This window comes from Heptranchias perlo, chromosome 13 (genome assembly GCF_035084215.1).
Source record: "Heptranchias perlo isolate sHepPer1 chromosome 13, sHepPer1.hap1, whole genome shotgun sequence".
Lineage (NCBI taxonomy): Eukaryota > Metazoa > Chordata > Chondrichthyes > Hexanchiformes > Hexanchidae > Heptranchias > Heptranchias perlo.
This window is the reverse complement of record NC_090337.1, coordinates 46,376,515-46,520,693: the sequence shown is the minus strand read 5'-3', so window position 1 is coordinate 46,520,693 and position 144,179 is coordinate 46,376,515. Positions and strand designations below refer to the sequence as shown.

Sequence of the window (144,179 nt, the reverse complement as noted above, 5' to 3'; positions counted from 1 at the left end):
AATTTTGCTCTTTGAACATGTCAGAAGCAAAACTGATTCAAGTTGTCAATCCTACTAATGATTAATGAGTAGAAACGGAGACAAAGGAAAAGCAGCGAGTGTTTGATTTATGAATGACCGTGATATACAATACTGTTTTTATAAATGCAAGAAGCAACGACTATCACATATTTAAGGGATCACGTGTACAAAACGTTTAAATGTTAGAACTCTGTATGCATATCTAATCGATTCTCTTCATATCATTTAAAAGCTACAAATGCTTATATAGCTGACAGTCATTAGCTGGATGGATGAATACATGTTAAGGAATGTTAAAGCTGACTGACTGGATCCAGCAAGTCTTTTCACGGTGTAACGTTATACTGGATACATAAGATTTTTAATTATCCAAAAGCCGTGTAATTTAGAATTTACAGTATTTCCCTGAGCCTTTAAATGGTACATGAATTAATGTCATTCAGAGAATATGCAGTATTTCAAGTCAAATTACGTTATTTTACGCGAAATTCTATATTGTTGGCCCCTGCAGTTATATCAGACGTGAGTATCTGACCTATTGAAAAACTTTTGTAAGTATTTGGACGTGCACACCCACAGTCCATATCACATTTGATTTAATCCCACTTGAAACCTTAAATATGTGATGGTGGTTGTTTCTTGCATTTGTAAAACCGTATTGTGTATCACGGTCATTAGTCAATCAGCCGCTAACCCCGAGCCTGTCTCCAGTTTAAACCATTAATCACAAGTGAAATTGACAGAGTGTTTTAATCGGCATTATTTCAGATTTCTTTCCAACTGCAGAAATCAATTCAGTCTCATCTGTTTCAAGAAGGCGACGCGTTTAATTTTTTTTGAAGAGAGGGCTTTCCCTGCGAAGTCATAACGATAGACGTTGAGTCAGAATGGGTCGCGCCAGATGGTTGAAAAGTCAAACCCAATAAATGTGTCCAAATTCCTCCCCTTTTTCGTATCTGAAGCTTTTTTGTTGTTGTAATTTCTGTGAAAAATATAATGGCCCTACAAAACCCTGACAGCATCAATGTAAGATATGTTTTGACAGACATGTGGATCATCAACTTAACATATCACAGTTACGCCACAACTTTATTCCTCCAGATGTGAGCTGTCTGGCCAAAGAAAATCTTTTTCGTATACAGTATCATCTGAATACAAGGTCAGTCCCATTGAATAGAGTGCCTCTGTAGAAATTTTGATTCGTGTATACTTGCATGTAGAAGGCTCGTGAACGATACAATAGGGTTTCTTTGTACGTTCAAGGCTTCGTGCGTTCATTCCTTTGCATTGCTTGAGTGTGATTGCTCCGGAAACGTCAGTCTGTCTTGTTACTTCATAAGCTGGAGCACAATTTAGATACAAATTTGGTACCAGCCCCTATTTACACAATTGCACTCCCGACCAATGTCATTTAATCTCTTTATTGATGCAGAACCATAGCATTCTCCTGACGCTGTGAGTTTATCTGTTGAGTCTATCGACTATTCAGTTGTTCGGGGAGACTGGCGAAGCTAGGGTTGTTCTCCTTGGAGCAATTGTAAACAATTTTACAACACCAAGTTATAGTCCAGCAATTTTATTTTAAATTCACAAGCTTTCGGAGGCTACCTCCTTCCTCCGAAAGCTTGTGAATTTAAAATAAAATTGCTGGACTATAACTTGGAGTTGTAAAATTGTTTACAATTGTCAACCCCAGTCCATCACCGGCATCTCCACATCATGACTACCATCGACACCACAAACTCCTTGGAGCAGAGAGGGTTGGGGGAAATTTGATGGAGGTGTTTGGGATCGTGAACGGTTTTGATAGAGTAAATAAGGAGAAATTGTTTCCAGTGGCAGAAGGGTCGGTAACCAGAGGACACAGATTTAAGGTGATCGGCAAAAGAGCCAGAGGCGACATGAGGAAACATTATTTTTATGCAACGAGTTGTAATGATCTGGAATACACTGCCTGAAAGGGTGGTGGAAGCAGATTCAATAGTAACTTTCAAAAGGGAATTGGATAAATACTTGGAAGGAAAAAAATTACAGGGCTATGGGGAAAGAGCAGGGGAGTGCGACTACTGGATAGCTCTCTCAAAGAGCTGGCACAGGCATGAAGAGCCAAAGCCTCCTCCTGTCCTACTATGATACTATGAGTAGCTCATCTAGCAAGGTCCCTGGCTCCAACACAAATTACTGATGATTTAGCTAATCTCAGCTGGGCTGGTGGCAGGGACATCATAATTGACCTCAGCACCCACAGGTTAGGGAGAGGGAAATTAGCCAGGGTTCCTGCTCATGATGGCTTTCCAGGAACAACTGCTAGAAATGTACACATGTGGACTGTGGATGAGAAAGGATCAGACCAGGATGTAATGATCCATGCAGCTGAATAGCCTGCCAACAGTCACTGATAAGACACACATATGACGAATACCACTTGGAGAGGTACCGGAAGGTGGGCAGAGCCTGTGGAACCATAACCACAAAAGAAACCTTGAGGAGAGGAAGGAAGGAAATTGTTGAGAAAAATAACTTAAGAAAAACATCCAGAGTGGATGGTGCATATTAACGAAACTGCTATTAAGGATACACAAAAAGTAAACTGAAAATAAATATCGTTTCAGAAAAATCAAACACGCTCACCAATCAAGAAAATAATTCAAAAATTACAGGAATGCAGTGGAGCTTGAATAGGGGTATCAGGTTTGTAGTACTATTTTCCTATAGGAACTACATCCAAGGTGAAGTCCACTCTGAAGTAATTACGCTTAACAGAATGGAAAGAAAAAGAATTAAGTCATATATATTTAGCTATTTACCAACTGATCTTCAAATAGGTAGAGTGATATTCTGATTTTAAAAGAAAAGCTGTCAATCTTGGATCAAGGTTGGAGTCCTTACATTGTCCTACTAAATTGGTAGCACAATGGAGACTTGTTCAAATGGTTTTGAAACTGATAATTACCTTAGAGAATGGTGAACCATTGATACACCAGTGACCACATATGAGGAGAGCATCAGAAGAACAACAGGATAGTATTAAATAGCAAGGGGCTGATTCCTTGAATCTACACCATGATAAATTCCTCCAGATTGGGAAGAAGAGCTACATACTTCCTTGCCAGAAATCTAGGCAATATTGAGGATTTCATCACATTTTCCAGAGGCAAGTCTCTACTGAAAACACTACGCGTGCACATATTGCAAGGATTGATGCATCATGCAAGCTATTATGGAGCTTGCAGAACAGATGGGCAAGAGCTATGTACAGTATGGGCACCGGAGACAGTGGCAAATGAATGCATTAGTCAGGGACTTTCCTACACATTGTATCCAGAGCTCAACATGTGGTCACTCTCTAATGGCATAGTGGTGTCCTATTACTAAAGAACGCTGCTGCTGCTAGTGTGTGTACTTTATCTTTATTGTACTCCAACAGTGAAGCAGCAAAATCTTTTTCTGAAATTTGTTTTCATTATAATATACTCAGTATATGATATCATATTACATGCTGTAGCAGAAGTACATTATATTGAATAATAAATCTCACATAGAATAAGTAACAATATGACAAGATACTTTTTTCTGTTAAATCAACCCCACATGTTGAACAGATTTTTATACAGTATATATTTGATACATTGCAGAAAAAAACTCAAATGTAACTATACTCGTGACCAAATACCTGATGTTTTTATTCATTCATCTCCCACAATCTTATGACAGTATCTAGGATTTATTTCAGGATGGCCTTAGAGTTATAGAATGCTCCAGGAAAAATGACCAAACTTGAAGAAGTCTGCCTTGAACCAGTTGATGTAATTAAATGTCTTCTTTGAATTATACATTATCAAAGTTTAGAGTGGCTTACATTTGTAAAGGAAGGCATAGACTTTTAAGATTCATAGGTGTGTTGATACTTGTGAGTGAATATTAAGTTTAACATAGTTTTGGTCATTTCAGAGACTTTGCAAATAATGGATTCTATAAAGAATGTAGTGAGAAGATTTAAATCATCACGTCAATTTTTAATGGTTTTTAGAATGTTATAAAGGAAAGAAAAGTGTTTGTTGACTACGTAACACCAAGAGTTAAAATCAAGATCTTGGGTGGTTAATGGAACAGTAAGTCATCAATTAGAGTCATGAATGTAAAACAACCTTCAATATTTTTATGTTTCTATGCACATTGCCCCAAATTGTCAATGCTTGGTCTATTTCCTTAAAGCCTTAAGGTAATTTTCCTCAGGAGTGGCTGAAGGATGGGGAACCAAAAATGTGAGTGTAAGCTAGCATATTTTTCCTTCTGTGGTGATCTGTGGGTAGTTTCCAGAGCCATTTACCAATGTATAGAATTCTGAGTATGTAATTCTGTTGTTAACCACTTATATTTGCAAATTAATATCTTTAAAAAATGTTAGAAGTGTAATTTACAAAATTTAAGGAAATGCCTGTGTTAAACATATTTATCTCATTAGTCTGCTTTTGTCATTTTGCTCCAATGGCAACATTACAAAGCCTGCCATTTGAAGCCTTTCCAAGACAAACAATTTCCTATGTAAAAATAATACTGCAATTGGATGGAACCTTTCACTCGCTATATTTTAGCCAAATTTTAAACATTACATTTCTTCCAATAGTTAGTTCAGTCAAAATTATAAACCAGTTCCCTTAGAATGGTTTTGATGACTTCCCTAGAAATAGCAAACACAGGAAACTTTCCCATTAGGCTTTTCATGTCATCAACATATAGTGACCAGATGAAATCTTCCCTCATGGTGGGAGTACAATCGTTGGATGCTAGCATTGAAGATTAATTCTGATTCTTTTCTTGAATACAGTGGAAGGGATTTATTTCTGTTTTCAAGCACTGATAGTAAACCTGTCAGTTATGGAGAAATATAAGAAAGAAAGAACTTGCATGCTTCAAAATTAAATAGGACATAAAGGGATAATCAATATCTGACAAGGTTTTATAAGGAACTGAGCAAAATATAAAATCTCTTCCTTTTGGGAAAGTACTTTTTATACGTCCATCAGACCATTAGCTACAATAATAAATCCAGTTCCAGATATCCATGTGTCTTCAAAGTTCCACATGAAAGCCTAGTAGTCAAGATTCAGAGAAAAGTTTGGGGAATGAATAGGAAATTGACTAAAGGGAAGAATACAACAGTTACTTGTTAGACGAGTTATGTTGGGGTGGGGGAGGTAATAAGTTAAATGCCTCAAGGACTGGAATTGGGGCTACTGCTGTTTCTAATTTATATTAAGGCCTTTGATTCAAAAACTCAATGTAAATTGGTTAAATTTGCAGATGATGCCAAATTAGGAGTGGCAGTGGAATCAAAGGAAGCAGCACAAAATCTACAAAATGAGTTGAATAAAATATGTAAGTGGGCAGAAAAATGGCAGATGAAATTTAATGTTTACTGCACATAGGAAGAAAAAAATTGTCGATACGCCTACTCCATGAATAGTGTTGAAATAGCTAAGGATGAAGTTGAAAAAGATATAGCAGTTTTAGTAGAGTCTACTGAGACTCAATACTCAACATGTCCAATCCATGCAGAACAACAATCAACAAAGCCTGTAGAATGTTGAACTATAAAACCAAAACAGTGGAATGCAAGTCCAGAGGAAGTCATGATAAAACAGTATAGTCAGACACAATCTTGAGTAATGTGTCCAGATCTAATCACCAAGACATACAGGGGTGTAAGGGACACAAGGCAGTGTAGAGAAGAGCCATGAGGTTAATTCCTAATGCCAGAGGTATGTTATGAGGAAAGATTGGCGAAACTTGGATTTTTCAGCCTTGAAAGGCAACATCTAAGAAGTGATCTTATAGAAGTATATAAGATGCTTAACAATTTGGATGAAGTAAATCCAAACAATTCATTTAAAGTAAATTGTGTCAATAGGACAAGGGAACACCAGTTCATACTAGTAAAAGTCACATTTAAGACTGATTTTCTTCTTCACACAGAATGATTAACGCGTGGATTAGATTTTCAGATAGAGTAGTGGAGACAAAAACTCTGGAATCATTTAAGATCTGATTGGATTTCCATAATGCGGAGACTAAAACGAGTCGAATAGTTTCCCTCATTTGTAAGTATCTTGTGATCTTGTTGTTTATGCCCTCTTGGGGTTTTCCTCTGAATTTCCTCTTCTTACCTCCCTTCTCTCCTGAGAGCTCCGACTAATGCTGGGATAAGGTTCATGAGGCACTAGCACCTTCAGTCCATTGGCCAAGTGCTATTCCTCCTTCATGTATGAGCCAGGACAGTGAGTGTCCATGGGCTATTCCACTTTGGGAACATCACAGCTGTGGCTAATCGTCACTTGATGACTGCACACATCCAATTTCCACCAGGGGTCAGTGAAAAGTGATCAGAAACAAAAACCCCAGCTAATTTTTTGCCTTCCCAGCCTAATGACCATGATGTCAGCTGAAGCACCAAGACTGCCACCTTTTAACTATGAACGGCTAACTCAGCCAGAGTGGAAATTTCCCAGTCTGTATAGCTCAGTACCACAGTGGACAGTGTATTTACCCATTTAGCCATTGGGAAACTGGGTTGATGCTTTATTTTGTTTTTTCAATTTTGTTCTTTAAAAGCATACTTTTTGTACCAATTTTCTTCCTTCCTTCTCTGCTGAAAATGTTGACTGCTGCTGGTATGTGGTTCTCCTGATACAAAGCATCCTCCAGTACCTTACTGAAGTAACCATTCTTCATGTGAGCTAGACAGTGAACATGGGATGTTGCTCGGCTATGAATTCCAATATGACTGTGCCCAATCCTGTCTTCCCTCAACATCCATGTGCATACACTTTCCAGCATGGGATAGTGAATAATAGCAAAAAACCCTTCCTAGCCTACGGGTGCTGAGGTCAATTTGTAGTATTTCTACTGAAGGCATAAATGTACGGAGTCGTACAACACCAGGTTATAGTCCAACAGCTTTATTTGAAATCACAAGCTTTCGGAGCTTTGCACCTTTGTCAGGTGACGAAGGAGCAAAGCTCCGAAAGCTTGTGATTTCGAATAAAGCTGTTGGAATATAACCTGGTGTTGTACGACTCCGTACATTTGTCCACCCCAGTCCATCACCGGCATCTCCACATCATACTGAAGGCATGTCAGAGATCAGCTAACTTTGCACAGATCACTTTGTGGTGTAGATGTTTCAATTCAATGTTGTTTTACCAACAGAGCTAGTGGGTGCAAAATTTTTTCCAATGTTACCACATTTTCCCCTTATTTCCTCTATTACTTTATAATCCCAATAAAGAAAGAAATAACTTGCATTCATATAGCACCTTTCACAGTCTCAGGATGTCCCAAAACGCTTTACAGCCAATGAAGTACTTTTGAAGTGTAGTCACTGTTGGAATGTTGGAACAATGTAACAATGGTAGCCCGAGGGTGGCTGTTTGGTATACATTTTTAGGAAGGGTCATATAGTCCTTCCTAAAAAAAAAAGTCATGTACCCACTGACAGGCCTCCATTGGGATTATCAGATCATTAATGTACCCTTAATGCTGATAAGAAAGACACTGTGATATGAATATTGCCCCATAGACAAAGTACCATGATCAACCTGAAGTGGTTTTGGCTATTGATCAGCTAATCTCCTATTGATAACCCCATAAATCATTCCCTATTCTACTCCCATATTTGTCATTAACACCAACACTATTCTGTAAAATGTAATACACAGTACAAGAGTATAGTTACTGTACCTATAAGCTGTCACATAGAATCTATATCTGTACTTGGCACTGAAAAGTAAGACAATTAGATTGTAAATTAAGATATAAAAGAAAAGTACTGAAGGACCTGGGGTAGCTTACTCAATCAACCTGGAAGCATGCCTAATTAAGGTAATTCAAGATTGGGTCACTTTTTCCCCTCTCCGAACTCAAACTCCAAATGGCCTCAACATCTGCTTGTAGGTTGAAAAGTCCTTCAAGTGTGCATTCAGTAAATTGCTGTGGGTGATTTCCCTCACTTCCTCAATCACTCAAAATATTCTTGAATTGTTCAGATAGTGAGGTTGTCATGTTTAGACTCCACGACCTCATGTCCACAAACTAAGAACACCCACCCGCACTGCCAGCTTCAAACATCCTCATTTTATTGACACCTGCTTTCAAAGTTTGTGTGCTGTGCTTGGTTTGGGTAAATACTTGCTTAAGTGCTCAATGCTCAGTTTGGGTTCCGCCATGACCACTCGGCTCCAGATCACATTACAGCCTTGGTCCAAACATGGACAAAAGAGCTGAATTCCAGAGGTGAGGTGAGAGTGACTGCCCTTGACATCAAGGCAGCATTTGACCGAGTGTGGCACCAAGGAGCCCTAGTAAAATTGAAGTCAATGGGAATCAGGGGGAAAACTCTCCAATGGCTGGAGTTACACCTAGCACAAAGGAAGATGGTAGTGGTTGTTGGAGGCCAATCATCTCAGCCCCAGGACATTGCTGCAGGAGTTCCTCAAGGCAGTGTCCTAGGCCCAACCATCTTCAGCTGCTTCATTAATGACCTTCCCTCCATCATAAGGTCAGAAACGGGGATGTTGGCTGATGATTGCACAGTGTTCAGTTCCATTCGCAACCCCTCAGATAATGAAACAGTCCAAGCCCGTATGCAGCAAGACCTGGACAACATGCAGGCTTGGGCTCATAAGTGGCAAGTAACATTTGCGCCAGAAAAGAGCCAGGCAATGACCATCTCCAACAAGAGAGAGTCTAACCACCTCCCCTTGACATTCAACGGCATTACCATCGCCGAATCCCCCACCATCAACATCCTGGGGAGGTCACCATTGACCAGAAACTTAGCTGGATCAGCCATATAAATACTGTGGCTACAAGAGCAGGTCAGAGGCTGGGTATTCTGTGGTAAGTGACTCATTTCCTGACTCCCCAAAGCCTTTCCACCATCTACAAGGCACAAGTCAGGAGTGCGATGGAATACTCTCCATTTGCCTGGATGAGTGCACCTCCAACAACACTCAAGAAGCTCGACACCATCCAGGACAAAGCAGCCCGCTTGATTGGCACCCCATCCACCACCCTAAACATTCACTCCCTTCACCACCGGCGCACAGTGGCTGCAGTGTGTACCATCCACAGGATGCACTGCAGCAACTTGCCAAGGCTTCTTCGACAGCACCTCCCAAACCCGCGACCTCTACCACCTAGAAGGACAAAAGCAGCAGGTACATGGGAACAACACCACCTGCATGTTCCCCTCCAAGTCACACACCATCCCGACTTGGAAATATATCGCCGTTACTTCATTGTTGCTGGGTCAAAATCCTGGAACTCCCTTCCTAACAGCACTGTGGGAGAACCTTCACCACATGGACTGCAGCGGTTCAAGGCGGCGGCTCACCACCACCTTCTCAAGGGCAATTAGGGATGGGCAATAAATGCCAGCCTCGCCAATGAAGCCCACATCCCATGAACAAATAATCCCATGAACAGATGATCTGGCATGCAAGACATGCCAGATCATCGACACAGATACCACCATCACACGAGAGGACACCACCCACCAGGTGCATGGTTCATACTCCTGTGACTCGGCCAACGTTGTCTACCTCATACGTTGCAGGAAAGGATGCCCCAGAGCATGGTACATTGGCGAGACCATGCAGACGCTGCGACAACGGATGAACGGACACCGCGCAACAATCGCCAAACAGGAGGGTTCCCTCCCAGTCGGGGAACACTTCAGCAGTCATGGACATTCATCCACCGACCTTCGGGTAAGCGTACTCCAAGGCGGCCTTCGAGACACACGACAACGCAAAATCGTCGAGCAGAAATTGATAGCCAAGTTCCGCACCCATGAGGACGGCCTCAACCGGGATCTTGGGTTCATGTCACGCTACACGTTACCCCACCAGCGAACAAATGTTATCTGTTTTTAATATAACGGGTCAGTTGCTGTCTTTTCTATGTTTCTACCTCTCTATCTCTGTTTTTTTTTGTTTGTTGTTTTTTTTGGTGATTTGTATATTCTGAGACCTTGCAGGTAACACCTGTCTGTCTACACACTGATTGCCTTGGCAACGGGCAGTTGAAAAAACTGTCTGTAATCACCAAGCATTGTTCTGTGAATTATAAATGCGATTTCATTTCGAGGATTTCATTTCCACATCGTTCACCTGAGGAAGGAGGTAGCCTCCGAAAGCTTGTGAATTTAAAATAAAATTGCTGGACTATAACTTGGTGTTGTAAAATTGTTTACAAATAAAAAAAAGTAGAGGTCAGCCATCTGCAAATTGCTAATGTGTTATCTGCAAAGTTGATTGGTGACGTTGACATAGGTAGAGAGGAGAAATGCTGCTGCCGCCTATTGTTATGTCGTCAACATGCTAAAGTCTTTATAAATTATCAGGTGACAACAATTCTCGTTTTCATCAGATTTAGATTTCATCATATCTTCAATTGTTAAGTCCTAATGAATATGTAGGGTACTTGTTATGTTTTTGTGACTAATCGACACTCGTTTCAGCTTAGATCTGCCTCTCTAGGGCAGTTGTTGGCATCATCACAAGCCCCCAAACTAAAATGAAGGTAAATAGCATACCCAAACCTAAGAATTACTGTTGTGGATATTATTTTAATGTTTATTTTGAATGAGTTAACACCGCTGCTAAAATGGTTGTGCAGACATGTTAAACGTTTGCTAATATTGCCAAAAGTAATTTATAGTTTTCAATCTCTGCTAACTTAACATGGCAGAAACAAAGCTGCTATATAAATGTTTCATTATCACTACAACTATATGCTTATTAGTAGCACAATGGAGAAAAACAAAAGCTAAGGTTTCTGAATCTCTAGTAATGCTATATTTGAGAGAATTTGGCAACATTCCCAGTGTATCTATTAGTGAAGAATTACTGTTTAAAGAATCGTTCTGAAGTGGAATTAGGTTTAAAATAACACTGCATGCAGCCTCACATAGAGATTCCTGAATATACAGTGAGCAATTCAATAACTTTCAGGCAAGACTGCTTGTGGTGTTACTGTAAACCTAATTCCACTTCAGAATGGATTTTAACAGCAATTTTTCAGAAATAGATAGCTCATGGATGTCAATAAGAAGATTGTTAAGGTAATATAATAATGAAATATTTATATGGCAATTCTCCGTCTTTCACATCAAGGTAAAACGGTATCTGCCTTCCATTTTTGTTGTGATAACTTCTACTTTTCAATGAGATGTACTAAAATTGCCCTCATATTTCAACTTTTGAGGCCAACTAATTCAGCAGTAATATGAAAGTTGGATGCGAGATGAAACTTATCCATACAGATATTATCATGAAACAAGCTAGATAGACCAAATGGTCTTTCCCATTCCTACTTTAATTACTTCAGATGAGGCACTAAACCAAGGCCCCGTCTGGCCTCTCAGGTGGACGTAAAAGATCATAAGAACATAAGACATAGGAGCAGGAGTAGGCCATACGGCCCCTCGAGCCTGCTCCGCCATTAAATAAAATCATGGCTGATCTTCACTTTCCCATCCGATCCCCATATCCCTTGATTCCCTGAGAGTCCAAAAATCTATCGCTCTCAGTTTTGAATATACACAGTGACTGAGCATCCACAGTCATCTTGGGTAGAGAATTCCAAATATTCACGACCCTCTAAATGAAGAAAATCCTCCTAATTTCGGTCCTAAATGTCCGACCCCTTATCCTGAGACAATGTCCCCTAGTTCTAGACTCCCCAGCCAGGGGAAACATCCTTTCAGCATCTACCCTGTCAAGCCCTCTCAGAATCTTATATGTTTCAATGAAATCACCTCTAATTCTTCTAAACCCCAGAGAGTATGGGCCCATTCTACTCATTCTTTCCATAAGACCATGAGACCATAAGAGATAGGAGCAGGAGTTGGCCATTCGGCCCCTCAAGCCTGCTCCGCCATTTAGTGAGATCATGGCTGATCTGATTTTTACCTCAACTCCACTTTCCCGCCCTTTCCTCATATCCTTTGACTCCCTTGCTGATCAAAAATTGGTCTAACTCAGTCTTTAATGTATTCAATGAATTAGCCTCCACAGCTGTTAGGGGTAAAGAATTCCAAAGATTCAAGAACTCTGGGAGAAGAAATTCCTCCTCATTTCCTTCCTTCCTTATTAAACAGGCGACCCCTTATTCTGAGACTATGCCCCCTAGTTTTAGATTCCCCCATGAGGGGTAACATCCTCTCAGCATCGACCCTATCGAGTCCCCTCTGAAACTTGTATGTTTCAATAAGATCTTCTCTCATTCTTCTAAACTCCAATGAGTATAGACCCAACCTGTTGAATCTTTCCTCATAAGACAACCCTTCCATACCCGGAATCAACCTAGTGAACCTTCTCTGAACTGCCTCCAATGCAAGTATACCCTTCCTTAAATAAGGGCACCAGAACTGTACGCAGTACTCCAGGTGTGGTCTCACCAGCACTCTGTACAGTTGCAGCATGACTTCCCTGCTTTTATACTCCATCCCCCTAGAAATAAAGGCCAATATTCCGTTTGCCTTCCGGATTACCTGCTGCATCTGTATGTTGACTTTTTGTGTTTCATGTATGAGGACACCCAGATCCCTCTGTACTGCAGCATTTTGTAGCATTTCTCCATTCAAATAATATTTTGCTTTTTTATTTTTCCTCCCAAAGTGGATGACTTCACATTTTCCCACATTATATTCCATCTGCCAAATTTTTGCCCATTCGCTTAACCTGTCAATATCCCTTTGCAGACACTTTGGGCCCGATATTACCATGGCGGCGGGCTCGCGGCGGGGGGTAGATTGGGCGCGTGGGTAACGCGCCCGGTGAAATCAGTCTGCTCCGCACGCAATTACAGGCTGATTGGATCCACTTACCTGTTCTTCCGGGTTCCCCGCTGCAGGCGGACTGCGCATGCGCAGTAAGGTCTGTCAGCTGGAGGAGCCCTATTTAAAGGCAGTCCTCCACTGACTGATGCTGCAAGAAATAGGAAAAATTACAGCATGGAGCAGCCCAGGGGGAAGGCTGCTCCCAGGTTAATGATGCCTCACTCCAGCTCTTATTGAATGGGGTGAGGAGGAGGGGGAGGACAGAGATCTTCCCCCCGGCGGGCGGGAGGAAGCGGCCTGCCTCTGCCACCAAGAAGGCCTGGCTCGAGGTGGCGGAGGAGGTCACCTGCACCACCAACATATCGCCCACCTGCATACAGTGCAAGAGACGCTGCAATGACCTAAGTCGGTCAGCCAAAGTGAGTACACTTACTCAATCCCCTACACTCCGTCTGCCACATCACCGCCCCCACCCCACATCTCCTTCTGCACAGCCAACACTACTCTGTCACATCACCCCTCACACCCACTCAAACCTCATCCTCATCTTACCTGCACTTACTCACCTCGCCAGTAATCATCCCACCACTACCACTCAACCCAATCCTCATACAATCTCATGGCTCTATCTCATACTCACCCTCTCATGCATCTCTTTCACGGTCAGCCTCATTCAACCTGCCACTACCTGTGCTGCAGCCACAGGGCATGCATCACATATGTGCAGTAGGAAGCGTAAGGCAAACATGTCGTGAGCATGAAGAGGATGCACAAGGGTGTTTGAGGGTTTGTCATGGTTTTTACTTATATTTAATTTCTGATCAACTCACTTTACATAATATATTGTCACCACTACTGCCACGTCTTTGCGAATCTTGTCTGGTTTGTGCAATAATGCCCTTTCCTGAGGATCACAATGAAGACCCACACCTAATGCCACCCATGGTGTCACTGCAGAGTGGGTGTAGGTGTATTTGCAGGACTTTTTTGTGCAGACGACTGAGAGACGTCGGCGATGTCCCCAGTTGCACCCTGGAAGGATGCGGAGGAGAAGTTGTTGAGGGCAGTAGTGACTTTGACAGCGACAGGTAAGAAGATGGTGCTCGGGCCAGCCGGGAGCAGTTCGGCATGAAGGAGGCTGCAGATGTCCACGACTACATGTCGAGTGACTCTGAGCCTCCATGTGAACTGCTGCTCAGAGAGGTCCAGGAAGCTGAGCCTCGGTCTGTGCACCCTGTGGCGAGGGTAGTGCCCTCTGCGACGCATCTCTCTCTGCGGTTGCCCTCCTTCCTGCTGTGCAGGTGGATGTGTCACAGCACTGTGTTGTGGAGCTCTACGTGTCAGAGGTAGCCGGCGTGGCCGGCGAGGCTGGTGATGTTGTTCGCCCTCCGAGGAGGTCATGACTGCAGCTACGGCGGCCCCCATCCGGAAAATGTACATCTGAGGGGGTCCACAAGGTAGGTAAATGTGTCTGGACACCAGGGTAAGTGTGCAAGTTGGTGAATTTTGTTGTTAGGAGGAGGGTGGTGGAGGCCAAACTTTGTCCAAAGTGACAGAGTGGCCTCCTGCAATGAGTGAGGGTCTCCCCCACCCCCACCACCTGTCAAATGGACCTTTGCAGCTGCCACAGGCTGGTGGTTGCAACACGTCCATTTGAACTGGGAGTGTTTCCCCCAGTAAGGGAAGCAGTTTCAGTCAGTTGCAAAATCCCATCCCTGCTAAAATAACAGGTCAATCAGGTCTGTAAACAACCTGAAGTATCTGTTCAAGTACTTTAAGTGGCATGCCGCTGGCTTTAATTGCCGGCGGGAGTCCCACATGCGGGGACTGCACGCGCATGTGAGCGCGTCAGTGGGGAACCCGGAAATGGGGAGGGTTGGAGCCGGGCTCCTAACCTGCCCCGGGAATCCCCAATTTTCGCAGCCCCCCCGCCATGAACTCACCCGATCGTCGGTGCGAAAATCGAGCCCTTTGTGTCCTCATCGCAACTTTCTTTTCCACCTATCTTTATATCATCAGCAAATTTGTCCACAAGACACTCTGTTCCTTCATCCAAGTCATTGGTATATATTGTAAATAGTTGAGGCCCCGGCACTGATCCCTGTGGCACCCCACTAGTTACAGATTGCCATTTTGAAAATGACCCTTTTATCCTGGCTCTTTGTTATCTGTTAGTTAGCCAATCCTCTATCCATGCCAGTATATTACCCCCAACACCATGAGCTCTTGTCTTGTGCAGTAGTCTTTTATGTGGCACCTTATCGAATGCCTTTTGGAAATCCAAACATACTGCATCGATTGGTTCCCTTTTATCCACCCTGCCTGTTACTTCCTCAAAGAACTCTAATAAATTTGTCAGACATGATTTGCCCTTCATAAAACCATGTTGACTCTCCTTGATTGTATTATGAGTCTCCAAATGTCCTGCTACTACTTCCTCAATAATGGATTCCAGCATTATTATTTCCCCAGTCTCATCCTCTAAGGGACCAATGTTTACTTTAGCTACCCTGTTCCTTTTTATATACTTGTAGAAGCTTTTACTGTCAGTTTTTATATTTCTTGCTAGTTTACTGTCATAATTTATTTTCTCCCTCTTTATCATTCTTTTAGTCATCCTTTGCTGGTTTTCCTCATAGGACAACTCTCTCATCCCAGGAATGAATCAAGTGAACCTTCATTGTACCGCCTCTAAGGCAAGTATATCCTTCCTTAGATAAGAAGACCAAAACTGCACATATTACTCCAGGTGTGGCCTCACCAATACTCTGTATAATTGCAAACAATTTTACAACACCAAGTTATAATTGCAGCAAGACTTCATTACTCTTGTACTCCAACCCCCTTGCAATAAAGGCCAACATACCATTTGCCTTCCTAGTTGCTTGCTGTACCTGCATGTTAACTTTCTGTGTTTCGTGTACAAGGACACCCAAATCCCTCAGAACTCCAATATTTAACAGTTTCTCACCATTTGAAAACTATCCTGTTTTCCTATTTTTCCTACCAAAGTGATTAACCTCACATTTCCCCACAATATACTCCATCTGCCACCTTCTTGCCCATTCATTTAACCTGTCGATATCCCTTTGCAATCTCTTTGCATCCTCTTCACAGCTTATTTTCCCATCTAGCTTTATATCATCAGCAAACTTGGATACATTACGCTCAGTCCCTTCATCTAAGTCATTAATATAGATTGTAAATAGCCGAGGCCCAAGCACCGATCCTTGCAGCACCCCACTAGTTGCAACCTGCCAACCCGAAATGACCCGTTTATTCTTATTCTCTGTTTTCTTCTGTCCATTAACCAATCCTCATTCCATGCTAATATATTACCCCCAATCTCATGGCACTGTTTCAAAGAAGAGTAGGGGCGTTCTCCCCGGTGTCCTGGTCAACATTTATCCCTCAACCAACATCACTGTAACAAATTATCACATTGATGTTTGTGGGACCTTGTGTGCAAATTGGCTGCCACATACCCCTACATTACAACAGTGACTACACTTCAAAAGCACTTCATTGGCTGTAAAGCGCTTTGGGACGTCCTGAGGTCGTGAAAGGCGCTATATAAATGCAAGTCTTTCTTTCTTTTCATTTGTCTTTTGGTTCATATGAAAAGCACTGTAATAAATTCAAGCTTCTCAATATAGAGCCCTTTAGTACTATTTGGTAATGTGATACTTTCTCCTTAGATATCAGAATTTGCAGCAACAAATTCAGAGCTGCATCTGGTTACATTGCATTTTAGAATTGGTCAGCTCCCTCTTGTATTGTCTGTTTGCAAGAATGGAAACACCTACATCATGAAAACCATATATTTTCAATTATGGCCTCAGGTGCCCTTTTTTACAAAGGTAATTCAAAGGCTGATGGGACATCAGTACTAATATGGTGTCGCCTCACTTCACTAACAAGAACAAGCCAGGAACAAGGAGACATTTTCATATCAGTTTCATATCAGGATCTTTGGGTTAGGATGGTTTACATTATTATTGACTCTACACTAAACTGGCCTCAATATCACCTTACATACCTGTTGTAAAGATGGTGGCAAAAATGGTAGTTATGTCATCACCAATATGGGACAAAACTTTTCTCTTAATAAAATATGGGAAAATGCCTGTTTTTTTCTGTAATTAATGACCTACTATCAAAATTGCACCAACGCACAGCTTTGAGTATGCAGCTTTTGAGAATCTGATTATTTTTAGTGAGTTATTAATTGTGCAGCAAACCAGGCATTCTCCTATTTTATTTTAAATGAGGAATTTAACTTTTTGTCTTTTTGCAGTAACTAATGAAATAACTAATGATGAATGATACATTCTGTGGCAAACACATCTTGTACAGCAATGGCCAACCAAGACATCAGAATTTTTGAACCTTGAGTTGTTATTATTGATAAGAAATTGGGAAAAAAATGATTTACAACAAAATGTCTTCTCTGTACCTTAAACTTCCTGCCTTCAGTGATAACATCATTTCCCAACAATAGTGTACAATGGCACAACCCAGTTTAAAAGTACATGGGTGAGTTGTATGTAGCTTCCTGCACAAATCATATTCACTTGACAAAAACAAAATAGTTTCTTTCCAACTCCTTCAGACTTTCAGGAATTGCCATTGTATTAAATGGAAATTAGTTTAAAATTTTTGCCGGTTTTGGATACCAGGAAAAAGTTAATAGTTAGTGATTTTCTAGTCTTCATAGTTACCATTTCAGGTTAGTTGCTTTTTAAAAGAAACCAGATGCAGATAAAGTAGAAATCACTTAACATAATACCCCAGGCATTGCAACGTTCTATTTTTATTTAATTAATCATATTAAGGGAATGCTCCGGGGAAGGATCCCAAAAAAATCTTACCCTAATATCTGACAGCTCCTTTGGCAAAAAAATAAAGTTTAAAAATTCCTGCAATCCATATTTTAGTTTTAAACAGTCATTAGATGGTGTCCTTTTCTGGAGCACTACACATTGATTGAAAATGACACAAGAAGATGTGCAACTGCTAATCCCTGTGTCCATGTTCCACGAATGTCAGCATTAAACCAAGTGCTGAAAGAAAAGAAAATGTTATTACATGACTGTATTGGCTTCATAGTGGATAGATCTCTTTTGGTTCCATGAAATAACAACAATTGTACATTAACCGTAAAATCTGTTCCATAAACTGGTTTTGATCACTCTAAGTTATTCGTGGGCATTCGTGTGCGATGATACTGGTGATGGGGGGGGGGGGGAGACCTCTTCTCTCCAATGTCTATCTGGGGCCCTGCGTGAAATAGGTTAGGATTGTGTAGCAAGATCTTTGTTTGCCTTACCCAGCATAGAGCTTGAGAGTCAGCTACAAAATTTCAAATTGCGCATCCATTTTTTTCTAATGTTATTCAAGAAATGTCTATGGAATGTCTCTTTCTACAGCATCTTATGCCAATTTAACATTTATTTTATGATCCTTGTGTCATTAGGTCATTGTTGTAATGTTTAATGATCTTCAGTATGAGTTCAACAGCAAAAATCATTTTACAGTGAAGAGGTCGTTACAGAGAAGGCACTCCATCTGGCCTCTCCTGCAGACAAGAAGTATTAAACAACACATAGAACATCTGAAATTGTGGTGCATCTGAAGGCCTGTCAGATTAGAGACCCATACTCATGCTGCTCAAATTCTTTTACACAAATATTGTCTCGTATACGCTATACACTCACAGTAGTCCCTCTCTAGGGCAGCTGGATACATACAGACTAGACTGCATGTCCTTAAGGCAGACCTTCACATTTATACCAGGAACATGAGCTGTGCAGCTCCTTTTAACATTTTGTATCAATCAAAAGGTCTATGTGGAATATGAGAAGTACACTCCACATTGCATCTCCTGCCTGTGGAAACCTTTCCCAGCTGGTGTCATTACCTGAAACTTTGTATACAGGACAAATGTAGAGTTAATCATCACGTGCTAAACCACAGTGGTTGGAACATGCATCTACAAGTATTGTGTGATTTGCTCCTTGGTACCTTTGTGCAATTTCTCAAAGTCTTCACATGTCTGCAGCAACTGCATTGTTAAATTGCGAGTCATTCATGGTCTAAAAATTTGTTGGCACTGCTCCCATTTTACAGGTGTAAAGTGGGCAACTAATAGTACAATATGGTGGGCAGCACCCATCCCGCACCACAGGTACACGATCCGCCATATTGGATCGGGCTCCTCCGTAGGCGTCCAGGGCGAGTGCCGGAACGATTCAGGAAGCTCATTATAATAATTAAATAATTTTCATTCTTATTTATGCATATTGTAATCTAAATGATATCCTCTCTGATGCAGAAGGGATGCTTTTCTGTGATTAGAGTTAAAGCACATATTTGGGGCGCAGTAGAGGGAACTTTATTCTGAATTTACCTGTTGCTATACCTGACCTGGGATTGCCTTATGCTGAAATTGGGTGCCAAAAGTGGAATAAGCTTCTATCTTAGCGACATCTCTTGTTTTGAAGAGAAAAATATGTTTAAAGGATCCATTCAATTAAATTGAGTCTCTGTCTCTCTCTTTAACACACACACACACAGAATTAGGTAAACTTGCTACATTGAATAGAAGAGCAATTAAAAATTGATGACTATAATTCGGAACTCAGTCAGGTCACCACACATACATGCAGAACTTCCAGCAAATTAGCCAGCCAAGCTACACCTGAGTGTGCAATGGAAGACAGCCAAACCATAGAAATCTCAATAGGAGTTATCAATGGGCACTTAAGTAGTGACCTAATTTAACAAATATTTAAGGGAGGGACCTAATTTAACAAATATTTCCTTCACCAGATGTCCCAGCCAATAATAGCAAAAATCATGCTGTAGGAAAAGCCAAAATATTAATGACGGTCAAGAAGGATTAAGGTCTGATATCTGTCGTATCATTACAGTTAATGGACTTCCTGGAGGAGTGAATTTATGACCTGTCAGAATATTATATTCTACTACAGTTAAGAACGTTTTAATTATAAGATTGATATTTATTGTATGTTATATTGTACATGGATTTTTTTTTAGATTTAGTTCGTCTTTATATAATACTTGCTCCCTAGATAATTCACCACAGCAAATTATACTAATTAATAAATGGTTCATTTCTAAATCCTTTATAAGAATGGGTATGAAATATATCCTGTTGACCTCCAAGGCATATTACCAAGAAGTAGTGAGACATGCAGCCATGCCTACATTAAATTGCTGAATCACCAACTCAGTTTTGTTGATGTAGGGAGATGCTGAGAGACGCTGACCACCATCTATAGTGGAGAATCAGAAAAAATCATCACAAATCTGTGCACCTCCAGGCAACTGACCCAAGCGGCCAGGATTAGAACATCCACCTTCTCAGTGGAGATATGCATGACCAGAACCATTGGAAAATTGCGGGCCTGTTTTTATCATGCAATTCATGACAATTACATATTCTCCCCACCACTTCCACCTTTATGGTCAATTTGACTGTTCAATTGTTGGAGGCTGATACTGTATTGGTTAATAGCCATATGACTTTATTTAGCACAAGCAAGAATCAATACATTACAATATTTAAGCAGTAGTTTACAAAGCACAACTGAGAATTATATTACCCCATTGTCCTTTGGGTAGAAGCTGCGACATCTTTCCTTCATTCACGTACTCTCGTTCTTGTTCACCTGCCTGGTGCTTTTTTTTCTGTCCTCTAAACTAACAAAGTCTTAGATCCCCCGAGTTATAACCCAGAAAAAGGAAATGTGGCAAAATACATCCAATCAGGTGTTTTCCCAAATACTCCCCTCAATTTACCCAATCATATGGACAACATGTACTTATCCAGAAGAGACAGTGCCTTGTGCCCCCCCCCCCCCCACCCCTTATTTCTCCTTATCCCTAGCACAATGTTTCTCAGTCCCTGCAGTTGAGGAATCACCCTATAAGCCTTGAAGGTAACGGGAGTATTAGCTAGTTTCAGCATTCCAGTATGTCTGAAGGAGTGGGAGTACCGTTATGATCCTCCCTTAGTTTGCAATAACAAGATGCTCATGGCTGTTAGTCATCCTGCAGCTGCAGAAGTTAATTTAAAAGCAGTCTACGTCGTGGTACAGCAGGTCCAGATAAAGCCTTGACTATTTAACCCTTTTGAGCCCAGTTCCCCTAAGTACCTTCTAAACCTATATTTCCTTATACCCCCGCCCCCACAAAAGTCGTCCTGCTGCACTCCCCAACCCTGGTCATTCCCAGTTTCTACTTGTTGCCGTAGCTGCTATGCAGAATGAAATTGCATTGCACACTGTGAACAGGAATTCCTAATTTTTTATTAGTCATTCTTGGGATTGCACATCCCTAGTTGCCCTGAGAAGGTGATAGCCTTCTTGAACCGCTGTGGTTGGTGTGATATTCTTTGCTACAGTTTGATACAACTGAGTGGTTTGCTAGGCCACTTCAAAGGGCACTTAAGAGTTAACCACGTTGGTGTGGAACTGGAGTCACATATAGGCCTGACCGAGTAAGGATGGCAAGTTTCCTTTCCTAAAGGACATTAGTAAACCAGTTGGGTTTTTATGACAATCCGACAGCTTTATTGTCACTTTTACTTATGCCAGCGTTTTATTTCCAGATTTTATAAACTGAATTCAAATTCTCAAACTGCCATGGTGGGATTATTAGTCCTGGACTCTGGATTCCTAGTCCAGTAACACAATCACTACACCACCGTATCCCTGTGTGAGATTTGTGAGACCAAAAATTCAAGCTCGCAGTGCAGAAACAGATTGAGGTAGAAGCGGGTGGAAGTGGTGAGGGACAAATCAGAGAAGACTGGTTCTGTGACCTCGGGCAGAGGGGGAGGAGAGGGCAGAACAGTGCCAACTTGATTTTGAGGAGGAAAGGGAAAAGTATCAGAATGAATTGGAGAGAGAAGAGTTCCAATATGATCTGGCTAATTAATGTAAAAAAACCCTCACATTTTCTTTGAGGCGGACATTTACCCTTTTATTTTCCAATTTATTTCCATTTCTTCCCCCACCACTTTCAGTCCCCAAATTATGCATAGAGCCACTAGAAAATTAAAGACAATTGGCAAAAACCACACTGATTTCCTCCTTTTGTTGTGAAGGAATTGCAGTCTAGTGTAGATTGGTGTTAGTATTTAGCGTGGCTAAATCTCATTGTTAAATTGTTTTAAAATTGTTTAAAAATCTCCTCCCTCTGCAATTCATAAAGCCATTGTTCTACTTCCTCCCAGTTCATGCTGGCAGGCTTATCCTCCTCCTTCCAGTTCACACTGGCTTTCTTCTCCTTCTCTCTTAAGTTCATACTGGCTCTCTTCTTTCCCCTTCCCTCAGTTCACATTGGCACTTTTCATCCCCCCTCACCCCAGTTCACATTGACATTCTTCCTCTTCTCAGCTCCCACTGGCACTACTTTCGTCCTTTAATTATTAGTAGCTACTGGAGAAGTCTTGCGGCATTGTCGCCCTCTTCACACCATGACTACAATATCAACGAAGGAAAAAATGGCACTATCATAGCACAAACACTGCTGTTGAACACACAAACAATTCTTATTTTTATATACTTATCTGGGGTTTACACTTCAGAAGAGTAAATATAAACTCATTTATTTGGGAGACTGTTTAGATTCGCAAATCCTGGATAGTTTGAGAATATTCACAAACCTTAGAAAATGACATTTACATTTCCTATACTCTGGTTATTAACAGCCAAAGAAGTATTAAACTGACACATTTAAATGAACCATTACAATTATCAATGGGCGTTAATAATCCCCATATAGCTCCAATCTCTATGGCTCTTTAAATTACAGCTCAGTGCAGTTTAAGCCTGGGAGAATAACACTAAAATGACCTGCCTATCTCGCTCTCCTTGTGGCACTCCTCCACTTTTACATTTAAGTCTGCCATCAATCTCCTGTAGGTTCATTGGAGGCCAGTTGGGTACATAGAACTTGGTTCTTCTGCATGTGCAAGGATTGTCCTGAGAACTGGCAAGATGAAAAAATCTTTTTGTTGTAACAGTTAATTATACAATTGCAGGTAAACTGCACATCCCTCATCAGTGATATGTAAAGATGTTTTACAGGCTTCGGATCACTGATTTGAAGCTGAATTGGTCCCATATGTTACCAAGTTCATATCACAACACTATTTTGAATCACAATGTAAGCACATCGATGTACTGAGCTGAGTCAGCATGTTTGGCAGGCCATAGCAGGTGGCAATTGATGGCAAAACACAAGACCCACAAAAATCTACTGTGAGGTGTAAGAGGTCAGGTGATTTTCCTCGAGGAAAGCCACATGTTGGCAGTCAACAGCACTTACATAAAGTAAAAGCACCTTAAATCAGGGCACCTGGTTTCCTGTCCTGTCAATCAGCCGTGTTTTGCAGATTCTGCAGCATTTTATCAGCTGGAAAAATGGACTGGAGGAAAAAGAACTTGTCAAATCCAATAGGTTGAACATTTTAATCCAGCATATAAAGTTTTCCCTCCCTCCGCATGGATTGATTGCCTTTTAAAAAAAATACACGGTAGGTTTCCTCTGTTTTACAATAACATTTGAGATGTTAAAAGGGTTAATTTTTTTTTTAAACCTCTACTACCTTCTACACAATATGGCTATAAATGTGAAGTCTTGCAGGTCTGTAGTGTGGGATGTTGTGAAAATGGAAGCAAGTTTCCAGCCAGAGCTAGAAATTTCACCCAACATTTAGTCTTGGCTAGGTGAGATAAAAAGAAAAATGTGAAATCCTGGAAGTCTGAAATAAAAACAGAAAGTGCTGGAAATACACAACAGATCCATCAGAATATGAAGAGAGAAAAGATAAGATAATGTTTTGGGTGTAGACTGTTCTGATGAAAGATCTTGCTATGCATTTCCAGCATTCACTGTTCTTGTTTTAGCCTTGACTAGTTTCCAGCTTTGGCCAAGTTTGGACCAAAGCAACTTGCAAGTGTTTATATCCCTCCAACTCCAATACTTTATTGTATTTTACCTCTATTTTCCTGCAACTGATTCTTTGCAATGTGTATAGTTGCTTCCTAAACAGTAGTTAGCTCCTAATAGGCACCAAAGGTATATTTTATTCCTACTAAGATTTAACTTCCTGTGTTTAAAATTCAAGTAGCAACCTAAATTGGACAAGTTTAGAAAAATCTACCTTACTAAACAACAAATAATCTTCTAACTGCACTACTTTCAACAGTCCTTATAAAGTTTTACTAATCCACAATGCCTGTAGATCATACATTTTCTATAAAAATGACTTTGCTATTACTTAAAAGACCAGGCTTCCAGGAATCAAATATATATCTTGATGGGGAGCCTGAAATTGTGCATGTAAAATAAGTAAGAGCTTAACAAGTGCTGTATGCCAATTAACTGAAGCCAAAGAGAACAATGGTCTGGTTGCTATGTTTAGCAATGTTGTAAATACATTCAAAAAAAATGTTTGCAATGTTACTACACCTAGTGGCCAGAGCATTTCTTCTCTGCACTGGTATCTAGTGTGACTTGTGTTATATGAATTGAGGTGTACCAAACTCCACTTGTAATGAAAACCAATTGTGTCCCAATTAACTTTTTGTGGAATTGAACAGAAAAACCATCCTAATATAATAACATTATTGCTTATGTGCAGTGAAAATCTAAGTGCTAATCTCTCATTGATGACTTCATAAGGTGCAGTGAAATGTGTCTCACGGATCAATGGAAACTAGTGTCTCCAGGCATGAAGCACTTAAGCTGCATTTAGTATTTAAATGGACATTGGATGCAGCAGAATTTACATACAAACTTGGCATCCATGATCCTGCTGACTTGTAAAACCACCTTGTTTGTAGAAGAGGAAAGAATGTCTGCTGATGCCTCTGATCTCTCATACCATCTCTCCCCTACATGCAGTAGTTTTTTTCCCCCTCTCTAGATTAGTCACTGTGTCCCAGCTGCTCCTGCTCTTGCACAGTTGATTTATACTCCTCTACAACAGGGGACTGGTTGAAGAAATTTAGCACTGAAAAAAAGTGTTTTTGAAAATGACAGTGTATGCATTATACACATCTGTAGTGTTTCTCATGAAGCTTTTTCTCAATGCTAAATTTCTTCAGCTGTTCCTTGTAGCAAAGTCAGCTGCCTACAGGAAGACAGCAGTGGATGGAAGGAAATTGCACATTGATATTACTAATAAATGCATTAATGCACTCATATGAAATGTCTTTCTCTGCCAATGTTATTTTAATGAAGACCCATTTATTTTCAATAAGTGAACCCCTTCATTAAAATAGCATATGGAGGAAGTTAGCACATACATTATTAATATCAAAGAGCCTGGTTTCAACCATATAGAGATTTAGAAATGGACCCTGTTGATTGACTAGGACTCCAGATTCACCTAGAGCCACTGTTGTAGTGACACTTGTTTAGTTTGTTTTCTATGAACTAGGTTTACATTACTAAATCTTGTTCTCTTATCACAGTGACAAAATCATGGATCTACTCATTCATAGATCCATGATTCTGTGAGGCATAGGAGCTGCATTTAGTAAAGACATATTTCTTAAAGAAGTCAGATCTCCTGGAATCTCAATTAAATGAGCATCAGTGTAAAAGCGGCTTTGCTCCCGGTTCAAAATCTCAGTTGGGTTTACACCACGTAGGAGTCTTAGCAGAGTTCAGAGTATTTAGTGCTCCAAATAAACATTAGATTCAGGAAAATTAGCATAGAGGTCCCCTTTATAGTACCATACAAAATAAACTTATGCTTGCACACCAATTGACTAGGAATTACACTTTCTCAAAGTCTTCATTCCAGTTTAGCTACAGGAAACAATCTTGGATTTGTAATATTTTAGGCTAAGTAGGCCATCAGTTTCAGAAATGGAAATTGAGGCTGACAATTTTCAGAAACAGAATGTAAATTATTCTTTGGAAAGAATTTTTAAATCATCCTTGATAAATACTGTGAAAACAGCAATAACAATTTCAAATTCAGCAGACTGCTGTAACTTAATTTGAACCGATTGCTTTCTAAGTTTCATCCAATCTATTCAGTGTTACTCAGCCAACACTGAGATAAAATTTCAATGTTGCCTTCTCTAAAACGATTTCACTATAAAAGCATACTACTGTACTACTTGAGACAGTAACAACTATTTACTATTTTTATGAGTAATAGAGGTGTCTTAGATTTGTGTACTAATTCTGCTGAACTTATTGTCTACATGAAACACTAAATATTATTAACTCCACCAGGACTCCTATTTGGCATAGACTCCCATACCTTTCTCTGAGACCGACACTAATCTATAAATTTCCTCATTAAAGTATCTGACTATTCTCCATCTTTTAGTTTAATTGTCCTATGTAGAAGAAATCTCCCGTTAGTTAAAAAGTATAGATCATGGGACTTTTATTATGGAAGATATCATGGGATACGATTATATAAAAGAACATTTGGTAGGAATGTTATATTTGTAAAAGGACGTTGTGTATTATTATTTGCAATATGTTTCAATTGTATTATGTTTGCGCATTGTTTTAAAGATCACGCAACCATGGATAAGAAAGTTAAAATAAAGAAAGAAAAATAAGTAGGTTTACTGTTATTGCTTACTTTCTTGCATTTTCTGAATCAAAATTGATTCCACGTTGGGCATTTGAGCAATAACGGACATCCCAGCTGTACCCACTTTAAAGATGCTAATAGGATGTAACGGGATAGCCTGAACGTATTAATCTCTTATCGGCTTTATTATTCACAAGAAACTGTAACCCCCTTCTCTGATATACAATCGACAATTGACATCACCACTTTTCATTCTTAATTCTAACTTTTAGATTTTAATTTTCCAGTAACAATGAGTGCAGTTGAAAATATTCAAGCAATACATATTTTCCATTAACCTTGCTACTTCCTGCAATTGCCAGTTATTTTTGGCTAACTAAAAGGATAGCAAAAGCAAAAGAAAACCTTATACAATTAGTAATCAGAAAAAGGAAAAACACTTTAAAAAGCCATCTAGGCCAGCCTAGATTCAATCGTTAGAGTTGAATGTTAGTTGTTTCTAGCTAGTACGTTACACAAGTTTGACATTTATATTTAGAAATTGAAAATATCTAATATGTGCAATTTATAGTCATTTAATACCAAGTGTTGTCTTTTAATAACATCCATTTCTCTACTTAGATTGAAAAACAACTGAAAGCAGTGTTTACTATACCAACACAATCCCATGCAAAAACTCTTGACCCATTTACAAATTAGAAAGAGCTCATTGTGCTAGTGTCAAAATACAAATGCACGAGTGGATCTCCGCAGTATTCTGAACGAAATCATTCACTTTTTCTTACAAAAAAAACAACAGGTTTGCTCCACCTCTCGCTGTCTATAACTTTAACGAAATCCAAACCCTTTACCGTATTGAATTTCCACCAACGTGCTACACAAACTGCGTCTGTAATTGTATACAGGTGCATTACAAACTTCAGAAACCCGTTTATTCACCATAAATCCTGAATATGGGTTTGGCTAATATCTAACAATCACATCTATCACTTTAACTTTATTGGTATAATCTACATTCAGAACGAAGATATGATGCTGTTATTTCGAAGGCTGGCAACACAGCCAGCGGCAGAAATACAAGAAACGGAGAATAACCTTTCGCATAAATATCGCTTACATCTAGTGCACTTACAGTACAGTTAAATAAAGGCGTTTCCGTTGATGTCACTAACATTTATTTGACGGTAATGGAAATACCATACAATAGCCAAATTATAACATCTTGGAAACAAACTTTAGTTTTCACCAGCTAACTTTTGAATTTGCTACCTCAGTTCTGCATAAGGCATGTTTTATATTACTGTTGGTTTCTTAGACTTCACAAGACCCTGGCCTTGAAATTAAGTAGTAGGATACTAGCCTACAAACGCTTAACGCACTCCTAGGAGATTCCCCTTTTCACTACTTTAATGGAGACATCAATCCATTTAGTTAAGTTAGGAGGAGAGATTACACAAATTGGGGTTGTATTCTCTAGAGTTTAGAAGGTTAAGTGTGATCTGATCGAAGTTTATAAGATATTAAGGGGAACAGTTAGGGTGGATAGAGAGAAACTATTTCCGCTGGTTGGAGATTCTAGGAGTAGAGGGCACAGTCTAAAAATTAGAGCCAGACCTTTCAGGACCGAGATTAGAAAACATTTCGACACACAAAGGGTTGTAGAAGTTTGGAACTCTCTTCCGCAAACGGCAATTGATACTAGCTCAATTGCTAAATTTAAATGTGAGATAGATAGCTTTTTGGCAACCAAAGGTATTAAGGGATATGGGCCAAAGGCAGGTATATGGAGCTAGATCACAGATCAGCCATGATCTTACCAAATGGTGGAGCAGGCACGAGGGCCTGAATGGCCTACTCCTGTTCCTATGTTCCTATTTTAAACTGGTCTCTTTGTCCGCTAAAATAGCAAAGAGGAATTTCAGACCAATACGTTAAGCATTGATATGTTAGTATCCTATAGCAGGGCATAATTTCAAGATTACTGTGATTTAGAATATCTCAGGAACTGGAGGAACTGGTAGGAAATATAGCTAGAAACTTCTCACTATTTGCTCTTTCCTCTTCCCCTGAAGACAGTGATTTGTTGTTATAGCACGGTTCCATTGGTACGAGGCTCCCTCAGTACCTGGTCTAAATAGCTATTCTTAATTTGTTGGTCGATCATTCAACCATGGCGACATCATAACCAAACACAATCCTGTTCTTTCCCTCTCCCCCTCTCTCTTACCCTTTCTCTCACACATACACAATTTCAGCAGGAGGGCCAGTGGATAACAATCAGAAGCAGGACCATTGGCTCACTTTTCCCTCCCTAACTCAGGGATGCTAAGACCAATTATAGGCCTTATTACTGCCCTAGTTAAAATCAGCTAACTCAGCGCTGACTGGGAATCCAACCGACAATACTGCTAATCTGTATACTTCAACTACCGAATGGAATGTGGATAAATTCCCTGAGCCATTAGGGAAACCAATCTTTATCCCAGAAATAGACACCCCACTGGTTTGGCCTTAATTCCCATAACGGGTCGTTTCTTATAGATTATCACAAACGTCCTGAATTATACAGTATTTATAAAATAATCACTTGGAAGGCCACAGTTCAGAGACTGATTTGAAAACATTTGGAAGGTGTAGCTCCCACCAGTCTGATTGGCTTCCTATCGTCTCAATCCCAGTCTTCGGCAGATCGGCCAATCTCAGGTATGCGTACATTTAGGCACGTGGTTGCCCCCAGAGTCAGTTTTTAATTTGTACAAATTTCGAAGAGGGATGCATCAGTTTAAGGAACATTTCTTCATTGGTATCATTCCACACTTGCATTCCAGCTTCCGCGTTTCTTTTCCATTTTGGTTCAGTCTAAAAATTCAGAAAGGAATAATGTTCGTCCACCCGAGCTAATGGTCAATTATAAAAATGATCTCAACTTTAAAATGAAAGTTACAATTCCTAAACGCGATGTAATTATTCCAGAAATTCAGACAGAAAGCCCTTTACTTGGTCACAGGCTACCCTTTCGGCCTCTAAAGACCCAAAGAAATGAATATACTACTGCAACTTAAAACTAAGAGATAGTATTGTTTCAGCAGATTTGACAGGGATTCAAAATTAAGTAATTTATGGCTCACAATTTGCCGTGCTCATTTTGCAATTTTATCCTTTAATTTAAATCCATGTGATGCGAATATATGCTTCAGCTTCCATTTTATCTTCAATATTTCCATCATTTTATCAATTTACATTTTACTGTCTTACACTTTTAAGGCTCCTGTGGGCTCATTTCTTACACATCTATTGGCCGTCGCGTGAGTGTGGTGTTATATTTATGTATTAACATTACCATAATTGTAAATAATACTTACTGGTGACTAATGCACCCAGAAATTAATGTATTCTGATATGTGAATGCTTTTGTCTGAATCAATGGCATATATGGCCTTTGGTGTTTTGTGTAACCACTTATCAGATTTTTCAATAGTCACTATTTGACTCGATTCGTTTGAACTACAGTACATCTATTTATAAAATATTGTTCAGATTTAAAAGGGCTCTCGTGACAACCATTAGTCTTGATTAGTCTGCAGTCCGTCTAGAAAAAGAGCCATTGTCCACAAGGGATATCAGTGGTCGGCTGTATAGTTAGCAGCCTAATCCCATAACGAAACCTTTTATCTCGCCAAGACTCCCTAATATCCTCGTGACTCACAATTCAGGAAGCCGAAGCCCACAACTTAAGTGTCTTTAAACAACCACGTCTATCAGTATTTTTTAACTGTACATATATTATATTCTTTCATCATCAAAATCGAATGATGCATATTTCACTTATGGTACAATTCGAACATGTACATTTCAACACAATACAATGCACGCAATATCCGCTTTTAGTAGAAGCATAGACAGCCATTGGGATACACATCTACAGATCGTAACTAGTTATTTCATCCACAAGCTAAACATCAGTCATTCTAAATACTTTAGGTTTGACGTGTGAGACGTAAAGGGCAAGGTGCTGAGTGAAGGAATTCGGGCACTGGGTCGTTTCCTTTCCTCTCGACATGCAGCAGTATTGGGTGAAAGCACATACACGAAAAGATCAGTCTTTTCCCCCCCATTTTGCGATAAATAATCTGCATTTCATTCCAATCTAGTTTTTATATATATATATTGCTAAGTATTTCTCCTGGCTGAAGAGGAAGCAGATGCCCTGTTATTTACTTGCCCATTGCTCTCGGGGCGGTATTTGAGCCAGCAGATCACCCACGTGACAACCACTGAGAACAAGGCTAAGATGCTCGCCACCGACAGACAGATGGGGCCGACGGGCGACGGCGAGCTGTTGTAGTGATTGACAAAAATCAGACCGGTGAAGAGCAGCACGACCATGGAGAGGAAGGAGAAGACCACGCAGACGCAGCCGGCGGTCAGGGCGGCTCGCTTGCAGTTCTGGCAGCTCTCGTAAGGCGCCGAGGGTCCCGGGGACTGTCGGCTGCCCGCGGCCGCCGAGGAGGTGGCGAGCTCGGGTGGCAGGACGGCGTTGGACCTCGGCTGTTGCTGCTGCAGCGGCGGCTGCTGCTGCTGCTGCTGGTGGTGATGGTGGTGGTGGTAGCGGTGAGGCTGCTGATTGTACCTCTGCAGTTGGGGCGTCGGAGGCAGGACATCCTGGGGCAAAGGATCGGCCTCCACGCAGAGGGGGAAAGCCTCGGTGACCTTGGTGTTATTGGGCAGGTTGTGTATCCTGTAGTCGGGCACGGCTGTCCTGTGCCGGCAGATGGGGCAGGCGATTCGCCATGGCCGGTCCTCCCTGACGTGCAGTGTGGTCAGACACTCCTCGCAAAACGTGTGCAAACATTCCAGGATCTTGGGCGCCCTGCGATCCAGATCGAAGTAATTGTAGCAGATTTTGCACTCGTATTCTTCGTAAGGGGTTGTTGCATCCGGTGCCGGTAGACTTGCCTCCGCCTCTGCCATGACATCTTAAAATAACGGGGGGGGGGGGGTGGAAGAAAAAAAATTAAAAATCTTTGCTTTCTTAAATAAAGCACCAAATCACTCAAATCACCATTATTTCCTCCCTCATTTTTTCCTCTCTCTCTTCTTGCTGTTAATATATAACAACCCCGCTCGCACAGCCCTGCATTTTGATCTGTCCCTTTTAATAATAAAACCAACCACTCGGCTTTGACGCGAAGACGGAGAAGTGATGATGTAATCTGGCGGCTCCAATGCGAGATTTCTGAATCGTTCAGGCTAAGACCGGTCGCAAAAGGCAGGGAATGAAAAAAAATCCTGTTAACCTTTCTTTGTTATTTCTGCTTTCGGTGTTGTTCAAGGACACTGAATTAATACTTGTTTCATACAGGATGCGGGGGGGGGGGGGGGGGTGGGTGGAAAGGAAATTGAAACACAAATACAAACAGGGGAGGGGGCGCAGAAAACAGACTTCGTAATTAAGTATGTAAAACCTTTACAAAAATAGTTAATTCAGTTTTTAACTCAAATGCATTCTGTGCAGGATTACTTAATAATTGGCCGGAGTGGAGAAGTGAACAATGATTTAAATAATTTCATTTCATTTTCAATCCGGGCACCTTAATTGCCAATAATAATGTTATACTGCAAAACTTTAATGTACGAATATTGGATATATATGAATCATATACCGCAGGTGGCGTTCTGTCAATGAAAATATAAAGGGATATATTTATCATAGCAGAATGCAAACTGGTCGATTTTGATACAATGGGTATCCCCGATTTAATTAGTTAAACTTGGACTGACTAAGCTGTAATACCCAAGAGTTGGCACCATTTTTAAAACATCATAAGCTCGCTAAATGTGCCAACTAATAGAGCAGTTTCTTCCTATCGCCACCTATTATAAAAATGTTAAAGATTTTTCTGCTCAGGTCAATTTCAAGAACAATCCATGTACTCACCACTGGCCCCTGGTCTGCAACCCTCATATCAAATCAGTGACTATCACAAACCTAGGGGAAGACCAGAAGTTAGTAATTATACTGAAAAACTTACATATATATTGCACCTTATTATGTCTCTCTTAAATATCCCAAAGCACTTCACATGCAATGAATTACTTTGAAGTGCAGTGACTGTTATGTAGGCAAATGGGGCAGTCATTTTGCACACAGTAAGATCCCACAAGCAGCAATGAGACCAATGATCAGTTAATCTTTTTTTGGTAGTGTTGTTTCAGGGAGAAATGTTAGCTTGGAAAAACTCCCTGCCATACCAGAATGTCTTGCATATAGATGATGTTAGGCATACTTTTATTTCACAATTAGCTTCTTTAGTCCTTAAAATAAAGAATTTTCTGACAGCTTGCACCACTGATAACATTTGAATTCAAAACTACCCACTGTTAATATTGTGTTTAGAAACACAACTCTCCAGCTGCAACAGAGGGAAGCATGTCTGATTCTGCCAGGTAAACATATTTTAAAAATACAAAAAAAGAATATTGATATGATAACCAAGTAATACAAACTCACCATGTAATTATCGCATATCAGCTAAAAACCCCTTACATCGATGGCTGTAATTTCAGCCATCTGGGTCCCACTCTCTCCCTAAATCCGTCTGCCTTCTCTCCTCCCTCTCCTCCTTTAAAATCCTCCTTAAAACCCAACTCTTTGACCAAGTTTTTGGTCAGCCCACCTAATATCTTTCTTTGGCTCCATGTCCATTTTCTTTACGCTTTTGTGAAGCACCTTGGGGAATTTTTCTACATTAAAGGTACTGTATAAATGCAAATTATTGTTGCTGCTTTTGAAAATGTGTTTGAGGCACTTGGGAATTAACATCAGATGTAGTGCCATTAGTCCCTAGTTTATTTATTGCTAGTTAGCTTGAAAGCTTTCATAAATGGTTTTCAAAGACACTGGGGGTGAAATTCAATTTCAGCAGGGGCACAAAATGGGCAGTACTGGGCCAGCCATACATTATACACCCAGTCTGGTTTTCCTTTCCATTGACTTCAATGAAAAGGAATATCAGACAAGATGTATAACGTGCGACTGATTCATTACTGTCTGATTTGCGCCCCTGCCGAAGTTGAATTTCATCCCCATTGTCTGCAGAAGAATAACTGTTAGCATCACTAATTATATATATTCCCTAGGTCGGTAATATCTTATGTAGATCAATAACTTATTTGCCACGTATGTAAAAAATACTTATTAGGATCATTCCCTTTGCATGAAAGTACATTGAAGCAGTGCAGCTATGTCAATTTTATAAGAACATTTTCAGAATTCCTGTAATATAAATTATTCTTTGGTTTAATCTGTTTGTACCTGTGTAAATATGCAAATATGGAAAGATGATAAACTATGGGCTTGTTCCAATCAAACTGGCAACATGAGATTAAAAGGTAAATAAGAACATAAAATTGTATAAAATGAGAAAATTGACCAATAAGTCAACTTCTTAAACTAGACTATGTACAAATTTACGTTGTTTTAGACTTTCCCAAAGTTATTTAATCTCCTAAGCAAAGAGAATAACCACAATTAAACCTTCCAAGAGGAGAAAACTTTGGAAATTTTCTCCTGGTCTCCACAAAGATTATCATGCAAAAACAGGCTACTAATCTAAGAAACTGACTGGTTGCATTTCCATGGTCACAAGAGGCATAGAACTAAAATGTTCCAGAGTATTTGATAATCAGTATCTATACATATCCCAGTGCCTTAATGAGCTCAATATAAAATTCAAATTTGATTCTGACATATAATATGATCTTTCCTTATGGTGTTAGTGATCTCATGTTAACCAATTTTAAATCTTTGCAACCAAATTTGGAGCAGCAATGACTCCCTTTCCTCTTGTGCTGTTTGGGAAAAGGTCTCACTTCTCAGAATGTCCTAACGAGCTTTACAATTTTATGCATTAGTATGCACTGCTTAGATATGGGAATGGTGCAGAGAGACTGGAAGATTGCAAATATCCCTTATTCAAAAAGGGGAGAGGGATAAAACCCAGCAATTACAGGCCAGTCAGCCTAACATCGGTGGTGGGGAAACTTTTAGAGACAATAATCCAGGACAAAATTAATTGGCACTTGGAAAAGTATGGGCTAATAAATGAAAGTCAGCACAGATTTGTTAAAGGAAAATCATGTTTGACTAACTTGATTGAGTTCTTTGATAAAGTAACAGAGAGGGTTGATGAGGGTAATGTGGTTGATGTCATGTATATTGACTTTCAAAAGGCATTTGATAAAGTAGCACATAATAGACTTGTTAGCAAAATTAAAGCAAAAAGAGCTGTGGTCCTAATTATTAACTATTAATATATATAATGGAATTAAGGGGACTTTGGCAGCATGGATACAAAATTGGCTAGGGGACAGAAAGTAGAGAGTAGTGGTGAACAGTTGTTTTTCAGACTGGAGGGAAGTATACAGTGGTGTTCCCCAGGGGTTAGTATTAGGACTACTGTTCTTTTTGATATATATTCATAACCTGGACGTGGGTATAGAGGGTATAATTTCAAAGTTTGCAGATAAAATAAAACTCTGAAATGTAGTAAACAATGTGGAGGATAGTAACAGACTTCAGGAGAACATAAACAGACTGGTGAAATGGGAAGTCACATGGCAGATGAAATTTAATGCAGAGAAGTGTGAAGTGATGCATGTTGGTAGGAAGAATGAGGAGAGGCAATATAAACTAAATGGTACAATTTTAAAGGGGGTGCAGGAACAGAGAGACCTAGGGTGTACAACCACAAATCTTTGAAGGTGGCTGGACAAGTTGAGAAGGCTGTTAACAAAGCATATGGGATACTAGGCTTTATTAATAGAGGCATAGAGTACAAAAGCAGGGAAGTTATGCTAAACCTTTATAAAACTCTGGTTAGGCCTCAGCTGGAGTATTGTGTTCAATTCTGGGCACCATACTTTAAGAAGGATGTCAAGGCCTTAGAGAGGTGCAGAAGAGATTTAAGAATGGTGCCAGGGATAAGGGACTTCAGTTATGTGGAGAGATTGGAGAAGCTGGGGTTGTTCTCTTTAGAACAGAGAAGATTAAGGGGAGATTTGATAGAGGTGTTCAAAATCATGAACGGTTTTGACAGAGTAAATAAGGAGAAACTGTTTCCAGTGGCAGAAGGGTCGGTAACCAGAGGACACAGATGTAAGGTGATCAACAAAAGAGCCAAAGGCAACATGAGGAAACATTTTTTTTACGCAGCAAGTTGTAATGACCTGGAATGCACGGCCTGAAAGGGTGGTAGAAGCAGATTCAATAGTAACTTTCCAAAGGGAATTGGATAAATACTTGAAGGGAAAACATTTGCAGGGCTATGGGGAAAGAGGAGAGGAATGGGACGAATTGGATAGCTCTTTCAAAGAGCCGACATAGGGACGATGGGCCAAATAGCCTTCTGTGCTGTACCTACTATGATACTATGATAAAGTAAGGTGCAGAGGAATTATAGTTAGTACCAAGGTAATATACTATAATTTGAAAGTTAAGGTGAAAAAGCAAGCAATTATGTAGCATCTTATCACGTCTTTCAGAAATGTCTGAAAGCACTTCACATACAAAGACCTAAATTGTGCAGTTACTGTTATTATGTGGGTAAACCATTTTTCACAAAGCAAGGTCCCAAATAGCAATGGAGTGATTGACCAGTTTATCTGTTATTGGTATTGTTCGCTGAGAAAGGAATGTTGGCCAGAACACCAGGAGAACTCCCTGCTCCTATTCAAATTGCACCATTGGATCCTTAACCTCCAGAACAAGTCGACAGATATCAGTCATCCAAAAGACAACACCTCCAACAATGCAACACTCCCTTAGTACTGAAGTGAAATGTCAGCCTAGATTATATGTTCAAGTCCTGGAGTAGGTCTTGTATCCTCAGCTCTCTGGCTCAGAGGAGAGTTTGCTAGGAACTGAACCAAGCTGACGCTTATGAATGTGTTACAATTTCACATGATGTAGTGGTTAATAGGTTGACACTTATGAATGTGTTACAATTTCACATGATAAATGATCTCAGGTTTATTGGCAATCTCAAAGTAAACCTACTAGGTTTTCCGTTTCTCAGGAGAACAGGAAATTAAGGGATATGGGGTTAGAGTGGGAAAGTGGAGTTGAGGTAGAAGATCAGCCATGATCTTATTGAATTGTGGAGCAGGCCCGAGGGGCCATACGGCCTACTCCTGCTCCTATTTCTTATGTTTTTATGTTCTTAAATAACAGGCAGGTTGATAGTCATTCCAGTGATCACATTAACCCAGAAGTAGGCAAGATTGGAGGACACAGGCAGGGAATTGAATCCTAGGCCACATAAATATTTAGACAGTGCTCAGGATAGCAGGCTGTGAATGGTAAGTAGGTGCAAATTGAGTGCCCATCATATATATGTTAGAGAATAATGAAATCTCTATGCCAGGAACTTGTTTGTTTTCCTGCTTTAAAATAATCCCTGAATTGAAAACAAATGACAATATTTTTTGTCCCATATGAAAATTATTTTCCTTTCTCCTATAAAGTTCTCCGTATCATTTTCCATTCTGCAACTGAGTGGACTGATAAGTCACCTGCCTTCAGAATTCTGTCAATGGTGTTGATGAGTCAGTCACTTGGGAGTGAACAAGAGTGACTCCAACAGACCCCAAATTCTTTGAGGGGGTAGCTGGATTTGTAGAAAACTGTTTTGCTGCAAATATGATTTACTTGGTGTTTCAGAAGACATTTGATAAAGTCCCACATGTGAGACATTTTTTTTTAGTTACTGTTCATAGAATTAATGACATAATAACCAGCTGGATTGAAAACTAGCTTGACAATAGAAAGCAGAACGTGACGATAAATGAAAGGATCTCTGTTTGAGAACTGATGACTAGTGGGGTTTTGCAATGGTTTGTTCTGGTTAACCTGTTGTTAACACAATTTGTAAGTGACTTGAAGAACACTATATATGATAGAAAATTTGCTGATGATACCAAGCTATATGACCAGTTTAAAAATGTACAGGAAAGAACAACATTCAATAATGTCTGAACCAATTAAATAGATGGACAAAGTAATGGCTGATGGGTTTTAGTGCAGGTATAATTGTATAATAATGCATATTGGTATAGCAAACAGCAAACACCAGTTGTCTGTATGCAATGGGCCCTATTTGCAAAGGTGAAGGAGGAAACAGATTTGGGTGGGATTATTGATCATTCACTAAAAACTTCCAGGCAATGAGAAACTGTTAACAAAATTAATCAAAAACAAGACCTTGAGGACATTTCACTATGAGTTGAAAGAAGTTATTCTAACTTTGCACAGATCACCGGTGAGGCTATATTTACAATGGTGTGTACAATCTTGGGCATCCTACCATCAAAAGAAAATTTCTCCATTGAAGTCAGTTTAGAGAAGAGCGAAAAGAATGGTTCCAGGACTTGGGACTCCAAGTTTTGAGGAGAAACTTGCAAAAGTGAGCGTGTTTCCACTAGAGGAAAGAAAATTAAGGGAGGCATGATTCTGGTGTTCAAAATGCTGAGAGGTGCAGCTGATGTAGATATAAGGAGACTTAGAGAGTAAGCACAGAGCTAGAAGACATAGATTTCAATTAACAAGCCTCCAGCGTGATTAGAGATTGGGAGAATTTTTTCCCCATCACAAATTATAGATATGTGAAAAAAACCTTCAGCAAAACCAGTTGATCCTATCAGTTAACTCATTTAAAAGAACTGAAGAAATATCTGGTTGGAAATTAGAATGAAGTTTATGAGGATAGGGTTTAAGCTAAGAAAATCAAATATTCCTTAAGATATGTTGTTTTTTGCTGGGACTGGGAGTATGAATGTTGTATGTGGAGGGCAGTTGGACAATGTTCCATGGTGAAGATGTAAGGATAGATAAATGTTATTTTTAATTTAGTTTGATTATCTTTAGAGACCAGGGGCTATTTATGTACAACTTTCCATCAGATGATTACATGAGTGGGTTCTGTGATGGAGAGGTTTTACATGGTCTGTGAATGGCCCCGGTCGCCTTTTCTCTTTTAGTGCTTTCGTATAAGTTGCAGTAATTTTTGTCACAAGGAATTAATGCAGCAGATATTATACAGCATGGCTTTCAGACTGTATTTAACAGATTCCTTCACAAGGGACTTAGAGCTAAAGTTGAGGTTTCAGGAAAAAGTTGTAAGATGAACAAAAGCTAGGCTTGGCAACAGTAAAAGAAAGACATTAAATGGGGTCTGTTTTAGTGGGAATAGTGCAGGAGATCGCATTGACTTTTCTTGCAAGGCTATTTCCACCTAAAATTCAGCACTGCATATTTTCCTTATTCATTGCGAGCTTCTGACCATACTGCAGGCTGTCTATCTGAGCTGATATTTAAAAGGTTGCATTCTGGGCTGAACAGTAAGCTTACTTGACTGAAGGTAAAGGCTGCTGTGAAATGGAATGCTCCAGACAGCGCACTCCCAGATTTACTGAAGAAGCTTTTGAGGTGGTGTTTCATGAAATGAGGTAGAGGGTTTTCCTGTTTGACATTCCAGAGCATCCCCTCTATAAAAATGTCATATAAAATGCTAGGCAGCAGAATGCGGACAGGGTGTGTGCTGCCTGCAACACCAAGAGGACCTGGCTGCAAATGAGAATTAAGATGGCAGTCCTGAGGAAAGCTGTCAAGGTTAGGCTGCCTCCTGTACCAAATAGCTATCCAAAGTATGCATGTCACAATCTGTTTCCTCCTAACATGTTATTCTTTTATTGCTGCCATGTAAAACACTCAGACAATGTTACAGCTACTTGAATGCTTACCATGCATGGCTATACCACAGCAAGACACAAATTCAAGCTGTAACTTACAATTGAAGCTCTTGCCACACTGACACCCTAAAGGAGTTTCACAAAGAAAATCTTTTTAAAACAAGCTAGCTGCATGATGCATTTTCATTTATTTGCACATATGATGGGCTACAGCATGGTCACTTGGGTGTCATAAGAACATAAGAAATAGGAGCAGGAGCAGGAGTAGGCCCCCTCGAGCCTGCTCTGCCATTCAGTAAGATCATGGCTGATCTTCGACCTCAGCTCCACTTTCCTGCCCATTCCCCATATCCCTTGATTTCCCTAGAGTCCAAAAATCTATCTATCTCAGCCTTGAACATATTCAATGACTCAGCATCCACAGCCCTCTGGTGCAGAGAATTCCAAAGATTCACAACCCTCTGTGTGAAGAACTTCCTCCTCATCTCAGTCTTGAATGGCTAACCCCTTATCCTGAGACTATGCCCCCTAGTTCTAGACTCCCCAGCTATGGGAAACAACCTCTCAGCATCTACCCTATCAAGCCCCCTCAGAATGATCACCTCTCATTCTTCTAAACTCCAGAGAGTATAGGCCCATTCTACTCAATCTCTCCTCCTATGTCTCTGTGTATCACCTTGAAACTTGAAACATCTCAAGACTACTCTGTTTGCAGGACAAGATGGCTCATAACAGGAAGGAGAAGTCCTACAAGGAAGGAGGGCCCTTTAACATCAAGCTCTTGAAGAGGTCACACTGGACATTATTTGGCATTGAGAGCAGGAAGTGAGCGGGTGAGGGTGAAGCCACAGGCCTCTTCCCAGCTGAGGGCTAGTAACACCCTCCTTTTGTAAAATCTTCTTTCCCCACTCACTCACTATCCCACACATTATATAGCATGTGAGTACTGTCAGAAGGGTTCTTTTGCAGCCATCATTGTAACACATGTTCCTCTTCTGTTTTGCTGACCAGGAAGAATAACAACCTGCTGCTATCAATGGCCTGGAACAAGCCAGCACCTAACTGCACCCTGAGTTATTCTCCCCACCTGTTGCTAGAACCAGCACAGCTACACTCACCTAAGAGCATTTAGATAGTGAGCTTAAGGAGATAAGACCGGGTGAGTCATAGTGCACTTGTAAGGAGGAATACGTGGTGCAAGTGAAGGAGCAGGAACCTACTGATTAGAGGCCAGCTCAATTCTTTCCTCAGTTGCAGAGCCTAGGAATTCAGACTTCATAGGGCCTGTTTGTAAAAGGAGATTGCTGTGTGAGCAGCATCATGTACAACTTGAGTCTGTCCAAAATATTCTGCAAGATCTTTGAAGCAGTCCACTAGCCACATCCGTGCAGACATGCACAAAGGCTTCTCTGCATTGCAGTCTATCAAGCAACACTTAACAACTCCAAGGACACCAGTGGTATACACCAAAAGCACAGTGGCAGTTTCTCTCATTAATGCCATAAATTGGGCTCTGATATACAAAACTTTCTCTTGTCCAGCTTCAATATGCTGAGCGATCAGATTGAGAGAACCTCATGGCAATGCTTCACAGACACCATTGCTGTCAACTGTTCAGCTCTCATGCAATCAACAGACATGCTAAAAGGGTGCCCAGCAGCAGGGGCATAGCTGCAATTGGCATGGATGAGGCTGCTGTCCCTCAAGGTGATGCCATTCATGCCTCTAATACAAGTGACAGTACATATGCCAGAAAGCGGGCAGAATCAACCAATCATCACAGCAGCGGACATGGTGGAAGCAATAACAGGGCCATCTCAGGAAGTAGTACAAGGAGGTACAAGTTCACCTGAATCCCAAGTGGCACGCAGCAAGCCAGCATACTTACTCCTTCCACTGATGAGTCCCTTAGAAGAAGTCAGAGATTAGAAGTTAATAAGCACAAACAAAACATTAGGTTAAGGATAAGCACCTGGGGAAAATCACTGTCACATAACACAAAAAAGAACAATAAACTGTTTGCATCGTATTTTCACCTTGCCAAGAGAGTTCTTTTCTGATGCTACAGAATAGGATAGCAGCACAGCAAAGGAAAGGCATCAATGATAGTTGAGGCAGTGCAGAGAGCAGTTCCCTACAGTGTTTTGGGCTACTTTATTGGGGAGTGTCAGACTTAGCTCAATGGTAGCACTCTGCCTCTGAGTCAGAAGATTTTGGGTTCAAGCCCCAATAAGAGACTTGACCACATAATCTAGGCTGATGCTTCAGTGTAGTACTGAGGGGTTACTGCACTGTTAAAAGTGCTGTTTTTCAGATGTGTTGTTAAACTGTGGCCATGTCTGCCCTCTCAGGTGAACATAAGGTCTCATGGCACTATTCAAAAAGCAGGAGCGTTGTTCTGGTGATCTGACCAACATTTATCCCTCAACCCAACACGACCAAAAGCAGGTTATCTGGTCATTTATCTCATTGCTTTGTATGGGACCTTGCTATGTGCAAATTGGCTGCTCCATTTCCCTAAATTACAACAATGACTAGTACCAAATTTTGTAGGAAGGCTTGATGTGTCAAGGTCTTGGATATTATCCAAATTAATTTAGAGTAACTTAGTCCCCAAGGCGAATGGCACATGGCAACCATTAGCAAATAGAAAGCAGTGTATGTAATTGATTAAAATAATATTCATGGTTATACAATTAGAGGTAAAAGTTTGCAGAATGTGGAACAAGAGATTTAGATGTGATAGTTTGCCAGGCACTAGGAGGAAGATTTTCCTTATTGGCTATTTGTAACAAAATCATAAATGTGTTCTTTACATGTGCGTTTACAATTTCACAACAATGAGCAGAGAAAGTCTTCCTCTCAAAAATGTCTCAATAATAGGATGCTACAATTACCAAAGTAATGGAATGTTTGATTATATAATCAAATCCATAGAGTATAAATCCAAAGGAATAATGCAAATCTCTTGAACTTTTCTTATTATTTTTATAGGCTATTTACAACCACAACTGCATAATTAAGAAAATAAATCAGATTTAGCTCCAAGCTAATTTCACTGGAGTCCTTAGGCAAAGGTACAAAAAAATACATTTTAAAAACTAAGCTAGCTAATTAAAAATACATTGAGCATTACAGTGGTGGCTGGGATTTTACAATTTTGTGTATGCAATCAAAACAAAATAGTGAATCTGCAGCTGGAATACTGTATCCAGCTTAGGTTACAATGGAGTCAATTTTCACCCCATTGCGACAAACATTGCAGTGCACTATTTACTGCATCGTTCCTGCCGATGTCTGACTCTGTAGCGGAGCTGTTGGATTTCCCCTCCCCCGATTGGCAAGTTCAATATTGGCAGCTTGCCAAAAGTATTCTACTGAGGCTTGACAATGAAAATGGTTCGGGCCACTTGCTTGTGTCATCGGATGGGCGGTGCAATCACTTCACCGTTGCTCGCCTGATGTGCACCTAAACAAAAATCATCTCCCATATCTCAAAAAAAAGATCTGGAACTGTTCAAAACAGTACAAAGAAAGAATAACTTCAGGGTCCCAGGGTCTTAGATCTTTGAATTACAAGAAGATTCTAGGAGCTCAACCTAATTTTGTGATAAAAGAGAAGTGTGCAAGAGGGAATAGTGTTCCTGTCTTTATAACAATGAAGGGAATACACTGAAAATTGAGATTTTTTTTGATTGGAACCCAGAGCTCCCAAATGCAAGGGATGCATTGCTATGCAGCCAACTTTATACTGTTAGTGGGGAAGGGGAGGAAGAAGAAGCACCAGGAATACATACTCAAACACAGGGACAAATTGCAATGAACCAGCCTCTTCTATTGCCACTGTTATTTATTTTTCTGACTGAAATTAGCTGACAGGACAGTCCACTCTCTTCAATCAAAAATACTACTGAAAGGAGATCACCTAAGTTTTAAAAAGAAAAGATAAATAACTAAAAGAATCAGATTGCAACAAACGCAGGTAGTCTTGCTAAATGGAAGCTTGGAACAGCCTTAACAGTATTGTATTGCACTTTTGGGATGGCACAGAGAGAGTCACAATGTGACCAGGCTCTGGCCTCAAAAGTATGGCATGACAGTAGTGTTAAAATTCTGGACATGTAGACTATCCTATGATGAAGTACTGTGAATATGTGATAATTTTGATTATTTAAGAGGGTTTTAGGAAAGGAAGAATGGGGAGGTATGTCTGGATATGGGACAATTAAAAATTATGATACTAATTTCCATCTGAAACACGAACCAGAATACAGACTTATCAATTGCAAAGAAGTATTCCTAGTTTTATGTTCTCAAGTTTCCTAACACTCCCCAGGTGCAATGTATACAGCACAACAAAGGCTGGAGTGTCATAAAATGTAGTAACACTCTGGGGGATTGAGATGGATAGGTCTTGCACTTTATCAACATCTAGGGAAATTTTCTCTGGTCACTATGTGCTAGAAATATAGACCAGGACTTTCCGCACTTCCTCTGATGATTTTGTTTTGGTGGAACTGGGGCAGGCAAAGTGGGAAATGGGTTGGGGATGTGCTCCGCTGTGCCCCTGCCCATTTTTACATGCCTCTGATTTCCTGCCGTAAGTGATAGGTGATAGGTGATGTACAATACATCTATCCATATATATATATATATATTTACACATATAAAAGCGCCGTATTGAGATTATATTTAAATAGCAAAAAGGTGTCTTCCGATATATTTTCTGTTACTTGACCCATAGCAATACTGGATACAAGGGGCCCCTAGCATCCAGCATTGCTATTGCAATAGAGGAGGTATTGACATATTATAATCCTGAAAGCATAAGCAACCATCTCACGGAATATGTGGGCCATCATATCCATAGTGGGAAGATTTCTTCTGATTTTTAGCAACATCATAACCAAATCTTTTAGAATGCTTTTATAATTTGTTAGAAATAACGCACACATGAAATCATTCACCTATGTTTAAAATGTTAACACATTAACCAAAGGAAATCTTTTGAGACATTTTCTCTACATTTTGAGATATTTTCTCTTATAGAAGCACTGGAGAAAGTGCAAAAAAGATTTACAAGAATAAGACCAGAATTGAGAGGATACAGCTATCAGAAAAGATTGAATAGGCTGGGGGTCTTTTCTCTAGAAAAGAGAAGACTGAGAGGTGACCTGATAGAGGTCTTTAAAATTATGAAGGGGTTTGATAGGGTAGACCGAGTGAAAATATTTCCCCTTGTCGGGGACTCCAAAACTAGAGGCCATAAATAAAAGATAGTCACTAATAAATCCAATAAGGAATTCAGGAGAAACTTCTTTACTCAGAAAGTGGTGAGAATGTGGAATTCACTACCACATGGAGTAGTTGAGGTGATTTGCATAGATGCACTTAAGGAGAAACTAGATAAGTATATGAGGGAGAAAGGAATAGAAGGATATGTTGATATGGTGAGACGAAGTAAGGTGGAGGAGGTTTGTGTGCAGCATAAACACAGGCATAAACCTGTTGGGCCGAATGGCCAGTTTCTGTGCTGTAAAATTCTATGTAATTCGATGTACCCTCAGAAATATTACACCCCTCGTTGGTTATAGATATTTACATAAAATCATAAGGACAGTTTAATTCTGTCTATGGCAGCAGATATCATGACAGACGATAAGGGGTGATAGGCTCCCTCCCCTGAACCACGTGATTTGAACTGAAATGCTCTCATGCTAATATCATTTCAACTGAACTAATAATCAGTTTTTATTTCATTGCGGGTCACAAAGGAGATAGCAAACCCTACACATAATAATTATTCCATCACAAGCCGTCTGAAAAAAAGAAGGCAAGTAATAAGATGCCGTTTAGACAGCGCACATGTTGTGAATCCTTGGACACTGGGACAGCAGTTGAGCCGAATGAAAGTTACCTGTTGCTTCCGCTTTTATCAAAAATACGCCTGTGTGCCAGACTCAAAGGCACAGCGGAGCCTTTCCGCAGGAGCTGAAAGATACCTTCCGAAGTCCAGGTATCTTATTTGGACGTTTCGACTGATCTCCTGGACCTTAGTTTGGAGGGTTTTTTTTAAAAAAAGAATGACGACTTCTTTGCTCCAGTCCCTGCAGGATCCTCACCTTGTTGCCACTTTCCAGAGATATTGTGGTTTGTTTCTACAAGTTGAAGAGCAACTTCCCGGCAGTTGTAACAACTCTCATGGCAACGGGACTGGGAGTCAAAGGCCAGTGGAGAAAGAAAGTGTCGTCAGGGCAAGTGAATGCACAAATGAGAGATACAAGATCAATGGGTCACATCAACACTTAGGACAAGGCAGAAAGGATGACCACGGGGTGAATGGGTGTGCACTAAAGGTGAGAAATGTGTCAGCTGTGATTGTATGCATTTCACTTTCTTTTCCTAATAACTGCACCTTTCTGGTAATAGATTCGTTTGATTGAGCTTCCCTTTAACTCCAGCTCTCTCTGGCTGTTTTAAAACTTTGTACCAACTCTGGACTTTGTACCAAGAATTGTTTTACCAGAAGGCGTTCCATTGCATTGTTGGGATATTGGGACATTCTTGAGCCGGTAGAACAGCTCTTTCCAGCTAGCCAGCTTACAAGCAGAGAAAGTAGGGCTGGCATGGGAGGAGTCGAATAAAATAAATAAGGCAACTGTTATGGCGAGAAAAACAAGTTTTATCTACCCCGAGCCAAATCAGCTTACTAGGTTATTTATTGTAAACAATTTTACAACACCAAGTTATAGTCCAGCAATTTTATTTTAAATCGATCCGCATCGTTCACCTGAGGAAGGAGGTAGCCTCCGAAAGCTTGTGAATTTAAAATAAAATTGCTGGACTATAACTTGGTGTTGTAAAATTGTTTACAATTGTCAACCCCAGTCCATCACCGGCATCTCCACATCTAGGTTATTTATATCAGGGCGCAGTCACTGTGAAGATAATTGACGATTGGAGAAGTATTGGTATGCAACCAGAACAGGTGAAAATGAGATAAAATAAAACTTAATTAAAAGTCAATTACCGAATTTAAAAAAAACATACATTTGTATTCACCAAATTTTATATTGCGCATACATTATATAGCGAGCACTGTTTGCTAGACTCACTCGGTAGAGGGCTAGATTTTCCGCCCATTGACTCTGAATGAGCGCCAAACCTAGACCAGTCAAAAGCTTGTGGGTTCAATATATTAGAAATCTGAGATCAATCTAAGGTGGCAGCTCAGTGTAAAATGGGGGGAGTGCTGAATTTCTGGCGGTGGTATCCTTCAGATGAGACGTTGAACTGAGGCGCAGCCTGCTTGTTCAGTGATTCAATGGGATTATTACATTTTTGGGTTTGGGGAAATAGCATTACAAGCAAGTTATTGTTTTGATTAGTTAAGTGTACATTCTCTAAGTATTTTTTTCAAAAAATTGTCAGAATTACAGACTCCAAAATACTTAAGAGTCATTATAATATATCTTATTCATTGTTCAGCATAAAAATCCTATGTTGTTACAGCTGTAGGCTGCAGCCCAAGAATTATCCAGTATGAAAGGTGTATATTGCATTACATATTGCTTCATAACAGTACTGATCAACTGTGAATAGCATTATTGGGAAGAAAAAGTACACAGAGACCCTGAAATTCTGCGAGGGTTCTCGCAGTTTCTGGCCATAACTTTGGTGGGAGGCTGATGGAACCACCAGAGAATAAGTGTAAATGGCCATTTACACTATTTCCCTGGGGATTCCAAAGAAAGTCTGTACATGATCAGGACAAGCAATTAGACATTGCACAACAAATCCTGTGGATTTCTACACTGATTGTGTGTAGTGCAATTTGCTGGCTGAGTCCCAAAAAATTGTATAAAAAGTTCCAGAGGCAGTGAAGCTGCTGGTTTCTGAATAGATCTGAGCAATGACAATTCATTTGTTGAGCATAGTGTAAGTATGAAAGACCAAGCTGCAACATTGTTGGAATTCATGCAGTGGGTTGCGACTGATATTTTGTACCTTTTGTGAGATACTGATGGAACTATGATGTCCTAATGGCTCGCAGAGCTGAGATAACATGAAGCAGTTGGTGGGAACATTGAACCTGGGACCTCCCTGGTCCCTGCCAGTTTCAACATTTTTAATCACGTTCTTCTCTCCTTTTAATTCCTCTTTCCTCACATCATTTCCCCCAACAAAAGGTTGGATAAGGAACCTGCTCTGAGTGCTCTATCCATACTAGTCCGTAACCGGCTGTCAGGAGATTCAGCTTGATTCATCCAAATTTTTCATTCTTTCTCACAAAAGATGGGAGGGCAGAAATCTAACCCCTACTCAACACTTTCTGATGTCCCAGCTGAGATTGACAATATTCCACATTAAAATCATGGGCAAGACCACTGATTTAATTTCCATGGAAAAATGGACAGAATCATGAAGTCAATCCCCCAGAATACCCACATAATAAAACAAATTTGGCTTATTCAATCACCATAAATCAGCCATCCTGATCGCAGAGGTACAACCCTATATCTACCATTCTTACTCTGTGGCACAGTGTGTTGGTACACCAGCCCAATGTTGTACCAAGAAATTAAATTGAGACTGGCATTGTAAGAGAGATGAGAATATTTTTCGTATACATATATCTCCACCCTTTTTGCAGAGAGAAAGAAAGGATTTAGATTTATCTTTCACATTCTCAGGATATCCCAAAGCACTACACACCTAATAAAGTACTTTTAAAGCATAGTCACTGTTATCATGTAGGCAAATGCAGCAGCCGGTTTGTACACAGCAAGGTCCCACAAACACTAATGAGATAAATGACTAGATAATTTGTTTTAGTGGTGTTGGTTGATGGATAAGTGTTGGCCAAGAAACCAAGAGAACTCTCCTGCTCTTTGTCAAATAGTGCCATGGGATCTTTAACATGCACCTCAGACGGCAGGTAGGGCCTCAGTTTAACATCTCATCTGAAAGATGGCAACTCTAACAGTGCAGCAGTCCCCCCTTATATGCTGAAGTCTCTGGAATGGGTCTTGAAACTGTGACCTTTTGACTGAGAATCAAGAGTGCTGCAACTGAGACAAGGCTGACAATCTAATGCAAGGTCTGTAGCTCACGGTGAGAGGAAACTATTGATTAATAAAGGGTTATAATTAGTTTAAGGGTGGGACATCACTTTCCCTGGGCATGGATAGATTGTGGGATTAGATATGCATTTGCTGAGGCACACGAGCATTATTACCTACAATATGCACACAACTCCTCATTTGATTTACAACCGCACAATGCATCTGTATTTGTCCAGGATTCAAATGCTCAAATTAAAATAATGCAAGTCTTGTGGGTTTACTTAATATGCTTGATTTAGCTGCTGAAGTGCACCTGTCTATGTCAATTGTAAACAATTTTACAACACCAAGTTATAGTCCAGCAATTTTATTTTAAATTCACAAGCTTTCGGAGGCTACCTCCTTCCTCAGGTGAACGATGTGGAAGGAGGTAGCCTCCGAAAGCTTGTGAATTTAAAATAAAATTGCTGGACTATAACTTGGTGTTGTAAAATTGTTTACAATTGTCAACCCCAGTCCATCACCGGCATCTCCACATCATGTCTATGTCAAGACAGGAAATCGTCCATTGACTCCACTGAGTGATTTACTTCAAATTTCAGAGCAAGATCCCTTCCATATCATGCATTATGTGTGCTAAAGTAGGTTATGACCAAAACTCTTAACAAAGCATGTGCAGAATGTGTAAATGGACTCACATAATGTACCCTCTGCACAAACTCTGCACTTGCCGTTCGTTAGACTAGCACTTGCCCATAGACTTTTTATGAGCTTCTGCGCGGTAACTACCTTTAAATTAGAGAGCCAAAAAGGACGGTGCCCTCCAGGGCATCTGGGACCTGTGTAAACAGGGCAAGCAACTTTCTATCTCCTTAACCAATCAGATTGAAGCATTGTTAATAAGCCACAGCAAAGACTGAACCAGGAAGTGTAAATTAGAATAGTGAATTCAATGTCAAATCAGGTACAGAAAGCGAAATAAAGAGAGGGTAAGAAAGATTGGATTAAGAGACGGAGATAAAAGAGACAGAAAGAAAAAGTAAAAACAACATTTTTAATTTTTTTTATAAATGTGCAATAACAATTAAAATCTGAAGGACTGAGACCCCATACTTGATAAAGTTAATTTTCAGTGCCAGAGAGGTTGTTTGGCACTCATGAAGACTTATTACGGTGTTAAAAGGGCACTTACATCAGAATGGACAAGCCCTAACTTTTTCTGGGGAGATTAGTCTGTATCTACGACATCAGTACAGGAATGTCATGCTGTTCCATTCATTGGAATGGGGAGCCAGCCGATGAGATGCCGTTTTCGCAGAGTTACAGAGGAGAATTGCATCTGGTATAGCAACTTACGGATTTCTGCGTTGAACTGCACGTGTGCATTCGTCGGAAGTTACTGGAAAGTTGGTACAGAAATAATGATGTGCGCTGATAGCCTCACCTTTATTTTTACAGCAAAATCCGACCCAATGTTTTGGGTGCATACCTTTTTATTGCATTAAATTATGTTGCTGAATCTATAGTTATAATCGTAGAGGAGAAACGCTGGTCCTGTTTTGCTTCTTTATCAACATAAGCTGAGACCTTATGTGCAGGGGTATGCAGAGCTTTGGTGAGATCAGAGTGTGCACCATCCACAGGATGCACTGCAGCAACTCGCCAAGGCTTCTTCGACAGCACCTCCCAAACCCGCGACCTCTACCACCTAGAAGGACAAGGGCAGCAGGCGCATGGGAACAACACCACCTGCACGTTCCCCTCCAAGTCACACACCATCCCGACTTGGAAATATATCGCCGTTCCTTCATTGTCGCTGGGTCAAAATCCTGGAACTCCCTTCCTAACAGCACTGTGGGAGAACCGTCACCACACGGACTGCAGCGGTTCAAGAAGGCGGCTCACCACCACCTTCTCGAGGGCAATTAGGGATGGGCAATAAATGCCGGCCTTGCCAGCGACGCCCACATCCCGTGAACGAATAAAAAAAAAGAAGAGAGAATGGGGGAGATTTATATATTAAAATGTAACTGTATATATAAGTTGAGAATTAATTAAATAAATCAAGTAAAAGTGCAATGACAACACAGTGTTATTGTAAATTCTATTAGTGATGTTGTAAAATAATGCAGCATACTACAAAGCGTAACAGGCAGCATACAGGTACTGAGTAGTAAGGGTACATTGGCCGGAAAATTCCTCAGAGTTGCTCCTGCTTTTCCGGCACTGCTTCACCAGATGTGTGGCGGAAACCCTGTTTATGCATGTATAACGTGGTTTCTGCCGCACTTCTGGCAAAGTAACAGCAGCAAAGCGGGAGCAGCTCCTAGGTATTTCTCGGCCAACGTGCTACAGTTGCAGTCCATCCCTCAATTTCTCACTAGAACATTTTTGAAGCCCATTGCAATTCAAAGTATTTCCTAATGGTTTTAATGTAAATAAAATGATCACATTTTATGTTGTGTGTTACTTTAACAAAGACCCTTTTAGACATACTGGAGCAGATTCAAATTAATTCTTCTCAACAGATAAGTCTTTCAAGCATTGGAAAAGCCGCAGAAAGACTAAAGCTATATTAAATCTCAACACACGGACAAAAGGAAATACAATACAGTAACTGTAACAGCACAAGCATCTCAAAATCTAAAGTTGCAAATGTATTGTGCATTTGATTTGCACTTTCTCTGTTTGCTGACTTAATTTCTTTAAGCATTTTTTCCAGTTGGAGTACCTCTTCAGGAAGGGAAAGCTGAGTTGATTAGATCAAGCACTGCGATTTGTTTGCATCAGCAAAAAGGGATAAGGGACATCTATTGAATGTGGGACAAGGAAAATTTCAACTGTTTCAAAAAGAAAATGAAGATTAGAGATTCATGTAGTTTTACATTTTTGTAGGAAAAGCCAGGATATGTAGTGAAGAACTTTTTTTTCTACTACCTGTTCCGATTCGCTGCTGCACTGGGTCAGGAGATCTTTTACATCACATTCCTTCCATTTACCTACTGGAATTTTGACCCATTTGTTACCAGGAGGCTGGTTGGTGTGTGGGCGGTAAGTACATCTTTTAATGTTATTTCAATTTAGCCATCAAAGGCAAAACATTGCAAGGCAAGAGCTCCCAGTACAACAGTAAGTGTTGGAATGTTGGTTTTAGATCTTAACATTGCTGGTTATTTTATGATTTTGCTGAAGTGTGTATTAAGTTATTTCTGTTTCCTGTGGAGTGCGTTGCATATGACTGGTCACAAATGAGCAATCTAGATTAGTGCTATCCCACAGTGAGGCCTGCTTCCGTAGGCCCCACTTTTTTTCTCTCTCATGATCTCCTTGCAGGTCGCTACATTCTTACTCTAAATTTTACTATTCATAGGGAGTCAAAACTAAGTGTAGTCTTCAGGTTAGAGGGAAGGGGATAATTATACCCAGGCATGCAGATGTAATTCAACCACTGATTTTAAAGTCATAGATTCTGTCCTTATTTTTATATAGTAATTTGATCTTATGTTAATAATCAATCTCCTGTGACATTGCACATGGGGAGTCAAGACCAAATGTTGTCTTCAGAAAAAGCAGGGTTAGAGGTAGGGGGATAATTGGATCAGCGCACACAAACATTTTTTTTTATTATTCGTTCATGGGATGTGGGTGTCGCTGGCGAGGCCGGCATTTGTTGCCCATCCCTAATTGCTCTTGAGAAGGTGGTGGTGGGCCGCCTTCTTGAACCGCTGCAGTTCGTGTGGTGACGGTTCTCCCACTGTGCTGTTAGGAAGGGAGTTCCAGGATTTTGACGCAGCGACGATGAAGGAACGGCGATATATTTCCAAGTTGGGATGGTGTGTGACTTGGAGGGGAACGTGCAGGTGGTGTTTTTCCCATGTGCCTGCTGCTCTTGTCCTTCTAGGTGGTAGAGGTCGTGGGTTTGGGAGGTGCTGTCGAAGAAGCCTTGGCGAGTTGCTGCAGTGCATCCTGTGGATGGTACACACTGCAGCCACTGTGCGCCGATGGTGAAGGGAGTGAATGTTTAGTGTGGTGGATGGGGTGCCAATCAAGCGGGCTGCATATCTGGGATGGTTGTCGAGCTTCTCGAGTGTTGTTGGAGCTGCACTCATCCAAGCAAGTGGAGAGTATTCCATCACACTCCTGACTTGTGCCTTGTAGATGGTGGAAAGGCTTTGGGGAGTCAGGAGGTGAGTCACTCACCGCAGAATACCCAGCCTCTGACCTGCTCTCATAGCCACAGCATTTATATGGCTGGTCCAGTTAAGTTTCTGGTCAATGGTGACCCCCCAGGATGTTGATGGTGGGGAATTCGGCGATGGTAATGCCGTTGAATGTCAAGGGGAGGTGGTTAGACTCTCTCTTGTTGGAGATGGTCATTGCCTGGCACTTATCTGGCGCGAATGTTACTTGCCACTTATGAGCCCAAGCCTGCATGTTGTCCAGGCCTTGCTGCATGCGGGCTCGGACTGCTTCATTATTTGAGGGGTTGCGAATGGAACTGAACACTGTGCAATCATCAGCGAACATTCCCATTTCTGACCTTATGATGGAGGGAAGGTCATTGATGAAGCAGCTGAAGATGGTTGGGCCTAGGACACTGCCCTGAGGAACTCCTGCAGCAATGCCCTGGGGCTGAGATGATTGACCTCCAACAACCACTACCATCTTCCTTTGTGCTAGGTATGACTCCAGCCACTGGAGAGTTTTCCCCCTGACTCCCATTGACTTCAATTTTACCAGGGCTCCTTGGTGCAACACTCGGTCAAATGCTGCCTTGATGTCAAGGGCAGTCACTCTCACCTCACCTCTGGAATTCAGCTCTTTTGTCCATGTTTAGACCAAGGCTGTAATGAGGTCTGGAGCCGACTGGTCCTGGCGGAACCCAAATTGAGCATCGGTGAGCAGGTTATTGGTGAGTAAGTGCCGCTTGATAGCACTGTCGACGACACCTTCCATCACTTTGCTGATGATTGAGAGTAGACTGATAGGGCGGTAATTGGCCGGATTGGATTTGTCCTGCTTTTTGTGGACAGGACATACCTGGGCAATTTTCCACATTATCGGGTAGATGCCAGTGTTGTAGCTGTACTGGAACAGCTTGGCTAGAGGTGCAGCTAGTTCTGGAGCACAAGTCTTCAGCACCACAGCTGGGATGTTGTCTGGGCCCATAGCCTTTGCTGTATCCAGTGCACTCACACGTTTCTTGATATCACGTGGAGTGAATCGAATTGGCTGAAGATTGGCTTCTGTGATGGTGGGGATTTCGGGAGGAGGCCGAGATGGATCATCCACTCGGCACTTCTGGCTGAAGATGTTTGCAAACGCTTCAGCCTTGTCTTTTGCACTCACGTGCTGGACTCTGCCATTATTGAGGATGGGGATGTTTGCAGAGCCTCCTCCTCCCGTTAGTTGTTTAATTGTCCACCACCATTCACGACTGGATGTGGCAGGACTGCAGAGCTTTGATCTGATCCGTTGGTTGTGGAATCACTTAGCTCTGTCTGTAGCATGTTGCTTCCGCTGTTTAGCATGCATGTAGTCCTGAGTTGTAGCTTCACCAGGTTTGCACCTCATTTTTAGGTACGCCTGGTGCTGCTCCTGGCATGCTCTTCTACACTCCTCATTGAGCCAGAGTTGATCCCCTGGCTTGTTGGTAATGGTAGAGTGAGGAATATGCCGGGCCATGAGGTTACAGATTGTGCTGGAATACAATTCTGTGGCTGCTGATGGCCCACAGCGCCTCATGGATGCCCAGTTTTGAGCTGCTAGATCTGTTCTGAATCTATCCCATTTAGCACGGTGGTAGTGCCACACAACACGTTGGATGGTGTCCTCAGTGCGAAGACGGGACTTCGTCTCCACGAGGACTGTGCGGTGGTCACTCCTACCAATACTGTCATGGACAGATGCATTTGCGACAGGTAGATTGGTGAGGACGAGGTCAAGTAAGTTTTTCCCCTCGTGTTGGTTCGCTCACCACCTGTCGCAGGCCCAGTCTGGCAGCTATGTCCTTCAGGACTCGGCCAGTAGTGGTGCTACCGAGCAACTCTTGGCGATGGACATTGAAGTCCCCCACCAAGAGTACATTTTGTGCCCTTGCTACCCTCAGTGCTTCCTCCAAGTGGTGCTCAACATGGAGGAGGACTGATTCATCAGCTGAGGGAGGACGGTAGGTGGTAATCAGCAGGAGGTTTCCTTGACCATGTTTGACCTGATGCCATGAGATTTCATGTGGTCCAGAGTCAATGTTGAGGACTCCCAGGGCCACTCCCTCGTGACTGTATATCACTGTACCGCCACCTCTGGTGGGTCTGTCCTACCGGTGGGACAGGACATACCCAGGGATGGTGATGGAAGAGTCTGGGACATTGGCTGAAAGGTATGATTCTGTGAGTATGGCTATGTCAGGCTGTTGCTTGACTGTGGGACAGCTCTCCCAATTTTGGCACAAGTCCCCAGATGTTAGTGAGGAGGACTTTGCAGGGTCGACTGGGCTTGGTTTGCCGTCGTCGTGTTTTTATTCTTATTATGACTTTTCGTAGCGAGATTTTACAACTGAGTGGCTTGCTAGGCCATTTCAGAGGGCAATTAAGAATCAACCACGTTGCTGTGGGTCTGGAGTCACATATCAGCCAGACCAGACAGCAGATTTCCTTCCCTAAAGGACATTAGTGAACCAGATGGGTTTTTACGACAATTCGGTAGTTTCATGGCTACCATTACTGATACTAGTATTTTAATTCCAGATTTTTATTTAATTAATTGAATTTAAATTCGCCAGCTGTGGCGGGATTTGAACTCATGACTCTGGATTTTTAGTCCAGGCCTCTGGATTACTAGTCCAGTAACATAACCACTATGCTACCGTACCCTTATGTAACATAATTCAGTCTTCATTTTAAAGTCATACATTCTGTCCTTATTATAAAATACTTTGATTTGATATTATTTATAGTTAAATAGCAAAACGTACAGCAAGTTTGGAAAGCAGCAAAGTAGAGATGATTGGATCAGAGGAGTTTCTCTGCAGTATAGGCTGGAGAGCTGAGAGTGCTTTGGAGTCACCGCTGGTGGGAGGATGCAATAACAGTGCAACAAGTTTACGTAGGCAAAGTCCGTTAAAAACAGAGAGTAACATTTTGTAGACAAGAAGCGCGTGTAGATGTAAATTTTTAATATATTACCAGTCAATCTCCTGTGACATTGAACATGGGATGTCAAGACGAAGTGCAGTCTTCAAGACAAGGAAGATTAGAAGGTGAAAAATAATTGGATCAGGGCTGAGGTAGGACTGCAAAGATAGGGGGTGATAAAATGGAAAAGGGAGATGGTATAGGGAGAAGGGTGGAGCAGGAGGGGAAAGGTTGAGTGAGTTGGGGCAGAGGAGAGGCTGGTGAGAGGGGGAAAGAGGAAAATGGAACAAAGCCAGAAGGTGGGGGACGGGGAGGGGGAGAGTAGACTATAGTGGCAGGCCCAAGGCGGAGAGTTAGAAGTCTGTGGAGAGGGGTGATCAAAGGTCATTGGAGGATGTCAGAGCAGGTTGCAGGTTGAAGTAAATAACTGCATTGTTGAAACCAGTGACGCAGGTACTTTGAGGAAGAGGGGAAGGAAGGGATAGAGGTGATGAGGGGGTTAGGAGAGGCGATGGGGGATTGCAGAGTGAGCAGGGTAGGAGAGGGAGAAGGAGATAAGGAGAGGATAAGGAAAAAGGAAGAAAATGGTGAAGATGTTGGGGACGAGGGAAAAGTCATGGGAGAGGAAGAGAGGAGGAAGAACAGACAGAGATCTTAGGGGATCTGACTTGTGTAAGCATCAGCGTGGAGACACCCCCGTTGCAAGGAAGTAGGTAATGAGTCAGAAGGGTTTTCATCAAGTGAGGCACTGAGCACTGGTGAGTATGAGTATCTAGGAGTGGAAGAGAGGGAGAGTGCCATTCCTCCACAGAGGCTGGAGAGAAATAACTGCATTCAGCTGAGGAGCGTAGGGGCAAAGATTTCAGAGACCCCGGCTTCAAAAGATCTATGATTAGGAAGCATTGTTGTCATCTAGAGACAGTTTCCATGCATGTGGATGTGCTGACATTAGCCCTTGATCTTCACAAGTAAAATGATAACTTCAGCAGGGACTAAACATGCTTTTAGTAATAATGCAGCTGAGTTTTAAAAAAGACCTTATAGAAGACAGCGGTGTCTCTTAATTTTACTGAAACCAGTAATAATACTTCTACAACCAAAAGATCAGTTTTCTTCTCTCATATTGAGGTAAAATATTATTAATGAGCTTCAGTGTGTTGTGCAATAGAACTGCAGGCAGGCTGATACTCTAAGGAACTTGATCTTGGATCCATCAGTTTGCCCTTATTCCACAATGGATACATGTACCCATGATTGCCTAATTGTACTATGTAATAAACAAAAATTGGAAAAATTTACTCTCAACTATATTTTTTCCATATTTGACTGTACTTTGCATGATTGTCTCATAAACTCACAAAGTGAATTCTAGTGCTCTTTCTGTTTTTAGTGTCTGTTAAACCAGAGTGTGCCTTCTCCTTAGGCACTTTAAATATGCCCAGCACATGAAGTTGCCATAAAGAGTCAGTTTTAAGTTCAGACACAGTATCACACGTGTGAACATTTACATTGTTTGCTTTTCACATCTGTTCTCAGAACCAGGTAAAATCATAGTGGATGCTGGATATACACCGTAGTATTGGTGATGGTTTCATCAGTACTTCACTGGCTTTATTATCTTGGTGTACTGTCTTGCAAAATTTGTGCAGTTAAATATACAGCTGGACCTGCTATAAACTAATACCAGATCCAAACACAGAAATCCATTGCGTTATTCCCATTCACGCCCATTGCACAGAAGCCCTGACACAAGCATACAATTTCTTGGCAAATACACTACTGGAATTATCCATAATAAACAATACTTTAACATTTTACTGTAATAAATACATGTGAATACTTCAATATGGCTTATTATAGAGACTATTTGTTCAGAACATTCAATGCAGGACACTACTTCCTAAAAGTATTAATTAAGAGTTTATCTGACACAGGCTTATGATGTCCATAAAGTCATCATATCTTTTAAACAACATTTAGTGAGTAACTGAATGCTGCTTAAAAAATCTTGTTAATAGATACTGAATGAGTTAGTAGTTTATTCTTTCACCTTTAGGTCATGGCTCAAATTCAGCAATACCAAGATGAAGAAAATCTCTCCTGGCTGTAAGTGTCTTTCAAGAAGTTAGGCTGGCCATTACTCAAACTCATTCCAATTTATTGTGGGCCATGATCTGGAATATGACAAATTGACAGTCTTATTTAGGATGATTGTGCAGGAAATAATAAAGTCACACTGGTGTAGCACTAGTGCTAATCTGAGATTAGAGTCAATGCACATTACCAGGGCAGAGCAGAAGGAGCTATACTTTGCAGCTGATTTAAGCATTCCCAAGAATGGTACAATGCTGACATTAGGTGACAAAACTGGCAGAATGTCCCATTCTCTTAAACTGACAATCCTCCCCTTCTTTATAAGCAGCCGAATTTACAAAAAAATAAAATGTTCTTCCTTAATAACAATTCTTCTGCAATTTTTAAACTCCACTTTTCCTGTTGTAAAACTATATAGGGGTAGCTTTCAACTTCAGTAGGTTCTAAAACTAGCAGCAGTATTAAATGGGCTGCCCATTGGACAACCCGCCCAATTTTCCTTTCCATTGAAAATCAGGCGACATGTATAATGGGGCGACCGATCCAATACTGCCTGTTTGATGCCCCGACCAAAGTTGAAACTTACCCCTATATTTTGTTAACATCCAACACCAATTTAAAAAAATGAGAAATTGAAATAAATTTGGTATTCAAATTCTTAACTCAACTCACAAAACAGTGGAGCAGTCTCAAAGACTACTACATAGAATCATGTGCAAATACATAGAAATTACAACACAGAAACAGTCCGTACAGCCCAACCAGTCCGTGTTACACAAGTAGTCCAAATCCCATGTGCTTGTCCTGTTCTTATATCCCTTTAATCACCTTCCCTTCAACCGTCTATCTAACCTGTTTTTAAATGTTGACATGGTTACTGCTTCAATCACTAATTTGGTAGTGCCTCACAACACTGTGTAAAAACAAACTTCTCCTGCTCTCTATCCAAAATCTCTTACGTTTAATCATTTCTCTGTCCCCTCATTTTAGACCCCTCAATCATTGCAAACAGTCTGTTTCTAACTACTTTGTCCTATCCCTTCATTATTTTAAACACCTCTATCAAATCATCCCATAGTTGCCTCTAATCTATGAAAAAAGCCCCAATTTTTCAAGTCTTTTCTTGTATTTGTATTTCCTCAGACCAGGCATCTTCCTACTGAATCAGCGCTGTACCCTCTCTATTGCCTCAATATCCTTCATATAATGTGGAGCCCAAAACTGCACACAGTGCTCCAACTGTGGTCTTACTAAGGTTTTATATAGATTCACTATTACATCTGAACTTTTATATTCTATACCACATGCCATAAAACCCAACAGAGGTCAACCAATCCCCCTCAGGCCAAACGACTGAGTAATTAATAAAACTGATTCAGACGTAGGAAGTGAACATCCTAGAACTCCATGTACGACCTATTGTAACTGGCTGACTTCCCTGACTGTGAGAAGCTGCTGAGCTAGCTGGCTCATCATCCCTGTTTTAGTGCTTACAAATCACTTTTCCTACATACTGCACAGTTTTCCCTAAACAAATTCATTATTTCCCTGAATATGTAAAAATTCATGAGGTACATTTGGAAAAATTCTAAACTATATATAAATATAATTATGTTGTTACAAATTAGGCAGTAAAAATCTGTTGAAGAAAGGGCGGTACAATGTCAGTGGTAGCATAAAATCAACTATGAATCCTTGTAAAAGCTACTCTGAAGCTAAAGAAAGAGCCAGGAGTCTCTACCTGCTATTGGGGCATAATTCAAATCGATCTTAAAAGCTAATTTATCAAACTTTTTGAAAAATGGTGTGGAAGAAACTAGAACCCAAGCTAGTTATAATGGAGGAATTGTGACAAAAATGGATTTTTGTTTGTGTTGAATTTTAAGCCTTATTTTCTATTACCAGAAAGAGCATGTAAGGAGTTAAAATTCAAGGTCACACATGGTATTTCTCAAAGGAAAAGCATCAACTCAGAGACCAGACAGGTTGGCTGCAGTGGATTGAACAAGGAGTGAGTAGCTTTGGCAAGTACAGTGGGATGCCTGAGGAGTGAATTGTTTGAATGGCCAGGGATATCACAATCAATCACAGATTACCTTGTAAGATTGGTTATCCATTCAATATTAATAAGAGAATAAGAGAAATGCAATCTTCTGTGACTGGCTGTTGATTGTATGTGAGAAGCAGCCTTTTGTATCAGTATAATTCAAAGGAGTGGGAATCATATTTTTGTGGTACACCTCTGAGAAGACAGTCTACAGCCAGTGTCAGCTTTGCAGCCAGTGTTGTTAAGTTTGTGTCGGCCCGGTTAGATGAGATTGAAGCTGCAGCACATAAACTTCTATTTAAAGTCTGTGGTTAGAGAGAAAGCAAGTGACATCTTTGTTATTTTATGCATTGAGGAGGGTAGTGGAATGTACAGTTTACTGTTTTATACCATATACTGTTCATTCACCTGTTTTATTTAAAGTAAACCATTTGCTGGTTCAAAGCCTGAGTCTGTCTGGTAACAGTGTATATTCAGTCCACTTTTCAAAGAGAGGAGAATTGCATGCTGGTACATGATACATTTCAGTAGCAAGGGTTCTCGGTTACAATTCCTGGGTCTCACTATTGTTTACCTAGATATTGGGCGAGTTAAGGCGCACTCTAGATTGTAGGGAATGTGAGGTCCACTCACAGGAGTGGCTGGTGAAGCTGAACCTGATCAAATATCTAGCGCAAAATCCAAAAATGCGACTGGGATTTACACCCAGTTATACTGCAATCTTTGTGGCACAGTGGTGTGGTATTTCACATCTGGAAACTCTGCTTGTAAAATGCCTCAGTGCATTTTAAAATGAAACTTCAACGTTTAACTGAACCACTTTGTTAGCTGTTTTAAATCATTAGATATTGTAGTAGCAGAGGTGGGAGAGTTTACATGCATGGTGCTCTGCCCCCCCACACACACAACAGAGATGTGAGTGGCCAATACGAACATGGCTTCCAGCTCAAACCTCCATTAAAGAGACACCAGATTCTGCATTGTTTAATGGAATTAGGGAATAAAGATAATGCTGTTTCTGATCATTTCCCACACACGAATTCATGATCTTAGCCAAGTATTTTGTGAATGGACATTAAGTGAAGGTCACCTATTTCTCCACAGGAAGGGAGTAAAATTTGAGGCAGATTCAACCGACCCACCTCCTAGTGACTGGCTATAGAGCAGATGCCTGAAGTAGGTACCCTGTTATCCTTCCTCCCTTTATATCTAATGACCGTACATCTATTTCTGAGTCCATCGGATCACTGGAAGTCAGCGGGGTGGGAGGCATAGGATTATGCTTATGATGTATTTTTATGGTCACTAAGAATGTGGTGAGGTGAGTTGGAAGTCCGGCTTTTTGCTAGAAGATCACCTGTTCAAACTATATAGAGACTATGGCAAAATTCAAAAGAGAAAATAGGAGCAGCACCAGATGTACCTAATAATGAGGTGCCAACCTGGTGAAGCTACAACATAGGACTTACATGCATGCTAAACAGCGGAAGCAGCATGCTAGAGACAGAGCTAAGTGATCCCACACCCAACAGATCAGATCAAAGCTCTGCAGTTCTGCCACATCCAGTCGTGAATGGTGGTGGACAATTAAACAACTAACGGGAGGAGGAGGCTCCATGAACATCCCCATCCTTAATGATGGCAGAGTCCAGCACGTGAGTTCAAAAGACAAGGCTGAAGCGTTTGCAACCATCTTCAGCCAGAAGTACCAAGTGGATAATCTATCTCGGCATCCTCCCGATATCCCCACCATCACAGAAGCCAGTCTTCAGCTAGTTCGATTCACACCATGTGATATCAAGAAACGGCTGAGTGCACTTGACACAGCAAAGGCTATGGGCCCCAACAACATCCCAGCTGTAGTGCTGAAGACTTGTGCTCCAGAACTAGCTGCGCCTCTAGCCAAGCTGTTCCAGTACAGCTCCAACACTGGCATCTACCCAACAAAGTGGAAACTTGCCCAGGTATGTCCTGTCCACAAAAAACGAGACAAATCCAATCCAGCCAATTAGCGCCCGATCAGTCTCCTCTCAATCATCAGCAAAGTGATGGAAGGTATCAACAGTGCTATCAAGCGGCACTTACTCACCAATGAATAACCCGCTCACCGATGCTCAGTTTGGGTTCAGCCAGGACCACTCGGCTCCAGACTTCGTTACAGCCTTGGTCCAAACATGGACAAAAAAGCTGAATTCCAGAGGTGAGGTGAGGGTCACTGCCCATGACATCAAAGCAGCATTTGACCGAGTGTGGCATCAAGGAGCCCTAGTAAAATTGAAGTCAATGGGAATGAGGGAGAAAACTTTCCAGTGGCTGGAGTCATACCTAGCACAAAGGAAAATGGTAGTGGTTGTTGGAGGCCAAATCATCTCAGCCCCAGGATATCGCTGCAGGAGTTCCTCAGGGCAGCGTCCTAGGCTCAACCATCTTCACCTGCTTCGTCAATGACCTTCCCTTCATCATAGAAGTGGGGATGTTCGCTGATGATTGCACAGTGCTCAGTTCCATTCGCAACCCCTCAGATAATGAAGCAGTCCATGACTGCATGCAGCAAGATCTGGACAACATCCAGGCTTGGGCTGATAAGTGGCAAGTAACATTCGCGCCAGACAAGTGCCAGGCAATAGCCATCTCCAACAAAAGAGTGTCCAACCACCTCCCCTTGACATACAACGGCATTACCATCGCCAAATCCCCCACCATCAACATCCTGGGGGTCACCATTGACCGGAAACTTAACTGGACCAGCCACATAAATACTGGTGGCTACAAGAGCAGGTCAGAGGCTGGGTATTCTGCGGCGAGTGACTCCCCAGAGCCTTTCCACCATCTACAAAGGCACAAGTCAGGAGTATAATGGAATTACTGTCCACTTGCTTGGATGAGTGCAGCTCCAACAACACTCAAGAAGCTCAACACCATCCAGGACAAAGCAGCCGGCTTGATTGGCACCCCATCCCACCACCTTAAACATTCACTGCCTCCACCACTGTGCACTGTGGCTGCAGTGTGTATCATCTAGAAGATGCACTGCAGCAACTCGTCAAGGCTTCTTCGACAGCACCTCCCAAACCCGCAACCTCTACCACCTAGAAGGACAAGGAAGGCAGGCACATGGAAACAACACCACCTGCACGTTCCCCTCCAAATAACACACCATCCTAACTTGGAAATATATCGCTGTTCCTTCATCGTTGCTGGGTCAAAATCCTGGAACTCCGTACCTAACAGCACTGTGGGAGAACCTTCACCACACAGACTGCAGCGGTTCAAGAAGGCGGCTCACCACCACCTTCTCAAGGGCAATTAGGGATGGGCAATAAATGCTGGCTTTGCCAGCGACGCCCACATCCCATGAATGAATATACAAAAAGTATTTGAAAGTGAACAATCTAAAATCATAATAGGAACAGGCAGGGAAATTAGATTAGAGTAGCTCCAGTTAAAGAGCTAGCACTGGCACAGGCACAATGGGCTGAATGACCTCTATGTGCTGTAAATTCTGTAATAACGTTGTATCTGCATGATCCCTTGTTGTCTTACTCGAGGCATTTATCCTTGAGGTAGTAAGTCTGTCCAGTCATATTAGTCTAATATGGAGGGTGAGTCAGAACCTTATGCTCGGTTCCCTGGCATTGTGCAGGGCAGAGAATGAAGTCAGCTTTCCAAGGAGTTGGCTTTTCTGAGGCTGGAATTAGAATGTGCACCTCCTCATTGTGAATTCAGACACTATCGCAGCCACTGGGATTCTTCTTTCGTGCAAAGCTGAACATCTTTATTGACGCAGAACTATGTTTATGCATTGAACAAAATGCGATCAGGAAAACATGATCCTATATTCAAGTCTGCATTGCCTTTTCTTTTTGCACAATCAATAGTGATATGGATTTGATAAACATTTAACACAATTATTTTAAAGCAAACAAGAAGTAGAAGCAAATTTTGAATACAAATTACAGCTAGAATTTAATGTCCAAAATGAAACATTTCAATTAAAGACACTGGGCTATAGGGTTCAATGTTGCAGATGATTTTCTGTTTGTGGAAACTGTAAAAGATCACAGCACAAAATTTACCTAAGTGCATTTTTTTTCTTTTCTTTTCTGATAAGAAGTCAACAAAATCAATAACCACAGCCTGCCAATTTACAGAAGACTGGGTGCTATTTACTCTCTCTATTTTTAATTTTCTAATGAAAACAGCAGTGCTGTTGCCAAGGCCAGTCACATGACATTTAGTTAGAAGGCAAAAGTCAATACTCCCTTGGCTGCATACTTTCTGGTTCCAGCTGGTTTTGCTAGCCAACTCCTATGCTATAGACACTGCACTCTCAAAGTCACACAAGCATAGTGGGCTTAACCCTTTGAATAACGTCACAGTATTTCTCTATTATTTCAAGCATAGCAGGGTTTTTTCCCCAGCCAATTCAAATATTACAAACTGACAGCCAAACATTGTTCATTCTCTTTTCAATATCACTCTTTGGAATATTCATTATTATTATTTTGTCTTCACTCCCATTGTGATGTATCACAAATTCTCAAAAAGTTAATAATTGGAACAGCAAAACGGAGAAAAACTGCAGGTTTCCATCAAAATTAGTAAGTGTTGTCCCTGATTTTGTTTTGCAGAATTTTAATACTTTTGGTAGATTAAAAAAAATCTAACATCTTACGCCAAAACATCGAGGTCACAAAAAAGATGCATTTCATAACTAGAATCAAAAGCACTGATTGGTATTATTTTCCTTCTTATGTTGATATTTTTTATTTGGTTGAGTGGTGACCTACCTTTTTTTCTACTTTTGTAAATGCCGTAATATCTCATACTGAGGAAGTGTTGAAAGTCTGGGAGCTGAAATATTTATAAAAGGGTTGTGTTTAACAAAGTGTCAGGAAATGATTCGACTTGAGGTGACTCTTTACATGTTTTTTGTACATAATATTTAAAATTGATGCTAAAGAATCTTTCCTGATATAAATGTAGCTAATTTTGAGGTCCACCAGATAAAATGTTTTCACTGTAGTGCAGTCAGTTGTAAAGGCCTTGACATATTCTCAGAGGAGGTCAATTTGAGGATTACACTTGTGCTGCTGACCTAAGCCCTACTCCGAGTTCTGACTTTTTGAGTAGTGGGAACTCAGGTGTGAAGAACAGAGGTCAGCAGCCCGAGTCCACAAACTGCACCTTCCTAAAATTATCTGCTGTAAAATCTTAAATACCTTTAGAACAAATGCCACTGGGAAGTAATTTTTTTTTAAAAGCAGATTGTCTTTTTAGCTTATTTAGCTTATATTAGAAATAAAGAATTTTGCGATAATTATGTGGCATTGTGGATTTAAAAGTCTGTAAATAAAGCTTGCACAAATAATTCAGAACTGAAAATGCATACGTGAAAAAGCTGCCAAATAACAACAGACGACAGCTCTAGTCGAGTAGAGAGGGCAATTGTGGTGTGCATTCCCTCAGGTGAAATCGGATCTACTGATGAGTGGGGAAAAAAGAGGCAATGCAGTGCAGATTTGAAAAGTAGTTATCACTGCAATTGCATTTCTCATCCTTCCTTACTTTATATGAAGTAAGGGGCAAATGCATTTGAATTGATAACCTGCTTCAACCATCTGTACTGAGTTATCTCTGGAATCTTACAACACCAGATTATAGTCCAACAGTTTTATTCGAAAATCACAAGCTTTCGGAGGCTTCCTCCTTGACGAAGGAGGAAGCCTCCGAAAGCTTGTGATTTTCAAATAAAACTGTTGGACTATAATCTGGTGTTGTAAGATTCCTTACATTTGTCCACCCCAGTCCATCACCAGCATCTCCACATCAGAGTTATCTCTGCACACTGGACATTTTTGATAATCCAAAATCATTTGCTGCATTTTGAGTTTAAATTTAACATTTATTTAATTCAATTTTCTAAATTAATTTTTAGTCAAGTGATTCTATGTACACAGTTGTTTTGTGTAACATGGTTAATAGACAAGCTGTTTATATATGGAAATCATGTAGAAATACATTTTCCCATTTTGTCACCTCTCCTCCTTTAAGATGCTGATTCACATTATGGTGTGTTGAGCCTTTTGATACTGAACACAAGTGGCAGTTCTTCATATTTGAGGCTGGACAGTGACATTCAACAGACTATTCAACTGTGGAGAACATCCCAGCTGACATCCATGGATATGTGCATTCCACTGGATTTGTTCCCCTGCCTAGCCCGGGCCACTGAAGCTAATTGTAGTGTCCCTACCCCATTCCAGCTAAGATCGAATCTGGGATCTTCCTGATCTTTATGGCTCAGTACTATAATGGGCAGCATTTTACCAGTGAGTACCATGGTAACTCACATATATATATTGTAATAAAGCTAACTGAAATTAAGGTGTAATAAAGTAAACTGAAATCAAGGTGTCAGCCATGGATCAGTTGGTAGCTGTCTCATCTCTGAGTCAGAAGTTTGGTGTCCCGCTCCAGAGACTTGAGCACAAAATCTAGGCCGACACTCCGGTGCGGCACTGAGGGAGTGCTACGCTGAGAGAGGTGCCGTCTTTCGAATGAGACGTGAAACCGAGGGCCCATCTGCCCTCTCTCGTGGACATCAAAGATCCAATGACACTATTTGAAGAGCAGGGGAGTTCTCCCTGGTGTCCTAGCCAATATTTATCCCTCAACCAACACTACTAAAACAAATGATCTGCTCATTATCACATTGCAGTTTGTGAGAGCTTGTTGTGCATAAATTGGCTGCCACATTTCCTCCATTATAACAGTGGCAACACTTCAAAAGTACTTCATTGGCTGTAAATTGTTTTGGAATGTCCTGAGGTTGTGAATGGTGCTTTATAAATGTAAGTTCTTTCTTTCAAATGTTTTTTTAATTAATAGTTTTAAAAATTTAAAAATTAACCAGTGATATAATGAAGCATCAATGAAGAAACATACAGAAAATAATGAAATTCTACAATGTACCTTCATGAACAGCTGCCTCTTACCTTTATGTAATTGTTTTGACAGATTGTTATGTACTTGGGGCAGGCCTCCAAAGACATCATTAAGTGGTCTCGTCCATTATCTCCACCGGTTGTAAAGTTGGAAACGAGAGTTGATGCAGAATATGGAATGCCATCAACCCATGCTATGGCAGCCACTGCTATCTCCTTTACATTCCTAATCACTACAATGTACAGGTACAAGGTGAGAACATCAAGTCAGTTCCTGCCAGAGACTTACGAGCATAAGATCACAAGTGACGTACAGTAACATGCAGATAGCTTTAAAGTCAATTGAAGGTATTAAAAGGGATTCCTGACTTGGTTTGTAAGACCTATGTATTTCAATAGTTTACTCACAAGAACAGTCCTTGTTCATGTAGAGACAGACTGCAGTATTACAAGCTGAATTTCTCCAAACTCAGCAGGTGCTGATTCACAGCACTTACAGACAATTATCATTATTTAGACATGGTGGGGTTCTTTAAAAGAGCCACTTCTCAACTTTTGAGGTGGTTTTAAAACAGGAGCATTAGAATATAGCAGCTGAAATAGTAATTTTCAATAATGACAAGAAAAAATTTGACTATCTAAAGTAATTCCCTTTTTAAAAAAAAGAAAATTGGTAGATGGGGCTTCGGTTTAACGTCTCATCTGAAAGACGGCACCTTAGACAGTGCAGCACTCCCTCAGTACTGCACTGGAGTGTCAGCCTAGATTATGTGCTCAAGTCTCTGGAGTGGGACTCAAACCCACAAACTTCTGACTCGGAGGTGAGTGTTCTACCACTGAGCCACGGCTAACACTTATGAGAGAAGGCCATTCAGTCCATTAAGCCATTCTTTCTGACTCTAACTGACCTTGAGATGAGCTTCCGTTCAGATATCAACAGACCATATAAAACTTGTCTTATAGGGAACCCTACCTCAATTATTTAATCTCATGAAGCAAGATTCTGCAAAGATAGTCAATTGAACCTTGAAAATATTTATCTAAGATTATAAACCTTTCTATGGAATGGCAATTACATGTTCCCACCAACTCAGAAACTCTTCTGTACCATACAACAACGATGACTTGCATTTATAAAGCACCTTTAATGGAGTAAAACGTCCCAAGGTGCTTCACAGGAGCATTATCAAACAAAATTTGATACCGAGCCACAAAAGGAGATGTCATCAAAAGCTTAGTCAAAGAAGTAGGATTTAAGGAGATTCTTAGGCGGAGAGATTTATGGAGGGAATTCCAGAGCTTAGGGCCTAGGCAGCTGAAGTCACGTCCGCCAATGGTGGAGCGATTAAAATTGGGGATGCACAAGAGGCCAGAATTGGAGGAGCGCAGAGATCTCAGAGGATTGTAGGGCTGGAAGAGGTCACAGAGAAAGGGAGGGGCGAGGCTATGGAGGGATTTGAAAACAACGATGAGAATTTTAAAATTGAGGCTTTGCTAGACTGGGTGTCAAATGTAGCTCTGTGAGCACAGGAGTGATGGGTGAACAGGACTTGGTGCAAGTTAGGATACAGGCAGCAGAGTTTTGGATGAGCTCAAGTTTATGGAGGGTGGAAGATGGGAGGCCAGCCAGGAGGGCATTGGAATAGTGAAATCTAGAGGTAACAAAGGCATAAATGAGGGTTTCAGCAGATGAGCTGAGGCAGGAGTGGAGACAGGCAATGTCACAGAGGTGGACGTAGGTGGTCTTGCTGATGGAGCAGATATGTGGACGGAAGCTCATCTCGGGGTCAGTTAGGATGCTAAGGTTCTGATTGGTCTGGTTCAGCCTCAGACAGGGGGAGGGATGGAGTCGGTGGCTAGGGAACAGAGATTGTGGCGGGGTCCGAAGACAATGGCTTCGGTCTTCCCACTATTTAGTTGGAGGAAATTTCTGCTCATCCAGTACTGGATGTCGAACAAGCAGTGTGACAAATCAGAGACAGGGGAGGGGTCGAGAGAGGTGGTTGTGAGGTAGAGCTGGGTGTTATCGAATGATGTCTCTGAGGGACAGCAGGTAGATAAGAAATAGGAGGGGGACAACGTAAGATCCTTGGGGGACTCCAGAGGTAACGGTGCGGGAGCGGGAAGAGAGCCATTGCAGGTGTATCTCTGGCTACAACTGGATAGATAAGAATGGAACCGGGCGCGGGCAGTCCTACCCAGCTGAACGACAGAGGAGAGGTGTTGGAGTTTTTTTTTTAAAACACCTTCATCAACATTTATCTTTGTGATCGGGAAATCCGTTCCCAACTAATTTTTTACCTAGCATTCTTTTCAAGGGAGTTAATTGACACTGCACTAACTTATTCATGCTGACACCTTCTTCACATATCTACTACTCTGTGGGAGAAGAAAAATCTTCTATTTTCTGTTAAATATGTACTCATGTTCTCTACTTCTGTTCTAATAGTATCCATGCCTCTGTCCACCTACTTAAATATATTTCTGGTATCTAGGAACAATTTTCATTTGCTTTTTCCAAATTGTCTATTTTTTCCCCTATAAATATTGAGATGGAACCTTCCGTACTGTTCCTTATTGGGGCTGGTTTCACACTCTGCACTCACCAGCCCATGATTTTCCACTCTTTCACTTTAAGGAATGGAAGGTTGCAGGTTGGCAAACCCGAAAGCAGAAAACCTCAACCATAATTAAAATAAGTTTCTGCATGCCTCACATCACCAGCCAAGAGGACAGCCAGCTTTTCTGATCCTAGATCTCTGCCTATGCTATTCTGAAACTAGCCACTCAGAGGCATGCGAGATTGGCTTGCACCACTGCAACAACCTTCAGAGTATGTGTATAATTTTTGGTTCCTTCGTGTTAAACAAGAGAAAAAAATAATTATAATTCCAAATCCATTTTGTTCAGTCCAGTTACTTCAATAAAAAGCTATCTGAAGAAAACCCTTTTTGTTTTTTCAAAAGCAAATACAGTGAAACCTGTATAAACAGACACCCCCATACGACAGACACCTGCAAAAATAGAGTCTAACCACCTCCCCTCGACATACAACGGCACTACAATCACAGAATCCCCCAACATCAACATCCTGGGGGTCACCATTGACCAGAAACTTAACTGGACCAGCCATATAAATACTGTGGCTACAAGAGCAGGTCAGAGGCTGGGAATTCTGCAACGAGCGACTTGCCTCCTGACTCCCCAAAGCCTTTCCACCATCTACAAGGCATAAGCCAGGAGTGTGATGGAATACTCTCCACTTGCCTGGATGAATGCAGCTCCAACAACACTCAAGAAGCTCAACACCATCCAGGACAAAGCAGCCACTTGATTGGCACCCCATCCACCACCTTAAACATTCACTCCCTCCACCACCGGCACACTGTGGCTGCAGTGTGTTCCATCTACAAGATGCACTGCAGCAACTTGCCAAGGCTTCTTCGACAGCACCTCCCAAACCCGCGACCTCTACCACCTAGAAGGACAAGGGCAGCAGGCACATGGGAACAACACCACCTGCACGTTCCCCTCCAAGTCACATGTCACCCTGATTTTGAAATATATCGCCGATCTTTCATTGCGCTGGGTCAAAATCCTGGAACTCCCTTCCTAACAGCACTGTGGGAGAATCTTCACCACACGGACTGCAGCGGTTCAAGAAGGTGGCTCACCACCACCTCCTCAGGGCAGTTAGGGGTGGGCAATAAATGCTGGCCTTGCCAGCGACACCCACATCCCACGAATGAATTAAAAAAGGCCCATCCCCGGGGTTTGAAACCTCCTGCGGCCGCTGTCTCTGCCGATCCCAGGGGTTTGAATCTTCCTGCGGCCGCTGCCTCTGCCGATCCCTGGGGTTTGAATCTTCCTGCGGCCGCTGTCTCTGCCGGTCCCTGAGAGAGAGCAGCGGGTTTGCCGATTCCAGAAGCCGGTGGAAAGGAGGCGGCAACTATCTTCGTGTAACCTGGCTAAAACTACATACATACAATGACCATTTTGAAAATAAGGCCACCTGCAAACAAAGGACAGCTGATGTCAGTAATTTACTGTGGTTACATGGTCGTAGTAATAAGTGGTTGAATTAGATGCAAATAGACTATTGCTTACTTAACTAAATCTAATTAGACTTTGAGCAAAATATGAATCTTTATATAGACAAGTTTGTAACTAATGTCATACTTAATAAAGAACTAACAAAGCCATTGTCAGCTGAATAAATCAATGCCATCTAAATCATGATTTAAATGCAAAGTATTTCTGATTTGTACTATATATAATATCCTAAAAATTCAGCACCAAATCTTTGCTTTTAAATGAAAAGCAGCAATCATAAACACTATTTCTGGGTCAAATAAAATTGATTACATTTTGTCTTTTGAGTGACAGTTACCACAAACAGAAATTACTGAAAATTGGCGCCTGGCTTAAACAATGACTTGCAAATCCTAAGGTCATTCATTTTTATCACGTCTGCATCAGACTGCAGTAAGACTGCTTTGTAGCAGTGTTTACTTGGTGATAAGTCAAAATGTCATGATCATAACATACCTAAAATAGTGCTTGGAATGAAACAGTGAAAACTGTTCTTAAAGAATGGTAATATGAGAATGATTATTCACTGTGAATGCATTAGAATTTAAAATATTGCTTTGCTGCAAAATATTAGGAGGAACATGAATACATTAAGTTACACAAATGTCACTCCAGTTATGTTTCCTTTTAATCGCATTGCACTAATTGAATGAATATTTACAAAGGATTCAACATGCACGATAAACCCCTCTAGATCATTCTTATTAATGGTATCTGCTGAATAAACAGTACAGGAATAAATAACAATTGTACAGTAATGTCCCTGTCAGCATAAGATCATTAAAGGGTCACATAAAATAAAGCTGAAAATTTATGAACTATGCAATATTATTCTTTGTTCACTTTAAAGCACAAGTCAATCTACTTGAGCCTGATCCAATAAATATGCACTTAATATCTTTATCAGCCCTTAAGAAACAGATATGCAGTTGATTTAATCACTTATTTTGTTTAACCACAAGCATGTGCCAAATACTTGTTTACTAGCTCAGCATCTGATGGCAGCAGAGTCCCAAGCAAGCTTGCATAGCTATGAGTTTAATTACAGTTAAATCCATATTAAATACTTTCCACAAGTTATTCATTTTCTGTGCTAATTATATTTGCAGGCAAACTCAAGGTCAAACAAAACAGGGGATACTGCCTCTCTGGCCAAGGAAATGAAAATAAAAGCAACAACTTGACAGTTTGTCAAAAGAAGTAGTGTCATGTGTGGGAATTTATTGGTAATCTCACACTGGATCTCAGTACAAAAATAGACCTATGCACCATGTGAGACCACAAACATTGTATGAATATTTTTTTTCCTCCATATAGTAAGTTTATTTTTTCCATTTATGTTCTCCCTGGATAAAGTTCCCAAGCTGTTGCTTATGGAGTTCTTGAACTGGCCACCAGGAGGTGTGCAAGTGTGACTCACACAGCTTGACTCAGTTTCCATTTAGCCTCTGGGGAAATGTACCTCCTGCTGGGCCAAGTGAACTCAGAACTGTGTGTCGCTGTATCCCTGACTCTTGCTAATCTACGGAGCAGTGCGTAATTCCACCATTCACAAAATGGTTATACCCATGACCCTTACCCTAGTGACAGCAGTCAAAATACTTTAAAGTTACTTTTAGTTTTTCTTAAGTCAACATACATCTGTCCAGTGTAATTGCAATGATTATGCTCTTGTTCCATGACTGTCTGTTGAAAGGGTAGTAATGAAATTTTATTTCAGGTTGAGCACTGAGAATCAGGAGTGCAGGAATACAGCATCCAGCATTTTCACATCACACCATGTGATTATTAAGCATCAAGTTTTTTGAGAAAGAAAGCAGGAAAAAGTGTAACGGCTGCAATTATTACAATATATGGAATAACCATTTATGGATTCAAATGTAGAGGAACATAAGCAAGCAAATCAACTTATTTTTTAATTTAAAGAACTGCGAGTACTAGGACAAAGCTTACAATTACGGTTTTCATGTGTCTTCCCTGAAGTATTCCTTTTAGAGACGGTTGAAAGCGTACAGCATATATACTAATTTGCTTATCTGACCTTTGCCAGCCCTCACGGCATTACAAATGTGTTAATTTGTCCTTACATTTGTGTTTTTGCAGTAATTTTATAATGCAGTGGAAATTTATTTTAAAATATTGGTCCTAGCATATGTTTATAAATGTACTATATTACTAGAAAGCAGGAAGAGCACACCTAAAATTTAATTCACTCTGTGAAACTTGCCTGTTCTGAATAATTAATCTTTTCCATTAATTATGATTTTATTTACCTGATTTATAGTATTCATTTGCGTTGGGACTAATGGCTTCTACAGTACTATCTACTCTGGTCTCATTGAGCAGGCTGTACACAGGAATGCACACTGTGCTGGTAAGAGTTAAATTCCCTTTATTATTAAGCTAGTTCTCACTAGATGAAAAATAACTAATAAAAGCACAGCAGACATAAAGATGCTATTGTACGTCTAAGGGTTATCATTGCTAAAAATGAGTTGAAAACAAGTCAATTATTTCTTTTAACTAGTACAGCAATTATAATTTAAGGAGTACCTTTTTAACTCGGGAAAGTTCTGTATCAATACATCTTAATGCACTTTTACTATATTCCTTATTGCAAGGCATTCTGAATCATATGTCACTGTTGCATCCGAAGAAAGTTTAATTCAGCTCCCCAATAATCTAGTAGGTAAAAGGCAGTGCTTGGTATAGCACTAAGCCATACAGACCAGAAGGTCGCAGGTTTGATTCCCGATTTGTGCTGAATTAGCTGATCTCAGACAGGACAGCAATTGGCCTCACTGTCCCTAGTCTAGATGGGGGAAATGTTAGCTAAAGTTCCCACTCCTGATTACTTTCCAGCAATGTTAATGGATAAGCAAACAGGCAAGGACAGGATTGGGTTTAGCTGTGATGCCATCCCTTGCCAAATAGCCAACCAACACTTAGGGCTCAATTTTTGGACGTCCGAGCCGACGGCTTCGTGGTGGGGAGGCCTCCGAAAATCGGGGATTCCCGGGGCGGGTCCGGAGCCCAGCTCCAACACGCCCACTTCCAGGTTCCCCAGTGACGCGCTTAGATGCGTGCGCAGCCCCCGCATGTGGGACTCCCGTCGGCTTATCCCACTTAAGGCAATTAATGCGATAGTTCAGGTCGTTAGCAGACCTGATTTGTAGGATATTTTAGGAGGGGTGGAATTTTCATCTCAACTGAGCGTGTTTCCCCTACTGGGGGAAACACTCCGAGTTGAAATGGACGTGTTGCAGGCACCAGCTGCAAAGGTCCATTTGACAGGTGGGGGGGGGGGGGGGGGTGGGGGGGGAGACCCTCACTCATTGCAGGAGGTCACTCTGTCACTTTGGACAAAGTTTGGCCTCCACCACCCTCCTCCTAACAATAAAATTCAACAACTTGGAACCTCAACCCCGGTGTGCAGACACATGTACCTACCTTGCAGACCCCCTCAAATATACATCTTCCGGATGGGGGCCGCCATAGCTGCAGTCATGACCTCCTCGGAGGACGAACAGCATCACCAGCCTCGCCGTCCACCTCTGACACGTGGAGCTCCACAACACAGTGCTGTGACACATCACCTGTACAGCAGGAGGGAGGGCAACCGCAGAGAGAGATGCGTCGCAGAGGGCACTACCCGCGCCACAGGGTCCACAGACAGAGGCTCAGCTTCCTGGACCTCTCTGAGCAGCAGTGCACACGGAGGCTCAGAGTCACTCGACATGTAGTCGTGGACATCTGCAGCCTCCTTCATGCCGAGCTGCTCCCGGCTGGCCCAAGCACCATCTTCTTACCTGTGGCCATCAAAGTCACCACTGCCCTCAACAACTTCTCCACATCCTTCCAAGGTGCCACCGGGGACATCGCCGACGTCTCTCAGTCGTCTGCACAAAAGAGCCCTGCAAATACACCTACACCCACTCTGCAGTGACACAATGGGTGGCATCGGTTGTGGGTCTTCATGGTGATCCTCAGGAAAGGGCATTATTGCACAAACCAGACAAGATTTGCAAAGACGTGGCATTTGTGGTGACAATATAATATGTAATGTGAGTTGGTCAGAAATCAAATATAAGTAAAAACCATGACAAACCCTCAAACACCCTTGTGCATCCCCTTCATGCTCACGACACATTTGCCTTACGCTTCCTACTACACATATGTGATGCATGCCCTGTGGCTGCAGCACAGGTAGTGGCAGGTTGGGTGAGGCTGACTGTGAAAGAGATGCATGAGAGGGTGAGGATTGGGTTGAGTGGTAGTGGCGGGATGAGTACTGGCGAGGTGAGTAAGTACAGGTAAGATGAGGATGAGGTTTGAGTGGGTGTGAGGAGTGATGTGACAGAGTAGTGTTGGCAGTGCAGAAGGAGATGTGGGGTGGGGGCGGTGATGTGGCAGACGGAGTGTAGGGGAATGAGTAAGTGTACTCACTTCGGCTGACCTACTTAGGTCATTGAAGCGCCTCCTGCACTGTATGCAGGTGCGTGATATGTTGGTGGTGCTGGTGACCTCCTCTGCCACCTCGAGCCAGGCCTTCGTGGTGGCAGAGGCAGGCCACTTCCTCTCATCCGCTGGAGAGAAGATCTTTGTCCTCCCCCTCCTCCTCACCCCATCCCGTAGGACCTGGAGTGAGGCACCTTTAAACCTGGGAGCAGCCTTCCTCCGGTGCTGCTCCATGCTGTAATTTTGGCTTCTTTCTGCAGCATTTAAATAGGGCTCCTCCAGCTGACAGCCTATGATGTGGATGCACAGTCCGCCCGCTGCGCAGCTTTCCAGCGCGAAACCCGGAAGCCAAGGTAAGTGCCTTCAATTAGGCTGCGATCATGTGCGGAGCACCCCGAATTCACTGGGTGCGTTACCCACTAGCCCAGTCGACCCCCCGCTGCCAACCCACCTCCCTCCTAATATCGAGCCCTTAATGTCGATGCTCACACACAAAGAGTGGCCAGTTTAGCAGGAGGGCTTCTGGCATTCATGGAGCTGTACTCCAGAAAGAGTTAGCACCTTTAAAAGACAAGAGAGGGGATAAAATTCAGGAAAGAAATACAAGAACTCTAGCCTAATGATTGTTAACTTTTAATTGCTAACAAGATTTTACTGCACTGTGCCCATCAGCTCAGAAAACTTGTTAATTTTATTACTGGGATTTTTCAAAAATATACCACTGAAGTAGCTTTAATAGCAACTTTACTCTGTCAATGTACTCTAATTTTGTTTATATTAATTTTCAGGATGTGATCTGTGGAGTCTTTATTACTGCAGTGCTTATGGCACTTACATACCCTTTCTGGAACATTCTGGATGATTTGCAGTTAACTAGTCCTCTAACTCCCATCATTGCAGTGGTTATGCCCTTTTTCATGAGTTATACCTATCCAGCATTAGATCATTACAGCCCAACCAGGGGGGACACCACCATTATCCTGGGTGTTGCATCAGGATGTACAGTTGGCTTTTGGATGAACTATCAATATGGTCTAACATATGAGCCTACAGGATCTCTCCCATTTGAATTACCTTCTATAACCCTGGAAGTTGTGTGGTTGGCCATTGCACGCTTTCTCATTGGAATTTTCATTCTGGTTGTCACTCGCCAAGTTGTCAAAACTCTTTCCCTCAAAGTGCTGTGTGCTTGGTTTGACGTTCCAGGGCATGATATGGAAGCTAGGAAAAGACTGGAGATTGAAGTACCATATAAATTTGCAACATATTCATCAATTGGCTTCAATGCAACAGTAGTAGTGCCTTTGCTGTATCAATTACTTGGACTACTCTGAGGACTTTGAGTAGATTGAGCGATTTCTCTGTGAATTCATATGGATCTGAGATGCATTTCATGTGTAGATGAAGACCTGCTGGAAATAAATTTCCTGCAAACACGATCAAGACTCACCTTTCCATTTAACTCATTTTTGAGAGTGTATGAAATCCTTTTTGAAGTTATTTGCTTTCCCAGTCTCCAGGACATGCCCTATTGCTGGCCAAGAGCATGTGTGGCTGACCTCCAGGGTTGTGATGACAATGCGATGAACCAACCATTAAGTGTGCAAGAGAGGCCTGGAATGATTCCTGCTCTTGTTTTCCTTCTCCTGGTCTTTCAGCTTCCCAACTGTGACATGCTTGAGTTGAGTTGAGGGACTGTAAGAATGGAACCTACGTCCCATCACTCCTTGGCTCTACATCCTGCTGCTTTAATGTACTGCTCACCACACAACTTTTCAACAGCTGTCCTATTTAACTGTACTGTAATCGAGCAGAGTAGCTTAATGAATATGAACCACTTTCTTGGGGGTATTGGATCAGGGATTGCTTTGTGTTGGCAAAAAAATTAACTTTAAAACCAATTTTTTTGTAATTGAAAGTTAACGACAGTTGTTTTTGATAAGTAATTAACTATATCCAAAAATACCTCCATCTTTTCCAGTAGCCTTTTTTTGTCAATTGATTGATTCAAATTTTGTGAAAGCGTTCGTCATTCCACTAGAACATAAAGATGCATGTTATTAGTTTGTGGTACATATGGGATTTTGCACCAAATGGCACCATTTCATGTTCTTTCACGTGTCAGAGTGAGAAGTTTTGAGTATCATGGCCATAGATGGATTATGACAATCCCAAAAATGAAAGATTAACAAATTACGTGACACATTATTCTATTTATTCCACAAATGATTCATTTTAACTTTTGAATATGTTTTGAAGTGTGTATTGTACTGATAATTAAAAGCAGTCATAACAACTACTTGCATTTATATAGCACCTTTAACATAGAAAAAAAGTGTCCCAAGATGCTTCAGAATCATAAGGAAAAAATGGACTCTTGGAGGTGAAGGTGAAGAGACAGTGAAACAATCATTTATTTATAAGTAATCAGTCGTAACTAAGCAAAGTTGTAACAACGAAATTATGAATGTATTTCGCAGTGAAAAAGCTACTTAAAACAAATCTGTAAACCCTCTCTCATAAACAGCAGACCCTATTTAAAAATGAAAATATTGCAAATTAAAAATATCAGCAAAGCTCTCTACAGAAACAGGTTTTGCCGACATGCACGAAATAAAGGGATCTTAAGATGGTTGATACTGAATGCATGAAATGAATCCAAGGCAATTCTACAGTGAATTACAACCTTGATTATTTTGTAAATCATTCCTGTTCCATGCAATGAAAAATTGACCTACAAATTTTTCTTAATCTGTTTACAATTACTTTTGGAATTCTGTATTGGAATAGTGGTGACATTTGTATCCTTACTCACAGCAGATTAGTAAAATGTCTGTGACGTTCAGAGACGATTAATCTATATATAGAGGTAGTTCTGCTCTTTTAAAATGAGGTGTATTTCTGGTTTATCATTTAAACTGAAAAGCAAACATCCAAGCAATCTATTGCAAGATAGATCCTGATTATATCCCTTCACAAATTAAGTTAGTGTTGTAGCAACAATGTCAAAGTAATTAAACCCTTCTCATGGTGTCAATCAATATTACTTTTAACCATTAGAAGTGGAATTAGTGTATAACCTCAACCTCTCCAGAATAACTTAATGAATTACAAAGAGATTGTATGAGGGAGAAATTCAACAAATGCAATGATTTTTGGGCATAAAATTAATATTGCGAGGGGACGCATTTTGATGTCCCATGCCCGATCTCCCCTGGCCGTCTCATATTGGGTCAGATGACTTTTAGTCATCTGAGTGGCCACCTGTAAGCAGCGGGGGCCTCATTAAAATAAAGGTCCATCACCTGTTGAAGGGCCCTTTTCCCAAATTGAACTGTGGCAGTGCCAAACTCATGGATTCTTAACCTCGCCCAGTAATTCTTGGTGCGAACAGTAGGCAAGCAGGCTGTAGCAGTGATCATTAAATCAATCCTAAGCCAAACTCAGGTAAGCCTCTAGTTAGTAGGCCTTTTTTTTTTGGCTGTTGTGACTGCCATATCTCAAGGTCAACTGACTTTTAGGAATTTCAGCACTATTTCATTGCAGATTGGTGAAAAATGTGTTATTGGGGCTGGAGGATGAGGAGGAGGAGGATCAAGAGAGCAGAGATCTGCAGCTGCTAGCACAAGAGGGCAAAGGAGGGGAGGGCGCAGGAGGCCTTACACCATGCAGGCCTTCTGCAATGGAATCTCCTACCTCAACTTAAGTGAGAAACAGTGTGACCGGCAGCTCCATTTCACCAAGGATGCAGTTACAGCGTTACATCACCTGTTGCAGCCCAGCACCAGGTCATGCACATCACAGCCTGTGGCTGTAAAGGTCACTGTGGCACTCAATGTCCATGCCTCTGGGATAATCCAGACAGCAACAGGTAACATTAGATATATCAGTCAATTTGCTGTGCACTGATCAGGCAGGTCATAGATGCCCTCTTCAAAAAGCACAACCAATTTATCACCTTTCCGATGGATGCAGCTAAATAAGAGAAAAGAGCTCTGGGCATCGCCAGAATTGCGAGCTTTTCACAGGTCCAGGGCATCATTGATTGCACACACATTGCCCTGCATACTCCATACAAAGACCCCGGACTATTAGTCAAAAGGAAAGACTTCCACTCCTTAAATGTGCAGCTGGTATGTGACTATAGGCGGAGGATCATGCAGGTCTATGCCAAGTTTCCTGGCAGTAGTCATAACGCATTTATCCCACGCCAATCCTCAATACCCCCTTTTTTCCACCCACACCATCAGGTGTCAAGCTGGCTGCTTGGGGACCAGGGGGAACCTTGACCACGTGGCTCACGACTCCAGTCAGGAACCTGAGCACAGACGCTGAGGAGTGCTACAATAAAAGCCACGCCTCACCCAGAGCTCTGTTAGAGCAAACTATTGGCATTGTATAGCAGAGGTACTGCTGCCGGGATAGATCTGGAGGTGCCCTCCAGTATGGCCCAGAGAGGGTCTCCAGATTTGTCGTAGTACGTTGCGTTCCCCACAACTTCGCCCTGCAAAGGGAACAACCCCTGATGCCACATCAGAAGGAAGAAGTAGAAAAGCAAGATAAAGATGATGAATTGAGGACAAACAGGGTGGCCAAGCTGCCAGCTGCCGGAATTTTAGGGTACCAAATTATCAATGAGTGATTCTGTTGAATTACCTCTCCTCTCCTCCCTGCCCCCCTCCCACCAAATGCACCAACAGTACCTCCTACCATAATACCCACTCCTTATACCCAGCTGATGAATGCCCTCATATTCGACACCAACACCAATGCAAAGAAACTACGAGGCCACGGCAAACTGGTTGAGTATGGTTCAGTTCACTATTGATTACAGTGAAGTTTGAACACTAAAAATCACTTTTATGCAAATTCCTGGTGCCTGTCTTCCATGCTCTTTTGCCCAATCCTGTGAGGTGCTTCCCCACCAGCCACTGCAAGGGAGGTGAAAGGCTGCTGAACTTCCACTGAGGGCACTTGAGATGGCTGTGGTGGGCAACTTTAAGAAGCTCTGGCCTTAGAGGGCTCAGCTGCAGCATCTCAGTGGCATCCAGGGCAGTCTTCCCCAGTTGGCTGTTTGGCACCAACATGGGCACTGGTTCAGAGGCTGGTGGGAGAGCAGGCGTGCTGTCATCCTGACAGAGGACAGATGTGCCTCTCCCATGGAGCCAGTGACATTGTCATGGAGCTGCACCTCAGCACTCCCACTGCTCTGCGCGAGAAGAGTGCAGGAGTGATGTAACACTTTGGATGCTCTCCTTCATGCTTTGAAAGCCAGAGGAAATGCTGGAACCCCGAGCCAAAATGACAACAGTCTAAGCTTCCATCGAAGCTGTCACTGGAGGCTTCGTCACTGTGGGCATAGAGCTGACCACATGCTCCATTGTTGACTGCAGTTTCCATACCCTGTGCGGGGAAGTCGGCAGGAAGCGCATGCTTGCCATTAAAATTGGGCGGCAGCAGGCCGCTGCCGGGGACCCAGCGGAACACTGCCCAGGAGGGGAGGCTCAAGGCTTCCTCATGAGGCTCAGAGAAGCACTCCTGCTCCTTCTAGCCCACAAGGAAACCTGTAATTAAAATTTTTAAATCCTACCTTGCTGGGCCTCTTCTGGTCACGGCTGCTATTTCTGGCAGGTTTGGTCTGGCGGGGAAGCCACCACTCGGCCCCCTGCTCAGGTCTCAGGTTAAAATGGTAGATCAGGCCCCGATGACATCAGTGGAGCCCGATCACATTATTTAAAGAGGACCACCAGCTTGGGGCGAGTGTCCTTGCCCCTTACAATTTAAAATTGCTAAAAAAGAACTTGCACGTATATAACGCCTTTTACAACCTCAGGATGTCCCAAAGCCCTTTACGGCCAATTAAGTAGTTTTGAAGCGTCGTCACTGTTGTAATGTAGGAAACGTGGCAGCCAAACTGTGCACAGCAAGCTCCCGCAAACAGCAATGTGATAATGACCAGATAATCTGTTTTTTTTTAAGTGATATTGATTGAGTGATAAATATTGGACAGGACTCCTCTGCTCTTCTTTGAATAGTGGCATGGGATGTTTTGCGTCCACCTGAGAGGGCAGATGGGGCCTCGGTTTAATGTCTCATCCGAAAGACGGACCTCCGACAGTACTGCACTGGGGTGTCAGCCTAGATTTTTATGCTCTTCTCTGGAGTGGGACTTGAATCCATGACCTTTTGACTCAGAAGCAAGAGTGCTACCCACTGAGCCAGGGCTGACACTACAAACAGCCAGATTGGGCAAGAAATAACTGCCCCCTCACCTGGTTTCTGCCGCAGAGGGGGGATGGGGAGTGTTAAAATCAACCCTGTCTATTCATGTTCTAGAGAGGAGGCACAGAAAATAGTTAGCACGGTACAGTCATGGAGTTCAGGAGTGACTTACGCTCCCAGAAACTGAAAAGTTTAGCCAGTCTAATGAAATAAGAAAGATTGCTGAACCACAGAGTGTAAAGTTTTACACAAAATCTTGGTATCCAGCTTGGCATAACTGACCTTATACCCTACCAGAGCATCATAATGCCAAATGCACTCCAACATATTGAGGAGAACCGGGGCTAGAAATGTATAAAGGAACAGCCACATGCAGGGATATTTAATGTTCTTTCTCTGACAAATGTCCAGAATAGCTGGAATATTAGCTACCAGCAGTTTAATAGCCCGATAAAAAGAATGGGTGATACTGGCCACTCTGCCGAATACCTAGGAACAAATTAAATGTAAAACACAACCGTATACAAGACAACTGATCATTTGACTGTCTTGGGAGATATTCTGCTTGGCATTCTTAGGAACCCTGGTGCTGTTATGGTTATAATCATTGAAGCACCGAAAGCCCCATCAAGCCAATCCCACAAGTCTTAACTTAAGCTTCATTAGATCAGGAGTAAAATAAATAATCAATCTTTGAAGATGTAATCTAAAAGTGTTCGATTACACCTTTGCCACATGCTTACCATGAGAGGGGGGGAAGCTTAGTCAGACAAGGAGTACAAACAATTAAAATCAGCATCTATGGGTGAACCAGCTGTACCAGCAGCTAACGATCCTGTTCATATGGCAAGGTATATTCAACTGAAAGTGGAAGACCCTCATGAATCAGGATAGCAAGTTCCCACTTCTTGGGAAACTGTATTTTAAAGTGACATTAAAACAGGTGACATTTTTAAACCAAGGAGTGATACTTGGCTGATCTGATAATACATGAGGACAGAGAGTGGGAAGTACACATGAAGAATGAAGACTGCAATATCTAAAGATATGCAAGCCACCTTTCTTTGGCAATTATTATTCTCTGAATATAACACCCATAGGAGGCAGGCAAATTATTTTTTAAGGGATGATTATACGATCAAATAGTACATATGATTGGTAACAAGCATATAATGTCTCACCGAAGTGTGCAATTTATATTTTATACACACACTTATTCACTGCAGCCTCTTTATTGATCAAATGTCAACTAACGACATTATTGAAATAATGATTTTTAAGTATTCCAAAGTACTCTACACACCAGCCTGTACTACACAACTAGAAGAAAACCATAGCAAGAAAAATCCACACTCACGAAAATGTTTTTCAAATTCCAAATATGTGCACTTGCAGCAGGGGTCACTGGATGGAGATCAGAAGGAGGAAGTCTGGCCAATTTTCCCTTCTTTAACCAAGGAACGCTGAAACCAACTGTAGTACCCCTATCACTTACCCGACCGAGATCAGCTAACTCAATGCAGACCTGGGATCGAACCAAGGACTTCCTGGTGTGTATGCCTCAGCGACTCAATGGATTGATTTACTGAATCATTTAGGATGCCAGCAGTAGATGAAGTTAATTTTAAAAGGCAATTTTATCTATAAGTTTCTATATGGAGATTAAGGAAATAGCTTGCATTTTCTTCAAAATCTGCATGCAGGCTAAGATGCACTCTATATAAATCTATGGGCATAGATTAGAGTTTGTTTGCGTGTAACAATTTTGGAAAAATTGTTTTTATGTTTCATATTTACTACCCACACAAAACAAATTCCAAAGCAAGTGAAATAGTTAGCGACTGCCAGGATTTCCTGGCAACAAAAAGTGAACTATTTCGGCTTCTAAAGTTTAAAAATGCCCATAGGGCATGAGATGGGTTTCATTAGTTCTAAACCAGGCCACCGTGGTGGGCCATACAACTGCAGGGAAAAAAAATTGCTGCATCCTGCCAGCCAATCGACAGAACATTAAGTAATTTCAAATGCAATGAAGGAAGTTGCAAAGGATGATAGTTAAGAGGAGAGAATTGAGAATAATATGCAAGTAAGTGAATCCTACTCTAAGCTACTATTCAGCAAATTTTTTACAGCTTCAGGTGAGTAATAGTTCCCTCATAAAAATCATAATAGTCAACAGTTTAAAAATTCTGAAGATATATCTTCATTATCATCAACTTTGTAAAATAAAAACAGAAAATCCTAGAATTGCACAACAGGTCAATCACCATCTGAATGTTGTTCACCACAAACTGACCCAGTCCATAAAATAATCCAGCATTCAGATAATACTGCAAATCCTGATCTTTGCTTGACAACTGATAGGTCCACATGCCTGGCACAGAAAGAACCCTTAGTTTCTCATTCATTTCCACAAATAGCCTAATCAAGAGCACCACTGACAGTCAAGAATAGGATATAAGTTTAGGCATTGTCGTCGGGTAGACAACATCCTAGTGCCATTGCCAATACTCAATATTTTTCTGAATGTATTCTTTTTTTAAATCATTAGTTTTTATGTGTAGTCCAGTTCCCACAATTGAAAGTAATGTGGAAACTGCACCAATTCAACTAAGTAAATTCTATTATATCTTTGTGGATTAGACAAAGCAGAATAATTGATTCATTGCAGACATGCGAACATTACTTAAACATTACACAATTTAGGCACTTCACCCATTTGGAGCATAAAATGTATAACGGTGGCTATTGGCAGCTGCCACTTTTTGTACCCGGTACCCACAGTAATATCCAATAGGGGGAACCCTCAAGTTGGCTTTGTGCCTCTTATTAAAACTATTTTATCAGTTACATATGCATTTATTCTACATAATGTTTGCTGCTAGTACTATATATATATATATTAGAAAACTGAAGGGGATTTCTTGAAGTAGAATGGATTCTATTACAGCAGGTAGGTTAGAGCTCTATGTATCAACATTTTGATTTTAACTTTTTTTTTATTTCTAATGTTACACTTATGTCATGATATGTTGCAGTATTGTATATTTATAGCTTTTGCTAATTTATTATAAAGAATGTACTATTGTGTATCAAGCAAACTGGTAAAATTACAGTAAGGAGAACATATTTAACCACAAAGCAGACACAGGATCCTTTGCCTTATTAAATATTTATCTTTACAGTTGAATAATGTCGGTAGCTGCTCTTTGCACAGAATGACTGAAGGACACAAGTGTGATAAGAACTAAGAAGCAGTCACATCCTTCAAAGAAAGGGCTCAATGTCAATTTCGAGAGCAGAACAGGGCATGGTCAGTTCAAATTTGGTGATAACATCGGGGTGAAGAACTCCCAGCTTGCCTATGCTCTGACCTTTAGCAAAGATCTCTGCACATCGACCCGGGAAGAAGGTGGAATCTATAAAAGGAAGAAACAGAACAAAAACCATCAGTACTTCTCCACCTTCAATAACCAGATGTAATTCACTTCCCTCGCACTGCCCTGCAGCTGGTAACTGATAATGCCTTTAATTAAATCTTCAACAGCTCTAAATGAAAATTTATAATTGTCTTTCGCAGGTCAGAAGTGAGCTACACTTTGATGATGGTGGCCGAACCTCTTTTTTTTTCAGAATCCAAATGAGTAACTAGTCTTTATCACATTTTCAAGATAATTAACCATCAAAGGCACAAAATACCATCAAAGTTTTCTTCACCAAAGAACTAAGCAGTGTTTGCAGTTATAAGTAATTAAAAGTGTACAAGAGGTCACCTCTTCTGATTTTTAAAAATAAAATCGTAGCTTTTTGAAAGCTATTTTTTAGTGTTGTATTCTTCTACTTTGTCCCTCTTCCATATCAGCATACACTCTTCCTGCATGTGATCATAAAGTGGTTAACTCTTTGAATAGATGCTTGAACTGGTTGCATCTCATTTTTGTCCACTAAAACCCTCCCTCACATTCAGAGTGCTCTAGGTGTTCTCTGTTTCTGTACATTTCTGCAGTCCTGCTTTACTTATGCCTAGGATCAGAGGAGGTATATAGAAAATAAATTTTTCAGACACGATACAGCACAAAGTCTTTTCATTTTGACTGTGGCAAAAAACACTCTGCACGTGGGTGATATAGAAATATCTTGGTTTTCAGTCTATAGTAAACAGCACAGCTACCAAACGTATAACAAAAATATGATATGCTGACATACTAACTATTGTTCAATAAATAAGAATGCCCTAAAGTTTGCAGAATTAAAAAAAAGTCACAAAAGAATAATTTTCTATAATAACACATACCCACTCTGCAATGTCTTGGAAATTAAGAAATTAATGCTAAATAATAGAACAATTATCTGATAAATATGACTTTGGTGGTTTGTTTTAAAATTCATTTTGAATTGATCTCTCAATTCCTTTCTTTTACAATAACAGAAAGATTTCAAAACACTTCCTCTGCAAAATTCATTAAAAATTAGTGGCTATACCACTCATTTTGTTGCAATTGAAGTAATAGAATCCTTAAAGAAACATTTTCTTATTTGAATTTTCCCATTTTACCAATAATTGTTAAACTCTAGTTTTCCCAGAGGTATCACTGTACCATATTTATATGCATACTTTTTCTCATATATGGTTTTGAAAAATTCAAAGTGTACACAGGGCATAGAATCTAAAACAATGTTGCATTTCAATATTTATACGAAGTTTAGTTGAATGGAAATGTTGTCCAAGTATGAAGTAAGTTACCATTTTTGTTTCTTGTCCTCTAGGGAAAATATAAAGGTGGATAAAAGAGTAACAGTCCACATGGGCAGTTTTTAGAACTATATTTCAGTATGTTTTATAAAAGAATCAATTGCAATTTGCATGTTTAAATTCATCTTTAATGAGATGAAACTTATTTCCCCTCTCCTCCCAAAAGAGAAAAAAAAACTCATGGAGTGAGGGTTGAGTTCAAATTGGGAGGAATCCCCATTTCCTTCATTTAAGCCCTTGTGGTGTTTCTAAAACTTCCAGATTGTTCTGATATGCATCAGTTTTCTTGGCTGATTGCTCACTGAGCTCTGACATAAGTGTCCAGTGTTAGTAATCGACAATATAATGCTAATTACCCAGTGAATCATTGCTTCTAATGATAAATCATTTTGTATTAAATTAGCTTCTTATGCAGTCTTTAAGAAATTAATTCACTTAAAAAAGGATTTGTGTTTTTCCTAAAGCTGGTGATCGAGCAAAGAATTAACGTAACATTACCAACTTTGTAACCTGTGAAACAAAAGAGATTCACATCACTAGTTACAATGAAGATAGTAAAATTAATCTTTGTTTGAAATGGTTTTTATGTTTTTTTAAATTCCTCAGAAAAGCTCTTCACTACCTAGCAGTCTCCTTTGTCCAAGAGGATAAGAGAGTTTCAGCAGCAGCCATCTCTTTAACCACTATTGACATTCTTCTACAATCAACGAGAGACACATTTTTAGCAAGCCCAGCTGGTTCGGTTCTTCCCTCCTTCAGGGAGAGTGTATCTGGCATGGTAATGCATTCCACTTAATAGCCTGGCTAAGAATAAAGCACATCAACAGTGAAACAGAATCAACTACCAGACAGACCATCAGACCTGGACCTGCAACTATTTGGTTTGGGGCTGGGTGAGGAGACTGTCTACAGACTGAACTACCTTTCAAAGCAACTTACAGAACTCCCCCCCCACCCACCACCATGTTCTCCCCTTTCCCTTTTTCACTACCACTTGGGTGGTAAACTGGCAGGATGGATCACCTGCCCATTATTGAACCAACATGATTTTCATTTCCATTGAAATCAACTTCTGCAGTTCTCTCTAATAGAAGGCAGATAAAACAATCAGATGAATGACTCCAGAATTTACTGCACATTTTCCCTTCTGTGACTCACCCACCAGGAGGATAGCTTACTACATGGTGAAACCAATGAGCATCTTCTCTATGGCGGTAATTAGCACTTGGCAAGCAACTGATACATTTTATCACTAAGTAATAGCAGAATCTCACACCAAATTATTGGTGAAATCCAAAATCACCAACCAGTTAAGGAATTACTCTACAACATCAGAGTTCAAGCAGAATTTACATATAAAGCTTTTTTGTGAACGACAAGAAACAGCATTTTTCCCACTACTATTCTAATTTGACAGTCAACAATAGACAGGTTGCATGTTACACCAATTATAGGAAACGTGCAATACCCTGTGCAACATACTAAATAAAAAAACTACAGGCTGGGTAATTTCAGATGCCAGATATTTTTCAGGACATTTATAGTTTGATAAAGTGGCATCAACTCCCACTGCTCCATTCACTATTTGGCTGCAGCAAAGTGAAATTTTACACTAAATAGCTCCAGTCATAAGCTAATAAGTAATAAAAGGAACACTTACACCGTGCTAGAAAACCACACTGAAATGTTCTATAAAAATATGGCTATCTTATTTAACATTAAAACCCTGAAAGGAACAAACTACACCTTGTATAAGCAGCTTAAAATTAATAGTCACTTCAACTCTTCATTCTATCCAAGTATTTATTAAAAGCCTTGCACAGCAAGGCACCAGAAGCTGCTTTAGTGAACTGCACAGGTGTAAAGCCTCTCAGGTGGTATGTCTAATCCTTTTAGGTTAAGCACTATCTCTACACTCTACAACATCAAAGAACACAACTAACAAAGGCGCCAATAACAGATCCAGGCGCAGAATCCATCAGCTGAAAACCTGTGCATGCCTGCAGCTACTTCCTCTACCTTTGCCTTACTGAGTCTGAACAGATGATAGCATTAACTGTAGGTCTGCAGTTGCGAACTATTAAATTATTTTGGCACCAATCAACTTTAAAAAAAAACTCCCTCCCCCATTTTTCTATATCACAGAATTACATAGAATTTACAGCACAAAAACAGGCCATTCGGCTAGACTGGTCTATGCCGACTCTTCTTTTCTCCTTAGCTGCTACGAGTGCAAAAGTGACAATCAACTTATCCCCTGAATTTCTAGGTTTCTAAAGAAGTGCCTCATTTCTGTTTGAGCGAGACTGGGGACTGACTGCACTATGCAGGGAATAAAAGGGGAAAGGTCACGTTCTAAGTTCATGGTAAATGCACCATGAAATGTCTACACTTTTGAACTAGTTTCTATTTATACTTACGGTAAATACACAGCATAACACCTGAAATGAGATTTCTTTATTCCATCAATTATATTTCTGTGAAAAACTCAGTGTTGTGTTTAAATAACAGCGCACTCTCTACCGGCTACACTAATCCACTTTCACTCAGCTATTCAACTGAATACATATTTATTTTTACAAGTTCAGAGCTCAGCTATCATATACCATAAGTATTGATATCATTTCCATTATTTTTTTTAATGGGGAGATCATGTCACCTTCCAATTCCTGGAACATTTTTTTCTATAAAGAGAATATTCAAAGTATTCTAAACGCACATCCCATTTTAGTTTAAGTGGCACTCACATTGCCTACAGCAGCACTAGAAATTAACCATAAAAGAATACGGTGCACCATTAAAGACTGTTTAAAACCACTAATTATTTAATTTATTAGATTTGTTTTTAACAAATGGTATAATCAGAATATATTTGTTTGTGAGGAATCACACTAGAGTAATGGGACATTTTTCTTATATCTATTGTCTACATGCTTGGAGTGAAGGGAAGGTGGCTTATCCATGGACCTTAAGAAATGCATTTAATTGGAGTTAGTTGTGCAATGTTGAATTTTTAAAAAATCTACCTAAAAAACTTTGTAAAATGTGTTTGTGCAAATTCTATGTTTATGTGGATTCAATCAGACCTTAGTAATCTGGTTTTCATTCATTTTTGTTGGATTAGAAAAGGGGAAGGAAAGAAGACAATTAGAAAGAAGACACTCATTATTTATCAATACATCGAAGTATATTAGAGTTTTAAAATTTCAATTCCATTGCTCTGAGCTGCTCCTCATGTTATCTTTACCGTGAGAAATTACTGTAGGAAAGATCAAGGGTCCTGCATTTCCAGTACAATCAAAATGGCAACATTTATTTTGAAAAGGTTGAGAAACATAAGACACCGGCTCTTTAATTCAAGGTAATCAATGTAAATGTGACCAATTGGTGGTTTTGTCACAACATATTTTATTAAACCTCACGACCTTATCAAAGTTCATCCAATATTCAGTTCGATTAACACACCCAATTAAAAAAAAATCAAACATTATATACAATGTGTCATGTCTATGTAAATTAGAATATATTATTTTTAGGAAAAGCCATCTTTACCCATTAATTACCCAATTAAAACCCCGTTTTACTCCCTCTTACTGTTACGTAACGTGGAGCTTTACTACGAAAGAAACCTGAGGAAAAAAAAATTCTGAATGTAAATCACTAAATGTCGACTTCCAGAAAAGTAAATAAAAAAAGATTGTGTTACCGTGTATGTTTATAGCGGCCACACACCCGAGGTTCAAAGAAGGTCAATAAACTTCTTGAGATTTTTCTTTTTATTAGTTATTACAAGCCCTGAAGCATGCCAGTCTTGCAACAACCTTAGAGTTGTATCGCTGTTTTCTCATCCTTGTTTTCAAATCCCTCCGTAGCCTCGCCCCTCCCTATCTCTGTAACCTCCTCCAGCCCTACAACTCTCTGAGATTTCTGCACTCCTCCAATTCCGGCCTCTTGCACATCCCCGATTTTCATCACTCCACCATTGGCGGATGTCCCTTCAGCTGCCTAAGCCCTAAGTTCTGGAATTCCCTCCTTAAACCTCTCCGTGTCTCTATCTCTTCCCCTCCTTTAAGACGCTCCTTAAAACCTACCTTTCACCTGTCCTAATATCTCCTTGTGTGGCTGAGTGTCAAATTTTGTTTGATGACACTCCTGTTTTACTATGTTAAAGGCGCTATATAAATGCAAGTTGTTGCTATTTTGAATAATTGACAACTAAGTTACCAATGTTTTAGAGAAACATCAAGTATTTCAGTATACATTTCCAAAATATGCAGAAATGTGTTAAAAGCCAGCAAAACATCTTGGCATACAGAGGCTTCAGCAGCTATCTGAATCCCTTTATGCATCAACTGTGTTATAACACTCGCCTATCTGTAATACAAAATATAATACACACACAATGTATTTGCGGAGACGTCTTAGTTCAAAGATATTCAACAGTGCTTCTTTATGTCCACAATAAGAGGGATGATTGAGTAGTACCTCCATAGGCAGTTTTTCCCTCCTTTGAAACACAACGCATTTGAAACCAGTAAGCGCATTCTCTAGATCAGGGATGTCCAAACTATGGCCCACAGTCCATATCATATGTGGCCCGTAAGCTATCAGGCCCACAATGTCCCAGTGACACATTCTCGATATACCATTGCTTTTCCCTACTTGAGTTACATAGAATTACATAGAATGTACAGCACAGAAACAAGTCATTCAGCCCAACAGGTCCATGCCGGTGTTTATGCTCCACACGAACTTCCTCCCTCCCTACTTCATCTAACCCTATCAGCATATCCTTCGATTCCTTTCTCCCTCATGTTTATCTAGCATCCCCTTAAATGCATCTATGCTAGTCGCCTCAACTATTCCTTGTGATAGCGAGTTCCACATTCTAATCACTATTTCACAAGCCTAGTGATTTGAAGAGGTCTTCATTGCACAGCTGTCGCTCAAGTGATTGAAGACAATTAATTCCTAAATTATTATAAGAACATAAGAAATAGGAGCAGGAGTAGGCCAATTGGCCCCTTGAGCCTGCTCCGCCATTCAATAAGATCATGGCTGATCTGATCCTAACTTCAAATTTAAATTCATGTCCAATTTCCTGCCCGCTCCCCGTAACCCCTAATTCCCTTTACTTCCAGGAAACTGACTATTTCTGTTTTAAATTTATTTAATGATGTAGCTTCCACAGCTTCCAGGGGCAGCAAATTCCACAGACCTACTACCCTCTGAGTGAAGAAGTTTCTCCTCATCTCAGTTTTGAAAGAGCAGCCCCTTATTCTAAGATTATGCCCCCTAGTTCTGGTTTCACCCATCCTTGGGAACATCCTTACCGCATCCACCCGATCAAGCCCCTTCACAATCTTATATGTTTCAATAAGATCGCCTCTTATTCTTCTGAACTCCAATGAGTAGAGTCCCAATCTACTCAACCTCTCCTCATATGTCCGCCCCCTCATCCCCGGGATTAACCGAGTGAACCTTCTTTGTACTGCCTCGAGAGCAAGTATGTCTTTTCTTAAGTATGGACACCAAAACTGTATGCAGTATTCCAGGTGCGGTCTCACCAATACCTTATATAACTGCAGCAATACCTCCCTGTTTTTATATTCTATCCCTCTAGCAATAAAAGCCAATATTCCGTTGGCCTTCTTGATCACCTGCTGCACCTGCATACTAACTTTTTGATTTTCTTGCACTCAGACCCCCAGATCCCTTTGTACTGCAGTACTTTCCAGTTTCTCGCCATTAAGATAATAACTTGCTCTCTGATTTTTCCTGCCAAAGTGCATAACCTCACATTTTCCAATATTGTATTGCATCTGCCAAATCTCCGCCCACTCACCCAGCCTGTCTATATCCCCTTGTAGGTTTTTTATGTCCTCCTCACTCTCTACTTTCCCTCCCATCTTTGTATCATCTGCAAACTTTAATATGTTACACTCGGTCCCCTCCTCCAAATCATTAATATAGATTGTAAAGAGTTGGGGACCCAGCACCGACCCCTGCGGAACACCACTGGCTACTGGTTGCCAGTCCGAGAATGAACCATTTATCCCAACTCTCTGCTTCCTGTTAGATAACCAATCCTCCACCCATGCCAGAATATTACCCCCAATCCAGTGATTCTTCATCTTGAGCAATAATCTTTTATGTGGCACCTTGTCAAATGCCTTCTGGAAGAGGCACATAAGTTAGCACATAACTTTTAGGGTATGAAAAGCTTAGAAATTATCTTGAAGAGATTATGAACACAGAAATCTTTATGTTAACTGAGTAATGATATGAGAATGTGGAACAGCAAGTCTTATTTCCAAAAAGGAACAAAATATAAATTACTGAGAAGTTTGTTTAGCAAGATGATGAGAAAAGACAAAATGCATTAAGTAAAAAAAAATGCTCACGTATAATTTTTTTAAATGAATTTCCTAACAATTGAAAGTTTTGTGTTCTAAACAAAAGTATTCTTAAGAGTTTTGCATTTTGTATTGTGAATGTTTACAGGTAGCCCATGAGGCTCCATGATATACAGAACTGGGCCATTAAGACAAACAGTTTAGACTTTCTGCACTACTTGAATTAAGAGTAGGAAAGTCAACCAAGTTTACAATCGAAGCTCAGATTTCCTAGTGTGCAATCCATCATACAGCTTCTCTTCTAAATCACACCCAATCATACCAAGTTAACTCAAATTCAACTTTGACAAAATGTACAAAGCAAGCTTTTCACAAATACCAGGTACTGTATTTGCAAGGAGGAAACACACAGTGCAGAAAGACAAGCTGAAGTACATGTTTGCAATTGGGTGCAATATATTCTTGGAACAGCTTCATGTTCTGTAACTCAGCCTTGCCCCAAATAAATGATTTTTCTAAAAAGCATTGGTTTCCATCAGCAATTCACAAAATATGAAAGAATGATTTTCCTTCGAATTGCCTCACCCTGAACAAAACAACCTAACACACAATCCAGTTAATCACTTGTAATCATTTAATAACACCCTGTGGTGCTAATAACCTAGATTATAAGAACAAACCCTTTATTCCAAAAGAAAATCTCAGTGATTTTGTGCAGTGAATGCTAATTATATTATAATACTCCACTCTACATATAATGGACTAACCCTCCTCCCTGGTCCCAAGAGATGGTAACTAGACTAGGCATCTTACTCCTGCACTATCTGCTTTGCTACGCCTGTTTGCTAATGCTGCTGTTCCATATCCAAGCTTTAACAGGATCACTGAATCTCCTGATGATACATATTACTCTGAACGGCCACCTACAGCATCTCTGCTCCATTTCAAGCAGCCTGAGTGAGGATCATTTTTCAGACACAATCTCCAGAAAGGCAAATGGCACTCAACAATTTCACCCCTATTTCCCATCATCTATATCCATGCACAGGTGTTTCAAAGAAGGCAACAGAAGGTCTGAACTCAGTGACATTATGAAAAAATGTATTTTACAAGCGTAGAAAGAGAGAGGTTGCAAATCTTGCTCTACACTTGACATAACGAGTCAAGACATATAGAAGGTTAATTAAAGGATGCAGCATCTTCAGGAGAGCCTTCAATTAAATTAATGATTTTACTCATTCTAGAGTGATTTGTACCAGAACCTATTGGCACAATTTCTCATGGTAAATGGTAGAATTTTTAACTATGGTGGAAAATCCACTAAGGCACAATTACATTTCTCCCTTGCATTGGAAATAGATGTGTAAAATCTGTTCAGATATTTTGTTATTATGCCACCCATTTGTAAAAGCCATTGCTAGAGAACAATCTTAATCCTGCAATAGTAACTCATCTACTTTGGGTTTTAACCTTTATTTCTTTTGGTCTTTGTTCAAACCTCATGTCAATTCTGCACTCAATGTCACAATGTGTTCTATTTTGGACTGAGTTGACCCTGTGAATTAAATATCCCCATTAAGATGGTTTTCAAGATGTCAGGTAATAGGTTCTCCACAGTGTAATGATTCTCAGTAAATGCAAATTAAAATTATGCTATGGGTTGGTAGCATATGAATGCCGAATAAATTGTCTGAAATTTCTCTAAATAGATAAGTTAGCTCCCCTGCCAACTCCATCAAATGGAAAATTTTTCTAATGTACAAATTTAAAAGCATGTATATGTAGTTAGTTATAGAACTGCCTACTCCCCGAATAGCTCAGTTGGTAAATGCACTGATCAGTGTAGAACTGAGCCATACATACAATGAAGGGCTATCTGCTGAATTAGCTGGTCTCAGCTGGTAGAGAGAGGTACTGCAATTGGCCTAAGGACTCCTGGGCTGGGGATGGAGAGAAAACAAAAATTGGTTAGGATTCCCACTCCTGATTGCTATCCAGTAACTTCAATCAGAAAGTGCAACGCTGGATGGGTACAGGATTATTCCCAGCTGTGATGTTAAAAACTGCTGCCATGCTCTATCTGGACTTACTGAGGAAGATTTGCACTTGAGCAAGATACTGGAGGCTCCCAGCTTTCAGGAGAGGATGGGGAGCGGAGTATTTAACAGAAAACATGCTTAACCTCTCTCTTCCCCTTTCTTCCTAAGAAAAGGCTAGATGGGTGGGCATATGTAATTATCACAGACATTATATCCTTGGCTTTATACCTGAGGTAACTGAACACATTCATAGCTAACTGAGTAATGAATACTGAACATATTTTTAAAATTAGGTACACATTTAGATATTTGAAGTATCATAAACCAGCCTATCTTAATTTGTAAGAATTTAACAAAAAAAAAAGCACGCAATAGTACTTTGGTGTATAAATGCCCCCAAAGTGCTAAATAATTTACTGACTCTCTCAGCAGATGTTGATCGATCACCATCCAAAGAGGTAACCTGACAATTCTACGAACAGTACAAAGGTTTATTTTAAGCATTTAGGAATGTCCTTCCCAGACTAAAGAAAATGTTGCACATTTCAGTGCCAGAAAAGTGGATCAGAAATGCCCCAACTAAGAGAACAACCGCCTCATAATTATGTGAAATTTTTTCTTCTAAATTTCTCATTTAAAAATAAAATTCTCATGGGCTTGTCTTTTTGAAATGACTGCTCTGAGCCTTATTCTGGGATATCGCTTTAATGAAGCTGTAAAATGGTGGCTTGGTGAGTAAATGTACTGCATGGTTTGGTATTGAGTCCTTCACACCAGGCAGGTACCAGGTTTGATCCCTCTTCTATGCTGAGTCAGCTGATCTCAATAGTAGTACAATAATGCCTAATTTTGAGAGTGTATTCGTCTCTTTTATTCATCAAAGTTGGACATTGATAAATTAGGTCCCAACACTCAAAAGAATATAACTCAATAGGACAATCTGTGGACATGATGTTAAAGACTACTTGACTACAATGGGGTAATATTTCTTGGAAGGTTCTCCAAATCTCCCACCATAGCTTCAGCGGAAGATTGGCGAAAACCCCTGAGAAACAGCGTAGGTAGTCGTTTACACCATTTCTCCAGGGTTTCTGCTGAAGTTACAGTGGGAGAGCGCGAGGTTTCTGCATAAATTCTACCCCGATGTTCTTATTGGTTCCATATCTACAGACCTGTAGTCTGCTCACTTTCATTCTATAAAGATAGAGAATACAGATACAGAATTAGCAGGGAATTTTCCCAATGACCTGGTCAATATTCCTCCCTCAACCAACACCACTGAAAAAACACTTCATTCATTAAATTGCTGTTTGTGGAATCTTGTTACACACAAATTGGCTGCCATGTTTACCTACCTAACAACAGTAACTGCACCTCAAAAATAATTAATTGGTTGTAAAATGCTTTGAGACGTTCAGAGGACGTGAAAAGCGCTACATAGATGTGAGTTTGCTCTTTATTTCTTCCCACACAAGTCAGTGCAAATATCAACTATGTTTTTGTAATTTTGGAAAACAAGGTCACTTATTTTAAGAACAACTGGAAGTTTTGAAGAGGTGTGATCTCATTCCTTATATCTGCTGGTCAATGAAAGAAAATTTGAACGCTTAGTAGATGTAATTGTGTTGTCCTTAAAATCTGTATAACAGAGCACAGGACAGCCAGATTTTCACTTAACCCACATTTTCTTAAACTGGCCAATATTGCTCTGGACACTGCTTGAAACCTCATGTGACTTTTAAATTCTTTTTTTACTGAAAGGTAACTTTGTAGTTGAACTAGTAAACTTTTTTCAACGAACAAATCAACTTGCATTTATATAGCACCGTATGACATCATCATGACATCTCAAAGTGATTCACATGCAATAAGTAGCGTCTGTTATATAGGCACACAAATACTATGGGAGCCTGCTGCAGCTCTGACTCCCTCTTCTCCCCTTCGCTCCAGCATTACAAAATATCCATACCATCTGGCTTGATCGCAAAACAATTTCTTTAGCTTTATTCAATTAGTTGTGTGACTACTTTGTAAAAATATCAGAGCTCTTTTTGGTCTATTTCATGTAATTTATGTTTTCCTACATTCATATCAAAATGGGACAAGTAGTAAAGCACATTTTACGTACAGCAACATATCATTTAAGTTTTGGGTAAATGGGCACAACTGTCACCAATATTCTCTGCTTGTCAGTTTGTTGTCCTACCGTTTTTTCCACTACTGCCATTTCTCCATGTTTTGGTTTAAGTTTAATGAAACAATAAAATAGCAAGCTTTAAAAGCTCACTAACTGAACTATTTGCTGATGAATTTATAATATTTCAATCAACATATTGTGGACATGATATGTGACAAGAAGTAATGTTTAAAGTTAAAAAAAAACACATCAAAATGACTTCAGCGCATGTAACTCATTCAGGTGCATAGCAAAAGTCTGACACCCCATATCACAAGTGTTTTCAATGAAATCATCTATTAGTCACATGGTATATTCTGATTCTGTAATGAGTTTCCATAAATGTCACACCAGCTTTATTTTTATGTGTACTTCATAAAATTCATTTTTGGTAATTTGCTTAATGATCAAAAATGTTGCAACAATTTTGTACACACTGTACAAAATTATTCCACAAACAAATTTGCTAACACCAAATTACTTTAAAAACATTAGGCAGGGCATATCTTGAGTACTTTCAGGATTTGCTGGTGGTGGAAGGACAATCTCTCGGGATCAGTCTGCTTATGACCCACTTCTTTCAGTCTCCTAACAAATTAACAGCAAACCTAATTTGCCATTGAAAGAATTGATTTCCATTTATAGATGAAACATACAATAGGAAGTTTTTGGATGTGGTTACGGTCAGATGGAAAAATGCTATTTAAAACCTCTACACAGGTTATAAGATGTCTGAATCTAGTTTCCCCAATTACCATATTATTCTGTTCCTATGTCAAATTTCCATTGTAATATTTTATGGAACAATCGTGCAAATGTGTACAACTGTCACAAAATACTATTGAAAAATATACTATAACTTTTATATCGTGACTCAAAACACACATTGGACATCATCGATAAAAAACTGTTAACTTACAAACCGGACTTTTACTTATCTTGAATAGGAATTTGGCAGAAGCATTGAAAAATGAAGTGGACAGATTCCCAATTCAACATTGAAAAAAGGATGTAGGCTTAGCAAGTGTCAGCACTATTGACTCTGAGTCAAAATATTGAATGTTCAAGCCCCATTCCAGGTCCTGAGCACATAATCTAGACTGACACTTCAGTGCAGTACTGAGGGAATGCAACATTGTCAGGGGTGTTCTCTTCCAGATGAGACATTGGATTGAGGCCCCATCACCTGTTGAGGTGGATATAAAAGATCCCATTGCACTACTCAAAAAAAGAGCACGGAGTTCTCCTAGTGTGCTGGCCAACATTCACCCCTCAAAAACCACCATTAAAACAGATTAATTAGTCCTTAATATTACACTGTTTAATTGTACCTTGTTCTGTTCAAACTGGCTGCCATGTTTGCCAACAATAACAACAGTGATTACACTTCAAAAATAATTTGTTAGCTCTGAAGCACTTAGGATGTTCAGAGAATGGGAAAGGCGCCATATCAATGCAAGCTCTTTCTATAGCATTAATCTAGGCGGAAAGGAATTGATTCTGAGCAAGGAACTAATGATGGATAAATTTGTGGACTGAGTGGCACTTTTCTCATTCTTATCTGCTTGCAGACCAGTGAAAATTACCAAAATGGATCAATATGCAAGTCCCTTACATAAAATTGAAAGATTTTTGTCTGTTGGTTTGTCAAATTTTTCAATGTTATTGGCTCCACTACACAGGGTTAGTACTGGTTTTTGTTACCTATTTCTGCAAGGTACTGGACTATACTGAAGTCAATTAAAATTATTTCAGTTTCAGTTTTTGTCAAATAAAGAGGAGTTTAATGTGCTACTGGAGACTGAATACAGGTTTGTAGGTGTTGTTTTGTCAAACATGGTCTTTGATCGCTACCTCGACAACATGTTAAATGCCAGCCATCATAAGTATTTCATGTTATCTGACAAAGATCAAAGAACCAAGCCAACCTTGTAGTTTTGATTGACAACAGTCTCAGACCTGTAAGAAGGGGCAGGGTTAATGATTCGCTATAATCTTTTGATGGTCAGCTCTGTGGCTAGAAATTTCTCGTGTGGGCTTATTTAGGGCTGTGGGCACCCAGATCACCACATTTCACGTTTCACCAAATAAGTGCACAACCGTGACTCTATGTTTAGAGATAGTTCAGAGAGAAGTGTCTTTGTTGTTGTAGTATATCAAACAGAACAGTCAAGTGTCCAATTACTGTGAATATACAGTTTTGTATTGAATACTATTCATTTACCTGATCTACATTGAATAAATTGTGCTGCTTTATAGTGTAAATCCTGGTCTGATAAAATATATATTGAAACCATCTAATAAAGATGAGGAGAATTGCTTGGCAGCTAATGCTATATTCCAGTCAGCTGACAAAGTGTCAAGGATTCTCTGTCCATTCCCTGGGTCTCAATATTTTGTAACCTAGATGTTGGGGATGTAAAGGCACACTTCAGATTATAGGGGACATGAGGTGCATTAAGGGAGGAGGTTGGTGATGCTGAATGTTTAGAGTAAAATCTGAAAAAGTACACTGCTCACCTTCTGCAGCTTGCATGTAGTATCCATTCTCTTTTCCTGGTTTCAGTTCAAGAAGCTGCATTACACGGTCCAGCAAGCCATGGATCACCTCAAAGCCAGGATTTTTGTTGTAGTGCACAGCACAGAGGCATCTGGTGTTCTTCGCACCAACATCTATATTCCAATAAATTTTAAAACATTGATCTCAATTAAAAAAATATAATCCATCTTCACCAAAAAACAAGGCAACCATCATCAACATTAGAGTAAGAAAATGCTGAAAATAAATGCACTACCAAACAAATTCTTGAAACTCAGAAAACTGTCAAGGGCATAATTAAACAACTTAGATGTTGATAATTAGAAACAGCGACAGTGGATAGCTAGAAAAGAACAAATGTGTTCTGGAGCTGCAGAACTATGGCACATGAGGCAGATGAGTAATTCTCTTGCCTTCGATGGCACTCACAAATATAACTGACTCCACTTCCGGGATCCAGATAGTAGTTTAAATCTGGATTAGATGCTTCCGGTAATGACCTGCTAACACACAGATCTCACCTAGCTGAAGTTGATTGTTAATGCATAACCTTGAATCACTAAGGTGATCGCCATCTTCTCCAATGATTACATTCTGGTGAGTCTGTTTTTCAGTAGTTTCTCTGCAGAGACGCTCTATATACTTATGTTCAAAGTCAGCTTTGCTTCAGGATAGTTTTTTAAACTTTTTCTCCGGATGTGATGTTGACAAGGCTGCATTTATTGCCCAACCATGGTTGCCTGATGATGGTCTGGGTCTTCTTCTTGAACCACTGCAGTCCTTGTGCTGATGGTACTCCCAGTATAGTGTTAGGTAGGAATTTCCAGGACTTTGACTCAGCAATGATGAAGGAGTGGCAGTATATACCCATGGTATGATGGCGTGTGACTTGGAGGAGGAATTTGGAGATGATGGCATTCTTGTGATTTTGCTGCTTCTTTGTGGTAGAGGTCTCGGGGCTGAAAGATGTTGCCTAAGTAAGCTTGGTGAGTTGCTGCAGTATATCCTACAAACCGTACATACTACAGCCACTGTGCACCTGTGGTGGCTGCAGGTGGATACTGAGTTTTATGTAAGGGACACTGATCAAGCAGACAGCGCTGCACTGGATAGTGTGGAGCTTTTTGAGTGTTGTTGTAGCCATATCCATCCAGGCAAGTGGTGAGTATTCCATCACAATCCTGACTTGAGCCTTGTAGATGGTGGAGAGGCTTTGAGGGGGCTGAGCCACTAGTCGCTGAGTAGCCAAACTTAGAGAATAATTTCTTTATGCTTAGAGTCATATGAAATAGATTGCTACTTACCACAGAAAATACCGATTTAGTTAAGCATCAAAAGGGAAATAAATCAATTAATGATTCAATAGAGTACAATTATAGGTTTAGGGTAGGAAAAATAAGAAAATGACACAGATTAGGTTCTGAAACAGGAGCTGGATGGGCTGAACGCTCTTTTTCCATTCCACCTCCCATTTTTCTTAGTCTGTACAGTTCAGAGAAGTTTTCCACGGGTTCAGAACCCTTGCTCGCTCAAGAAGAGATAATTCAGCCATCAAAAACATTAACCAGAAAAAATTACTTCATGTTGAACATAATTTGATTCTGCTTTCATGAAGTATAGAACTATTTTTGCTAATACAAAAGAGCCATGGTTGAGTACAAAATGAATCCTTGGTTACTGTCAACATAAAGAATGTGACACATCAGATAAAATACTTATGCTATATCCTTGTAGTTTCAAGTAATTAAACAAAAATATTATTGCAATGTCATGAAAGAATTTCTCTGCAGCTTATAATGGGTAAATCATGTTTGCTTAAGATTTTAAGCAGATCTTTGACTGCACGACTAACTGAATTTCTACCACACAACTATGCCGTTCCATTTTTGACCTTTACCCATGCAGGATATGAGGCTGTATGTGGCATGCTTTGAATTTGCCTTTTGCTCAGTACTCCTGATTAAGACATTCTAGCTGTTTCTCTTGATTAGCACTAACTGTTGCATTGAATATATCCAACTACACATACCTTTTCACAGGAGATTGCCAATTCAAAATGGAAAAAGTTCTACAAATATATATTTTTGCAAAAGCTGCAAATTTTGGTAAGAAGCTGAGTCCAATTTTTTCCTCCTTTTCCTGCCAATTTTCTCCCCCTTTTCCTGCCAATTTTCTCCCCTTCGGGAACAGTCGACTCCTTGCTGGTATGTGGTTCCCTGTGCACTAGTCTTCCACCGGTAACTCAGAGGAAGCCTTCTTAATGTGTGAGCATAGGCATTAATTGCTATTCACCAGTAGTTCATAACTGAGCAAAGTTGTATTTTTCATACCGCATTATTTCAGAGAAAATGAATTTTACTGTGTAAGAGTTACGTAAATTAATTAATAAGCAGCAGGAGTACTGAGCAAATGGCAAATTCAACTACTCGTATCTAAGAAAATAATGGAAATTAAATTATCATCAGTTTTGATACCAGAATTCTACAGAGCAGGTTTCTAGTTTGAATGCACTGATATAAAAAGATCTCAAGATGGATGGTTGTGAGTGCATTAAATGAAAGGCAATGCTACGATTAAATATAACTGATTATTGAATGAATTATTCCTGTCCTATGAAACTTTTCTTAATTTGTTTACAATTACTTTTTATCATTTTTTTTTAAATTTCCCTTTGGAGTAAAAGTGACTTGTGTATGAAAAGTTCTGCAATGTTCAAAGCTGATTCATCTGTATGCACAGGCACTTCTGCTCTTTTAAAACCAGATGGATTTCAGTTTTATAATATAAACTGTACAGTGAACTTGCAAGCAATCTGCTACAAGATACAATCTGATTATATCCTATTATAAATGGTTGTGTTTTGGTTAATAAAAAAAATCACAGTAAGTGATGAATATTTTCAGTTGAGCTCCTGGATAGCTCAAAAAATTTATTCAATGAGGAGCTAAGCTGTGCAGACCAGGAAGTTTCCAGGCTGAATTCCGAGTCTGTGCTGGGTTAGTTGATCTCAGTCAAGGCAGCAGTAGGGGCACTACAATTGGCCTAATTGTCCATGAGTTAGGGAGGGGAAAACCATCCCATGGTTCCCATTCTTGATTATCATAGTGACCCCTGCTGGAAGTGTATGAGTGTGGCCATCAGGTGGGTCAGCTGTGAAGCACCTACAACTGAATAGCCTGTCAAAACACATTATTAAACGTGAACGATGCCAATGAGGCAAGGTACCATTTATAGAAGGGACAAATTAAATTTTATTTATTAAAGTATTTCTAACAGGCCCCCCTAATAGATCAGCAAGATTTTCCTATCGTAGCTGAGAAATATAGACCAGGATGGTCCTAGGATCAATTCCTGATCTGTGCTGAGTTAGTCCTTCTCAGTTGGTTCAGCAGTAGAGGGGGCACAAATGGCCTCAATTGCCCTTGGGTTGTGGGGGGGGGGGGGGGGGGGAGGGGAGGGGAGGGGAGGAGGGGAAGAAAAACATCAGCCAGGGTTGGTGTTCCTGATCGCCATAGTAGAGCCCCTACCTCTGTGGCTGAGATCAAATAGCTCAGCACAGTCTAACGACTGAACCTGGAATCTTCCTGGTCTTTATGGCTCAGCTATTTATTGTGTGCTAGCCAGCTGAGCCATCAGGGAGTCCAGCTGGATACCATTTTAATAGAAGATTATACTTCCATGTCATAAACTAATGTGCAAAACTATCTTAGTGCCCATGCGTGTGTGTAAAATATAATTCTAAAATCACTTTTGTTTTCAATGTAACTGTATGCTGATTAAAAGTAAGAGTGCAATCAACTACATCAGAAATTAACATCATGATTAATGAAATATAAATACCTTTTGAGGGGTCTTTCAGTACAACATCGGAAATTTCAAACAATTTCAGAGGCAGTGGCATCTTTCTATTGGCTGCAATTGTCTTCAGCAGCCCAGACAGCAGAGTGGTGCGAGCTACCTAAATCAAATAGAAAGATGGATATTATAAATGAGCTGGTTTCATTTATCAGCACACGTCCTGAATTTGAAATGCTGACATTGACTAATGGTCTTTATCATGTGTCATCAGCAGCTATTAGAACAGAGACTGCCATTGTCAATATGGGTAAAACTATTTCCCATTTGCAAAATAAATATAGTCAAGAGAATAATAAAACAGAATAGTACCTCTGCAAACTAGTGAACCATTGTTGTTTAAGATACAGAAGTAACCTTTAATTGCAGATATTAATGGCACATTTTTGACCACTTGAAAAACTTGAGTCAAATATTACTGCTATAATCTTCAGTTGTAGCCAATACCTGTATATTGTATATCTGGACAAACACAAGCATGCGTAACATATTGGAACTGTATCTGGTTAACAATGCTTTTAGAGTTAAATGTTCCTTCCTAAATAAAGCATTATTAATTGCATTGGATAACTACCCAATTCAACTTAAGAATTAAACTTCTTTAAGCTTATGAAAAGGGATGGACAAGCAATGCAACATTTTACAGAATTAATTCTGATCTCACTTGGTAAAAAAATTTACAAACTGGAACACTGACACCACCTTGTGGCCTTTTGAATAACACCATCACCATCAATTGACAAAAGCACGTTTTTTTTTAAGTTATGCCCTTAAAAAAAGGGGTGGGGGGTGTCAGGTGTAAATGTGTTTCTCTGTTGATGACCCTGGGGCAACCCATGTCATCTTTATGGATCAATTAGCAACTTAAATCACAGTATTATCAGTGTCTACCATGCACTCCAGTCCCTGCGGTGCCCAACGGTTGCGAGAGGCCACAAGCACACCGGCAGACACCGCGTGCTCCTTCTCGAGGGCCACCCAGGCGCGGAGAATGGCGTGGAAGAGAAGCAGGCAGCCAGAGCAACCGCCCCCACGGGCTGCGTCTAACATGGACCTGTGGATGGTCACCTTGACCAGGCCCAGGAACAGACCCACGAGGAGTTCCTCCTACATGCCTATCCCCCTCCTCACCGGGTGGCCAAAGATCAGGAGCATGGGACTGAAATGCAACCAGAAATTGAGGAGCAACCCCTTCAGATAATGGAACAGGGGCTGCAAACTCTCACACTCCATATACGTGTGGAAGACGAACTCATCCAGGCCGCAAAAGGTACAGGTGGCCTGGGAGTCCGTGAGGTGGTTTAAAAGCCAGTTTGTGCAACACTCTCCACCCCAGATTCTCAACGGTGCAGGGGAGGACTCCCGTGTAAAGAGGCCTCCAATGGGGACCCCCACCTCCGCGAACAGCAAGATGGCACAGGGTGGGAGACGAGGAAGTGGGGAGTGTGCAGGAGCAGCCCGTACAGGAAACCCCTCCGCGCAGAGTGGAATGGTGTGGAGGGAATTTCTGAGAGACGGCTCAAGTTGTCAGGCGCAGGCTCCCGAGTGAGAATCTCCGTCCCAACAGGGGTCAGATTGGACAGGATCGCTCCACACGCTTTAGTCTCCTTGATACACCTAGTGGAGTCAGGTCGGAGTACGACTTTTAGCGCCGGGATGGCTTTGACCGCGGGTCAGACGCAGTGTCAGGACATCCATTTTGCCAATGTCTCTGACAACAGCCAGCCCACTCCTCCGTCATCCAGACCGTCCCCGATTCTGGTTACCTTAGCAGCCAGGGCCCTCCTCTCCGTCAGCCACATGTTGCCGAAGCTGACAACGTGGAGGTGCGGATTCCTGAGCAGCGGCTCCCGTGGGATGGCCGCCTTCCCTGACAGGGAAGAGCTCCAGCTCAAGGCAACCACGGAAGCACATTAAAGTGAAGCTTCATTTCAAAAATAAAAATTAAGCATATTGGGATCCACTAGTCATAAACTATTGATGCAAACAATTAGAAACTCATGGAGTGGACTTAAAATGTAGGTAAGAGAATGTCATAATGGCAGCTTTAAAAACAACTACACTACTGCTTATATTATGCCTTGCAAAATGGAAGTTCCTAAACATCTATATATAAATCATCTAACCATCTAACAGCAATGTTATTTGCATTGTACAGTTTTTTCATGCCACCATTTGTATAACCAGGCCTGACTACATGTAACTTCCCAACTGAGTTCAGTTTCTAAAAGTTGCATCAGCTGGCCATGCCTTAGTCGACAATAACCAGTGAAAAGGCGGCTGTCGCACGTCCACAAGTCCTCCCTTAAATTGAATCCTGGAGGTTCGACGTCTGAGGAAGGGCAAAGTTCTTCGTAGCCTGTTGGTGGACAGGCTCCATTTTTTCAAAGATTTATCCAATAATTTCTATTATGAAGTGTAAATAACACAGCAAAATAGAAATTGAGTGCTGAACATTTTAGGAACATAGGAACATCAGAAGCAGGAGTAGGCCATTCAGCCCCTCGAGTCTGCTTCTCCATTCAATTAGATCAAGATTGATCTGTACCACAACTTCATTTTCTCGCCTTTACTCCATATCCCTTGATACCCTTACCTAACAAAAATCTATCTGTCTCAGTCCTGAAAGTTCCAATTGTACTAGCATCCATAGCATTTTGGGGGGGGGGGGGGGGTGAGAGAATTCCAGATTTCTACTACCCTTTGTATGAAAAAGTGCTTCCTAATTTTGCTCCTGAATGGTCTAGCTCTAATTTTAAGATTATGTCCCCTTGTTTTTGATTCCCCCACCAGAGGAAATAGTTTCTCCATATCTACCCTATTAAATCCTTTTAACATTTTAAACACTTCGATCAGATCACCCCTCGATCTTCCATAATCAAGGGAATACAAGCCAAGTTTCTGCAGCCGAGCCTCATCATTTAACCCTTTAAGCCATGGTATCATCCTGGTGAATCTGCACTACAACCCCTCCAAGATCCATATATCCTTCGTGAGGTGCAGTGCCCAAAACTGAACGCAGTTCTCTAGATGGGGTCTGCCCAAGGCTCTATACAACTGAAGCATATTGGATATTTTGAATTGAGCAACTTTGAATTGCGAGAAGACTATATTAGCAGCAAGATTATGGGCATGTTGGGTGAAGAGTTATTTGGATTTTAGCCTAGGGACACCTTTCTTATAAAGCTTTTTTATGTGGGCCTTCCAAGTTTTTATTTTAAACAGGTTACGGGCTGTGTTAAATCATAGAATCATAGAAAATTTACAGCACAGAAGGAGGCCATTCAGCCCATCGTGTCCGCGCCAGCCGAAAATGAGCCAACCAGCCTAATCCCACTTTCCAGCACTTGGTCCGTAGCCATGTAGGTTATGGCACTATCCAGGTACTTTTTAAATGTGATGAGGGTTTCTGCCTCTACCACCCTTTCAGGCAGTGAATTCCAGACCCCCACCACCCTCTGGGTGAAAAAATTTTTCCTCAGCTCCCCTCTAATCCTTCTACCAATCACTTTAAATCTATGCTCCCTGGTTATTGACCTCTCTGTTAAGGGAAATAGGTCCTTCCTATCCACTCTATCTAGGCCCCTCATAATTTTGTACCCCTCAATTAAATCGCCCCTCGGCCTCCTCTGTTCTAAAGAAAACCACCCCAGCCTATCTTTCCTCATAGCTAAAATTCTCCAGTCCTGGCAACATCCTCGTATATCTCCTCTGTACCCTCTCTAGTGCAATTACATTCTTCCTGTAATGTGGTGACCAGAACTATACACAGTACTCTAGCTGTGGCCTAACTGGTGTTTTATACATTTCTAGCGTAACCGCCCTGCTCTTATGTTCTATGCCTCGGCTAATAAAGGAAAGTATCTCATATGCATTCTTAACCACCTTATCCACCTGTCCTGATACCTTCAGGGATCTGTGGACATGCACTCCAAGGTCCCTCTCTTCCTCTACACCTCAGTATCTTCCTATTTATTGTGTTTTCCCTTGCCTTGTTTGCCCTCCCCAAATGCATTACCTCACATTTCTCGGGACTGAATTCCATTTGCCACTTTTCTGCCCACCTGACCAGTCCATTGATATCTTCCTGCAATCTACAGCTTTCCTCCTCACTAACAACCACATTGCCAATTTTTGTATCATCTGCAAACTTCTTAATCATGCCCCTAACATTTAAGTCCAAATCATTAATATATACCACAAAAAGCAAGGAACCTAGTGCTGAGCCCTGCGGAATCCCACTGGAAACAGCCTTCCAGTCACAAAAACACCTGTCGACCATTACCCTTTGCTTCCTGCCACTGAGCCAATTTTGGATCCAACTTTCCACTTTCCCTTAGATCCCATGGGCTTGTACATTTTTGACCAATCTGCCACATAGGACCTTGTCAAAAGCCTTGCTAAAATCCATGTAGACTACATCAAACGCAATACCCTCATCGATCCTCCTTGTCACCTTCTCAAAAAATTCAATCAAGTTAGTCAAACACGACCGTCCCTTAACAAATCCATGCTGACTGTCCTTGATTAACCCTTGCCTTTCTAAATGATGATTTATGCTGTTCCTCAGAATTGATTCCAATAATTTGCCCACCACCGAGGTTAGACCGACTGGCCTATAATTACTCGGTCTATCCCTCTCTCCCTTTTTAAACAACGGTAAAATGTTAGTCCTCCAATCCTCTGGCACCACACCTGTATCCAGGGAGGATTGGAAAATGATGGTAGAGCCTCCGCTATTTCCTCCCTTGCTTCTTTTAACAGCCTGGGATACATTTCATCCACGCCTGGTGATTTATCTACTTTCAAAGATGCTAATCCCCTTAATACTTTTTCTCTCACTATGTTTATCTCATCCAATATTTCACACTCCTCCTCCTTAACTACAATCTCTGCATCAGCCCTCTCTTTTGTGAAGTCGGATGCAAAGTATTCATTAAGAACCATACCAACATCTTCCGCCTCCACACATATATTACCTTTTTGCTCTCAAATAGGCCTTACTTGTTCCTTAGTTATCCTCTTGCTCTTAATGTATTTGTAAAACATCTTTGGGGTTTTCCTTGATTTTACTTGTCAATGTTTTCTCATGCCCTCTCTTTGCTTTCCTAATTTCCTTTTTAATTTCACCCCTGCACTTTCTATACTCCTTTAGGCTTTCTGTGGTATTGGGTTCTTGGTGTCTGACATAAGCTTTCCTTTTTTGCCTTATCTTATCCTGTATGCTCCTTAACATCCAGGGGGCTCTCGGTTTGGCAGTCCCACCCTTTTTCTTTGTGGAAACATGTTTACTCTGACCCCTTGAATCTCCCTCTTGAATGCCTCCCACTGCACTGACATTGATTTATCTTTAAGTAGCTGTTTCCAATCCACTTTTGCTAAATCACTTCTCAGCTTAGTAAAATTGGCCTTTCCCAATTGAGAACTTTAACTCCTGTTCTATCTTTGTCCGTTTCCATAACTATGCTAAATCTAACTAAATTATGATCGCTACCACCAAAATGCTCTCCCACTTTTACTCCTTCCACCTGCCCAGCTTCTTTTCCTAAAACTAAATCCAAAACTGCCCCCCCTCTTGTTGGGCTTGCTATGTACTGGCTAAAAAAGTTCTCCTGAATGCAATTTAAGAATTTTGTGCTCTCAATACCCTTCACACTGTTTGTATCCCAGTTAATATGATGGTAGTTGAAATCCCCCACTGTTACTGCCCTATTGTTTTTGCAGCTCTCAGAAATTTACCGACATATTTGCCCTTCTATCTGCCTCTGACTGGGAGTTTATAGTACATTCCCAGTCGTGTGACTGCCCCTTTTTTGTTCCTTAGCTCAACCCATATGGCCTCATTTGATGATCCTTCTAACATATCATCCCTCCTCACAGCTGTAATTGTTTCTCTAACCAAAATTGCCACCCCCCCTCCTTTTTTATCCCCCTTTCTATCTCGTCTGAAAACCCTGTAACCAGGAACGTTGAGCTGCCATTCCTGCCCCTCTTTAAGCCATGTTTCTGTAATTGCTAAGATATCATATTGCCACGAGCCCTTGGCTCATCTGTCTTATTCACTATACTCCTTGAATTGAGATCTATACCTTTAAGCACTGCCAAACTGGTTATTTTCTAACCTTTGTTTCCTCTGCCTTCCAAACTCACTTACTAATTTTCAGCCTCCATTTCCAGTTCTGATTCTCTCCCATCTGAATCTACACTCAGGTTTCCATCCCCCTGCCAAGCTGATTTAAACCCTCCCCAACAGCAGTAGCAAACCTCCCCACAAGGAAATTGGTCCCGGCCCTGTTGAGGTGCAACCCGTCCGGCTTGTACTGGTCCCACCTCCCCCAGAATCGGTCCCAATGCCCCTGGAATCTAAAGCCCTCCCTCCTGCACCATCACTCCAGCCATGCATTCATCTGCTCTATCTTTCTATTTCTACACTCACTAGCGCGTAGCACCTGGAGTAATCCGAAGATTACTACCTTTGCGGTCCTGCTTATTAATTCTTTTCCTAGCTCCTTAAGATCTGCTTGCCTTAAAGTACAACAAATGGGAATCTGATGGGAATACGTTAAGCAGTGCGCTAAAAATAGTGCGTACAGGAAGTTAAATACCCATAAGTGTTTTTTTAAAAAAAAGTCTTCCCATTTACTTTCTTGTGTAACTGACAAAAGCAAAACACATTAAAAATGAGGGTGGGGGGGGGGGGGGGGGGAGACAGAGAAAAGAGAAGGTGAGAGGTGGAGAAGGGGGAGAGAGGCAGGGGAAAGAGAGAGGCAGCAGAGAGGGAGAGGAGGGGAACAGGTGGGGAGAGGAGGGGGAAATGGAGAGGAGACGGAGGGAAGGGAGGGGGATGGAGGCAGTAGGAAGGTGGGGGGGGGGGGGAAGAAGTGGGAGAGGAAGAAGTGGGAGTGGAGGGTGTAGGTGTTATGTCACAAAATCAAACATTTTCTTCATTAATTAACGATTTCACTGCAAATACTGCAAAAAGGAAATCTTCCCCTAGGATTGAAGATATACATCGAAGACCCATGGAATCCGACTGATATCCCAGTTAAGATACAAATCAAATGAATTCACAAGTGAGGTCAATCCATTCACTGAATACGAAATCATATTCCACAACTAGTCAGAATATATCCTTTATTATCTATAAATACCTGTAATTAAAATAATTAAATTGCTTCTTATATTGATAGTTACCTCATTAATAATCCATAGCTAAAAAAAGTCAGAAAATTCAATAATAATGAAGGTGCAGGACAAAACTGTATTTTAAATCTTTACAGGTCTAATTTAACCAAGTTTGTTTACACACATACAAATCTGTCTTCAACGCTGGAAAGGCAAATGTAAACCTTTCAATAAATATTAATTCTCAGTTCTTACCTGAAATTCAGCTGTTTTGGGATTGGCTATATGTACTGCTTTTGTTACTGCTATGTCCTTGCCCAGCTTGTCTGCAATATCATCCTGAGAACACTGAGGTTATGAAAAATAGTGCTGTTTATATAGAAGGCAATGGCTAACTAGATGCCATGTCATCAGGCTGCTAAATCCACTTTGTACAAAAATAATTATTCTCTCTCTGTTCCTTCTCTAACCAGAGCTGCAGTATAAGGTAGTCAAACACAATGTGCAATTTAGCAATATTCTGAGTGTTCAATAGAAAATCTTATGGGCTTTTGTTAACATTCAAGAATAAATTCTTATGTACATTTTTATGTTTCTAAGCATAAATCCTTAAATACAGTTTAAGCAAAAAAAAATTGTAATAATTGGTTTTAGTGCCGCAGATGGCACCTTTAATTAATAAGATACTAAGTAACCCAGTAAGTTGATGTCCGAATGGAATTTGCCATGGACTGGTAGCATATGTATTTCCAATGTTGGATGGTGCAGTAATAGAAGCATTTGCTGAATGAAGTTCACAAAATCTACCACATTGCAGGGAAAACCAGGCCAGTTACTCTGAGCTTCTCTCACAACTTCCTATTGCTGGTTTCCCTGGTTCTACAGAACTCTGCAGCAGTCTTTTTTTTATTCGTTCATAGGACGTGGGCGTCGCTGGCGAGGCCGGCATTTATTGCCCATCCCTAATTGCCCATGAGAAGGTGGTGAGCCACCTTCTTGAACTGCTGCAGTCTGTGTGGTGAAGGTTCTCCCACAGTGCTGTTAGGAAGGGAGTTCCAGGATTTTGACCCAGCGACGATGAAGGAACGGCGATATATTTCCAAGTCGGGATGGTGTGTGACTTGGAGGGGAACATGCAGGTGGTGTTGTTCCCATGTACCTGCTGCTCTTGTCCTTCTAGGTGGTAGAGGTCGCGGGTTTGGGAGGTGCTGTCGAAGAAGCCTTGGCGAGTTGCTGCAGTGCATTCTGTGGATGGTACACACTGCAGCCACTGTGCGCCGGTGGTGAAGGGAGTGACTGTTTAGGGTGGTGGATGGGGTGCCAATCAAGCAGGCTGCTTTGTCATGGATGGTGTCGAGCTTCTTGAGTGTTGTTGGAGCTGCACTCAACCAGGCAAGTGGAGAGTATTCCATCACACTCCTGACTTGTGCCTTGTAGATGGTGGAAAGGCGAGTCACTCGCCGCAGAATACCCAGCCTCTGACCTGCTCTTGTAGCCACAGAATGTCAAGGGGAGGTGGTTAGAGTCTATCTCTCTTCCTCCTTGGCTGCAGAGAATGAGTGTTGTTGACCAGCTATTCGCTGACACTCCATCCATCACTATGGGCTCCCTACAGCTCAACTGATGTCAGGAACAGCTGTACATTGCAGCTCTTTTATGAAAACATTTTATCTCTTCCCCTCTTCAGGTTGTCTCATTAGTAGCCTAAATCATACTAAAAAAAGGCCATGTGGCCAGTTCGCAGCACTCTACCAATGGTGGTTTATAATAATCAGGTCCTTGGGAGGTATAGGAGCAATAAATCAACTCTCTCCAACTCCCCATACAATCTTTGCCTAAATCTTTCAGGGAACTGATACACTTCCATACCCCATCTCCCGATCCAGCTGAAACAAACAATTTATCATAGGGTGGAGCCTGGAGTTGGGGGGGGATGGGCAGGGGAAAAGATGGAAATCATAGATATAAACCCACATTCTAACATTCAATAAATTGCTCTGATGATGCACCCAAGTGTTCTGCCAGTGGGCTGCATTTTTCCTTTTTTGAAATGCAGGATTCTAAAACATTTATTGTTGGCTATTTAAAAGTTGCTAAAGTGTTAATTGGGTAGATTATTACAAATCCACCAAAATGTATATTCAAGGAAATTCTAATTCAACTCACTGCAAAGAATGACATCTGACATAATAAAATAGATCCATGTTCAGCGGTTTGTCATAATAAGACTGTCATTATTGTCATTCTTTTCTTCAAGGGGAAACAGCAACCATTGAAAAAAAAAATGCCCAAAAATTGCGTTTTTCTCCCCAACATTACCTTTAAATAAATCATCTTAATATATACCAGTTACACAGAAGTTGCATATCTGATCACTGTTAAGAGGTCCATGAATAGGATAAGTCTTTGGATAATATTACAATTCCAACATTTTAAACCAAAAAATGAAGTGCATCTTATTAGTGTTCTTACAATAATCCTCAACATTAGGAAATTAGAATGAACTCACCAGGGCAAAGGTCAACGCCTCAGTGAATCCACCAGCTGCCATGTCCTGCCGCAGCAACTCGGACAATTTGTTCAATGGAAACTAAAGACGACAAAATAAAAGCGCTCAGATGACCAGGCTGGAGACAGGTTCAACAACATTGACGTGTACTCACGTTGTCAAATAATCTGTGTTTTCTAATAAATAACATGCAGGCGGTAAAGTATAGTACTCAATTCTTACTTAGGTGGCACCAGGTGGTTGCAGCTAAATGGCAACTTGCTGACTGCAACTTTCTGACTGTACTAAAATATTAACTCTACTTATAGAATTGAAATTTTACAACAGGCAAAGCTCCCCTTAGACCAAGTATTTTGAAGCACTTAGTTATTTCTGTAAACTTTGAGTCCAGTTTTGTACCAGTCTTACAACTAATTACTTCAAGCCACACCTGGACTACTCAAGTGCTTCTGATTAACCAATTGGCCACTTCTACTGGACATCTCAATACTGAAGATCCTACCTCAATGTCAGTTCATAGAATTATGGAATATTACAGCACTGAAACAAACCATTCAGCCTATCAAGGTCTTTTTCAACACAAGGCACCTAATCTAATTCCATTTTCTGCCCGGTCCCAATGCCCTTTAATAGTTCTCTTTTTCACCAACTATCTAATTCCTTTATAAAATATTTTAAATTGCTTCAAAAGTTTATGGCAGAGAATTCCACATTCTAATCACATCTGTGTAAAGTAATTGTTTCTAACCTTCCCGTAGTCCTTTTTGTGATTATGTTAAATTTGTGCCTTTTTGTTACCATCTCGCCGATCAATGGAAACAATCTATCACTATTTTCCTTATCATAACCTTTTATGATCTTGAGATTATAATCTCAAAGATTATAATTAAGGTGTCCTCTAACAGGTCACCTTAATCCTCTCAGCTCCAGCGAAAAAAGGCCTAACTTTTTACGTCTCTATTTTTCACACGAAGGGTAGTGGAAATCTGGAACTCTCTTCCCCAAAGTGACTCCTCACAAAGAACCTCTCAGAGTGCCTTACAAAGGGGAAAAATAAACACCGAGCACATGGGGTAGGAATTTGGGAGGGGGGGGGGGGGGTGGGAAACGGTATCAAATGCACGGTTGAAGAGACAACTCCATTAACTGCTCTCCTATTATACACCATTCCAATGATCATAAGAATTTTTTTTAGCCTGGGTCAACAGTAACCTTCTCGTCTCTGTCAGACGGTCATTGGTTCAAGTTCCACTCCAGGAACCTGAGTAGATAATTTGGGCTTACGGTCCAGTGCCGTACTACTGCATGGTCTGAGGTGCCATCTTTCAGCTGAAAAATGAAATCGCGGCCCAACAGCCTGCTCAGGTGGATGTAAAAGATCCCATGGCAGCATTTAATGTAGAGAAAGGAAGTTTTCCCAGTGCTGTGGCCAACATATATCCATCAACCAACACCACCAAAATCAGATTAAGTGGTCAATTATTTCATCGCTGTTTCTAGGACCATGCTGTGTGCAAACTGGCTGCTGTGTTTGTTTACATAGCAACAGTGACTACATTTCAACAATAATTCACTGGCTGTGAAGTGCTTTGGGAGGTCCTGAAGCATGAAATATAAATACAAGTTCTTTCTTTCAGGGCAAAGTCTGATGTGAATATTGCACAACTTCTTTTGTTATTTGTATTTCATCTCCTTTTCTCAGATTTAAACTTTTTAAAGCTTTTTTGGTTATTCGTATTTGTCTTCATTTCTATCCCATAAGTATTGCTGCACCATATATATAAGACCCAAATTTGCCTTGATTATCATGATTATCTGTTAAGTTCTATCAACCACCATGGTTCCTCTCTGTTGTGGCTGATTATAGATATTCTACTGTACAGTGCAAATCTCTGAAATTTAACATTACAACCATTCACCTTAAACAATAACAAAGACTGCCAGCTCTCACCTGATTAGCCACAGTATAGGCTTTTGGAACTGTCATCTGGATATTATTGTAACCATAGGCTATTGCTGCATCTTCTACAATATCACATGGATGGATGATATCTGATCTTGTGGGGGGGATTTCAATTTCTATTTGTGCTCCATTCCCCATCACCTTGGACTTTAAGTACATTCGAGTCAGCAATTTGGCAACAGATTCAGCTGTTTCACTAAAAGTAAAATAAAAATACAATTTTACAATTTTGTAAAGTTCAATTCAGTCAATTAAATATATTAATTTCAATAACTTACTTGATTCCTACTCGTTTGTTAATAAAGTCTGTACTTAGAATTTCTTTTCTGTACCCCATCTCCTGCAAAAGAAAATAAAAAAAATTGCTATATGTTACTAACAAAGCTATTTTAAGCAGTCTTTATTTAACCCCCTCCAATCTTCTTCCCTCCTCTCCTGAAGGTGTTGATTTATTCCAGAGTATGGTTCCATGGGTTCTGTCTGGCACTCGCCAGACGTAATGGGATAGGGAAATCTGGTGCTAAGCCCAGACCACACTATCAATTCACAAGATAGGTACCAGCATTGATTTGGGTGGATCATATTCCACAACAAAAATCACATTTGTGCAATTCTGGGACTGATATCCCATGCACCAGTGTAACCAGAACTAGCAATATTTCGGATATCTGAGAATTACATCAATATGCTAGGATAGAAGAGTGTAGTATCCTATTTGAAAGACCTGTACAAGTTTTATATTTAAAAGGAAATATTCTTAATGCGCAGATTCATTCCAAGTGCATTTTGTTTGATTTACATAATCATATAGGTATACTGTTTATTAGACTTATACTGTATTAGCGATATTTCAAATGTTTTAATCATAATCTTGAAAGTGGAGGAGGGAGAGGGATTAAATTTTAAAAATCTATTGAAATTAAGTTTAAAACAAACTCTGATTTAGAAAAGAATTTGCGACAACTTGATATTACCAGGATTATAGCATACTGGTATCATAATATTATAAAGGAAAAAAATCATGCTTGAAGAAATATACTTTAATATTGTACAATATATTTGTGTGATGTTCTTAATTCATCATTTCAAGCTGCTCCCATCACTACCACCACTGACATACTTGTAACCATGATGTGGAGATGCCGGTGATGGACTGGGGTTGACAATTGTAAACAATTTTACAACACCAAGTTATAGTCCAGCAATTTTATTTTAAATTCACAAGCTTTCGGAGGCTACCTCCTTCCTCAGGTGAACGATGTGGAAAATACTTGTAACCACCAGTGCTTCATCCTAGTTACTCAAAATGCTTTCTCCAGACGCAATCCAAGTTTGGAATAGGGACAATGAACTATTGTATTGCTGGATATTTTTCATAGTTCAAATGTACATACCACAACACTTTTTCTTATCCACCATTACACTTTACTGAAATCCTAATTGACAATACAGCAACTCACATAAAAGTGACTTTAATTTCTCTTTTTCTGCACAATTTGAGCTAATTTGTTTCTTCAATGATTAGCATAACACATAATTTACATCTATTGCCACGTTATCAATGTATGCCTAACTTTCCAATATATCATGAATATTTTTAATATATCAATTCAAATGAAAAAGTGCAGCCATCATCGACACAAAAGTTCAATATTGTGCAGAAAATTAAAAGTTGAAAGCATGAACACACAATACAAAAATCTACTTAGTGCAATTAAAGTTTAAAAATTAGCAGTTTATCCATTTATATTTCTCTGGCAGTAGTTTGAGTGTTAACTTGGTATAACATTAATTTCTCTACATTTTTGAAACTGTAAAATTGTCTTGGCGGTTCTTCCATCCCTGATAATGTTAGGTGATTTCGATCAAGGACATTTTGCAGCATTAATAGATCTAGTATGTATCTTACACAATGAAAAAGATAGCTGAATATTGAACTTACCGGGTAAATGTACATTTTTTCATTAGGATAAATCACTTGAGCTGCCTCAACTCTGTAAGATAGATTCAAATTTTAAAATCAAAATTAATTTCCAGCAAGTCGGTTGTGCTTGATAATTACAAATATATAGGGCCCGATATTACCATGGCAGCAGGTTCGCGGCGAGAGGTCGATTGGGCGCGTGGGTGAAATCAGACTGCTTCACGTGCAATCGCAGGCTGATTGGATCCACTTACCTGTTCTTCCGGGTTCCCCGCTGCTAAGCTGCGCGGCGGGTGGACTGCGCATGCGCAGTAAGGTCTGTCAGCTGGAGGAGCTCTATTTAAAGGGGCAGTCCTCCACTGACTGATGCTGCAAGAAATAGGAAAAATTACAGCATGGAGCAGCCCAGGGGGAAGGCTGCTTCCAGGTTAATGATGCCTCACTCCAGCTCTTATTGGATGGGGTGAGGAGGAGGGGGAGGACAGAGATCTTCCCCCCGGCGGGCGGGAGGAAGCGGCCTGCCTCTGCCACCAACTCGAGGTGGCAGAGGAGGTCACCAGCACCACCAACATATCGCGCACCTGCATACAGTGCAGGAGGCGCTGCAATGACCTAAGTAGGTCAGCCAAAGTGAGTACACTTACTCATTCCCCTACACTCCGTCTGCCACATCACCGCCCCCACCCCACATCTCCTTCTGCACTGCCAACACTACTCTGTCACATCACTCCTCACACCCACTCAAACCTCATCCTCATCTTACCTGTACTTACTCACCTCGCCAGTACTCATCCCACCACTACCAGTCAACCCAATCCTCATACAATCTCATGGCTCTATCTCATACTAACCCTCTCACGCATCTCTTTCACAGTCAGCCTCACTCAACCTGCCACTACCTGTGCTGCAGCCACAGGGCATGCATCACATATGTGCAGTAGGAAGTGTAAGGCAAACGTGTCGTGAGCATGAAGGGGATGCACAAGGGTGTTTGAGGGTTTGTCATGGTTTTTACTTATATTTGATTTCTGATCAACTCACATTACATATTATATTGTCACCACAAATGCCACGTCTTTGCAAATCTTGTCTGGTTTGTGCAATAATGCCCTTTCCTGAGGATCACAATGAAGACCCAAAACTGATGCCACCCATTGTGTCACTGCAGAGTGGGTGTAGGTGTATTTGCAGGGCTCTTTTGTGCAGACGACAGAGACGTCGGCGATGTCCTTTGGTGGCACCCTGGAAGGATGCGGAGGAGAAGTTGTTGAGGGCAGTGGTGACTTTGACAGCGACAGGTAAGAAGATGGTGCTCGGGCCAGCCGGAAGCAGCTCGGCGTGAAGGAGGCTGCAGATGCCCACGACTACATGTCGAGTGACTCTGAGACTCCGTGTGCACTGCTGCTCAGAGAGGTCCAGGAAGCTGAGCCTGGGTCTGTGGACCATGTGGCGAGGGTAGTGCCCTCTGCGATGCATCTCTCTCTGTGGTTGTCCTCCCTCCTGCTGTGCAGGTGGATGTGTCACAGCACTGTGTTGTGAAGCTCTACGTGTCAGAGGTGGACGGCGTGGCCGGCAAGGCTGGTGATGCTGTTTGCCCTCCGAAGAGGTCATGACTGCAGCTACGGCGGCCGCTATCCAGAAGATGCACATCTGAGGGGGTCCGCAAAGTAGGTACATGTGTCTGGACACTGGGGTAAGTGTGCAAGTTGGTGAATTTTATTGTTAGGAGGAGGGTGGTGGAGGCTAAACTTTGTCCAAGGTGACAGAGTGGCCTCCTGCAATGAGTGAGGGTCTTCCCCCCCACCTGTCAAATGGACCTTTGCAGCTGCCACAGGCTGATGGTTGCAACACGTCCATTTGAACTGGGAGTGTTTCCCCCTCCAGTTGTTTGCAAAATCCCAACCCTCCTAAAATATCAGGTCAATCAGGTCTGTAAACAACCTGAAATACCTAAATAAATACCTTAAGTGGCACCCCACCAGCTTTAATTTCCGGCAGGAGTCCCACGTGCGGGGGCTGCGCGCGCATGTCAGCGCGTCAGTGGGGAACCCGGAAATGGGGCGGGTTGGAGCCGGGCTCCCGATCCGCCCTGGGAATCCCCGATTTTCGTAGCCCCCCCCGCCAGGAACGCACCTGATCGCGGGTGCTAAAATCGAGCCCATAGTGTTAGAAGTACTATTTTCAGTTAGAATCTAAAAACTATCCCACTACAACCTTTGCTTTTTTGGGAAAGGGTTACAAATAGTAGCAATTTATCATATATTAGAAGTGTAAAAATACACATTAATTGCCTAAAACATAAAATTCTTATTTTGCAAGAATATTATTTCAATCCTATGCACTCTAGGGTATTTATTTTATCAATCAAGAATACAAACTTTTAATTCAGACAACTAAAATATATGGTATCATTTTTTGGAAGTACTTACGTAAATGGCTTCTCGCAGTACTCACTGAACATTGTTACAATTGTGTCCAGCACTATTTTTGCCTGTTATAAGACAGTCAAACATTTAATTTGATTCAACTTTGGCAAACACTGACAAAACATAAGTCAAACACGGATCTGAAAATGTATAAAACTCTAACAGACGCTGGTGTACTTACTTTAGTGCGATCAGTTGCAGTGCATTCAATAAAAATATTCCGAGTGTTGAGGGTTATTTTACTGTGATCTCCTAGCAAACAAAGACATCAAAAAGGATGACCTCTGTAACTATAGCTTGTAATCACCACCTCCCATGATGAAAATACAGCAATATTATTCTAGTTAAAGGCATTGTTTTAAGCTGTTTAGTAGCTGTGCTTCTGGTATAGTCACTTCCCTTCTTATTTTATCTTATGAACCATTGGTTAGGTCGCAGTTAAAATATTGCGCCCAGTCCCAGTTTTGAGCACCCTACTTTAGGGAGGATGTCAAGGGCACAGAAGAGATTAATTGGATGCTATCAGGAATGACAGGCTTTAATTATGAGGAGAGACTGGAGAAACCAGGGCTCTTTTCATCAAAGCGAAGAAGCAAAGAAGGTTAAGAGCAGATCTGATATAGGTGTTCAAAATAATGAAGGGTTTTAATAAGATAAATAGAAAAACCTATTTCCACAGGCTGGTGAGTCGGTAGCTAGAGAGCAAAAATTTAAGACTGTCACCAAAAAACAGAGCCAGAAGTTAGGATGATTTTTTTAAACACCAAGTGTTGTTAGGACATCAAATGTCCTACCAGAAACTGATGGAAGCAGAATTTAATAACTTTTAAAAGGAAGTGGATAAATAACAAAATTTTTTTAAGATGGGGAAATAGCACGGGAACGGGACTAAGTGGCTAACCCTTTCAAACTGTTGGCAAAGGCTCAACAAAAGGCAACAGGTTGGTCAAACTTAAATTATAAAAAGTTAAAAATTTGAAAAGCGATCATAATTTCCTTACCATTTAGCTATGCAGTTCCCAATCTAGCAAGGAACAAATCCAGGAATCCTCCATTATATTGAAGATACTGGCCTCGATATTAACCCTCCCACAACAAGCAGGAGAGGGTCAGGGTTAAAAAGCGAAATGTGGGGAATGCTACCCTAACTCATGGACACGCACCTGCCGCCATTTTTATGCTGGCAGATATCAGGGTATTTGACTGTCCCGCCATGGAAAGGCGGGACGCTTATTAACATATTTAAATCGGACTCCTATAGTGTAATTGGGAGCCCGATTTGAAGTTAATTCGTGCTGCACGGATTTCCCAGGGGTCAGGAAACTCAGCAGTGAAACGGAAACAGGAGCTGCCAGCTCCCCAAGGTAGGTGGCTCTTTCAATACTCCTTGTGGGCCAGGAGGAGCAGGAGTACTCCACTTGGCTCCCTTAAAGAAGCCTTCGGCCTTCCCTAGCCCTGATCTCCAGCCTCCCCCATCCTGATGACCGACCTCCCAATTGCCGATCGCCAACCTCCCTCCGCCAGCCCTGATCGCCAGCCTCCACCCCCACCTCCCAATTGCCGACATCCCCCACCCTCCAGCCTCAATTGCCGACCTTCCTCCCCTCCCGATTGCCAGGACCATCCCAAGGGAACTCAGCTGCGGCCTCCCGCTGCTGGTGTTCCCTCCCGCCCGTCAGCCAGGCTGTCCGTTTGGCCAACTGTCTGGTGGGAGATGGAGTTACAAGATGTTAATGAGGTCCTGCCGTTAAGATCACACTGATAGCAACAACCCCCGGTAAAGCACTGATTATTTGTTTTTGGAAAAGCAAGCTGTTGCTATGCTAAACTTTTGTAATATTCCTTGAGTTTAGAGGGTTGATGGGTAATCTAGTTGAGGTGCTTAAAATGATAAAGGGATTTGAAAGGGTAGATACAGAGAAATTATTTCTCTGGTAGGGGATTCCACAACAGGGGGTATAATCTTAAAATTAGAGCTAGGGCAATTAGGAGTGAAATCAGGAAGCATTTTCCAAAGCTCCAAATCCAAAACTCTTTCCTCAAAAGGCTGTGGATGCTGGGTCAATTGGAATTTTCAGACCTCAGATCAATAGATTTTTGTTAGGGAAATCAAGGGATATGGAGAAAAGGCGGATAAATTGAGTTGAAGTACAGATCAGCTATTATCTAATAGAATAGGCTTGAGAAGCTGAATGGCCTACTCCTGTTTTTCTGTCTAGTACAGTGGCAGACCTCATGGTTACATAAGCAGCAGATACATAGGGACATGCAGTCAAAACAGAAATATAGCAAACGCTCCCCTAATAGTTCAGTGAATTTATCCAGTGAGGAGCAGAGCCATACAGACCAAAAATGTCTCAGGTTGAACCTCTGGTCTAGGATAGCAGTAACGGCATTGTGAATGATCTCAGTACCCCTGGGTTAGGGAGGGGAAAATGAGTCACAGGTCCTGTTACTGAAAGTTTTCCAGCAACCCCTCTGGAGCTTGCATGCATGTGGATTAGATTAGTTGTGATTAGCCCATAGTTGAATCACCTATCAACCCTCAGCACTCACAACGATGCATGAATAATGATTACTAGGGCTTCCTCGACCTGTGGAACCAAACCCAAGCATAGAGTCAATGGGCCCAATATTAGGAGGGAGGTGGGTTGGCCGCGGGGGGTCAACTGGGCGCGTGGGTAACATGCCCAGTGAAATTGGTGGGTTTGGCACGCGATCATAAGTAAATTGAAGCCACTTAACGTGGCTTCCGGGTTTCGCGCTAGAAAGCTATGCAGCAGGTGGACTGCGCACCCGCATCATAGGCTGTCAGCTGGAGGAGCCCTATTTAAAGGGGCAGTCCTCCACTGACTAATGCTGCAGAAAATAGGCAAAATTACAATATGGAGCAGCCCAGGGGTATGGCTGCTCCCAGGTTTAATGATGCCTCACTCCAAGTCTTACTGGATGGGATGAGGAGGTGGGCGATCTTCCACCCGGCGGACAGGAGGAAGTGGCCTGCCTCTGCCACCACGAAGGCCTGGCTCGAGGTGGCAGAGGAGGTCACCAGCACCACCAACATATCACGCAGGAGGCGCTTCAATGACCTAACCAGGTCAGCCGAAGTGAGTACTCTTACTCATTCCCCTACACTCCACCTGCCACATCACCGCCCCCACCCCACATCTCCTTCTGCACTGCCAACACTACTCTATCACATCACTCCTCACACCCAATGAACCCTCATCCTCATCTTATCTGCACTTCCTCACCTCCCCAGTACTCATCCCACCACTACCACTCAACCCAATCCTCATACAATCTCATGGCTCCGTCTCATACTCACCCTCTCATGCATCTCTTTCACGGTCAGCCTCATCCATCCTGCCACTAACTGTGGTGCAGCCACAGGGCATGCATCACGTATGTGTAGTAGAAAGCGTAAGGCAAATGTGTCGTGAGCATGAAGGGGATGCACAAGGGTGTTTGAGGGTTTATCATGGTTTTTACTTATATTTGATTTCTGATCAACTCACATTACATAATATATTGTCACCACTACTGCCACGTCTTGGCCATTCTTGACTGGTTTGTACAATAAGGCCCTTTCATGAGGTTCTCCATGAACACCCTTGATGCCATCCATTGGGTCACCCTACAGTGGGTGTATGTGTAGTTGCACGACTACTTTGTGCAGGTGCCTGTTGCGCAGCACTGTGTTGTGTAGCTCCACGTGGCGGAGGTGGACGACATGCCTGGCGAGGCTGGTGATGTTGCTTGTCCTCCAATGGAGTGATGAATGCAGCAATGGACCCCCCCTCCCCCCATCCTGACGGTGAGTGTGTGAGGGGGTCCACAAAGTAGGTAAAGTGTTTGGACAGCAGAGTTTAGGGTATGATTTAATAATTTGGAGTGTGGAGACAACGGTGCGGCAGGCAAAACTTTGTCTGAGGTGACAGAGTGCCCTGCTGCAATGAGTGAGGGTTTACCCCGCACCTGTTAAATGGACCTTTGCAGCTGCCATGGCTGCTGGCTGCAACACGTCTGTTTAAACAGGGAGTGTTTCCCCCAGCATGGGAAACATGCTCTGGGTAGTCCAAAATCCGAATCCTCCTAAAATCTCCAACTAATGAGGTCTGTAAATGACCTCAAGTGCCCAGATAATGATCTTAAGTGGGATCCCGCCGGCTTTGATTGCCGGTGGGAGTCCCGCACGCACCAATTCGCATCATTGGGGAACCCGGAAGTGGGCGGGTTGGAGCCGGGCTCCAGACCCGCTCCAGCAATCCCCAATTTTAGGAGCCCCCACCCAGCCATGAACGCACCCGCTCGGCCATCCAAAAATTGACCCCAATGTGTTCAGGAGAGATTGGGATGTGGAGAAAATTGGGGAAAAAAGATACAGCAGACACAAATACTTAATTCCTTTACTTAGAAAGGTTGACCCAGTAAAAACAGATACCAGCTTCAAAAATAATGCCATAGATGGTATATTGTACTCACCATTTATGATAGGGGGCATAGATAGAACTGTGCCATTGCTGTCATAGATAACTGGGTAAACTGGCTTATCTTCAATGATATGCAAATAATGGCGAAGATGACTGTCCGTCTGAAAATCAAATAAAATTAATCTGAGCATTTTCAGGACTAGGATTGTTTTGGTAAATTATTGGTCAGCTAGATGTCATTGGAGTCTTGCTTTAATTTTTAAAAAGACACATTGCAAACAGTAATATAAATATGCATGCAGTAACTTTATCAAAATTCTTAGATAAAAAACCTCATTCAATATACATTTTTGGTATTGAAGTATAGCCACAAAAGCATGACACGCAAAATATATTAGTCATTAAAGATCAAATGAGCAAGGATTAAATGAACAATTTTATAAAAGCAAATGTTATAGCAGTGCTTTAACAAGTTTAAGTATCAGTCAAAAAACACATTATTGAGTGGTATGTTGGGTATATAACATTTATAACAGGGACACAGACAGACTGCAACTCCTCCCACACCATATTTTCAATTGGAGCCAAATACAGACTGAGCTTCATGCAGACTCCGTCTATGGTGGGGATGCGATGACACCGAAGTACTGCCACACTTCAGAGGATTAAAAGACTTGGAATAATAATTTTTAAAAGAAACTTTTCTAAGTCATGCGTTTTACGATTCGAATATAGTGGCACATCAGATTATTTCATTCTTTAAAAAAATTGTACCTCACTTTCAACTTGATAACTTGCAAATTACAAAGAAGTGAATTTCCACAGGGGTTCCCTTACTCATCCGCCATAACTTCGCCACAAGTGCGCGGAAACCCTGGGAAAAACAGTTTCGACATTTTTCTAGGGTTTCCATGGCTCTTCCGAAGTTACTGCAGACAAGTGGGTGACCTCACCTATTTCACCCCCATCTTTTTTATTTGATTTAATAAATTAAGTATTCCAGCTTTCTCTAATATGTACCCTTTGTAAATCCATCAAGAATTTAACTTCATCAATCAGATATTTCCCACCACGGTCATAGATGTACATTTGAGAGTTTAAATGAGTACACCGTCACTGACTATATAAGTATGACCAAAAATCAAATGTTTGCCGTGTGTACATTATCTGGACAATTTTAATACTGAAGTGAGTCGATCCCGTAATTCTCATATTAATTGCAGTGAATTAAATTGTAAAGTTGTGCATTTGGCTGAGGATGTCTCTTGGCAAGGAAGGATTCCTTTTACAATTGATTGTTCGGTATTTTACTTTTGTTTAAGGCAAGATGTGTTTGGCCTCCAATGTACTGTGCCAACACAGTGACAAAACATGGGCCCATGGATAAAATTCTTCCCAGAGTGTTTGGGCATTCAGTGTTAGAAAGAACTTGCATTTGTATAGTACCTGGCACATCCCCAGGACTTTGCAAAGCACTTCACAACCAATTAATTACTTTTGAAGTACAATCACTGTAGTTATGTAGGCATATGCGCAACCAACTTTAATCAGCAAGATCCCACAAACTGCAAATGAGACAAATGACCAGTTAATTTGTTTCTTTTTTGGTTGCGTTGTTCAAGGATGGAATGTTGGCTGGGAAATTGGCAGAATTTTGTGCTCTTTTTCAAATCGTGTCATGGGATTTTTTACATCCACCTGAAAGGGCAGTCAGAGTCTCAATTTAATGTCACAGATGAGAGATGGAAGACATTCCCATACACCAGCTCAAAAGCAACATTGCAAGAGGCCAGAGGAAAATCCACCTAATTCTTTGATACTGTGTGGAACATGAGGGAATGGAGCAAAAAATAAACATCAAAGAAGGAGACAGATGCTTATTTGTCTCATAAATATCTAAGTATTTAGAAGATAAGGAATGCTAATGTCGAGGAATGGAACACTTTTCATTCGGTCACTCAACCTCCACTTCAAGCACTCACAACTAAGGTATAACATAAATGGATGCAGATTAAATTTCCAACTCTGCTCCAACAATGTGCTTTGGCCCCAACTTCAGAAGGGCAATCCCTGCGGCACCAGTACGTCATTTTTCTACTTCCCACATCAGCCATCTAGTGGCCTGCAAGTGAGGTTGCCCAAATAGTTTTAGTTAGTGCCAAATGTGGTGGAATTTTGTGATGTGCAACCATGCTCAGTGGGAATTGGATTGAAACTGTCCAAACACATTTCACAAGGACCCTTACAGCCAGCATGCAGAGGCGCTTTTTACCCCATCAGTCTGAGTTGGATTTGAATTTACGTCGAGATGCAATAGGCCAGTATCTAACATGCTGCAACACAAGTCGCCCTCAAACTAAGTTTTTAAAAATACATACATTTCTTGTTACAGTATAATATTTTACTAATATTTTACAAGGGTACAATTTTTCGTTGAAAGAAGAAACAAGTCCCATATCTACCCAAGATTAACCTGGAATTGCTAGTTTACAATTATTAGTTCATCAGCATTGGATGATTTCTCAAATGGCTTTCTTTACATTTATTTTACAGCATCAAAGCCAGAGCATTCATAATATGTAAATAAAACATTATGGCTAGAAGTGTTTCTTACCCTATAAAGATCCATAAGTTCTGGAGCGGTGTATTCCTTTGACTGGTTTAAAGGTCTGAACTTAATTTCAGAGGGTTGTTTTGCTGTATAAATAAAGGGTCCTGATACTGTATCCAGATCATGGGTTCCAATAGCAACCAGAGCTCGCTTCCTAGAGAAACATTTATGTACCAATTATTTTCTCAGAATTTATTTCAGACCTGACCTTTCAGTATTACAACTAGAACACTGCAGAAGACAACACAAAAGGTACCCTAATCTTTGAGCATCTAAAGATTGAAAATACTGTGTCACACAGATATTTGCATATGTGATGCCTGAAGTATAACAGACTACATTATAAAAATTCTCTTTTTTGATAGTTTCATGTAGACTTTGTCAGAAAGTACGGGAGCAGATGATCTCACCTGCAGATGTTTTGATGCAGTTTTTCTTGCAGCTCAATGAAACTGTCATAGCGATCCTTGGTAAACTTGATATTACGAAGAACAGCTGCTACAGCATGTGGACGAACCTGCGCAGTCTACAAAGGGAACAGAATCATCATGAAACATTGGCACTTGGGCATAGCAACAGCAAAGATATGGCTTGGGACGATTACAGATCTAACAACGTTCTTTGGTCATGTCTGCACAACATCAAACAATATTATTGGGTACCATTCCTCCTTTCATGGAAATAAGTACCAGATAAAAACTTTTTTAATTCAATCCCTGGTCAGTGCTGAGTTTGCTGATCTCAAACAGGGCAGAGATAGAGTACTACATTTGGCCCCAACCTCACTGGTTTTGCAGAGACAAATCTGCCAGGTTTCCCATTCCTGATCCCCATCCAGTGACAACTAGTGGAACTGTGCGTGTGTATGTATACTATATGTTGGGGAAGTCAGGATCAGGCTTGGCTGTAATGCCCATGCAGTCCCATAGATGAAAGGTACTCATCGCCAAAGTTCAAACATGAATAATGCCAGCCAGGTAAGGTACCACAGGGTAACCGGTGACTGTGGAACTGTACCCTAGCAAGAAAGCATGCATTCAGCAAAAGACGGGTAGAGAGGAAAAAGACCAAAATAAAGACATTTCCCATGTGCAGAAATCTGATACAATAGGTTAGCATAATGTCCTTTCATCTGTGGGAGCTGGGTTCAAATCAACCCAGGGATGGGCAATAAATGCTGGCCTTGCCAGCGACGCCCACATCCCATCAATGAATAAAATAAAAACCCCATTGGTCTGGGAAAAGCAAAAGTCACACTATCGCAGGAGCAGGTGCTTTTTTGAGGTTGGGGTTCAGAAATATTGTTGGGCAGAGTACAAGCAGCTTATCTGTGCATCTAACTGTGCTATACCTGGCCTAAGAGTGATTAATGCTGACACTAGGGGCTCGATTTTAAAAGGTCAGCAGGATGGCAGCAGGGTTGGGGGGGGGGGGGGGGGAGCGAAATCAATGGGCACGCGGCAAACCTGATCACGACTTAATTGGTGGCCATTAATCTTGTTTCCGGGTTTGCCATCTGAAAGCTGCGCAATGGGTGGACTGCGCTCCTGCAAGCTAGGCTGTCAGCTGGCGCATCTAGATTTAAAGGGCCATTGCTCCAGTGGATTTTGCTGGAGCAAAGAGCAAGGCGACCCAATGGAGCAGCACAGGGGAAAGGCTGCTCCAAGATTCAGGTGCTGCTGGCCAGAATGAGGAGGAGGAGGGAACTATTTTACCCGGCCAACAGAAGGAAGTGCCCTGCCTCTACCCCAAGAAGGCCTGGCTCGAGGTGGCAGAGGAGGTCACCAGCAGGAGCAACATATCCCACACTTGGGTCCAGTGCAGGAAGCGTTTTGATGACCTGACTGGGTCAGCAAAAGTGAGTACACTTACTAATTCTCCTGCATTCCGTGGGGCACATCACCCCCACCACATCATTCTGCACTGCCAAGACTACTCCATCACATCACTCCTCACACCCACTTAAGGCTCATCCTCAATTTACCTTCACTTCCTGTGCACTTTCTCACCTCCCCATTTGTGACCCCACCACTACCACTCACCCCAATCCTGATCCAATGTGATGTCTCTGTCTGATACCCTCTGATGCACCTCTTTCAAGGTCAGCCTCACACAAAGCAATGCATTCATCGGCTGACCACTTCACTCTCACTCACTCACACGTCTGTACTTTCTCCCCTTCTAGAAGAGAGCGCGAAATGCACGAGAGGACGAGGACTGACTGGAGGGGGGCCACAACAAATAGTGATCCTCACAGAGAGGAAGGAGGAGGCCCTGTCGATCAGCCGCACCCTCGAGGGCCTGTCGGTCGGGGATGCTGAGACTGGCACCCCACAAACGTCTGGTGATACAACTTTAACCTTCATTACACACGATATGAATTGATGTTAACAATGCTTGGCATGTTGAACACCTCAGTATGCTCATCGCAACATGACACATCTGTAATTATGCTTAATATTGCCTTCTGTTCTCTTACAGGCCATTCAATGACCGCAGTGACTGGAGAGGGCGATTCCTCAGAGGAGCTCCCGGCCTCTGAGGGCGTACCGTCACATCTTAGCGAGCCATCCACCAGCACAGATACTTCACCTCGGTGGGTCCTAGTAGTCAGTTAGATGGGTTGGTACCTGGTGAGTCACCACACACAAGTGAGCACAAGCAGACACTGGTGACAGGGGCAGCTGTGGAGAGTCTGCATCGGTGGGAGCACTCCTCTCCAGGCTCTGCTCAGCTGAACGTAGACACAAAACCCCAGGGGCCATCCTTTAAAAGGAGAATGATCGAGGAACAGCAGCACATTTGCACGAGCGGAATGATGGCACAGGTACATGAGGGAATCTCTGAGATAGTGTCACAGGGACGTGAGGAACTGTCTGAGATAGTGTCACATGTAACTGCGGAAATGTCTGAGATAGTGTCGCAGGTAAGTGTGGGAATGTCTGTGACAGAAAGAAGGCTAGCCTCCATTGAGTTTCAAGCACGGCTCACAAATGAGTCCATTCAGGCCCTGACAACAGCCGTTCGGACTCACGGTGAACAACATTCTGCCGCCTTAAACAGGCAGACAGAAACTTTACAACTGGGCTTCCAAGGCATCATATAATGTCCTCCAAACTGTTCACCAGCAGGGTGGCAGGAGTGATGTGGGCCTGGTCCAGGAGAGGGATGATGGCGAAAGGGGACATGGAAGTGGGGATGCCACTCAAAGTACTCCCACGTCTCACCCATTGCCCCCCCTCAACCAGTACCTGCAACGCTGCCTCCTCTCCAGGTGGCCGAGTCTGCCCCTTTACAGGTGCAGGTGGAGCAGTCTTTGGGGGGGCCCTCATGGGCTCCAAAACCCAGACGGCGTAGGCCAAAAGCATCTAAGCAGACCGGCCAAGGACATGAGCAACTTGCCACTACCTCTGCTACAGCCACAGGGGATGCACCATGTAGAAGTAGTAGGAAGAGAAAGGATAAGGATTTGTGATCACGAAGGATATGCACAAAGGTGTCTGACAGACTGTCATGTTTTTCATTTATATTTGTTTTTTTATTAAAGTCACATTAAATGTTATCATTCTCACCACTACTGCCACGTCTTGCCCATTCTTGACTGGCTTTTGTGATAGCGCCCTTTCATGTGCTTCATCACAAATGGCGACACTTGATGCCACCCAGTTGGTCACTTTATGGTCGGTGTACGTGTAATTGTTTTGTGCAGTGGGGGGGGGGGGGGAAAGAGAGGGGGAGGCTGGTGATGGCGCTGCTCTTTCCAGGTGGTGTGAGGACTGGACTCTTCTCACTTTCTGATCTTACAAGAACCGTTCACACATGAGTGACTCTCTGGGCTCATGAGCAGACAGGTGAGCCACTGTTCTGCCCATGGGTTTGTCCTCCCCCTCCTCCTGCTGTTCCAGCTCCTCCTCAAATTTGACTGCAGATGTGGATGCGAAATGAAGGCATGGGGCCTCATCAACCAGTACCCCTCTCTGTTGGGCCATGTTGTGCAGGACACTACACACTACTATGATGCGACCTACTCTCGCTGGTGCGTATTGAAGCACTCTCCCAGAACGATCGAAGCAGTGAAATCACATCTTCAGCAGTCCTATCACATGTTCAATTATAGACCTGGTGGCGACGTGGCTGTCGTCGTATCGCCGCTGTTGCTCGCTGATAGGGTTCCTCAGATGTGTCATCAGCCACATGTACAGGGGGTATCCCTTGTCCCCGGGGAGCCAGCCCTTAAGGCGGTTTGGTGCATGGAAGAGGTCCGGGATGCTGGATTCCCTCAGAATGAACGAATCATGGCAGCTGCATGGGAATCTGCCGCACACATGAATAAATCTTTTGCGATGGTCACAAACAAGCTGAGCGTTGCTGAAGTGATACCCCTTTCTGTTGATGAACAGTCCTGGCTCATGTGGAAGTGCACAGATTGCTATACTCATGCAATTGATTGCACCCTGCACACGTGGGAAGCCAGCCACAGAGTGGAATCCCACTGCCCTCTTCGTCTGGCTGAGGTCGTCCATGGGGAAGTTGACGTATTGCGAGGCCCTGCAAAACAAACCGTCGGTGACCTGCCTTATGCACTTGTGGGCAGACGACAGAGACCCCGGTGGCACCCTGGAATGATCTGGAGGCGAAGAAGTTGAGGGCAGTGCTCACTTCGACCGTGACGGGTAATGAGATGCCGCCAGACCCAGCCGGGAGCAGCTCAGCATGAAGGAAGCTGTGGATGTCTGTGTCAACCTCAGCCTCCGTATACACTGCCCCTCAGAGAGGTCCAGGAAGCTGAGCCTCGTTCTATAGACCCTCTTACGAGGGTAGTGCCTCCTGCGACGTTGCTCCCTCTGTTGTTACCCTGTGCTCTTGTGCAGGTGCCTGTCGTGCAGCACTGTGTTGTGGGGTTACAAGTGGCGGAAGAGCATGCCGTACCTGGCGAGGACGGTGATGTTCCTCGTTCTTGTATGTGCTGGTGAATGCAGCCATCGCGTCCCCCATCCTGATGGTGTCAGTTTGAGGGGTCCGAAAAGTTGGTAAATATATGTAAACAGAACAATTCTGAGTGGAAACCAAGAATTTTCAGTCTAAACACAAAGATCTTCCAGCCAAAGGTTTGTCAGGGAGAACCAAGTGCCCTGCTGCAATAACTCACCTTTCATCCCATCTGTCAAATAGCGATTTAAATGGCTGCCGGCTGAAACATGACTCGTTTCCCATGGCGTGTTTCACACGGCACGGGAAATACGTTGAAATCGCTTGCCTTCATGGCTAATTGCATTTTTGGATTTTTTTTAAAAACTGGTTTAAATACTTCAATTGCTGCTTTAAATATCGTCCTGCGATTCAAGAACAGCGTGCGCATCCAGAAGGCTCTGGTCGTGCACATTCTTAGGCATGTTGGAGCCGGGATTTCTGCCCGCTCCTGGAAAACGTGATTTTCTTTGCCCTCCCCCTCCCCCCCACTCCCGCACTTTTGTTTCAAAATCAAGCTCTAGTTGCATGAAATGAACAAATATTCCTCATCTTGATAAGCACAATGTGCTTTTTTTTAAAAAAAGTGTATATGCTTCAAGGGTTGGTTTGAAATTTTGGTAGAAGTGGTGAATGGGATCTTGACAAAAAGTTGTTGAGATTTTTTTTAAAACGTTGTACAAAATCCTAATATTAGTTATGCCTCTTATATGTAATTCAACTTACTGTGCATAAACTGTTTTTCTTACCTCTTTGGTTATAATCAATTTCTGCATGTCGCCATTAAGTGGTCCCACTCTTGTGTACCTTGGAGCTTCAATTCTGTATGGGCACATGAAAATGAGACATTGACCACCACCATACTTCGGAAGCCTTTGGATATTTTAAAACATTAATGACTTCATGTCAAACCAAACATAAGGAGGACAGCAAATTCTCCACAGAACAAACAAGGCTTACACATAATCAAATAGCACTTGAAGATACAATTAAAAAACATTAAGAAAAGTTACCTGTCCTTGAAGACCTGCAATCCACGAGCCAATCCTTCCAGGCATAAGAGATCATAGCGGTTGGCAGGAACATCAATTTTATACAATATCACATCAGATGCACCCTCTGCTTTTCCATCTCCCTGTTCTCTGCTTATAATGTCCTTCTCAGATGTCTGCAGATAAAGAACCAATATTTACTTACACCAGCTTCATAACTGTTGTGTAACATTTGATTTGAACTTATAAGAGCATCCCGCAGCTCCCACCAAACTAAGGTGGTAAAGGCATCAAATAATAGTGTTACAGATCAGCAAAGTCTCAGTTTTAATCCCAGATCTGTGCCATTAGCTGATCTCAGCCAGCGTGTAGTAGGATTGCCACACTAGACCTCAGCGGCTCTGAGCAACAAACAGGAGTGGTGCAGAGGTGAAAACAACCTGGATTCCTCCTCCTGATCACTATCCTGCTGGAAAATGTACATTTGTACATTAGGTTAGGTTCAGCTATGGAGCTCCAGATGGTTAAATAGCCTACCACTAATCATAATGTGGACTCATACATGAAGAACAATCATTAGGCAAAACTTGGAGGGCAGATGGCACCCCAACAACAGTGAGCACCTCGAGGTGGAGGGGACACAGGAAGAGGAAAAAAAATCCTCCTAGGTTCCTTTTTGTCAGCACGCCATACATTTCCTGAGCAAAAACATCTTGGCAACAATCTTCCACATTTACTAGTGTGGGGTTCAAAACCCCTTTAACTAAAGACATTTGAAGGAAAGGGTTAACTGTACCCCTTTTAAACAAAGACATTTGAAAACCTGCAAACAAAGTAATGTGGTAAACTGTGTTCTCACAAATCCTGTATTTCTCTCAATGACGCTGATGGCATTGAAGAGGTATGAGTTTCGGGATCAAAGACATTGTACTGCGGATGGATATCTCGATTATTAAATAAATAAGCTAGATGGATAATACTGAGCTTAAAACACTGTTAGGCTTTCAAAACACATAGGCTTTTGGAAACACAAGCTTTTCAACACAGCAGGGGGTAATGTAAGAAAATGCACACATCAAAGAACAAAGAACATAAGAACTAGGAGCAGGAACAGGCCATCCGGCCCCTCGAGCCTGCTCTGCCATTCAACAAGATCACGGCTGATCTTCTACCTCAACGCCATTTTCCTGCACTATCCCCATATCCCTTGATGTCTTTAATATCTAGAAATCTATCGATCTCTGTTTTGAATGTACTCAATGACTGAGCCTCCACAACTCTCTGGGATAGAATTCCAAAGATTCACCACCCTCTGAGTGAACAAATTTCTCCTCATCTCAGTCCTAAATGCCATTATTCTAAGACTGTGACCCCTGGTTCTAGACTCCCCAGCCTGGGAAAACATCCTCCTTGCATCTACCAGCAAGATAGTAGAGCCCTGTAAGAATTTTGTTTCAATGAGATCACCTCTCATTCTTCTAAACTCTAGAGAATACAGGCCTAGTCTACTCAATCTCTCCTCATACGGCAATCCTGCCATCCCAGGAATGGTGAACCTTTGTTGCGCTCCCTCTCTTAGGTAAGGAGACCAAAATTGTACACAATACTCCAGGTGCAGTGTCACCAAGGCCCTATATAATTGTAGTAAGACATCTTTACTCCTGTACTCAAATCCTCTTGTAATAAAGGTCAACATACCATATGACTTCCTAATTGCTTGTTGCACTTGCATGTTAGCTTTCAGTGACTCATGTACAAGGACACCTAGGTCTCTTTGAACATCAACATTTCCCAATCTCTCACCATTTAAAAAATACTCTGCATTTCTGTTTTTCCTACCAAAGTGGATAACTTCACATTTTTCCACATTATATTCCATCTGCCATGTTCTTGCCCACTCACTTAGCCTGTCTATATCCCCTTGAAGCCTCTTTGCATCCTCCTCACAACTCACATTCCCTCCCAATTTTGTGTCATCACCAAACTTGGAAATATTACATTTGGTTCCCTCATCCAAATCATTGATATAGATTGTGAATAGCTGGGGCCCAAGCACCAATCCCTGCAGTACCCCACTCGTCACAGTCTGCCAACCTGAAAAAGACCCGTTTATTCCTACTCTCTGTTTTCTGTCTGTTAACCAATTCTCAATCCATGCCAGTATATTACCCCCAATTCCATGTGCTCTAACTTTGTTCACCAACCTCCTGTCTGGGACCTTATCGAAAGCTTTCTGAAAATCCAAATACACCACATCCACTGGTTCCCCCTTATCTATTCTACTAGTTACATCCTCAAAGAACTCCAATAGGTTTGTCAAACATGATTTCCCTTTCATAAATCCATCTGGACTCTGCCAAATCCTATTATTAGGCTTCGGATCGGAAAAGCAATGATAGGTGTGAAAAGGCATTGGCCCTTTCATTCCTATCTGTTCAAAAAGCTGGGAGTTGTGAAATATCAAGTGGTATTGTATCCAGCATATGGTCAAATGGTATAAGGAATGAATTTGAAGCCACTGAAGCAATCAAAATTGGAGACATAAAGACCATTATAAATGTCTGGGCATAGAAATGTAAGGGGCTATCTCTACATGAAAGGCCATAAACAGAGACAGTAAAGGGGCCTTTTATAACCCATCGTTCAAGCACATCATCTTTTCTACATCAAAGGGTCTCCAGTCACATGATCAAAGCCTAAACTGACAATCATTGAAGTATGTTAATGATTGAGGCATAGGAACCGGGAGCAATAGGACAGAAGGAATGACCCTCCCCAATCTTACGTCCTATTGGTAAAAAAAAACAATATAAAAAGACTTTGGGAGAAGAACAGTCTCTTCTTCACCAGCCGGCAGTCACAAGGAACGCACAATGCAATTGAACATCACGCAAAAAGAGGAGGAGGAGAAGGAGGAGGAGGAGGAGGAGGAGGAGAAGGAGGACTTCGAGTACTGAAGAGCTGATCAACCTTCAGGCCCGATGAGCAAGATCCTTGGTTTAAAGGTTGTATATGTATTAATGATTTGCCTTATGTGTGTATGAATTGTTAAGTCATTACATAATAATGTTGTGAATTATTAAGTGTATGGTGGGATTTTATAAAGGAAAGTCATTCGTATAGTTTGATTTTCCTTCATGAATGTTTATACGAATGATAACATCATTAAATAATTACTTATGATTAACAAAACTACCACAAGTGAGGGAGACTTTCTTTGCTTGACTATTCATCCAGTGTCCAAGAATCACACAAATAAGGAATCCCTACACTAGACAATACAATATGGTGGCATTTAGCCAGCTATAATGATACTGTACCACTTCATCCAATTCCAGACCAAATTCAAAACATAGCTCATCAAATTCTTCATCAGCTGTAAAACAAAATAAACAAGTTGGGTTTTACCAAGATGTTGTAGAAACCAATCACTGCACAAAAATCCTGAAAAAAATTACTATATAATTTTCTGCAGTTAAGAGTAAATATTTGCAAAATACATCATTCCTACCCTAAACATCCTGTTCCCCCAATAACACACTACTTACAATGGTGACATTTCTATATATGTAAATAAAAAAAACTTATTGTACCTAACCACCAACTTGAAAATTGAATTTCAAAAGGAAATGTAAAATTGACAGCTCCCTGGGAGGATAGTATATACAGTTGTTGGATTTAATGTTCACTCAATGCACAGCTCAGTGTTAATTTTGAGAAAATGCTGGGCTCAACACAAATCAGTCAGATGTCATTTCACAGCAATGTAGCTTTTTATATGGGTACAGAAATGAGCTGCAATCCACCAAATCTGTAGGATTCTAGATTATTCAAAAATTTGATCCAAGTAAGTTTAAAATTCGATTTTGCCACAAGGAGCTAAGAGGTACTGCACAAATGCATTTTTGTGAGCCTTCTCTGGAGTGTCCTTTTAATTTCAGTATAGTTTACAGTCAGTTACAAAGTAGAGATTCTGATGACATCTTAAACAATAGATAATATAAACAGAACTACAAAATTGCATTATTAAATTTATAAAGGTTCAATGTTTCCATGAAAGGTAATTGGTGAACTAGTTTAGCTTCTAAACATAAATGCGATGATATTAGTCACGTTGATTGTATGGTCATGTATTTTGTGTGTAATGCAACAGAAACACTACAAGGTTCTTTTCATGTCCAAACAAAAAAAGGTTTATCAGTACTTTTTCATTAAGTTTCCCAGGGAAAAAGGTAGACTAATTTTGAACTTTTAAAATGTTTTATTTGTTTCCAATTTTCTCCTCTCCTGAAGACACAGTCAAAGCTGCTTGTACTCTGCCCAACAATACTGGAGTCCATGGATGCTAACTGCACTAAGGTACTTCATCCAAGCCGATACTCTTCAACTTCAAGCCAGAGAGTGGGTGTTGTCAAGCTATATGACTGCAAAGGTTTTTGTAACTGAAGTCGATCCTGACCTCACCCAATGTCTATACAGGAACACTTTCCAGGAAGGGTTACTAGACAGGAACCAGAAACAGGATTGCTGGATGATTTTGCCCTCCCTAACTCAACAGTAGTGAGGCCAACTGAAGCACCCAAAATGATGCCCTGGATGAAATGAACCTTGGACCCTCTAGTACTTATTAAACAACAACAACATGCATTTATATAGCGCCTTTAACGTAGTAAAACATCCCAAAGCATGTCATAGGAGCGTTATCAAACAAAATTTGACACCGAGCACATAAGGAGATATTAGGACAGGTGACCAAAAGCATGGACAAAGAGGTAGGTTTTAAGGAGCATATTAAAGGAGGAGAGAGAGGTGGAGAGGTTCAGGGAGGGAATTCCAGAGCTTAGGGCCCAGGCAGCTGAAGGCACAGCCACTAATGGTGGAGCGATTAAAATCAGGGATGCCAAGAGGCCAGAATTGTGGGAGCACAAAGATCTTGGAGGGTTGTAGGGCTGGAGGTGGTTACAGAGATGGGGGGGCGGGGCGGGGCGGGGCGTAGAGTTACTAACCCTGCAGGTTTGCCCTAGAGTCTCCAGGAATTAATGATTAATCTCTAGGACACTGCTGCAAGCAACCCTGGAGAAAAATCATGGGAGCAATAAAAAAATGTTTTTAAAAATTTTCTTTGAGCACTTTTATTTATTAGTTATAAAATAACATATCGGTACCAACAACATAGGTAGAAAGAGGGATGAGATCCTGCAGACAGAATTTAAGGAGTTAAGAAAGAAATTAACAAGCAGGACCTCAAAGGTAGTAATCTCCGATTACTCTCTGTGCCACACACTAGCAAGTATAGAAATAGGATAGAGCAGATAAATGCATGGCTGGAGAGAGGGTGCAAGAGGGATTCCTGGGCATTGGGACCAGTTCTGGGGAAGGTGGGACCTGTACAGGCCGGATGGGTTGTACCTCAATGGAGCTGGGACCAATGTCCTTGCGGGGAGGTTCGCTAGTGCTGGGGGGGGGGGGTAAATTAATTTGGCAGGGGGGTGGGCACCTGGATGTAGCATTGGAAAGAAGAAACAAGGTGCAAAAAGGATTGGGAGAGAAAGGTAGCACTGGAATAAGAAACAGTATGGTATTAAGTGGGATCAGACTAAGGGAGAGTACAAGAAAGTCGTTTAGGCACTTTACAACCTTCCAGACTCAACACTGATTTTAATAACTTCAGATCATAACCACTGCTCCCATTTTTTGGTCAGCTAGTGCTGGTAATTTTTCTGCTAATGCCATTTACAGCTACTCCTGATCAATCTATTGTTTCTTAACCTGTCCCATTACCACCCTCCTAGCCTTTGATTCCAATTTACCTGGGCCAGATCTGTTCTCATCCTTTTTGTCATTTAATCGCTCATGCTCTCTACCCTATCACAGGCCTTCTCTTTTGTTCCTTCCTCCCCTCCCTGCCCCCCTTTCCCAGGCGCTGTACTTGCTCAAAAACTTTAACTCTTAACATCTTCCATTTCTGACAAAATGTCTTTGACCTGAAATGTTAACTCTGTTTCTTTCTCCACAGCTGCTGCCTGACTTGCTGAACTTCTCCAACATCCGCAGTATTTTGTTTTTGAAGAAAGTCTAAAATTGGTTTATAGTGCATGTGTGTAAACGCACGAAGCGCGGTAAACAGGGTTGGTGAGCTACAGGCGCAAATAGCCACATGGGAATATGATGTCATGGCGATAATTAAGACCTGGCTCAAAAAAGGGCAGGACTGGGTACTAAATATTCCTGGATACAAGGTGTTCAGAAAAGATAGGGAAGGAAAGAAAGGAGAGGATGTCCTGGAGGGGTCAAGGACAGAATCTATTTGGTTCGAGTTAAGAAAAAAAGAGAGGTGCCATTACACTACTGGGTGTATTCTATAGGCCACCAACTAGTGGGAAGGATATAGAGGATCAAATTTGCAGGGAAATTACAGAGAAGTGCAAAAGCCATAGAGTAGTGATAAAGGGGGAATTCAACTATCCTAATATAGACTAGGATAGTAATAATAAGGGGCAAAGAGGGGGAGGAACTTTTGAAGTGTGTTCAGGACAACTTTCTTGACCAGTGTGTTTCCAGCCCAACGTGGAAGGAGGCATTGCTGGATTTGGTTCTGGGGAATGAGGCGGGCCAAGTGGAGCAAGTGTCAGTGGAGGTACATTCAGGGAAAAGCAATCATAGTATAAGGTTTAGAATAGCTATGGAAAAGGACAGAGACCACTCTAAAGTAAAAATACTCAATTAGAGGAGGGCCAATTTCAGTGGGATGAGAACAGATCTGGCCTGGGTAAATTGGAATCAAAGGTTAGCAGGCAAAACTGTAATTGAATAATGGGCGGCCTTTAAGGAGGAGATGGTTCAGGTACAGCCTAGTTACATTCCCACGAGGGAGAAAGGTAGGGCAACTAAAGCCAGAGTTCCCTGGATGAAAAAAGAGATAGAGAGTAAGATGAAGCAGAAAAAAGGGGGGCGTCAGTTTGATAACACAAATGAGAACCAGGCTGAATATAGAAAATTCAGAGGGGAAGTGAAAAAAGAAATAAGAGGGGCAAAGAGAGAGTGTGAGAATAGACTGGCGGTCAACATAAAAGGGAATCCAAAAGCCTTCTATAGGCATGTAGCACCAAACGGATAGTAAGAGGAGGGGTGGGGCCAATTAGGGACCAAAAAGGAGATCTACTCATGGAGGCAGAGGGCATGGCTGAAGTACTAAATGAGTACTTTGCATCTGTCTTCACCAAGGAAGAAGATGCTGCCAGAGTCTAAGTAAAGGAGGATGTAGTTGAGATACTGCATGGGCTAAAAATTGATAAAAGGAGTTACTAGAAAGGCGAGCTGTATTTATAGTAGGTAAGTCACCTGGTCCTGATGGGATGCATCCTAGGTTGCTGAGGGAAGCAAGGGTGGAAATTGCGGAGATAGTGGCCGTAATCTTTCAAACATCCTTTGATACAGGGGTGGTGCCAGAGGACTGGAGAATTGCAAATGTTACACCCTTGTTCAAAAAAGGTTGTAAAGATAAACCCAGCAACTATAGGCCAGTCAGTTTGACCTCGTTGGTGGGGAAACTTCTAGAAACGATAATCCGGGACAGAATTAGCAGTCACTTGGACAAGTGTGGATTGATTAGGGAAAGCCAGCACAGATTTGTTAAAGGCAAATCGTGTTTAACTAACTTGATAAGAGTTTTTTGATGAGGGCAATGCAGTTGATGTGGTGTATATGGACTTTCAAAAGCTGTTGATAAAGTCCTGCACAATAGGCTCGTCATCAAGATTGAAGCCCGTGGAATGAAAGGGGCAGTAGCAGCATGGATACAGAATTGGCTAAGTGACAGTAAACAGAGAGTAGTGGTAAACGGTTGTTCTTCGGACTGGAGGGAGGTGTACAGTGGTGTTCCCCAGGGGTCGGTAGTAGGACCACCGCTTTTCTTGATATATATTAATGACTTGGACTTGGGTGTACAGCACACAATATCCAAATTTGCAGATGACACGAAACTTGGAAGGGTAATGAACAGTGAGGACGATAATGATAGACTTCAAGAGGATAGAGACAGACTGGTGAAATGGGCGGATATGTGGCAGATAGAATTTAACGCAGAAAAATGCGAGGTGATACAGTTCGGTAGGAAGAATGAGGAGAGGCAATATAAACTAATGGGCACAATTCTAAAAGGGGTACAGGAACAGAATGATCTGTACACAAATCATTGAAGGTGGCAGGGCAGGTTGAGAAAGCAGTTAAAAATGCATATGAGATCCTGGGTTTTATAAATAGAGGCATAGAATACAAAAGGAAGGAAGTCATGATGAACCTTTATAAAACATTGGTTCGGCCACAACTGAAGTATTGTGTCCCGATCTGGGCACCACACTTTAGGAAAGAAATGAAGGCCTTCGAGAGGGTGCAGAAGAGATTTACTCGAATGATTCCAAGGATGAGGGGCTTTAGTTACATGGATAGACTGGAGAAGCTGGGGTTGTTCTCCTTGGCACAGAGAAGGTTGACAGGAGATTTGATAGAGGTATTCAAAATCATGAAGGGTCTAGACAGAGTAGATAGAGAGAAACTGTTCCCATTGGCAGAAGGGTCAAAAACATAGATTGACAAAAAAAACCCAAAGGTGACATGAGGAAAAACTTTACATAGCGAGTGATTACGATCTGGAATGCACTGCCAGAGTGGAGGCAGATTCAATCATGGTCTTGAAGTGGGAACTGGATAAGCACTTGAAAGGAAAAAATTTGCAGGGCTACGGGAATAGGGTGGGGGAGTGGAACTAGCTGGATTGCTCTTGCATAGAGCCGGCACAGACTCGATGGGCCGAATGGCCTCCCTCCGTGCTGTAACCTTTCTATGATTCTAAATATCAGGCATGGAAAAAAAGGCTGTTGACTGGACGATTCTTCACTGTTAATCAGGTAATGAAGAGTTTCTTCACTATCCGATTGGCGTAGGAAGGCGGTGCACCATGACAACGGACGTGTCAGGCGACCAATGACGGGAGTGTGGGAACAGGGCAGTTGGAGGCAGGGGGTCATGTGATAAAACCTCCAGAAATATATTCAACCACAGTTGGCAACCCTGTCACGGAGGGCTTTGAAAATAAGGATGAGCATTTTAAAAATCGAGGCGTTGCTGGACCGGGAGCCAATGTAGGTCAGTGAGGACATGGGTGATGGGTGAACTGGACTTGGTGTGAGTTAGGATACGGACAACAGAGTTTTGGATGAGCTCAAGTTTATGAATGGCGCAAGGTGGGAAGCTGGCCAGGAGAGCGCTGGAATAGTCGCGTCCAGAGGTAACAAAGGCACGGATGAGGGTTTCAGCAGCAGATGAGCTGAGGCAGGGACGGAGACTGCCTGGTGGATAAAGTAGTATCTTAATCCACTAGGCCAGCTTTTTTACTTTTAGAAGTAATTATATGATGCAGTCTGGAAGTTGACTTCATTAGAAATGCTACAGAATAAAAGGGTAAGAAAGATGAGATATTAGATTTGAAGCTATACAATGTCATAATACGGTGATAACTACTTCAGCAGACATTAACTGATTTTTTTCCCAGAACGGTAAAAATATATTAATATGTACAGATTAAATGGATCAAAAACATATATCATATCTTTTTGTGGCAATATCCCTCCCAGGAAAATACATTTGCAAAGCCTTATTACATGAATAGGTTCTCCACCCCTCTATAGTAACGTGTTGGAAGTAAAAAGTAACCTGTTGGAAGGATCTTTGGAAAATAAACACTTCCGTATTTTTAAACGAGTTTGCCTCAAAAATTCAATCTCGTTTCCTACACCTCTCGGTGATGTTGACAGCTCTGCGATCAGTGCGCTGCAGACAGCGCCGTCTCCAGACGCCACCGCAAACATGACTGGGGGACTCCGGCACTGCATGATGCAATCAGCAGAAAGGAACAGTCGGCGGGGTCGGTGTGGAAACAATGGAGCAAAGAATGAATGGCTGCGACCCCCGGGCGGGGTATAGACGTTCCATTCTATGTTGCAGATTCTGGACTCCACATTCCACATTCTATATTCCAGGCTCGGATTCCCCGCTCCTCCTCCTCCCTCTCCTCCCTCTCTCCTCTCTCTCTCTCTCTCTGTCTGTCCCAGCCCAATCGGTGAACCTCTCCTTCCCTCACCCACCCACCTCTCCTGCTCTTACGCCGCCGCCGCCACTACCTACTGCTCAGACAATGAATGAATGAATGAACGAACTCACTGTACGTTTGACCCAAAGCCCGAAATAACAAATCCCGCTTCACGCTGACAGTCGGCATAGTCAAACCCGGCAGAAACAGCCACGACGCATGCGCACAAGATGGACCCTCCAAGCACCCACCGCAGTTGTCTTTCCCACTCCTGCGTTTTTCTGGGCACTTTTCTTCTACAGTAGATTCATCAAATATTTTTTTCCAACAAATGATATGTATTTTTCTTTGTTAAAACCCTCTTGCAATATTGAAAATATATTTCTTTGGCATTTGTCTTCGGGCGAAACATACAGGTACCTACTAGAGTAAAATTGTCAATTCACAGATTGTCAGGACCCAGATGGAAGGTCTGTTGCTGCTGACATGATTTGTGAGAGGACCCTGAGAAGAAAATGCTGTCAGGAATCATAGGGTCAGCAGGAAAGAGCACTCTGTCGTTACAGGGCTGCAAATACTAGACATAGTGTATACATTAGTAATAAAGAGCAACGTGTTAGTATGGTGTTGTAAATATCAATGTAAGGAGTCTTACAACACCAGGTTATAGTTCAAGAGCTTTATTTGAAATCACAAGCTTTCGGAGCTTTCCTCCTTAGTCAGGTGAGCTTTCCTCCTTCTTCACCTGACGAAGGAGGAAAGCTCTGAAAGCTTGTGAACATAGAAAAGCTTGTGAAAACTGTCATTTGAATGGTTCACAGAAGAGAAACACAAAATGCAGAAGAACTTGATTCATGAGAAAATGATTAAACAAAACAATTGTGCTTTTCATTTGTCGTACCACATAGAGCTTCATGTATCACAGACATCAATCTGAAGAAGGAAAACACACAGGATAGCAGGGGCTATACTCCACTCTAACCATGCTTGGAGTTCATGATACTGACACTGGGTGCTCAAATTGGAAAGTGTTCCATTCACCAGCAATAATATCCCCCAGCTTGATAAGCACAAAATTCACGAACAAAAGCAAAATCTTTCAGTGAAAGTCAGAATGTTTTGAAATATCAGGGGATGATCCACCTCCACTCCATAATTATATATTGTTTAACATAAATCACTCATATATAATCTGACAGAGGAAACAAGATGTACATTTTCTAAATACCCAAACTTTCTCAGTTAAAAGGGCAAATACATTGGTTGGTATATTCTAAGAAAATAGTTGCTAGCATGCTTACACAGACATTGCAATACAATACACAAAAGTCATTACACAAATGCAATAATCGTGGGGGACTTTAATCTTCATGTGGACTGGGCAAATCAAATGGCAAAGCTGGTTTGGAGGATGAATTCTTGGAATGCATTCAAGATAGTTTACTAGAACAATATGTCATGGAACCAACCAGGGAACAGGCTATTTTAGACCTTGTCTTGTATAATGAGACAGGGTTAACTAGTAATCTAAAAATAAAGGATCCTCTGGGGAAGAGTGATCATAATATGATGAACTTCACATTGAGTTCAAGAGTGACATATTTAAGTCCAAAACTAGAGTCTTAAACCTAAATAAAGTCAATTACATAGGTATGATGGGTGAGTTGGCTAAGGTAGATTGGGAAATTAGATTAAAAGGTATGATGGTAGGTAAGCAATGGCAAACATTTAAACAAATATTTCAAAATTCTCAATGAATATACATTCCATTGAGAAATAAAAACTCCACTGGAAAAGTGATCCATCCATGGCTAACCAAAGAAGTTAAGGATAGTGTTAGGTTAAAAGAGATTTATAATGTTGCCAATAAGAGCTGTAAGCCTGAGGATTGGGAGAGTTTTAGAAACCAGCAAAGGATGAGCAAAAAATTGATAAAGAGGGAGAAAATAGAATATGAGAGTAAACTAGCAAGAAATATAAAAACAGATTGTAAGAGCTTCTACAAGTATGTAGAAAGGAAGAGAGTAGCAAAAGTAAATGTGAGTCCCTTGGAGGCTCAGACAGGAGAAATTATCATGGGGAATAAGGAAATGGCAGACTTGTTAAACAAATATTTTGTATCCATCTTCACATCAGAAGACACAAAAATCATA

At 41.3% G+C, this 144,179-nt stretch overlaps 3 protein-coding genes across 4 annotated transcripts; 1 reads left to right on the top strand and 2 right to left on the bottom strand.

The window, feature by feature from the left end:
- Window positions 1–26,631: 26,631 nt before the first annotated feature.
- On the bottom strand, window positions 26,632–31,751 carry LOC137331555 (RING finger protein 228). The gene is made up of 2 exons (XM_067995421.1): window positions 31,638–31,751; window positions 26,632–31,441 (listed from the first exon to the last, which is right to left on the bottom strand). The coding sequence occupies exon 2, from the start codon at window positions 31,434–31,436 to the stop codon at window positions 30,636–30,638; it is 801 nt and encodes a 266-aa protein (XP_067851522.1). The 5' UTR covers window positions 31,437–31,441; window positions 31,638–31,751; the 3' UTR covers window positions 26,632–30,635.
- Window positions 31,752–44,955: 13,204 nt separating this feature from the next.
- sgpp2 (sphingosine-1-phosphate phosphatase 2) lies at window positions 44,956–77,661 on the top strand. 2 transcript variants are annotated; one of them, XM_067995418.1, is made up of 5 exons: window positions 44,956–45,568; window positions 51,173–51,328; window positions 66,572–66,751; window positions 72,875–72,964; window positions 75,837–77,661. In XM_067995418.1, the coding sequence occupies exons 1-5, from the start codon at window positions 45,119–45,121 to the stop codon at window positions 76,380–76,382; spliced, it is 1,422 nt and encodes a 473-aa protein (XP_067851519.1). In that variant the 5' UTR covers window positions 44,956–45,118; the 3' UTR covers window positions 76,383–77,661. The 2 variants fall into 2 exon arrangements, with proteins under 2 accessions (XP_067851519.1, XP_067851521.1); XM_067995420.1 differs by lacking the exon at window positions 51,173–51,328.
- A 6,765-nt stretch (window positions 77,662–84,426) lies between these two features.
- On the bottom strand, window positions 84,427–142,240 carry farsb (phenylalanyl-tRNA synthetase subunit beta). The gene is made up of 17 exons (XM_067995417.1): window positions 142,158–142,240; window positions 135,260–135,315; window positions 131,961–132,115; window positions 131,697–131,769; window positions 126,390–126,505; window positions 125,983–126,133; window positions 123,421–123,529; window positions 119,117–119,187; window positions 118,939–119,000; window positions 116,528–116,579; window positions 114,864–114,925; window positions 114,574–114,781; window positions 112,623–112,703; window positions 110,369–110,461; window positions 102,974–103,091; window positions 99,115–99,267; window positions 84,427–84,689 (listed from the first exon to the last, which is right to left on the bottom strand). The coding sequence occupies exons 1-17, from the start codon at window positions 142,213–142,215 to the stop codon at window positions 84,538–84,540; spliced, it is 1,770 nt and encodes a 589-aa protein (XP_067851518.1). The 5' UTR covers window positions 142,216–142,240; the 3' UTR covers window positions 84,427–84,537.
- Between the last annotated feature and the right edge of the window lie 1,939 nt (window positions 142,241–144,179).

What these genes read in the sequence shown, in the direction of transcription:
- sgpp2 (XM_067995418.1), top strand. Translation starts at nt 45,119, where the DNA reads ATGAAAGTTACCTGTTGCTTCCGCTTTTATCAAAAATACGCCTGTGTG. An exon ending in TGAATGGGTGTGCACTAAAG is followed by an intron (nt 45,569 to 51,172) that starts GTGAGAAATGTG and finishes ACATTTTTGTAG; the next exon opens with GAAAAGCCAGGATATGTAGT. An exon ending in GGCTGGTTGGTGTGTGGGCG is followed by an intron (nt 51,329 to 66,571) that starts GTAAGTACATCT and finishes TTGTTTTGACAG; the next exon opens with ATTGTTATGTACTTGGGGCA.
- LOC137331555 (XM_067995421.1), bottom strand. Translation starts at nt 31,436, where the DNA reads ATGGCAGAGGCGGAGGCAAGTCTACCGGCACCGGATGCAACAACCCCT.
- farsb (XM_067995417.1), bottom strand. Translation starts at nt 142,215, where the DNA reads ATGCCGACTGTCAGCGTGAAGCGGGATTTGTTATTTCGGGCTTTGGGT. An exon ending in TTGCAGGTCTTCAAGGACAG is followed by an intron (nt 131,770 to 131,960) that starts GTAACTTTTCTT and finishes GTGCCCATACAG; the next exon opens with AATTGAAGCTCCAAGGTACA. An exon ending in AAAAAATGTACATTTACCCG is followed by an intron (nt 114,926 to 116,527) that starts GTAAGTTCAATA and finishes TTTCTTTTGCAG; the next exon opens with GAGATGGGGTACAGAAAAGA.